This window comes from Microtus oregoni, unplaced genomic scaffold (genome assembly GCF_018167655.1).
Source record: "Microtus oregoni isolate MIOR12 unplaced genomic scaffold, Mior012 000025F_ref0000491, whole genome shotgun sequence".
NCBI classification, from domain to species: Eukaryota; Metazoa; Chordata; class Mammalia; order Rodentia; family Cricetidae; genus Microtus; species Microtus oregoni.
Window position 1 is genome coordinate 9,628,754 of NW_024543084.1, and position 142,672 is coordinate 9,771,425.

Consider the following 142,672-nt stretch of genomic DNA (forward strand, 5'->3'; position numbering starts at 1 on the left):
TGTCAAACACCAATACTCCCTGACACCCATGAGGTCATCTGGCCCTATTTATCCTGGCTGCTGGGGGCCTTGGCATCGCTTCTGGGTGAGGGTCTTGGGCCCTTCTGGGTATGCAGCCACGGTGCATGGCTAAGAATCCACCAGCCCAAGTGGATGAAGGTTAGGAGGTGGTAGTGGCAGCAAGGGTTTAGAGCCAGAGGGGAAGTGTCTCTAATGGCTCCCTCCTAGAAGCGGGCATGCACCCACTGACTCCAGTCCAAGCTGGGCCTGGTGGTAGGATGTGAAAGGGGGCTCGGTGCTCACCTCTCACACCTGTGGTCTTGTCCCTTGGGCATTTTGATGGGGACAGGGTGTGATGCTGTGGCCCCTACAGAGATGGCTCTGGATGACCGTCCCTCAGACCCTCTGGACTACTGTTCATCCCTTCTTTTACTGGGGGGGGGGGCACTTGAGACAGGGTTTCTCTACTAGAACTGGCTGTTCTGGAACTCAGTTTGTAGAACAGGCTGACCTTGAACTCAGAGATCTGCCTGCTTTTGCCTCCCAAGCTGAGATTAAAGGCATGGGCCACTACACCTGGCTCTAATGTCTATCCTTTCTACGATGAGGGAGATCATACTGTGTTGGACAGGGGTCTAGGATACCTTCTGGGGACATACACATGGGGACATACTCATCAGCTCCTGGTGAGACAAAAAAAAACAGGTGCACTAGAGAATCTACCCTAAACTCCACAAAGCAGGTGGTACTGAAGCCTATAAAGAGGGAGCCAGAGATGGGGATGAGCTCCTGTCAGGTGACCAGAAGGGATCCTGGGGAAACATGCACAGGTTGCAAAAGCATGGAGCCTACCATGCAGGGCCTGGGTTTTGGGGGTGGTCATCTTTTAGTGGAATGCACGTAGCCAGGGTTCAAAGTAAGACCTCAGATGCTGCTTCCAGGACCCTCTTCAGAGGTCATATTAAAGCCGGATAGATGCCTCCTCAACTCCCTCAGAGCCCAAAAGGATAAGGCAGTGAAGAACAGAACAGCTGCCAGCCCCAGAATCCCCGGCTCAGCCTGGATAAGCTCCCCCAACATGTAGTTGCCTCTCTGCCCACTTGGGGGCAGGCCTGGCCAAGGGGAGGGGACAGAGGGAGCCACACATCCAAATGAGGAAAGGTGGGCCAGGTGAAGAGGAAGAGCCACTTTGTTGACAATAAATTAAATATAACCGTGACTCAGGCTGGGCAGTGGCCCACTCCTGTAATCTCTCAAACGGGGACTTTTAGGCCAGGTTACCCATGTTCTTCCACAGCCAAACCTCTTCCCGAATTCTCCCCAGTACCCTCACCACAATCCCACTGGACAAACGACGTCCCAGAAAGCTGGATTTGAATTGACTTTATTATTCTGTAAATGTGAATTTTACAAAGCGCTTTACAATTAATGATGACATCCGTTTGTCATGGACTTCCATCTCTGAAACAGCTCTGAGCGCAGGCTCGGAGCCCTCGGCTTTCCCTGGTCAGCTTGCCCACAATTGCCGTGGTTTTAGTTATTGATACAATGTTGTCAGCCATGGCTACAAAGTAACAGTCTTGTCGCTACAGGGTCACAGCACAGAAAGAGAGAGAGGAGGAGGATGCTGGAGGGACAAAATAAAGGCCTCCTCCTCCCCCCTGAACAAAAGAAAGCCAAGATGTGGCATCTGCTCTAGCTCGGTGGTTCTGTGAAGCCCTCCTGAGAGGTAGGGGAGCAACTGATTTTATTAACTTATTTTCTAACAGTCATGAGTTATGATACTACTTCAACCCCTAGACGGTGCCTTCAAAACAACCCTCTCTTGGGCCCTTTTCTCCAAACATCCCACCGTAGGGACGAATGTTCTCCTTGCACCCAGAACGTTCAAGTAAAAAATATTTATACATTTTATACTTTCTCTTTTTGTCTGCTAAAAATAGTATTGCAAATTTTGGCTTCTTTTGACATAAAAATCACAATTGTGTGCAAAACGCTTGCAATGAGGTGACTGATGGGACGCAAGCAGAGGCTACTCAGTCAGAATGCTTTCGATCCTGCATCCTTTTCCTTTTCTGGGACAACAAAACAAACAAAAGCAAACACCTTTGCCATTTCTGAAACACTGTATCAAGCCCTTCTTGCAGCAGCACAGGCCGGGCTGGCTGACATCACGCAGAACCACACAGCAGCACCATTCGAAGCAGTGGTTAAAGCTGAGATGTCACATGCTCTCCGTTCCAATTCGGGATCCACAGCAAGCAGATCCTAACAGGCTCTCTTAAATTTTCAGCTGGTTGGTGGGCCATCTGCCCTTCCCACTTCACCTTTGGGGAACCCAAGCAGGGCACAATGGGGTGAGGCGGGGCAGAACAGGGGCAGCACTGGGCTTAGGAGGTTCCTGCTGTTGAACCAGGTAGCACCAGGCACCCCAGAGTCCCCTGGAGGGGACAGGCCCTGCGAGCTTGCCAGTCCCTTACAGGCCCTTCCTTCCACCTTCCTCTTGGTAATAATCTGAATAAATGCCACACAGCTAGTTTTCCTGGAGGCCCAGACCTGCCGTCACACCATGCAGGACCCTTAGGGTCTCCTTTCGATTGCCTTTCACACACCGCTGCATCCACATTCAAGGGCAAAGTAAGACACCAAATCAGACGCTAGCTGAAGCAACTGGTATAGAAAACAAGACAGAATTCAAGTACTGAGTCGGCCAGGCAGGCAGGTAGCCCCTCCAAGCTCACAGTATCAGCCCTGTCTCTGGTCCCTTGCCCTGGACCCCGCTATGCTTGTCCCAGCTGCCTCAGGGACGGCTGTTTGCTCTGGGAGGGCAGAGGAGTGGTGGCTGGATTAAGCCCCACCCCAGCGGCTCCAACACAATCCAGTCCCAACTGTCCTCATGGCAAAGATGCTGATGTAGCAATAGTTTCTACAATAGACTCTACATAGTATATGCATATTGCTAGTAGTCAAGCTGGGAACAGAGGTGCAGACATCTGACGAATAACTGAGAGGATCTCATCTATAGGGTCTGGACAAGCCAGGGACACGTGACAGGACAAGACAGGCCCGATTCTGGAATTAGTCATCTTGTAAACAAAGGAGGGGGGGAATCTGGTTTTTAAAATTGGTTTTCCTTGGAAAAAAAAAATAATCAAAAGATGCTAAGGCACTCTGGAAGGCCCCTCGGAGCCCAGGCCTGCCACCCGCCTGCCTTGCAGTACATTCAGGATGCAGAGGGAGTGCCCCTCCAGCAGGTACAGTCATTGGCCATGCATGTCTGCAAACGCTCCCCACCATGTCCACCATGGGACACATTAGTGCAAAACGCTCTGCCTGGCCCACCCGGGGCACAGGGAGAGCTCAGAATCCATTCACATTTAATTAATATTATTGAAGTTTTACCTATAGTTCTTGCCTTCCTTACCCAGAACAAAACAGATGGCAATTATAAACACTAAAGGACAGAGGTTGAGGACATTGTGCTAGCCCGAGCAGTGGTCAGGCATTCTGTGCGGCCACCGTCTCCTCCAATGGCCAGCGGCACCCTCCCCATGCTGGCCCAGGGAGGGGACCATGCCCATATTGGAGTGGAGGGATGAGAGAGAGCCCTTCTGCCACCAGCCAAAACAGGTGGGTCTGTCTCCCAAAGGTCCCCAGGGATGGTCAAATTAAAGTGCAAATTTGGGTGGGGAAAGCAGATAAAGGAATATTCCAGAGGCGAAGGGCACAGCCCCCCACCCCCCAATCCTGCCATACCCTCCACAGTTCTATGGTCTTCTCCCAGCACCAGGAGGGTTTGGTCCAAGTCACTAAACGGCTGGCTGGGGCTGCAAGCTACCTAGGACTAAGATGGGAATGGGAGAGGTGAGATCCATCTCCGGGTGGCTAGTTGCAGAGCTGGATACTAGCTAGCCTCCGTACTTACCCCAGGAGCAGGGAGAGGGGCTCAGGGCAGTTCCCACAGTGCCTTCCCTGATACCCCTTTCCCTTTCCCCAACCACAGGTCTTTCAGAAGAGGGGGAAGACATGTACTTATATTGTTAGCATAGTGCGTGGGCTACCTGGGAGGCCACTCCAAGGCAGGGCAGCGCCAGCAAAAATAATAAACTAAGGGGGGGGGGGCACAGAAGGACTAAACTGGACCTCAGGCTCTCCTACCATGGCCCTCCAGATGGGGAGAGGCTACCCAGTCTGTGGGCATACGGGGGGGGGGGTGTCATAGTGCAGCAAATTCAAGATGTTTAGAGGGATGGGAACACTAGACCTTTCTTTCAGGTTTGGAATCGTGGGTGTCATGGGCACTTCAGGAGCTGCTAGCCTTTGCGGGTGAGCAGGCAGTCCCTGGACACAAGTCCAAAAAGAGACACTTGGGTACGTGGCCTCAAGAGCATATCCCACACTTAGGAGTAGACACTAGCTACTCCTCAAAGCCCCTCCCTCAGGAACCACTCTCAGGATTTTCCAACTTTCTGGTCCCCAATGACATCCACAACCTGCCTACTACCCCAGCCCAGGCCTATGCCTGCCAACAACACAGGCACCCACAGTGAGCAATAAGCCCACCCTGGGCAGCGGAGTCCTGCTAGCTAGGCCTGACTTGTACACGACTAGCTGTTCTTTCCTGGGCCCGATCTGCCTCCAGTGGGAGGCCAAGATGGAGGTCCATGGCTGTGTATTCACCCAAATCTGTGGTAGGCTGGGGATAGAGACTTTAGTCCCTCACTGATTTTTTTTTTTTTTTTTTTTTAGCTATGTTGGGTCTGAAAGTTTCCAAACCACAAACAAAATAGATCTGAACTAAACAAAAACAGCAAACAAGCAAAATCCCAGAGTGGCTAGAGAGGCAGAGGGTGGTGAGGGCAGCCATGGCCAGGGGCATGGAGACCCTGGGGGGTCAGCAGGCCAGCCGCTGGGGGTCTAGGTGGAGCTCAGTGAGGACATGGGTATGGGGAGAGAACGCCTCGTCCTTCCCCCACTCCCAGGTGACCAGCCACAGCCACTGCTGCAGGGCCATCACTGGTTTCTGTGCATGCGCGCGCATGCATGCATACACACACACACACACACACACACACACACACACTCTCTCTCTCTCTCTCTCTCTCTCTCACACACACACACACACACACACACAACACACACAGACTCACTCTCTCACACACAGGTGGCTTCTTGGGAGGAAGGAAAACAAGAGAAATCTGGCCTCTGGAGGCCCAGCACTGCCCCACTGGGGGTCCTTATGGGTAAGAAATGGAGTGTCATGTCTGCCCCTCCACCCACAGGCCACTACTACCCCAGTTTCCGCTTTCAGAGCAGGAGGAATAGGAAGGGTAGATGAGGCAGGGTCAGGGCCGGACATCAGGGACCTGGTGGCCTCCTCTACCTCCCCAAGAAGGGGGAGGGGAGCACTACCATGGGAGACTGAGCTGAGGAATATCAAAAAGTCGCCCTGGGACCTTCCTCCCAGAGCACGGCCAGTGGCCTAAATGTTTACAGTATAATGAGTGTGTTTGTTTCCTTCATCCATTTTAAATACAGGCAGAATAAAAATCACATTTTTGTCAGGCAGCAGTAGCAGTTCAGTAGGTAAGTGGCTTGATCACATTTGTTTGTATTAGTAACGCATGCAAGCAGCTTTAGTACTCGGTCCCTTGTGAGTCGGCCTTGCTGGCCCCTTACAAGGTCCCTGCATAGGTGCCCTCTGGCCTTCTCGTTGCTGCGGCCACCGGTGTCTGAGGCCTGCTAGAGCTGGTGTTGCCCTGCTCAAAGGCCTGAGGGGGGCTCTGGCCATCAGCAGGCAGTGGCTCGGGGGCAGCCACCTCCTGGATAACCGAGCCTGCCCCATCCGCCTCCTCGCTAGCCTCGAAGGCAGGGTTGGCTGAGGCGCTCAGATCCACATTCACAGCATCAGTTCTCAGAGCCACGATGGTGGCGGCGTCACTTCGTCGCTCAGCATAGATGCGCTGCTCAAACACCTGCGAAGCAGCCGGCGGGAACTCGGGGTCCAGGGGCAGGCTGGCGGCTGAGGCGCCCATGACGGTGCGGTACATCTCCACACCCTCGGGCAGCATGGACTTGATCTTCGGCAGCCAGCGCTTGCGCACACGGCGAGCATTGGTACACATGTCTGCCGCAATCACGTTCATCTCGCTCTCCTTGAAGCTGGGGGCGAAGTTCTGACAGTACACTGCAGGGAGAGGTGGAAGGACGTGTAAGAGTGGCCTCTCCCCTCACTGCTCGGCCCACTGCTGCCCAAGTGTCCACAGAAGTGAGGTGCCCAGGACTGGCCTGTCTGCACTCTAGGTTCCCACTGAGACTCCCTCGATTTGAGCTTTGGGATGATGTCTATGACTAAGGTTAGTCAGCATGGGTGCCCATCAGGTTTGGACCTGTGTCTAACTTCTCTGGTCTTCCCACCTTCACCTGCAAACCGGGACAAGTAGAAAGAGGGTCCTCCCCACATGAGGAGCTGGTTTGCCAATGCCCTGGTTTCAGACACAGCAAACAAAAAGGAAGGTGGGTGTGTCATCTTCAATTAAAACAAAAGCACTCCTCTGTTTCCTACCAGGAGCTGGAGACCAAGGTCAGGCCCAGGTCCCCAGAGAGCAGGAACAGGTCCCTGAGAGCCCAGCATCTTTAGGTCCTATTGCCACCTCCATTCCTCAAGACTGCAATTACCCACTGCTAAGACTCTTCCTCTAGAAAACAGAATTAGTATCACAAAGGGAATTTCTAAGCAAGACAATAAGACGTTTCTTCCACAGGCGGCTGTGCTCTGGGCCAGTCTGTGTGTGTGTTGGGTTGCACGGCTTCTTCTGAGGGTACGGGGCTGGGCGGTGGCTTGCCACAGAGATGGACTGGGCTCCGCCCCACCACGCAGGAGCGGGAGGCAGAAGCCGGCCGAACAGATGGCAAAGGCTCAAAATAACCTCAACATGTAAATAAGGGGTTTTGTTCAAAAAGGAAAATTAGATCTATTTCACATATTAAAATAGTTTCGCAGCTGAATTCATCACACTTGGAAACCTACCAAGGACGTTAACACCTCGAGACGAGTTTTGCTTGCTGCTCTTTTCTCCCTCCTGGTCCCAGTCCCAGTGCTACAGGCCAAAGCAAGCATTCGAGACAGAAGCCCATCATGGCCCAGAATAACCCTGGGGCCCAACTTAGCCTGCCTCAGGTTGGGATCTCAATCCTAGATGGGATCCTGCAGGTTCCCAGACCGCACTGTGACCCGGCACCACCCACTCACGTTTCACAGCGTTCAGGACTCGGCTGTCCAGTGGCTTTCGGCTCGGGTCACTGGTGGACGAGCGTATGCCAGTGCCACAGCTATTGGCCAGTGTGTTCCTGGAGGAGGGAATGAGAAAAAGTGGCAGGGTTGGTTCAGAAGTGACCTAAGGAATGGGGCCCTCCACCCACATACTATGTGAAAAAGCCAACATCACCACACCGCCCCTGTGTCTCCCTTGAACAAGTGTGCATGTCTTCTGAGTCAAGGCCAATGTGGGGAGAAGGCTCAGCCTTTCTGTAAGGGAGTGACTAGCTCCGGCACTGGCCATGGGACACCCAGCGCCTCCGGAGTGTGCTGCTTCTCCTAGGGGAAGGGAGACACAGTCAGTCTTTCTCTAGGCTGAGCCCTGGCATAGAGGATGTGCTATCTTTCTGGAGCTTTTCCAGGGCATCTCCAGGCCAAATGTCCACATTAGTGTTAGGAATGAATGTTAACGTTGTGAAAGTTCCAAGCTTTGATGACCAGAAGCTCACAGCTAGAGGAACCTCTAGAATCTTCTGCCACCCCCTATACACCTACCTGTCAAAGAAGGTGGCCAGGAGCCTCCTCAGCAGGACCTTGTGCTTCACCCCTGCACACAGATGGCAGTTCATGAGCTGGCCACGTGTGATGTAGACCCCGGAGCCTAAAGCCAGCAAACATCAACATATGAGGTCTTCAGCATTATAGACCAAACCTGGCCTCATGCCCTCTAAGGGGATGCTAGGGTCACAGAAGACTGCAGGGGAGCCTAAGGAGGGGTGGAAGGTGAAAAGGGGCCTCCAGAAAGAACTCTCAGTTCTGCCCTGCTGGAGGACACTAGGGTTGGAGGATGCTAAGGCCAAGCTCTTCCCAACTTACATCATCAACTGAAATCTAGCAGGGCTGGGAACACTGTGACAAACCTATAGCTTCAATGTCTCCTAAACTCCCAGCTTCCCCTTTTCTCATGTTTGTTTGTTTTTGTTTTATTTTCTCAAAACAGGGTTTCTCTTGTAACAGCTCTGTAGACCAGGTTGGCCTCAAACTCACAGAGATCTGCCTGTTTCTGCCTACCAGTGCTGGGATTAAAGGTGTGCGCCACCATGCTGGCTCATCTTTCTTATTTGCTTTGCTCCCTTTCTGAGACAGAGTTTCTCTGTGCTGGCTGCTGGAACTCACTTGGTAGACCAGGCTGATATCTCTCTCTCGCTCTCTCCACCTGCCTCTGCCTCCAGCATGCTGGGACAATAGGCGTGCACCACCCACCATGTCTGGCTGCTCATCTTATTTCTGATGAAGCATGCAGTAGCTAAACCTTTTTGTTTCAAGACAAACTCTTACTGTATAGTTTAGGCTTGCCTCCAATCCTCAATTCCCCTGCTTCAGCCTCTCAAGTACTTTGGTTACAGGTGTGCATACCGCACCTAGTTCCCAGATCTTCCCATCAGCTCTGTCTATTAGGTCTTGGCAGAAAGAAGAGCCTAGGTCGCTGGGTGGTGTTGGTGCAGGTCTTTAATCCCAGCACTCAGGAGGCAGAGGCAGGCAGATCTCTGTGAGTTTGGGGCCAGCCTGGTCTACAAGAGCTAGTTCCAGAACAGGCCCCAAAGCTACAGAGAAACCCTGTCTGGGGAGCGGGGGGAGGGAAGGGGAAGAAGAGCTTAGATGAGGAAAGAAACCTGCAGTCACTTAACGAACAATTCTACCCTCTTAAATGGCTTCTCAGCAGTCTGAGAGACTGTCTCTAGCTCCCAGAGAATTTATCATATCCCAGGACTTGGTTGGAGCACTCCCACATTGCCTACCGGAACTGGTAATAAAGTCTCTAAGGCAGTGGTTTCCAGGAGAGGGGACAACTGGACAGAATCGAGTGTTGCCCAGGATGTAGTAGTAGGGGGTGTCAGGGAGAAGCAAGAGATGGTGGCTCAGGCAGGACTGAGGAATCTGTCCAACTTGCTAGGGGCTTCCCAAGTAAACAAAAAGAGCAATTAAAGACCAGACCTGGTGACTCACACCTTTAATCCCATCACTCAGGAGACACCAGCAAGAGGATCTCTTATGAGTCGAAGCCAGCCTCAAGGCAATTACAGCAAGCAGTGTGGGGACCAACGGGGTGCCACCCACTTGGATCTTGTTGGATACTGCCTTACAACATGCAAGGACCCCAATGCTAAAGGGATGATGTTTCTGAAAAGGTGCTTTCCTTGAGGGCTTCTGGAGTCTACTCTGGACTGTGAGATACCATTCAGACAGACTGGACAGTGGGGTAGGAGGGACACTGGTAAACATGACTTCTTCTATCTGTGACCTAATTTAAAATACATCATGGATATAGCCCCTGCCAATCAGGAGCCTGGCCAGCTCAGGGGACTCAATTAAAATGCTAAATTAATTCAATTGAATAACTCCTCTTAATGACACATTCTTCTAAAAAGAAATCAAAAGAAATTTAAGATGTTCTTTTTTTCTTTCTTTTTGACTGGTGATGAGTGAGTGCATTGTTCATAGCGCTGAGAAATAATGGCTAGGACATTTGCATACAGTGACGATGATGGGCGGGGCCACCTCACCTGCTACAAGCTCCAGTTTCTCTCCAGGGTCACCCTCCGAGTAGAGCTTCGGGTGGCAGCGGTACCCGATCTGGCTGATGAGGCTGGCAGGCAGCGCTACCAGGTCGCGACGGATGAGGACACAGGAGCGACTTTCCAGGGGCACGGGCTCTGGCTTCTCTTGTACTAAGGCAAAGAACTAATCCAATTAGGTGGGAGTCTGCGGGTGAACCTGGGTTGCTCTGTACCTGCCTACCACACCCCCCAAGGCCCAGGTTAGAAACACTCCATCAGTCTGGGGCTAACCTAAACCCAGGGCAGCCAGCCCTCCACACTATACAAGCAGTGTGCCCACCTCCAATCCAGCCCTGGCCTGCAATGATGCCTCCTGATAGCATGAACGGGAAGACAGCCAGTGAGAAATGCCTGCCTAGGCCTGGCAACAGGCTGCAGAGGGCGAGAGGTGGTTCCCACAGTGTCTACCCAGTTGGCTATTGGTTAGGTGGGAGGGGGGCATAGGGCATGTTCTGGAAGCAGGATACAGACAACCTGACCAGAAGAGACCTTGAAGCTGCAGGAGGAGTTTGAACTCAGCAGTCTGCATCTTTCAGAGAGTAAGGCTGCCAGGAAAACCCATGGAAGACACAGGCAGGGAGGGAAACAGAACAGGACCTCAGGCTCTCTTCAGAGTGGCTTCATGCAAGAGGTAACCAGACTCGACTAGTTCTACTTGGCAGGTGAGCGGATGAGTGTCTTAGCACATTCGGGGACATGGCCTCTTGGACTATTTTAGCTTGGCACAAGGAAGTGCTCCTAAATATTTGTCAAAAGCAAAGACAGCAGTCCGCCATCCCTGTTGTCTGGGGATGTTCTGGCAAACCATGTCTGGAACAGGCAGCTCTGAGGCTGCACCCATCATGCAGGTCCACAGGTGAGTGCAGGACACCAGTTAGCCAGCATCAGCCTCCAACAGGCAGGAAGAACAATCTCTTACAAGTCACAGAGGGCTCGGGCCAAGGCTTCTTATGAAGGACTACTTGCTGGGCACCCTATGCTACAAGACATAGGAGGCCCGGTGGTCCTAACCCCAATCCTGCAGTCTGTCTCAGTTCCTCCATTTCCCCACTGCCTCTTCAGCCCCCTTTCCCAGGAGGCCTTGCACTTGGGCTAGTCTTTTGGCTAATCCTTGGTCCGTGTTCCCATAGGCCACAGAGACTGGCATTAACACGTACTCCACCTTGCTCAGAGAGAGGCCACAGGTGCCATATTACTCTCTCCCGTGTTCCCAGCACACAGGTTAGGTCCTTAGAGGGCCACCTGTTCCAAGCCAGCTGTTCTCTGATGTGTGTTTCTATATTTGTGTATGTATGTGTTTGTGTATGTGTGCATCTGTGTGCATTTATGCATGCGTGCTTGTGTATTTGAGTGTGTCTATGAATGTATAAGTCTGTATCTGTGTCTGTGTGGTGCAGGCAGGACTTGGCCCTAAGACAGCTAGAATTTGTTGGCCCCACAGGCTTAGAGCCTGGCAGGCTCAATGCAGGTAGCTCAGACTTCGACCTTGCCCTGAGACAGCTCCAAGATCAGACAGACACAGGTACACCTGGTTGCTCCAGATGGGCTAGCTTCCTGTCCCTCTTCATAATAACCACACGGTAAGGACGCTCAGTGCTTCTTAGCAGGGGCCACTGTGCAGGGGCCCCATGAGGACAGATGGCACAGGAAGGATGTGAAAGTCATTTTAACACACTGTTCCTGAGGGAGATGTTGGGACATCCATCCCTAAGGGCCAACATCTGGGTTCTGAAGTGACCACCCACACCCTAAGGGTTTGAGAACAGAAGACAGGGTGGGAAGCCTATGTGAGTCTCCCAGATGCCTCAGGCCCGCTGCTGCAGCTCCGGATAGCGTCTCCACCTGCGTCTGAGGAAGTCTCAGAGCCGGCAGACAGACAGTGAGGACAAAAGCCAGAAAAATGGAAGATGCTGAGAGGCAGACCCCTGCCTGGTACCAACTGCTGGTCAGGCTGGCCAGGTGGCATTTCCCAACCAGCGGAGGAGAATCGTTACAGCCCGGAATTACCCAGAGACCGAGGGAACACATCAAACAATCCGGATGGTATTTTAAAACATAATTATCCGCCCCCCCGCCCCCCGCCCGCTGTGATTACACATGCAAACGAGCAGCGCTGTGCGTGGCATTTACATAAAGAGTGTTCACCAACAGAAATAATTCTCCGTCCTCAGCCAGCGCTCTCTCGAGATGTTTTTCTCAACAGCAGAAGTTGTTTGCGCTCCACACGCACACCCTCCCCAGCCCGGCTCCCCAAGAGCCAGAGACTGTCAGCCCAGAGCCCCAAAAAACCTCTTCTATTTCTGCCCTGCCAAGTGCTGGATGCTGTCGTCTCTAAAAATACACGAAACCGAGCCTCAGCTCATTGGCGAAGAAGGTACTCTGAACTCCTTCGGGTGCCTCCGCCCCTGCCCCAGGTCCCCACGGGGTGGCTTCGGTAACCACTCAGGCTACAGCTAAGTGGTTAAGGGAAACTCCAGAGACTCACTCCCAGAGGAGATTGGACCTTCATTCCCAGGAGACCTCAATGGGCACTGAGTCCAGGCTGGTACTTGTTCCAGGTGTGCTGGGACTCCAACATCCCTGTTCGCCCCACTCCTTACCCCCACATGGAGGATTGTGAGCTGAGGAGAGAGCCTGTGATGACATGAAATTCCCTGCATCCTGATCTCCGGTACCAGGAGACTTAAGTCTCCTATCATGCGGGACTGGTCCCAGTGGTATATCAATGTCACTTTCCCATTCCCCAGACCAGGTGACAAGGTTCTGGTTTCTAGGGCTGAGTATCCTAAGGAGAGCATGCTGAGGCATAGTTAGTGACCTCAATGAAGAGCTGACTAAACACTGAAGTGTAGCCTTCCTGGTCACAGCAGGAAGACCTGTTATGGGGCCTCCTTTCCCCAGGACCATTGACCCACCCCCTTTAGGTCACACCACAGAAGCCAATTGGATACTAGTGGCCACATGATATGTGGCTTACATTCCAGGGCTCTTAACATGGTCACCCAGGAGGCCTGCTAAGTCTCTGAGGCCCAGAGGCACCAAGTCTGGGTGGTAGACACGTAGGGCGCCCCAATTGTCCAAGAAGGGCATAGAAGGTCAAACCTGTAGGATTTCACTTTTGTGAGGTTCCCAGGTGTCAAGCCATATGAAACCAAGAGGTAAAATATTTTGAGTGGGGAATCCACGTCAGTTTGGGAAGCTGTCAGAAGTTCTATGGATAGGACGTTAGTGATGGCAGAACAATGTGCATATGTTAATGTCACTGAACAGCACACTGAAAATGACTACAAAATACTACCTTATAATATAAGGTATAAGCACATTTAAAAGAGGAAGAGGCTGGGCATTGTGGCTCAGGCCTAGAATCCTAGCACTAAGCAGACAGGAAGATCAGAGTTCAAGGTCATCCTTGTGAGAAACAAAGCAAAACAACAACAAAAACAAGGAAAATAAGCACTTTGGGTGTAGCTTAGTGATCGACCACATTCAGCTGGGATGAGGCCCTGCGAAAAGAGAGAGCAGGAGAGGGGGAGGGCAGATCCCACAGTCCGTTTCCCTCCCAGGGGTCTGCCCCCAGGAGACTGCTCAGCAGTAGCTCCCCTACTGTTCACTGATACCCTTGGGGTGAAGCATGCCAACAGCCCCATTTCTGGGAACCCCATCAAGAAGTCCCAAGTGATATAAACAGCTGCCAGTGGGTCAGAGCTGCACAGAGGCCTGGGGAAGGTGATCCCTACCTACTTCCTACTTCACAGACTAGTTGTACACACCACCCCCTCAAAATACAGAATCAGAAAACGAACCCTAGTTCTTAATTGTGAGTAGAAAAAAAATGAGCCCATGATGAGAGAAAAATGCCAACTTGCACTGGAAGACTCCCGGTAATGCTGCCGTCATCGAGACCACACGGGACCGACGGACAGACAGACGCTCATCCCAGAGCTGCCACAGGTGATCTGCACAAGCACACTCTGCTGGCTTACACTGGTGTGAGACAGTCAGCAGAGCTGGCTGACTTTTAGGCCCTTTACAGTCACCCCGCACCAAAACCAGGGCCGCTCTCATTCGGACCCTCACTCCTCCGATGCAGAAGTAATCCTGGAGACTTTTAGAAGTAAAGAGCAAGAAAAACCTGTTCTTGGATTTGGGTAAGAGTTCTGACATGATCCCGACAGCACAAACCCTGAAACAACCAGAAATGTCAGTTCTTCAAAGTGGAAAAAAACAGCAAACACTTATGTGAAAGTAACAAAATAAGTTGGCTACGGGTGGGAAGGACAAAGAAAACTCTCTCAAAACTCAACTTTTAAAAACAGCAGCAGCAGCAAAACGAGGGCTGGAGAGATGGTTCAGTGTTAAGAGCACTGCCTGGCTGCTCTTCTAGAGTTCCCGAGTTCAATTCCCAGCACACATAGAGGCTCACAACTGTAGCCCCATGAGTTCCAAGGCTCCCATCTGGTGTGCAGATGTACATACAGACAAAAGTGCCCGCACGCATAAATAAATCTTTAAGAATAAACCAACGAAGCGTCTGTTTAAAACACGGGCAGACATAGAGAAGATTTATGGATGAGAATGTGCACTGGTAAAGTGCTTGCTCAACATTCAGCCAAGAAACGAAACTGAAGCCAGGTAATGGTGGCACACGCCTTTAACCCCAGCACTGGGGAGGCAGAGACAGGTGGATCTGTGAGTTCGAGGCCAGCCTGGTATACAAGAGCTAGTTCCGGGACAGACTCCAAGGCTACAGAGAAACCCTGTCTCCAAAAACTATTAAACAAAAAAGAAATGAAACCAAAACCACAATAGAATAGCATCCTGTTCTTTGAAGTCAGGACCTAGAACCAGTTACGAGGTGGAACATGGCACCCCTGCACCGTCAGTGAGAGCAAGGATGAGAGCTACCTTGAAGAGCAGTCCCATGGCTTGGCACGAGTCAGAGTCTGGGAGTGAAGGGGTCACACTCATAAAGGACATCCACCTGAACGCGGTAGCCTTGTGTCTTAGGAACAGGTTTATAGGGATGAAGAGCAGGAAGTTTGGAGGAGGTAAGCGGACACTAGACCTCGGTGACTGATGGCTGGAAATCAGGGTGTGGGAGGTACTACCTGTGCACCCAGACAAAAGAAACAACCCCACATATGCCCTGATCTTCCACAGAGGATTGTGCCTCACCCCCACCAAACACACACTTCCTGCCTAACACCACCCAGGCCTGACTCAGGAACTTCCTGATGGCCAGGGCCTGGCTGCTGAGGGTGGGCTCTATGACTCCACTGGCTCTGCTGGCAGGCCCAGCCAGCTGCACACTCAGCACCACTGGCTAGTCGGTAGCCTGTCATCCTGTAAGGGCCCCACACTCGGGCTTCACCAATACAGGCTTTTCCTGAAGCCGTGTCCCCTCCACAGCTTCCGGAGGAGCCTTGCAAAAAGGGAGTAAATAATAAACTCTAATTGCCAGGAGGGGCTCCCTGCGACAACGGTCAGGCATGTCCCCAACATTACCTGGACATACCCATTTCACAGATGCCAAAATGTGGGCCAAATCCATCCCAGATCCAAGGTAAATATGGCAAGTTGGATACACAAGAACACAAGCTGGGTAGGGAAACCCAGAAAGGACAGCGGATGTGGGACCAGGGGATGTACACATATTCATGGCTGATGTGGGCTCCTAGGGGTAGGACAGAGGGGCCTGTGGTCTCTGGACTCACTATGTTCTGCTGCCAGAGAGACTTAAGCAGTGAGGGTACACCCTCAACAGTACCCACAAGGGGTGTCATGTCAGACCCAGTGACCAGGCTTCTGGATCTAAATAGCCTTCTGGGCTCTGTTTTGAAGACCACTGTGGCTCCCATGAGTGACCTGGTCCCCCCATGTTTATTGGCTGGTGTAGCCTTCATACCCATGGTCCCGGCCAAATGTTTCCCCTGAAAGCCAAGCTTGCCCATTCCTTCTTGCTAGCCTGCTATGAATTTTTCCACTTCACCCAATGACACCTCAGAGACACACAAAACCTCACACAGGACAGGATGTGTCTTCCTTGACAAGTGGCACAGAGAGAACAGGCCATGGTCACACAAAGGGCATAGACCAAAGTAAAGATTTCTCTGTGTGGCGGTAACCCTAGGACACTGAATGAGTTAAAGCCAGGCACGGGGTTTAGCTAATACCTCACACCTTGAGCTTGGAAAAACACCTAGAATGGGGCACCTATGGGTACCCCAGGGAACAGATCAGGAAGCAAGTAATTCACCCCAGAGACCTTGCTTCAGCTACAGAGCCACCAGGGCAAGAACTTCTTTGTAGAGAGCAACTGTAAGATATGTTTAAAAAAAAAAAAAAAAACGGGGGTCTGCCAGGATTAGGACTGCGACTCCAGGGAGGACAGAGCACAGTGGGGCACGAGGGACAGGGTAGGGAGACTTGGTGAGGCTCAGGACTCAGGGGTGGAATTCTGAGCACCATGCTACAGTATCCTTGGGTGTCTCTGTAGAATACTAAGCAGCAAGTATGCAGGACAAGACTCCGAAAAACAACAGCCAAGACACGGCTTGGTGGTTTCTGTCCTGGGAGGCAGACTAGATTTCAGAGCCTGCCAAGGCAGTTCCAGCTTCCAGCTGCAACCCAGAACAGCTATGGTTGAGCCTGGGGCTCAGAACACAGCCTGTGCTGGGCCCACCCAGGGCCTCTCACCACAGTCTGGGAGGACCAGTGCCCAGGCCCTCCTTGGAACAGCTGTTCGGGCTTCTAAAATGTTTTTAAGTAATGCCCAGCTATCAAGGAAACAATACTAGGAAGACCAGAAAACAGCAGCAAAACTATTAGACGCAGACCAAATGAGAAAAAAAAAAACAACAAATCGATTTACAAAAAGACATTAGATCTGACAATTAGCAGATGCAGACTTTAAGATCTCTGCTGTGAATGTGGGAGGGAGGGAGTGGGGAATAAAACTGGGAGCCTCAAAGAAAACCAGAATCAATAAGGAAATAAAAGACGGCAGTAACTAAAACCCTGAATCCAGAAGGGTGATTTGGGGGAAGAATTACACAGAGCAGATAAGATTCGTGAACTAGAAAATAATTCAACGCGTAACACTCAGATGTAGAAGGAAACAAAAGCAGCAGAGAACAGCGGCTGAAGAGGTCGGTGGTCAAGAGCACACAGGACATTGCTTCAGTTTCCACACCCACATGGCAGTCCACAACCCTCTGTAACTCCAGTTCCGGGGGCACCTTCTTCTGGCCTCCACAGGCACTGCATACACGTGGTGCACAGACATCCATGCAGGCAAAACACTCATATGCATAAAATAAACAATTTTTAATCTTAAAAAAAAAAAAAGACAGAAACTAGAATAGGAGACACATGGAGAGCCTGGGCCTCAGGAGCAGGCGGCACTGGTAGCAATCGCGCTCCAGAGGGAAGAAGGCAAGAAGGCCACTGTGTTCAAGACAAGTACAAGAGAGAGCCAACAGTGGTTGGAACACAACAAGCCCCTAGGAGGAAAGTGGCCCTGGGCAGGTCTCTGCCCCCTGTGTGCTGGGATTAAAGGCGTGCACAACAACAAGCTGCTCACAGGATTAAGACACACCAGGGCAGCGGCAGAGCAACAGGTGTGGGAGGCTCCTGGGCAGAAATGCTTTGTGATGCAAGTCAGGTGGTAAAAGCCCCAAAGTTTGTAAAACACTAATGCAAAGATGCTGAAGTCATTTGCCTTCAGAAGGACACCATAAAAACACACAGGTCTTATTCACAGAAAACAGGACACTTGATTACTGCAAAAGAGTAGGAAAAGAAAAAAAAAAAAAAAAAAAAGAAGGAAGGCACAGCAGGGGTCAGGGTCGGAAGGAACTAAACCCTAACAATCAGGCTGTTTACAGGAAATGCGAATGGGCCCAGCACTCTAACAACTCAAACCTAGGAGCTGGGGTACTGACTGACCCTGTGAATTCCAGCCACCCAGAAGATGGAGGGGAAAGGATGGCCGGCCTGGGCATCCCAGGAATGCCTGTGTAACACAGTGAGACCCTGATTGTCATGAGATAAAAGGTAGCTTGAAAACAAGAGGCAGGTACAGGCACACAGCACATAGAAGAGAGCTGGGTACCATGTAAACGTCAGAACAGAAGGCATCAGTGAAAAGAAACACTGCCGTTTTACAGGAAAACAAGCCTGGATTAACATGCACCCAGTACAGCCAGCAAGACGGCGGCAGGAACTCAAGAGTCACACACTGCCTCTGTGCCCGCCCAAGACCAGGCCAACCTGGAAGAACTCCCAGCTCTGCCTTGAGCCTGGGTGCAGCTTATAAGGCAGGCCATGCAACCGCCTCTCAGCACATTTGGAACTAAGTAGGGCAGCAGGCAAGGCTCCACAGACTCCAGAGAGAGAAGGAGGAGGGCAGAGTGCACTCCAGGACCACACAGGACTCAGATGGCTAAGATGAATCTAATTCTGAACGTGCCTGAAAAATCAAGCAAGGTCATAAACCCAAGAGCCATGGAAGCAGGGGTCATGTATCCGAAAAGATATGTATGGATAAAGACAACAGAGCACAGCAGAATATGCTGTGGTAAGGACCTGGCACCATGTGGAGCCCCCGCCTGGCATTCAGGGTAGTGTGGGAGCACCGGGCTCCATCCCAAAGCAGGATAGCTCGCTCACAGGCCTAACAATATGGAGATGATTTTATTTTATTATTTATTGTGGGGCTTAAAATTTTTAAATTGTTTGATATGCGTTTTGCCAACATCTATGTCAGTGCATCATGTCAATGCCTGGACCCCTGGAGCTGGAATTATTGATGACTGTGAGCTACCATGTGGATTTGGGGAATTGAACCTGGGTCCTCTAGAATACCCATGTGCTTAACCATTGAGCCATCTTTCTAGCCCCTAATTGTTGGCTTTGTAAACTGATACTAAAACATACATAATGTAGCAAGCCAGACATAGAAGTACATGCCTTTAATTCCAACAGGTAAATGGATCTTTGGGAGATCCAGGCCAGCCTGATTTACATAGTGAGTTCCAGATAAGTTAAAACTAAACAGTGAGATCCATCCTATCATATGCAGGGCTCATGAGATGACCGAGTGGGTAAAGGTGCCTGCTGCCAAGATGGACAACCCAGGTTTGATCCCCAGGAGAAAACCAACTTCTACAGGTTGTCTTCTGATCTCTACACATGAGCCACGGCACATGCACAACCCCTGCCCCGTGCCCTCCTCACATTAGAAGAGACACCAATACAAAAAGGTTAGGCTAAAAACAGATTCTGTGCAGGGGGGAGTTCAAGGAGAGCTAAGTAACTAATGGCCACCCATGGTCTCTGCATGGTGTGTCCACAGACTATGGGACAGACACAGTAATAGGACTATCACAGACATTAAGCTCTTGAGAGCACATGGAACTTCATTCCAGTAAAAGTGAACATAGATGTCACTGGGAAGTCTATTAAAAGATTCAATTTATGCTGGGCGGTGGTGGCGCACACCTTTAATCCCAGCACTTGGGAGGTAGAGGCAGGTGGATTTCTGTGAGTTCAAGGCCAGCCTGGTCTATAGAGCTAGTTCTACAGCCAGCACTACACAAAGAAACCCTGTCTCAAAACAACAACAACAACAAAAATATATAATAAAAACACAACTTACCAAAACTGACACAGAAAGTAGAAACTGAGTTGTCCTGTTGCAAAGACAATTCGTCTGGATACCCACCTCCCTGTGAACGGTGCAGTGGCTCTACACACCTCTTCTGGATGTTTAATCAAACGCATTAGAGAAAAAAGTAATCCTTGATCTTCTCTGTGACAGATACCAAACCTTGACAGCAAACCCAGAGTGGAGCTTTATGGGAAAGCAAGGGGCAATCTCACTCCTGCAAAAGAGTCTCAAAGGTCTCTGAAATATTGGCAGCAGGGGTAATGACTCCCACCTGTAATTTCAGCACTGTTTCCTGTCTGCCATAATGTCAAATGTCCCTTCCTGCCATGATGGACCCATCCCGTGAACCCGTGAGCTAAGTGGATTCCTCCCCTTTAAAGCCACACAAGTTATCACAACCTAAATATAACTAACACAGAGGGATTTGTGTGGGCAAAGTGCCACCTTCCTATTGCTAACACTCTGTGGTTGTTACAGTTTTTGTTTCTTTGAGACAAAGTCTCACTGTTTAGCCCTAGTTGGCCTGAATTTACTATGCAGACCAGGCTGGCTTTGAATTCACAGAGATCCACCTGCTTCTTCCTTCCAGGTGATGAAATTAAGAAGTGTGCCTCTATACCTATCTTACTGTCTTTTTTTTATAGTGTAGGGATTATTATATTAAAAACTCTTATGCGTATGAGTGTTTGTCTATATGAGCACTATGTACACACCTGGGGGCACAGGGTGTGGGGTCCCCTGGAACTGTAGTCACAGATGATTGTGAACCACCATGTGTGGACTTGAAACTCAACCTGGGTCCACTAGAAGGGCAGCAAGGTCACCGATTGCAGAGCCATCTTTCCACCCCCTTGTTTTGGTGAGCAGGTCTCACTCTGTAGCTCAGGTTGGTCTTGAATTTGAGTGAGACCCCACAGCTAGGGTGATTTCATCCCAGGAATACAAAATTAACAGTACAAGGCAAGCCATGGCATTGCACGCCTTTAATCTCCTCCTGGGGGAAGAGGCAGGCAGATCCCTGTGAGTTCGAGGCCAGCTTGGTTTACATCGCAAGTTCTGGGACAGCTAGGAGTTGTGTGGAGAAACCCTGCCTCAAAAACAATAAAGTAAATAAATTAACAAAACACAGGAGGAAACACACACACAGCTGTGATCTCTGTAAAGATGCCTCATCCACGGAAGCTGCGTACAGGACAGTGGTTCCTTAAGATCGCACTACTTGGTGACACAGTCTGACCTTCATTTTGCAATGTGCCCTCTAGGATGCTCAGGATCTAAGATTGCCCAGTGCAGGCCAGCATTAAGCAGTGTGATGGTCTGAATGAGAATGTTCCCCAGGCACAAGTATTTGAACACTTCAGTCTCCAGTTGTTGGCCTTGCTGGAAGTCCATCACAGGGGGGCAGGCTTTAAGGGTCTGTACCTTTGCCACACTTCCAGTTTGCTCTTTCAGCTTCTACATGCTTGTGGTTGAAGATGTGAACTCTTTGTTTCCTGTTCTCATGGTCACCTGCTGCCTGCCACGCTCACCCCCAAGCCCTGCTATAATAGGGTCTACCTCTGGAACTGTAAGTCCACCTTAGAGTTCTTCCACCTTAAGCTACCATGGTATCTTATCGCAACAACAGAAAACTAAGACAATGAATGGCAAGAGGCTATGGTAAGGGAAAACAAAAAGCTTTCGTCAATTTTCAACTTTTTCGGGGAAAAAAACCTTAAGTCAAGGGGGAAAAAAAGAAATAGCCTTAATTTGATAAAAAAACAAAACAGCAAAACCACAGCAAGCCTAGAACGGCACCGCACAATGGGTCTGATGTATCAAAAGCTTTTCCTGAATTGAGGAACGAGAAGGAACAGGAAATCCCAGCTAGGGCTGGAGAGATGGCTCAGAGGTTAAGAGCATTGTCTGCTCTTCCAAAGGTCAATTCCCAGCAACCACATGGTGGCTCACAACCATCTGTAATGGGGTCTGGTGCCCTCTTCTGGCCTGCAGGCATACACAGACAAAATATTGTATACATAATAAATAAATATTAAAAAAAAAAAAAGAAATCCCAGCTAATGCCAAGAGGCAAGAAAAGGAACACACAGGTTATCACTAGAAATAAAATCATTAGTCAGGCGGTGGTGGCGCACGTCTTTAATCCCAGCACTTGGGAGGCAGAGGCAGGTGTATCTCTATGAGTTTGAGGCCAGACTGATCTACAAGAGCTAGAGAGAAACCCTGTCTTGAAAAACAAAACAAAACAACATAAAAGAAATAAAATGATGGGCTGGAGCTGGGGCTCAGATGGCTGAGGGCTTGCTTAGCAAGCACAAAGCCCCGAGTTAGATCTCTATCACCATGTAAATCAGGTTGAGTGTCTGAAATACCAACAGGTGAAGGAGAATCACAAGTTCAAGGTCAACCTCAGCTTCACTGTGAGTTCAAGTTTACATGGTAAAAAAGGGTTAATAAAGGAAGAAAAGAGGGGGCTGGAGAGATGGCTCAGTGGTTAAGAGCATTGCCTGCTCTTCCAAAGGTCCTGAGTTCAATTCCCAGCAACCACATGGTGGCTCACAACCATCTGTAATGAGGTCTGGTGCCCTCTTCTGGCCTGCAGACATACACACAGACAGAATATTGTATACATAATAAATAAATAAATATAAAAAAAAAGGAAGAAAAGAAACAATAAGGAAAACAGCAAGCTAAATGTGGTACCATATACCTGTAATTACCAGAGTTGGGAGTTTGGGGCAGAAGGATCACAAGTTAGCTAGCCTGGGATATACACTGAATACTTGACTTTAAAAAGATTAAATAAAGTAAGTAAATACATAAACAAGTAAATTTGTGTGTGGCTCAGTGATGGAGTTCTTGCCTACAATCCTGAGGCCCTGGATTGGAGGGAGAGGAAGGAAGGGGAGGCAGGCAGGAATGAGTCAGGCTTAGCAGAGGACATGATTATATACAGACAACCCAAAAGACACTTAGTGCAGGTAAACCAGCAGAGTAAATCAGAAAATGTGTCACCCAATTTGTCTCTATATATTATCAAGAGCAACACACAACTACAGAGAAGCTTAAACATCATGTAATCAAAACAAGAAATGGATTTGCAGGAATAAATGTAATGGAGGATTGCGCAGCACTCTGCGAAAAACTGGGACATCAGATGGCCACAGCTGGATGGAAGGAGTCCATGCTATCCGCAGTCCAGGCTGCCCTTGTGAGAGGCAGTTGGCACCTTGATGTAACAGTACTTGAAAATGAGGCCAAGGTCAGGCCAAGGTCAAGAGTGAAGGGAACAAAAGCCTGAACTAAGTCCCTACAGTTCACAGAGACCTTACCAGGCACTAATGGAAGGGACACTGGCATGGGGCGGTGTCTAAGTAAAATGTCCCTCTCAATAGTAAGTGACAAAGTGTGAACCCAGAACCCAGGGCCAGGCCATACTCAAGGAATGCTCCTTTAAGAGGTAACTTAGAGGCCAGGCTTAGTGGCCTTTAAATTCCAGCACTCGGGGTAGAGCAAGAGGATTTCTGTAGGTTTGAGGCCAGCATGGTCTACACAGTGAGTTCTAGGAGAGAGGAAACCCCATCATTAGGAGGATGTGACAGACAGACAGACAGACAGACAGACAGAAGGCTTTGGAAACAACAGCTCCAATTCATGAGTTCATTGTTCATCTCCCACCCCTCCCCTAGGGTCTCACCATATTCCCAGGCTGGTCTGATTGCTAAAAGGAGACAGACAGATGACAGACAAATAGAACACTATTATTGAGTAAGCTCAACAGTAATGAATAAACCCAGCCCCAAAATCTTCATTTCTAGATATTCCTTGAGTATAGCTCAGTGGGCACACCACTTAAGAGTTACAGGAAGAGCCGGGTGGTGGTGGCACATGCCTTTAATCCCAGTGCTTGGGAGGCAGAAGCAGGCAGGATCTCTGTGAGTTCGAGGCCAGCCTGGACTACAAGAGCTAGTTCCAGGACAGGTTCCAAAGCTACAGAGAAACTCTGTCTCGAAAAACCAAAGAGTTACAAGAAGAAAAGAGGGAGGAAAGGGAGAGGGAATGGAGAGAGAGGAAAAGAACAGAGAAACAGAGAAGAAAGGAGGAAGAAAGGGAAACTGATCCTCACTGAAAGTTAAAAACAGCTAATTCTGGGATAGCTATCAGGAGGGATAAAATGAACCTGGAATGTTCTTACTGAATATAAAATAGTAAGAAAATGCTTTTAAAAAATACGGTAAACAGCCAGGCATGTTAGTTCCTGCCTTCAGTTCTATCACTATCTCAGAAGGCAGAGACAAGCTGATCTCCAGGCCAGCCAGGACTACACAGGGAAACCCTGACTTAACCCCCCCCCCACACACACACACAAGAGAAATGTGTATGGATAAATCACAGCAACAGTAGAAGGAAGAGAATAATCAGCAGGCAATGTCAGTAGGAAGGAAACTCTACCATACCGGCTGCTGGCTATAACTTTAGGTGTTGTGGTGTTAGCAGTCACTCCTGCAACAAAGAAAAGCAACCCGTGCCCAACACCACCACAAAAAGGGAGGCTGCCTACACACGCGAGACCTGCTGTGTCCTCAAGCAGGGACACTGGCTTCACCTGGCATAGCCCTTCTCAAAACTACCCTAGGCAGTGTCAAAAGTGTCAATAGTCCTGTTAAACTGGTGTTCGAACCCCCTACTCACCAGGACAGACGTGAAGGCAGAGCAGCAGGACTCTGTGGAACTGCAGAGTCCCGCCCCACCCTGGAGGATGGTGCCTGGTAGACAGACTGTGAAGCCAGCCGGGACTGACGTGATAACCTGGTGATGCTGATGCCTGGGTGTGTGTGTGTGTGTGTGTTGCACCTGCAGACCCAAGGCCAGACCACAGAGCCGGAGGACAGAAAGCTCGACAGACTGTGGAAGGAGACTGTTTGAGGCATGGTGTCTGTAACTCACACATAATGCTTTGGAAGAACTACACGTGCAGTGAGAAGAACGAGGGGACACACGTGACAAACGGGGGCTGCGACCTGCAACCGCACGAAGGGCACAACCGCGCGAAGGGCGTAAGGATGCAGCTCTGAGACCTCATCTTAAAACTTTTAGGCAAGTTTAAAATAACTTCAAATTAAAGCACTTTTATTCTTTAAACATGAGAGGGTATCATATTAAGGCGGAAGGTTCTTCAAACAGTACATAAAAGCTGTGGTTGATTTTGAAATTTTAACTAACTTTGTATCAAAATTACATTTTGTGGGTGCAGCTCAATGAGAAAGTGCTCGCTTATTAGCATGTGTGAGACCCTGGGTTCCTAACACTGGAAACAGAGAAAAGAGGGAGAAAAGGGAAGGGAGGGGAGGGGAGGGGAGGGGAAGAATTGAAGAGCACAGGTTTATAACATGCATGTCTGAAAGGCTGGGAATGGCAGCACAGCCTGAAATCCCAAGCACTTAGGAGGTAAAGGCAGGAGGATCAGGAGTTCAAGGGCATCCTTGCCTGTATAGGAAGTTTGAGGTCAGCCTAAGCTACAAGAGACCCCATCAGAAACCATCCAACCAATCAATGAACATATACACAACAAATGTCTGATGAAAGATGCTAGGCCAGCAAAACATGGTGGTCATGCCTTCCATACCAGTAGAAGCAAGCAGGTCTCTGTGAGTTAGAGGCTAGCCTGGTCTACATAGCGAGTTCCAGGACAGTAAGGGATACATGGTGAGACCCATCTTAGGAAGAAAAGGAAAGAAAAAAGGAAAGAAAGCTGACACAGAGGTTGGGAAATAAAGGAAAATTGGGTTCTAGGCCAACCTGAAGTGAAAGTCTACCTCAACAATAACAAAAAAGGGGGGACAAAATATTTAATATTCACTTCCCAAATTACCCAAATTATGCTTGGCTGCTGGAAATGTGACACCCTGAAGAGACTCCGCATGTCACAGACGCCCAACACCTACAAAGTCTAGTATCCACTTAAAACTGAAAGTTGTAGCCAGCGGTAGTGGTAAACACCTTTAATCCCAGCCCTTGGGAGGCAGTGGCAGGTGAATCTCTGAGTTCTGAGGCCAACGGGATCTACAGAGTGAGTTCAAGGACAGTCAGGGCTACACAGTGAAACCCCGTCTCAAAACCAAAACAAAGCCAACAAAAAATGGTGTAGAGAACCACAGAAAGGAGAAATCCACCAATGAGAGCTAAGCCGAGTGGCAAGATGCTGACATTTGCAGACGTGGGTTTAACTGCTTAGGCTAAGCATGACCAGTGCACTAGAAACAAAAGAGGGAGGCATTCCAGAGGATAAGATGGAGCTGTAGACATGAAGACCCATGGGCATGAGTAACTAATCTTACCTAAAGGCTAGAAGGAAAAAAAATCTAAATAGTTAATAAATGAGCAAACAGGGCTTGGGGGACCGTCACAGCTGTATCTGGAGGGCAGGGGAGACGCAGAGTGTAGCCTGGAAAGACAAGTGGAGCAGAATGTCTAAGAACTACCACACTTCTGTACAAGACAAAAGCACCAAAATCAGGTCTGGCCAACCTCAGCTATCACCTCCAACAAAAGCAGCCTTCAAAAACCAAGACACTGGCAAACTACATAGAAAACACTTTTAAATACTGTATACAAATCAGACCTCAGTGAGGTACAATTTTCATTATTTACTTATTTTGAGACAGGGTCTCTCTACCTAGCCCTGGCTATTCTGGAACTCACTAAGTAGGTCAGAGTGGCCTTCAACTCAGAGACCCTCCTACCAAGGACTACAAGTATGTGCCACCATACAGGTAATATAAAGGTAATTTTGAATTTTTCAGAATTCATCACTGGCTAAACAGAACCAAAGATCAATCAATCCTCCAGCAGAAAGAAAGTAATGTCAGACAGAAACACTAACCTTTCCCAAGGATGAGGACAGGAGGGAACACCGGGCAAAAACAAAGCCGTGTCTACTCACCACAAAACCCTAATGCCATTTATGGAGCAGCAGACACACGAACTGAGGACTCAGTGTGACGAAAGGAGACTTGCTTAGGCATAAAAAGAACAAACCTTCAACAGACACATGTGAGCAAACCTCAACCAGGTATGGTTCTAAGGGCACACGCCACTTAACTGTACCTCAACCGTGTGATGGCTCTAAAGGTACGGGTTGCTTAGGGTTCCATTTATACGACCCAAAACAGGCTCGTGGTTGCCAAGAGATGAAAGGAAAGAGCTGCCTTTGAGGGGCCAAGAGAGCTGGACCAGAAGGGATATCGGCCTGATCTCCACTGTGAGGCTCCACTGCAGGCAGGCTCCCAGGACTCCTGGTATCTATCTGCTTGGCCTCAGAGAGTAGCTTTTATTCATATGAACGCCAAAAGTTACTAAACAGGGGAAGGATAAATCGTAACCAGCCACGTAAGGTAAAAATAACCTATTTCAAGACTCATTGCTCAGAGAATGGAAAGGCTCAGAGACCACAGTGGCACAAACGGGACGATGCGGGGAGAAGACGAGGCGAGCAGTGCAAGAGGGGGAGCAGAGCACAAGGCAAGACACAAATGCCAGCTCAGAGCTGCAGAAGCAGCCAGAGCCAAGAGCGGACAGGAAAGGGATGCCAGGGAATGTTCAGGGAGGAGAAACAAGAGCAAACAACAGCAGCATGATGGCGGGCTGAACCCAACACTTCCGACTGTGCAAGGCAGGGTGTCAGACAGGATTAAACTAAAAACGTACACCCAGCCATCCACCATCTATGAGAAGTGTGCTTCCCCTGGATGAGTTAAAAGAGGGGGATGCGCCAACAGTACACTATTAAAACAACTGGAGCCCAGGTGTGTGGCCCAGTGGTGGAGCACACACTTAAGAGTGAGGCCTTGGGTGCCATCCCGAAGGGAAGAGGGAGGAGGGAGAAGACATGAGGGAGGGGAAGGCTGGAGTGGATCTATTAACACCAAATTAGACTTTAGAGATGGGTAAATTCCATGAAATACACAAATTAGCATGACAGGAACAAGATGAAAGGGGAAATTTGAATGATTCTATATCTAAAGTAATATTGGTAATTAAAGGAAATTGTAATCGGTAATACACTGGCAATTAAAATAAATTGGGAATTTAAAGCCTTCCCACAATTAAGAGCAACAAACGCCAGGCTCGAGCGGGCTCACCAGTGACACAATCCTACCTACACTTTAAGCAGAAAGTGCCAAACTTATATGAGCTCTCTCAATAATAATAACAACAAAGGAGGGAGCTGGAGAGGAATCTCAGCAGTTAAAGAGTGCTCATTGCTGGGGCTGGAGAGATGGCTCAGTGGTTAAGAGCACTAACAGCTCTTCCAGAGGACTTGGGTTTGAGTCCTAGCACCCACACGGCAGCTCACAACTGTCTAAAACTCTAAGATCTGACATCCTCACACAAACATACATGTAGCAAAACACTAACGCAAATAAATACACTATGTTAAAAAAGAAAGAGTGCTTATTGCTCTTTTAGAATACCCGAGTCTAATTCCCAGCATCCACATCACTTACAGGACCACAGCCACCTGTAACTCCAGGGGATAAAACACCTCTGACCTCCAAAGGTCCTCTACACTCAAGTATACAGACACACACACACCCCTAAAAATAAATTGCCGGGTGGTGGTGGCACACATTTGGGAGGCATAGACAGGTAGATCTCTGTGAGTTCAAGGCCCTTCTGGTCTACAAAGAGAGTTCCAGACAGCCAGGGCTATTACGTAGAGAAACCCTGTCTCGAAAAAGAAATAAAAATATAAAATAAATAAAGTAAATCTTAGAAAAAAAGTAGCTGGGTGTAGTGTGATCCATGCCCTTAATTCCAGCACTTGGGAAGCAGAGGCAGGGGAGCGTTGTGATTTCAAGGCCAACCTGGTCTAGATAGGGAGGTTCCAAGAGTCAGAATACAAAATGGGATCCTGTCTCAAAAGATAAAAATAAAAATAATTAAAGAAACAAAAATGGCAGTGGAGAAAAACATAAAGCCAGCATTTCCCAGTTTCTGAATGAGGCCAGGTAACACATGACTTAAACCAGCTTTTTGTGAGTCCGAGGCCAGCTTGGACCAGGCAGGGTTATGAGACCCCGTCACAGACAATCAAACAGACAAAAACACAAAAGAAACAGAGGTCAGCAGCTTTCATGGACACGTATGAACTTTCTCTAGAAGAGCTAGCCCACCTAGCCTAGGACTGTGTGTTGTTGCATCATGTTACAATAAGGCAGTTAGTACCAAGAAGGCAAGGACGGGTCAGCATGAGGACAGCATGGGAAGACATCCCACCAGAGGAAGGAGGCAAGGCTGTCTTGTGTACCCTCAGCTAGCCCCACTGGGGCAAAGGGGAAGGTTTTGTCCCCTAGACCTATACTCTCACCACCCAATCTAGCGTTAGAGACACAGAAGGGAAAAGATAGTTAAGGTTGGAAAAGAGGCAGTGAAATGCTGTCCCAATAGAGCAAGCAAGGGTGTGTGACATTCCAGGGAACCTCTGGACCGCTGGGACTTGGAGCGCAAGATGGTAGGTGCAAGGCCAATATACAAGACTGGCTTTGTTTCTACAAAGACTGGCAGGGCAACCCACAAAAACAGCGAATTAAACCCTCTCTAGGTCTGTAGCCAAACACAGGAGAACACCACCAGCAAGTCTTCCTGCTCATAGCTTCTGTGAACTAACATTAAACATTCACAAACTCATTCTCAACCTTCAGGGAAAGCATGGTACACCATTAGGGTGGAATCTTACTTTGCAAGAAAAAAAAAATGAAGTAGCTATCTGTCCTTTTGTCCTAAGGGCTCTTGATATCAAACGCGGGAAGCTGGTCGGTCACTAAAGTCTTGACACTATAGAATGCTATGTGTCTGATGCCCAGACAACACCAATACATAGACTGGCGGAGTGTGGGGAAGTAAGATGATCGTTACATGGTTTCTCTGTAGCTTTGGAGCCTGTCCTGGAACTAATTCTGGTAGTCCAGGCTGGGCTCGAACTCAGAGATCTGCCTGCCTCTGCCTCCCAAGTGCTGGGATTAAAGTTGTGTGCCACCATTGCCTAGCTAGAAAATCTTTTTTTTTTTTTTTTTTTTGGTTTTTCGAGACAGGGTTTCTCTGTGGTTTTGGAGCCTGTCCTGGGACTAAAGTGCTGGGACTAAAGGTGTGTTCCACCACCGCCCGGCTGATATGGAATTTTCTACAGAGATCCGCATTCTAAAATTGACTGTGGTATGGCTGCACGATTGGGAATGACCCAAAACCACTGAGCTACAATAATTTCAGAAGTGATGGCCACGGCTCTACCTCAGCAAAACTGCTATGTGTATGAATGGCTGGTGACCAGAAGCCACAGTGGGAGGCGCGACAGCGTGCAGAAGGCTTGGGGATCAGAAGCGCCATGTTGTACAGAGGTTGTCCTGCCCATTCTGCCCTACAGCTGAGCCCTACAGACACCGATAGAGACTAGGATAGCAAAACAGTTTTGAATAGAAAACACAAAGGGCTTTGCTTCACACCCAACGTGGGGAACTTATTTAAAGCTAAGGTTACTCAGCCAGCGGGGAAGTTGGCAGAAACAGAACTCCAGAACTGGCCTTCTCGAAGGTGCGAATTCAGTACAATTCCAACATCCATATGGAAAAACCGAGCTCTCCACTTACCTCACATCTCACACAAAGGGACCCAGAGATCAGAATGTGAAGAGCACATGCATACCGAGCTCCGGCTTAGGCAGACAAAATCTTAGTAAGCCAGACTCAGGCTTGCAATTCTGAACCAAGAGGGCAGCAAAGCCAAGACCAACCTTGGCTGCATAGAAGACCATCTCAAAACCAAAATAAAACCTCTAGCTGGCCATAAAAATAGGAATAAACCGGTCTCACTGGACATAATAGCTCGTATTTCTTTTTTCTTTTGTTTTTTCCAGAGGGTTTCTCCTTGTAGTTCTGACTGTCCTGGAACTTGTTCTATAGATCAGGCTGGCCTCAAACTCACAAACATCTGCCTGCCTCTGCCTCCCGAGTGCTGGGATTAAAGGTGTGCGCCACCATTGCCTGGCTAGAAAAATCTTTTTTTTTTTTTTTGGTTTTTCGAGACAGGGTTTCTCTGTGGCTTTGGAGCCTGTCCTGGAACTAGCTCTGTAGACCAGGCTGGTCTCGATCTCACAGAGATCCGCCTGCCTCTGCCTCCCGAGTGCTGGGATTAAAGGTGTGCGCCACCATTGCCTGGCTAGAAAAATCTTTTTTTTTTTTTTGGTTTTTCGAGACAGGGTTTCTCTGTGGCTTTGGAGCCTGTCCTGGAACTAGCTCTGTAGACCAGGCTGGTCTCGATCTCACAGAGATCCGCCTGCCTCTGCCTCCCGAGCGCTGGGATTAAAGGTGTGTGCCACCATCGCCCGGCTTAGAAAATCTTTTTATACATATATTTGACAAAGAACTTGTTTGTAAATTAGAGCAGAAACTCTTACACACCCTTTAAAGAAAACTGGATAAAGGGCTGGAGAAATGGCTCTGTGATTAAGAGCACTGGCTGCTCTTGCAAAAGACCCAGATTCAACTCCCAGGACCCTCATGGTGGCTCACAACCATCTTTAACTCCACTTCCAGGGCATCCAATGCCGTGTTCTGACTTCTTTGGGTACCAGACATGCACCAGTAGACATGCAGACACACAAGTACAACATTCCTACACACAAAAGAAATCTAAAAATAAAAAGGAGGCAGAAAGAGCGACAGGGACACAGGACAAAAACCAACACCATATTGATGAGGGCCAAGCACAGCGCAGACCACCCACATGTAGGACAACAACTTATCAAGAAAGTCAAGAGTACACCCAGGGACACCAGGGACACCTGCAGAGGGGCAGAGATTCCAGAGGAGCAGTGGTGCCAGCACCGAATTCAAATGCATGTGTTACTATAGGGAAGCCACGCCTCAAACTGGCTTAACTGGCTGGAGAGATGCTCAAAGGTTAAGAGTGCGCATGCTCTTGCAGAGAACTCCTCTCAGGTCATTCAATGTTGCCTGGAACTCTAGCTCCATGGTGACCCGATGCCTCTGGCTTTTCATGCTAATGTGCACATAACCACACAGAGAGACACACAGATACACATAAAATAAATCAGGAAGAAAATAATAAAAATTGGCTTAAGGTGATGGATGTGGAAGTTTATAGTTATAGTCCCAATACTTGGGAGGTTGAGGCAGGAGACATAGGCCAGCAGGGCTACACAGTAAGACCCTATCTCAACAAAACGGAATAACTGCCTAAAGTGGAAATCTCAGGATTCAAGAAAGGAGGCTATGGGGAAGAACCCCGCTAAATAAAGCCAAGGCTAGACCAACCGAGGAGGCACCACAATAGGTGTCCAAAGAACCTCAGGGGAGCCATATGGGCCAGCACTGCCTTTACTTACCCCAGCTGCAAGGTATTGTCTTTAATCGGGAAGCAGATCCTCCTGCAGCAGCCAGCAGCACCCCTACCTATGCTAACTTTCCTTCTTGGGCCCCACCCTGTGAAACCAGTGATAATTGGGTCCCTCTATGGGCCAATATGGGCTCAGACTACATGTCTCTGCCCAGGTCAAGAGTGATCAGTGGGGCGTCTGCAGACAGCACCCTAATACAGCCCCCCTCTTTTCTCTTGGGTGGAATACTCTCTAAGAGGCACTATGCCCCTGAGCCATTCAGGAGAGTCTTTCAGTAAACTGTGTATCTTACTAGGAAAACTGGGATATGGTGAGCAAGACTACCCAGACAGGAGCCCTCCTCAGCACACTGGCTCTGTGCAGGCCTGGGCAGTCAGCCAGTTCTATGGTAGCAATCTGCTATCGCTCCCCTTTCAAACCCCAAGCACCACCTTGTGGGTTTCTCTTGGTAAGCAGAGTCAGGGTAATCATGTCACTATGTGCTGGGCAAGTCCCAACAGTGTCCATCCACGCCAAGGAGCGCAGACAGTGGAGACAGCGGGAGAGCGGCCACAACTCCCCAACTTTATGCAGTCCTCACGTGGTGATCCACAGACATGGACACCAATGCTTCTGCCTCATAGAACAGTCAGGAGAATGGGCAGAAGCCAGTCGCAGGTGCCCTTGGAAGGAAGATGGCATCAATGCATCTGCAGGGCTTTGTCTCAGACTTCTAGAGAGCAGCAGCTGGCAGCAACATCTGAGATTTTCCAGGGTACAAAGGAGTTGGCCTTGCCATCAGTGCCTACTGAAGGGTTGGGGGAAGGCACAGCATGGGGAGCTCAGTGACCTGGGTCAGGATTTCCCATGGGACAGGACAAGGAGGCCTGCTGGAGCTGGTCACTGCCATGCTCTCTTGGTCTAACTACCCTAACCTTCATCCTGCCCTATCATAGAAACCTCCTTAAGTTGGCATGACCTTGACCTGAGCCACAGCTCAGTAACTATGGTTCCCAGAAAGTGAAGCAGCAGCATGCCTGTTTCTACCACTATGGGGTGGGGGGGATGCAGCACAGATTTACCCCAGAAGATGAACAGAAGGCCTTGTGAGTAAAACCTGAGCACAGCCAGGTCCCTTGGTCTCCCCAGACCAGATCTCACACTGCCCAGCTGGGTCTGTGGCTGTGACTAAGAGCCTCTCACTCTTGGGTCACACAACCCAGCCCAGCCTGGAGCCCTGAGAGCTCAGATAAGCTTCCTGTGCCAGGGAAGGAAGGACAGGGTCGTGGGGAGGGAGGAGAAGGGAAGTGGCTTGGCTGTGGCTGTGTCTGTATCCTTGACTATGTGGGATCCAGGACTGGAGCATCAGTCTCCTGCTCTTGAAGCTCTGGCCACTGCGGCACTGGAGGCAGACTACTGACAATCTCTCTAGCTTGGGGAGCACGGCTCCAAGAGTGTGCAATTGTGTGTGCTTTACTCCTGGAGAGTTATTACCCGCAGCCCAAAGGGAGTGAGTGGCACTGGAAATCTTCTGCCTGTCTTCTCGTTCTCTCTCTATGACTGCGTGTCTATCCCAAGTGCCCACTGCCAGCACAGCAGGGCCGGGAGCAAGTTCCTCTGCCCGCTGCCCTGCTATGAAAGTCTAGGGCACTAGAAGGGTTACCCTCTGTAGGCTGAGATAAGTGGGGTGGGCAGGAAGCAGAGACGGGTATCCTGCTGTGTAAACTGAGACAGTCATGCCTGGGAGGGTGGAGCTCTGTCCTGGTCTTGCTTCTAACAGCAATGCCTGACAACTAAGATCAGAATAGGAGTCAGAGGGAGGGGACAAAAGTGGCTCAAGGCACAGCAGGGCTGAGTTACGTGGGTGCCGCATTATTTAGTTAAGACAGGGTCTAATGTAACCCAGGCTGGCCTTAAACTCCCTATGTTGTGAATAACCTTCAAGTTCTGAACCCCCTGCCTCCACCTCCTAGTGCTAGAATTACGGGGTGGATCATCACGCTTGGTTTTAGAGGTGCTGTTTCGAGAGGTACAGCAAGGCACACTGCGAATGGTTCCTAAAGAAAAGGGTGGCGAGGGGGGTCCTAGCAGCCATTACATACACACAGGACACACAGTGGACAGCAGACTGTGGGTCCCTGCACAGCACTGGCCAGCCCCTCCCTTGGGAAACTGAAGCCAAAAAGACTCTTCGTAGGAGCACCTTGGAACAGTCCCGAGCACGGCAGCTCAGACTTCGGCATCTTGCCTGAGCAAGGAGCAACGGGCGACCAGCTCCCAAGTGGTGGGCACAAGTCTATCCCCAGACAAGGCCAGACCCAGGGAGCCTGCAGCTCCATGGTCGGTCAGGGCCAGGTCTTCCCTACCTGCTCATCCCATGGCTCGCTTCCCAAGCACGCCCAGGGTAGCAACGTCACCACCAATAACCTAGATTTTAACCAAGAAATCGCACACCCCCTTCTCTGCCCCACTTACGGGCCTGCTGAGGAGAAAGACACAAGGAAACCTAGAATGTACACAGGGGCCAACAGAGCAGGGCCGGCCTCACGGCCTGTTTTCCCGCACACCCCATCACCACAAAATGGGTCAGGCAGGATTCCCTCCTGATACCCAAGCCCCACAGAACAGCCTTGGAGAGATCTCTGCCCCACAGCCCCTAAAACTGAGAACTGTCTGTGAACCAAGAGAGCTGAAGTGTTCCACTCTGCAGAACCTTCCAAGGCCACTGTCCAGCTGGCTCCTCAGAAAACTTGTTGAAGCAACTGTCCCTGTGCAGGCAAGGTTAAGGAGTCTGACTGGTCAAGCATCGAAGAGCAAGTTTAACACATGGATACGGCATACATTTTGCTCTGTTCCCACTCTCCCAAACTTCATAGCCAAAGCTACCCCAGGAGGCACGGGCTGTACAAGGATGGTCCTGAGGGACGAGTGAGGTCGGACCCTTTCCTGGCTCTGTGGAATCCCAGAGAGCAGACCCCCTGCAGAGTTGTGTTCAGCCATCAGTGTGGTGTGGAAAAGAGACTAAAGTAACAACTCCTACACTACAGAAACTGCCAAGCCTTGGGGTTCGGGAACCAAAGGTTTTTGGTCCTTCCCTGGCCTCCTAACCAGTGGTCAGCAGGGGTGGCGGACCCCATACACTGGTGGTTTCCCTGGAGCTGGCCTGTCCACCCTGACCAGTCCAGTGGCTAGCATGTATCTTGCTATCAGGAGAAAACCAGCTACAGTCCTCACCATGAAAAGGAAACAGAAGTTATCTATGCAGATCCAGAAAGGCCAAAGCCCAGTTCTGAAACACTTATACAAAAGTGCAAAACTCATTAAAGCCGAAGGGGACTCCTGGGCCAGAAACCTTTAGCTCCTTCACTTGTTCCATGCCAGGCAGAAACTCTCTGCACACTCACCATGCTACTACGACTCTGGCAGACTAGTGTCCATCACCTCCTGCCTAACTCTCCCAGCCCACACCCCTTGCCTACAGCACAGTGATTCTACACCAGGTTGCCATCATCATACAGGCCCACTATGTAACACGCCCTCTGTAGGCTGTTTGCCAGGCCCTGCCATGTGTTACCTGCATAGTTTCCTGTGGCCTTAATGTACATCTGGCCGTACTGCTCCTCCACCATGGTATCATAGGCCTCGTCATCCTCCTCATCCTCCTCGTTGTGGTAGGAGGTGGGGCTGTCAGTGGTAGGTAGGCTGCTGGCCCCAGGACTGGTCCGCTCACCCTGGGGATAGGGTACCTGCTGGATGTTGGGGATGAGAGTGGCCAGGCTTGGCACACCATAGTAGGAGACTCGAGGCAGCTTTAGAGGGGCTGTGCCAGGCGTCCCTGCAGCACCTGTAGCTACTGCCACACCATCTCGAGGGCCCGTCTCCAGTGGGCGCTTAGAAGCCAGGCCCGGGCCAGTGGCAGGCGGCATCTCCATGGCTTCATGCTTTACACGGGTCAGAAGTGGGATGGGCACGGAAGGGGATGCGACATAGGCAGCAGTGGCCGGTTGCAGCTGGTTGCAGGGACTCTGGGGCTCTGAGCTGGCATCCTCAATCATGGCGGTCTGCGAGTCACAGTGGGGTGAGCTCACCTTGAACATGAGGTCTGTGCCCCGCTCTACGATGTGCTGGATCTGCAGGAAGCCTGCTGTGTACATGACCACAAGCTGCTCACTGGCCGCCATGGTGAGCTTGCCCGTATAGCAGAAGGACAGAATCTGCTGGAAGCAAGCAGGCGGCACAGTGCCTGGCAGCTCGAAAGCACTCTTGCTATTACCACTGAAGAGGTCTCGGAAATAGAGGCTGCTGGCGGCCAGGACGGCACGGTGGGCCTTGAAGGCCTGGCCCTTGACCACAATGGACACATCACAGTAGAGGCCCAGCAGGCGCTGCTCATTCAGACAGCCAAGCACTGTGTTCCCGAAGTTGGGGATCTCGATGTGCAGCATCTGAGACATGGCGGGTGCCGGGATTGGGTGGGCTTCAGACTCAGCGTGGGGCAGACTGGATGAGGCACATCTGTGGGGGTAGAGGACATTGTGGTCAATGAACTGCCAGAAGCCCCCATCCCACCTAGTAACCAGCTCCCAGCCTGACAAGGCAGAGGACAGTGCCCTGCTCAGGCACTCTCCCTAGCTAGAACCCCCCACACACACACACACGCACACACACACACATACACCAAGGGCTTGGGGGTGAGCTGCTCAGAATCCAGATCCTGGCTTGGAAGCAGGACCGAGATCCTGAGTCCCTACACAAGTACCTCTGTCACCTACCCCATCCTCAGCACCCATGGACTGCTCCCAACAACTGTGAGGGGAGGGCTTCGTTCTCCCATCTCAGCAGAGGACACCTCACAGAGGCCTGAAGCCTCCGAGAACAAGACAGGAGTGAGCTAGACAGACAAGTCACCCACTGGTTGTGATGGGAGGGGTAAGAACAGGACGAAGCCCAAGATTGATCTCAGGGACTCCTCTCTAGAGGGAAAAAGTTCCTTCTGAGCCAAGAAGCCCCTCACTGCACTGCCTTCCTTGGGAAGAAGGTCCCAGAGCAGAGAGAGCTTTAGTTTCAGGTTTGTTTTCTCTCTTTGCCTGCTGAGCAGCCTGCGGAGGGCACTCTGAGGAACTGCAGAGCAGCTGCCCTCCTCCCACATCCCTTGCTCAGCTTCAAGCTTCCTCTGAGGGACAAGGAGGGACGAGGAGCATTAGGAAGGTGGACTAAGGCCGGGAGAACTCTGTGGGCTCCTTCCTCCACTCTTCCCTTGGGGACAGACCTCTTATCTGCCGGGTGGAAGGGCTATGGTGCACTCTGTGCTTCCTGGCAGCTCTCTGGCTCCCCAAACCCGGACCCAGGTCCTGAGCGCCCTCAGGGATGCAAAAGGAGTTGGCGCTTGTCGCAGAGCAGCCTCACGCCTGTGCGCCCTCCCTCCGCCCCACTTCCAAAACTGGCCAATCCCTGCTGGCTTGGTCCCAGCCCAGGTAACTAGAAGGGTCTCAGGATTAAACCCGCCAGGGGGCAGGGGTGGGGGCAGGCTGCCACTGTTTATCAGCACAGGACACTGCTGATGGCGGGTGGGGGTGGCCGGAGAAGGCTCAGGCCCTGGCCCAACTCTGCAGAGCCGCACAAAGGGCCGCTGTGTCCCGCGGAGGAAAGTGCGGGCGGCCGCAGAGGCGGCGGGTGGCTGGAGAGGAGGGCGGAGCCACCCTGCGCCAGGAGTTGGGCAGGTGGGCGCAGCGCCGGGGCGTCCCGCAGTGCCCCCGCTGCAGAGAAGTTGCTGAGCTGGCCCGCAGGCATCAGCCAGAGAGGAAAGACCTACCTTTAGCGGCTGTGGCCGGCAGCAGACACTGCCCGCTCAGCCTGGCAGCAGGCTCCCGCACGCCGGCCCGCCAGCTGCTCGGGGAATGCAGCAAGGAACCCTGAGGTGGGGAGGGTGTGAGGAGCCCTGCAGGAGGGGTGGGGGTGGCAGAGAGCTGGGCGCTGGGCTAGGCGGCCGCAGCTCAGCTGCACCCAGGCCGGCTCTCCCGGGCAGCGCACAGCATCTCAATGAAGCAGCCGGATGCAGACGAACATCCAGGCAGCTCTCGGGAATGAATAGCCGCCTTTGATTTGGGAGCTGAAGTAAATGCCAGCTCCCAGCCCCAGCTTTAAAAACAGTGGCGCGTTGGTGCCAGAGGAATGCACGGCTCCGGGTGTTGGTGCAAGACAGACTTTTGATGACTCACTGCAATGCAAACAAAGATGGCAGAAATACTGTACTGTACGTGGAGAAATGCTTCGTGGTGCCACGGCAACTGAGACAGCTTGGAAATTTATAGTGCAGTTTTGCATATGAATTACCCAGTAAACTGCCTCTCTGCCATCCTGTACAGACCCAGTGTCAAAGCATTTAAACTATTCCAAACAGTCTGCAGAGCTGGCAGAGCATCTAGCTTAACTCTTCCTGGGTAGCGAGAAGCTGGGCAGGAGGCAGGGCAGGGGGGTTAGGGAGTGAGGAAGGATGGATGGCAGAACCAACGTGGGGAAGGGGTTCAAGCTCAGCCAGGAGAGGGGGGAAGCAGGAAAAGAGGATGCCAGAGGGGTCCTAAAGAGGCACAGACTGGGAAGGGGCAGGACTCTGGAGCTATCTCCCCCACTTCTCCTGGGGCCTCAGAGCCATGTACCTGAGTACCCTGATGAGCCACAATAGGCCCTGTGGGTCCAGAACTTTGCCACCAGCCCACCCCCATCTTCTTATCCCTGAGCGATTCTTTAAGAAAGGAACAACTCTGTGGCCAGGCAGACCCCTGCAGAGCTGAAGCCTGCCTGCTTTTTGGTCTCCCTGAAACACATCTTGGAAAGGAAGACCAGCTATGCAGCCTGTCTAAGGTGTCTCTCTGCCCTTTATGAGGTCTTTTTCTAGGAAGGCGCAGCCACGCTCTGCTTGTGCAAAGGGTAGGCACCTCCTAGAGGCTTACACCATTTGCTTAACTGCAAGGGCCTTAGGGAGAGCTACAGACACAGCCGACATCAATTTCTCTCACCTGTCACTAATGCGCTTCCAGAAAAAAAAAATTCCACCTGCAAAACTGGACAGGGTCAAGGTATCAACGGTGATGTCTACTGAGCAGTGCTATCAAGGTGACACAGGCTGGAAGGAGGTGGCGGCATTAATGGTCCCTCATTCCCAGTGTACCCTCCAAGGCACCAAGAGAACAAAAAAAGAGCCATCTGGCACCTCCCTATATACACACTGTGGGCTCCAGACAAAAAGCCGCTGAACAGAGATGGGAGGAAATCCAGGTGTGGAAGCTGCTAGCAGCTCAGCCTGCAAAGCCCTCCAAGCCTTTCTCCAAATCTTCTTTGCCTCCTAAAGGAAGTAATGAGGACCCTCGGGATGGCCGTGAGGCTCACTGGGACTTCGAAGCTATTAACTAGTGTTCAGGCCGACTGAAGGGCTGTTTCACAGCCAGGAGATTCTGGGTTTTTACAGGGTCACTGCTGGGCCATATCCTACCCAGAACAGACCCTCCACTTTCCTACTTAGGAAACCTAACAAGTAGGCTTATAAGCCCATCTCGGGCAGGCCTAGGTGTGCTCAGGGCTGTATGGGCCACTGGCTAGCTGCTGGGCCTGACTAGAGAGGGATTTTGCTGCTCAGAGACACAGCACAGAAGACAAAAGGGCTTCAGCACCCACCACAGGCAACCCCAACCAACCAGAGGCTTTCCTGAATCCTCGCCAGGGGGACAGAAGCCAGCAAAGCTGCACATTACCCAGCTCCAGTAGGGTCCCAATACCCAGGGCTAAGCTGATCAGTAACCAGGTACAAAGAATCAGAGGACACAGAAAAGCTCCTGGGATCAGCCCCTGCCTGGCTTGTGGGCCAAGTTGAAATTCTATGTCCTGCCAGCATCAGCCATTTCCTACGACCTGCAGTCTCAGGTGTCAGCTGTGCACTGGGGGTCAGGGTGGACTCTGGGGAAGTTACTGAGCACGGTATGAGAGCGACTCTGTAAAGACCGCCGCGTGGGCCCGCTACCGTGTAGACTGACGATGTCTACAGTTCGCTTTGACCTGAGCAGGTGAGGCATTTGTGTCCATACCTCAGGGGCTGGTGCCCAGGACCTGGGCCAGTCCGGCTCACGTAGAAAGGGGGCCATTATTCTCCCAGAAGGTGATGAGGCCAACCTGGTCCCCAGGGACTGAGGACAACTGGCTCCTTTGCTACCTTGTCCTCGGGTCACCTGTGCTGGCAAGGCTGATGCCTGCACCCAGCCTGCGAGAACCAGACCTGGGCTGGTTTTAGGTTGCTTTCTTAGAAGCCTTGGCTGGGGCGAAAACAAAGCTGAACTTTAGGAGAAAAGAATCAAATAAAGGCTTGGCTTACGCTCCAGAACCGTGAAAGTAAGACTCGCCAGGGCTGACCCCAGGCAGCTAGAGGATTGGGAGCTTTGCACCTAAGTGGGCCAAAGGGCGGCTTGGTGGGAAGGCCAGCTGACTCCAGCAGCAAGGCCTCCTCTCTCTACACTCACCCTATGTAGTGGTGTCCGGCTGTGCACTGCAACCTCTGGACTCTTCCGGAACTCAGTTTCCCTCCTTGACCAGCAGGGCTTTCTACGGTGAGCTCTGCTATATTCGTTTGCTTATGGAAATTTCTAGACTCAAGCAGTAAATTGGCAGTCTTTGCCTTTGCTTATCCCATCCATCCTCACGGTGCCTGCACTGAGAAATGATGTCTGCATAACCACCTTCAGGACGGACCCCCACCTTGGGAAACCCATGAAAACATCCCAAAGCCAAATACAATCCCTACTGCTAGTCTCACCTTTGGTACCTTGCCCCATATAGTAGAGGCTCTTGGGAGTTCCCAGAAATCTCCAGAATAGGAGATGGGTGAGGTCTTTGTAGATAATTCCTCAAGGGAGACTAAGGTCCTTGAAAGTGCCAAAACCAACAGGTAGATGTGGAAAGCAAACTGATGGAGGGAGGGGGGGAATTAGGGACAGAGGTGAAGGTTCTAGAACTACATCCAGATACACTTGCACACAGGGGCCAGGCAGTGTATCACCAGAGTTCAGTTCCCAAGCAGAGGAGATTCATTCATGTCCAAGGAAGGATCCCAGTGAGAACACAGATTTCATCAACACAGCACTCCAGGTATACCCAGGTCTCAGAACCATGCCTCTGGGAAGCAAAGGCACAAAACATCTGGCAGGCACAAAAACCACTCCAAGGATATCTCCAGGGACAGGGCAAGTTCACCAATAGGCACAGGCCATCCTTCACAACATCCCCAAACCAGTGTCAGCTCCAGGGCCTGGAGGTCCTGTCTCGAATCTGGCAGAAACCCCTCCATCCCACCAAGGACTCTAGGAACTTGCTAGACAGTGGCACAGCACTGGGAAAGATGGTTCTTGGTGTGTCTGCATGATGGCTACCAGCAAGGGAAGGAAGGAGAGAGAAATTAAATTAATTTGCAGGATTTAATTTTATCAATTTAATAAGAAGTTCTGGACCTCAACAAACACACAGGTACCACCACACAGTTGCCAAGGAAGGAAGAAGGTACCGCAAGGAAACCCCACCCAGGCAGTCTCACCATCCCAGTCAGGCCAGAAGCACCAGAAGATTTGTACAAGGCAGCAACCCCAGGAGGGACTGCAGATGGAGGCTACCAGAGGACATAGGCAGGAGCATGTGGGGTTCCAGGAACACAGCCTGGCATGAGCTCAGTGAAGACAGCAAAGAACCCCTTTCTGCTAGGGAAGGGAGTCTGCTTCCTTCCTAACAGCTGACTAGGCATGCCATCACCAGGGAATAGCGAGGGGAGGGGGGGGCACCAGATCTCTGGGTTAACCCTCCCAGGGTCCTGGCTGCTGGCTTGGGAGTGTTCAAGTCTCCAAGAGCTGGGTGAGGCACCAGGTTGGCCCTGAGGTTTGCATTAAACTTTTAAAACGCCATCAGGCAGAGCTGGGCTGCCCCCGGCCTTGCTGCTAATGGAAGCTTCAGCATCTCACACAAGGCAAGTAGAAGCAAGGGCTGCAGAACGTGGTCTTGGCTGCCAACGCCCCTTCCCATGCATGGTGCTCATGCTAACTGCATATGCTGCTTGCTTGCCCATCTGAACCCCTCTAGATGATCCAAAGGAGAAGACTGGGATCACAGACCAGGGAGCCGCAGGCCCAGAGCCTGAGTCCTGGACATCTGATTATCAAAGTCCCTGGCTTCCTACTTTTGATATCCAGGGTTATAGGAGTCTTTGGTCACCAAATGACAAGAGCAAGGAGGTGAGGTCTGGTCCTGCTCAACTGACTGGATTCTGGGTACCAGAGCCACCACTGCATAAGGGCCCCAGGGTTCTGTCACTAGAGGAAAACATATCTCAGCCTCCATCCTTGGGGAAAGAGAAGAGGCACAGGGATCTCCCCAGCTTTGGGTCACAGAAGAGGAGGCAGTTCCAACCTATGATAGGTCTCTAGCTCAGGTCACAGAAGAGGAGGCAGTTCCCCAACATATGATAGGTCCCTAGCTCTGGGTCACAGAAGAGGAGGCAGTTCCAACATATGATAGGTCTCCTTGGAGAAACAGGGAGGAACCACATAAACCCCTTTAGTGAGGCTCTTTCCTTCAACAAGTCATGAGCAGCCTCCACCCCAGACCACAGGCCTGGGCCATAAAAGCCTGTTTTAACTGCACAACCCAATGTTTGCCTGGAAGCTTTTTTCTTCCCTTTCTCTCTCACGCTCTCTCTCTGAAGGAAAAGGGAGACAAGCCAATTCAAAAGTTGGCTTGTCAATCTTTTCCCCCTTGCTGCTCTTTGTCAGTCCTTAGGGAGGACAAAACCAACGTGTGTGTGTGTGTGTGTGTGTGAGAGAGAGAGAGAGAGAGAAAGGGGGGGGATTTGAGCTGCAACCACCCACACCCAAGGATCACAATGACAGGCTTGCTACTACTAACGACAGTCAGTCTTGTATCTGACAGCACTGGGCCTTATGGGTAGTATGGCCCAGTAGAACCTTACAAGCGCAAGGACAGCACAAGCAGACACCTTCTAATGTCCACAGCTCGCCTAAGGCATAGTCACCTGTCCCAATCAGTCCGTGTCCTTCTAAGTCAGCGGTTCTCAACCTGTAGGTTGCATATCAGATATCCTGCATATCAGATATTTACGTCACAATTTATAACAGTAGCAGAATTATAGATATGAATTAGCAATATGATCATTTGATGGTTAGGAGTCACCACGACACGAGGGACTGTATTAAAGGGTCGTGGCATTAGGAAGGGAGAGAGCACTGATCTAAGCGCTGGGGCTTTTACTCGATAGCGGCTGGAGTAAGCGAAATAATGCATGTCTTGCAGAATAGGTAAATCACTAGGAGATGGGGGTGCGGTGCACCAGGAATGCCCCCACACAAGCACAACACTCTCTCTTGTTGTATCTGACCCCTGGCTTCCCAGCCCTGCAGACCAACTGCAAAATTCTCCTGAGCCACAGGCTGGTTCCAGAAGGTTTCCAAAGAATTAAGCAGTGTTTTGAGAAGAGCCGACAATCTTCCCTACTCGTATTTGTAATTTAAATAACGGAAGCTTGAAGAGTGTCTCCCTCGGGCACAGTTTAATAACTTAAAAAGCCAGTGCCAGCTCAGCATGCACCTGCCCCCTTGGCCCTCCCTGGGAAGCAGACTCCCTGTTCCTGGCCCACCAGGGTTACTCCACAGCTGACAGAAGGGGCAGCTGCCTCTGCCCGCCCCTTTCACTAGTGGGCCTGCTGGAGGTCCCAAAGCAGCCTGTGACCTTGACCCTCCCCACCAAGGCATTAGGGGAGGGTCACCTGGATCTCAGGAGCCGGGCAGGGGGTGGCACAGACGCCTGCTGGGCTGTGGGTCACCCAATCAGTACAGACAGCCACTTCCCAGCACACCCCATTTTTAATATTCATAGATCTCCTCATCTGCATATCATGCCATAAATAGTCAGAGAGGCGAGGTAAGACACAAAGATCCCCTGCATTTCTAATTATGCTTAAAAAGCTAATGTAAATCAGAGACACACAGAACACTAAATCAGCTGGGAGGACACAGCCGAGAAGCCCCCAGCTCCACAACCAAGGTAGCTGCTAGTGAGAGGCCCAAAGGACCCAAGAATGACCTTGGGGGGAGTCAGTCACACCTGGGTGTGTCCCCAAAATAGGACCACGGGCATCCTTCCATTTCCTCACCTACCTGGTCCAACAGTCTCTAACCACAACAGACGCCCAGCCCCCACTCTCATTGAGAGCAGCAGACACTGGACAGAAGAAAAACTCTTGGGGCTGCCATGGGCCCTGAACACCACACACCTGGCTGCACACAACCTGCCAGAGCTTTCGACAGCCTTGTCTGGGAGTTGATCTTGAGGGAATCAGATGCTTCCCTTCTTGGGGCCATTCCTGACTGAAGGGCCAGGAAATGTGAGGGTAGTGCTAGGCAGAATACTAAACCAATGAAGAGTCCCCACCCCAAATGACAGCATGGTCCCTTGTAGGTTCCAGCCCTGAACAGGCAGATGAGGTACAACTCCCCCACCTTTAGGGAGAAGAGCATGGAGACCCACAGGATAAAAAGTTCTGGGCCAGAGGTGGGGGCACAAGCCAGTAAGTGAGGGCCAACCTGGGAACCCACACTACCGCATATGGCACTAACCCGAGGGTGGCATTTAAACAGATCCCAGAATCTCAGGGCAGTGGTATTGCTGGAACCCCATCAAGGGTAGGTACCCCAATGGACCCTGGACCAATACATCAGAAAAGGGACATTTCATAGTACTTAGCTCTTCCCAGGATGATCAGGTGGGACCAAGGTCAGGGCCAACTCCCTGTGCTGAGAACAGAAGATGTGCTGAGGGCACTTCTGGCCACCAGCTAGGGAACACAAGGCCAAAAGCACTGAGTGAGAGGCCAGGAGCTGGATGAGGGGCAACAGCCACTCTTAGTCCTAGACACCAGTCCCGGCAGGCAGTCTCAAGAAGAACACAAGTCTGTGCCGTAGAGGACTAGGGAACAGGGCCCTGTACAAAAGCAAGAGTAGAGAGTGGCCTGCAGGTATCAGGCTTGGGAGCCAGACCCAAGCACACAGTTCAAGTGCTCCCTGATCTTATTTGTCATTTGGGTGTAGCTTAGAGACATTAGTGCAGAGGTTTGCTGGAACCTGGTAAGACACTGAATAAGAAGCATCTGTCTTTCAGCAAAGCACCTAGGGTCAGCAGTCCCAGCCACCAACACAATCAGATGGAAAATGTTTCTCAGACAGGAAGGTGGGCCTCTGTGCAGGGAGTCCAGGGTGTGTGTGCACGTGTGTGTGTGTGTGTGTGTGTGTGTGTGTGTGTGTGTGTGTGTTTCACACTACCCCAGCTTGACTTAGGGCCCTCAGTCAAGACTCAACCTGACTTCCTATCCAGGACTGGGATGCTGACTTTCTCCCTCTAGGCCTGTACTGGGAAGGCCAACTTGGGAGGACCTGTGGGAGGCACAGGCCCAAAGACACAAGAGTTACCCTGCTCACTGTTGGTGAAGCGAATGCCGCCCGCATCTGCCCTGGCAGCAGGCCCAGAACTATTTTTAAGCCCATTTACTAGAAATCCCACAAATTAAAGGAAATATGGATAATGCAGCAGGAATCCTGGGGGGCAAATTAAGGCTGCACAGAGTCTGCTTGTGTTCCACAGTGGAGTCTTAACTGGGAAACTCGCCTGCTCAACTTGTGCGTAGCACCCACTGAGTTCCCTAAGGAGGGCTGGGGACTTGCGCTGGGCCCAGGGACTAGGAAACATCCAGTGCCCAGACTGTTATACATCAGGCCATAAAAGGTAATTGCTGATATGAAAAACCTAAGCGCCCAGCTCACAGGAGTCCTCAGACGGGGGATTCCAAAAGCTAACAGCAGTAGCAGCTGCAGCCACTCTTTCCAGAAAGTGAGGTGTCTCTCTCGGCCAAAACTCACCACCTGTCCACCCCTGCTAATGAGGTTCAGGACCCCGCCCCCCCCAGGCCACATCCTACTGTAGTAAACAACCAAAGCCCTTGGGAAAGGCTGTGATGAGGCCCTCACTGGCCAATTCATGTGGAGAGCCGCAGGATCAAGCTGACACCTCCAGATTGTACAGAAACTGGGGTACAAAGCCTGAGTGAGTGGAAGCTGACACCAGGAACAGCACAGGCTACTGGGACAAGCATCTGTTGGGTTGTGAATAGATCTGGGTTGTGTGGTCCCAAGCTGGGTGTGGTGGTGTATGCCTTTAATCCCAGCACTCAGGGAACAGAAGCCCGTGGATCTTTGTGAGTTCGAGGCCAGCCTGGTCCATATAGTGAGTTCCAGGACAGCTTGGGTTATGTACCAAAAACACAAAGCAAGAATTAGGTTCAAGTCTGACGGCCTCCATGACAGGGGACTCTGTCACCACGATGGATGCCTGCCAAGGACCCCGTTCTGCCACCAAATGTCCAGCCCTACCAGGTCTAAAAGTTCAAATTAGGGCAAGACAGAACAACACTGGCATTATACCCTTTACCATGGCCATAAGGGGTACACTCTGGCTGGAGGCAGAGTTAAGCACACATTCTCCTCGACAGGAAAAGGGGAAGAAGGGACAGTTCTCGGCGTTGACCACAGCAGCCACACCACACCTGTACCCTGGGTCCAGGCAGTCTCCTCTGATAAGATGGGTCTGCTGGGTTTAGGACAAGCAAAAATGCAACGGAACCGGAACCATGTAACATCAATCTCAGGTGCTATCTAAAACATTGGGGCTGACCAGGCCCGGCAAACCCATAACCTCAGGTCAACAGCAAAGACAAGGAAGATTTCCTTGGTCCAGGGAAAGTCTCTCCAGCTTGCTGCTTACCTGTACAGCTGTTTCCAGAATTCCTTCCTTGGGGAGACATAACCACCTACTCCCCCCACAAAGCCCTAAACTCCATTGCTGAACCTGCAGCTATCCCAGACCCTAACTTCAAAATCCTTCTCCTTCTATTGCATTCTTTTTTTTTTTTTTTTTTGGTTTTTCGTGACAGGGTTTCTCTGTGGTCTTGGAGCCTGTCCTGGAACTAGCTCTTGTAGACCAAGCTGGTCTTGAACTCACAGAGATCCGCCTGCCTCTGCCTCCCAAGTGCTGGGATTAAAGGCGTGCGCCACCACCGCCCGGCTTTTTATCTCATTCTTTCAGGCGGCTGCCAAAGTTAAACCTTGCCTGCCTCTGTTGTTTCTCTCTCAAATAAAATTTTCCCTTAGTCCATTTTAATACTTTTTTTTTGTTTGGGGTGTGTGTGTGTGCGCGTGCGCGTGTGTGTGCACGTTTGTGTGTTTGTAGACAGGGTTTCTCTGTGGAGCCCTGACTGTCCCAGAACTTACTCTGTAGACCAGGCAGGCCTCAAATTCAGACGTCTGCCCGCCTCTGCCTCCCAAATTCTGGGATTAAAGCTGCAGGCCACCAGTGCTCAGCTTTTAAAATTTAAAATTCTTTTATGACCAAGACTAAGAACATCAAAAGGGAACAAGGTGTGGTGCTGCACACCTCTACTCACTGGTGGAGGTGAGGCCAGTGGGTCAGAATTCAAGGTCACTTTGAGTTACAAAAGGCGGGTGTGGACTGCAGGTGAGTGCCTCAAAACAAGACAGAGCTGGGCCCTCCGGGGCTCACAGACTGAGTACACCGTTTTTAAAATCTACTCTTCTGCCTGGGCGTGGTAGTACACGCCTTTAACCTCAGCACTGGGGAAAGCAGAGGTGAGTCCGGAGGTCAGCCTGGTCAACACGGCGAGTTCCAGGAGAGCCAGAGCTGTTGATATTCTATCTCAAAACCAACAACACGTTCTGCACTCTAAGCTACAGTAGTTTAGGCTGTGCGGGACTGATAAGAAACAGGTGTAGATTAATGGACTAAAAGAGTCTTTAAATGACTTCACATGTGCATGGCCGGCTAATTTAATAAAGATGCTAAGACCTTTCAAAGGAGAAAAGAACTTTCTCTTCCAACTGCGGCTCTGGAACACGGGGATGGGCACACACGTGAGGACAAAGGCAGACCACAGACAAGCATGAACTGTCTAAGCAAGGGCTGTGGAGATGGCTCCATGGCTAAAGTGCTTGCTGTACAGGCATGAGGACCTGTGTGGATCGTAAAAAGCCAGGTCACTCCCAGCACTCGGGAGGCAGAGGCAGGCGGATCTCTGTGAGTTCGAGACCAGCCTGGTCTACAAGAGCTAGTTCCAGGAGAGGCTCCAAAACCACAGAGAAACCCTGTCTCGAAAAACAAAAACAAAAAAAAAAAAAAAAAAAAAGCCAGGTCACTGGAGCATGTGCCTGTAACCTAGCACTTGGAGGCATGGAGACAGGTGGATCCCAGGGGCTTTCTGGCCAGACGGTATAGCCAAATCAGATCCCTAGGGTCAATGACAGACACTGTCTCAAAAAATATGATAGAGAGTGCCTGGGGGAGACACGAGATATAGACCTGTAGCCACCACATACACATACCTGTACACACACGTGGACACACAGCAGGGAGAAATCTGTTAAGGAATACCTGCTAATCATATTTGATGTGGCTTATACCTAGAATATATATAAAATATGCAAAGCATCTAAAGAGACTTCCCGCCAAAGAATGGGCACACATGTCCCATATGCACATAAAACACAGTATCATAGTAAGGACACTGAAAGGAAAACCACAGTGAGGAGCTGCAGGGGGGGGGGGGGGGGGGGGGGGGGGCAGAAACGTGGGTTTAATCTGTAACCAGGCCCTCAGCTTCCTCCAAAAACAAAAGAGAAAGATGCAGGGATAGCCAGGGGTGGGAACATAGTGGGATGTGAAACGCTGGCACTGCTCTGGAAAATAAGCTGCAAAACTCTTCCAAAAGTTAAACTGTATTTCTGCAAGACCTAGAAATTCCACTTATAGGAGTGTTTGCAAGAGAAAACACATTATCTACTCAAAAGTTTACAAAGCATTGGTTACAAGTCAAGAGGTGGAAGTAGCCCAAGTATCTATCAACCAAAGAAAGATAAATGAAATTTGGAAAATCAGATGGTAGAATATGATTCACAACAAAGGGTAAGGCGTCTAATAAAATGCCATAGAGGACTCTTTAAATGTCAGTGAAAAGCCAGGCGGTGGTGGCGCACGCCTTTAATCCCAGGCAGTGGCAGGGGATCTCTGTGAGTTCAAGGCCAGCCTGGTCTACAAGAGCTAGTTCCAGGACAGGCTCCAAAGCCACAGAGAAATCCTATCTCAAAAAAAAAAAAAAAAAAAAAAAAAAAAGTCAGTGAAAAAAGCCAGTCACTCAAGGCCACACTGTGGCGTCTAGAAGAGGTGGGTAACTAACTGAAAGACCAGGGAGATTAGAGGTTGCCCAGGGCTGGGGCTGGGGCGAACATTACTAAAAGAGTTTGGTTGTTTCGGTTTTTCCAGGCAGGGTTTCTCTGTGTAACAGCTCTAGCTGTCCTGGAACTTGCTCTGTAAATCAGGCTGGCCTCGAACTCAGAGATTCCCCTGCTTCTGACTCCTAAGCAAGTGTTTGCCACCACGCTCCACCTAGTTGTTTGTTTTTGAGTAATAAAAATGTTCTGAATTGATTTCCAGGAAGGTTACACAACTCTGATCATACTGTTACCTGGATCATAAATTATGACCATATGGGCAGACTTTGCAGTACATAAATAAAGATGTTTCGAAAAGGAAAAGTGCTGAGGGTGGTGGTGTGTGCCTGTAGTCCGGTGCGTGGGAACAGAGGCAAGCAGATCGATGAATCTGAGGCTGGCCTGCTCTACTGAGCAAGTTCCAGACCAGCCAGGGCTACCCAGTGAAACTCTGGGGGAGTGGGGAGGGTAAAGAAAAGAAGATACTGAGAAGTTGAGGTGTGAAGATCACAAGTTTAAGGCAAGCCTCAGTTACGCTGTGAGTTCAAGGCCAACTTGGCTCCAGAGCAAGCTCCTTGGCTGTTAAGATTGCTAAGTCAGGGGCTGGAGAGATGGCTCAGAGGTTAAGGACACTGACTGCTCTTCTGGAGGTCCTGAGTTCAATTCCCAGCAACCACATGGTGGCTCACAACCATCTGTAATGAGATCTGGCACCCTCTTCTGGCATGCAAGCATACATGCAAAGAATGTTGTATACATAATAAATGAATAAATTAAAAAAAAAAAAAGAAAGATTGCTAAGTCAGTAAAGGTGTTTTCCACCAAGCCTGGTGACCTGTGTTTTACTCCTGAGACCCAAACGGTAGGAGAAACCGGCTCCCATGAGTTGTCCTCTAGCCTCTGTAAGAGTACCATGGCATGTGCACCCTCAACCCCCACAAACACACAAATAAGTAAATGCAACTAACTAATTAAAAAAAAAAAATGTATGACCCAGATCTACACCACATATAGGAAATCCTCAAATATGGTGCTAAAAAGATGGCCCAGCAGTTAAGAGCATGCACTGCTCTTGCAGAGGCCTGAGTCGGGTTCCTAGCACCACATGGAGTAGCTCAGTCGCTTGTAACTTCAGCTCCATGGAATACATGCCCCTGGCCTCCATGGCACCTCACACACAGGCACATACTCACCCCACAGGCATTCACATACATAATTAATTTTTTTAAATCTTCAAATATAAAAATATAGGCAGGCTATAAAAAAAAAGGACAGAAAAAATAAATCGTACAAACACAATCAAAAGAAGGCAGGAGCTACTTCATAATTAAAACAAACAAACAAAATAAGACAGTGGAGAAGGACGGGGGTCTGCCTACAAAGAACACTCAGCTACACTATACGGACACCGGAAAGCAGTACTTCTAAGCACGAAGCAAAAGGTGGCAGAGCCAGAGGCCTCCAGGAATCCTCTCCAGTCCTCTGACAACTGATGTAACGACTGAACAGAAAATCAGCAACACCACCGAGAACTAAACACTGTTAACTCTCAGGATCTAACCAATATTTTTGGACACCCCGCCCAGCAGCAGTTTTGGGACTTAACTGTCCCAGAGCCTCTGGAGTACTCCACAGGATAGAGAGCATCTCAACCCCCAAAAAGACAAGAAACTTAAGACTTGAACTTGAGCTGGGGCTGTGGTGTAGTGGCAGAGCCTTACACAGTGTTACAAGACCCTGGGATCAAAGGAAGCATAGTGGCTTACCAGTGGAATTCCAGCACTTGGGTAGCAGGTAGCGGCAGGAACAGAAGGCGCTCAAGGTCAAATCAGGACGCGTAGCAAGTTTGAGACCAGCCTGGTAACATAAAAATTCTGTCTCAAGACGGGTGGTGATAGGATGGTGGTAGTGCACACCTTTAATCCCAGCACTCGTGAAGCAGAGGCAGGAGGATCTCTGTGACTTCCAGGCCACCCTGGTCAACTAATCAAGTCTCAGGACAACTAGTATTGTACAAAGAGAAACCCTGTCTCAAAAAACCAAAATAAGTAAATAAATAATAGAACTCTCTCTCTCTCTCTCTCTCTCTCTCTCTCTCTCTCTCTCACACACACACACACACACACACACATCAAAAAAAAAATCAATATGACAGGCATGGCGCATGGCGGCCCACGCTTGTAATCCCAACACTTAGGAGGCTGAAGCAGAAGGATGCAATCAGGAGTCTGATGCCAGCCTGGGCAACACAGTGAGTTCTAGGCTCAATCTAGGCCACAGAGTAATAAAATCCATTCTTATCTCAAATGAATGAATGAATGAATGAATGATAAACCCTGAGACCCATCCTTAGCACAGGAACGGGGGAAGGAAGGGGAGGGAAGAAGAGGAACTACAGTAATACTTTCTGACCACTGCCACAAAGGAATCAAGTTGGAACTCAAAGAAAGCAACAAAAAATTCTCCCAACACTTAGAAACAAGCAGCTGATTTCTGAGAAATTGATTCACGTGCCAAACTAAAGGGAAGAGAAGCCAGGCTGTGGTCTAGTGCCTTTATAATCTCAGCACTTGGGAAGCAAAGGCAGGCAGATCTCTGTGAGTTCAAGGCCAGACTAGTCTACAAGAGCAGTTCCAGGACGGGCTCCAAAGCTACAGAGAAATCTTGTCTCAAAAAAAAAAAAAAAGTAAGTCCCTTCAAGGCCGGAAGAGCCATAAGAAACTTACATCTATGAAAGTAAACAGAAAAAGTATTGGGGGGGGGGGCGGGAAATCAGTGAAACAAAAAGCACTCTTTCTGTTGTTAGGTTTTTTTTGGGGGGAGGGGTTTGTTGGTTTGCTTTTGAGATAGGGTTTCGAGGGGAAACCGAGGCTGGACCATGCCCCGGATAGAACTCCAGGGTAAAGAGCTCCTGGACTAGAGTGAGCTGAAGTTGCGAGGGTGCAAAACATGCAAGACTCATGAGAAAAGAAGGTAGGTGAGAACTTAGTTACTTTTCAATTGCTACACTAAGATACCATGACCAAGACAACTTGTAACACTGTTTAAATTGAGGACTGATAGTTCCAGAGGGTGAGTTCGCTACCATCATGTAAGGAAGCATGGTAGCTGTCAGGCAAGCCCAGCACCAGAGCAGTGCTTGAGGGCTTCCATGCTCTGTAAAGTAGGAGTCAGAGATGGCTAAGTGGAAACAGCACAGGCTTTGTGAAACCTCAAAGTGACAGACCTCCCGCAACAAGGCCACACCTCCCAGTCCTTCCTAAACAGCTCTCCCAACTGGGGACCCACCATTCACAGATGAGCGTACGGGGGCCATTCTCATTCAAACCACACTGAGCCCTGCCCTACTGGGGCAGACAGACAGTAGTCTCAACAACCACCTCACAGCCCCAGCCGGGACCACGTGTACACAGAAGACTAATCTCTCAACTCATCCAGTGAATCCTAAGAGCAGTCGGGAAGCCATGGAGAAGCACAGGCACCTGTCCCCTGAGAGCTGACATCCGGTGTCACTGTCACAAGTGCAATGCAGCCGCCGCACCTCTCAGATTCTCTAACGGTTCCCACGGGAGCACTGAAGGTAAATATGTTAATTTGACTTCAATCATGACTTAAAAAAAAAAAAAAACAGCACACACTAGTTAAGGCACAGATCCTAAAAACCACTCAGACATGTGTGTGCTTCGCACGTACTCAGAAGAGGAAGTCTGTGTTCCTTTTTCGGGGCCCAGAAGGCAGGATGCTCCCCTAAAGTGGGCAATGATGCCTCTTGGGTGGATGAGGAGACCAGGGAAAAGTGGGGTGTGTACCCAGAGTGCTATAGTATGGCAAGATAAGACAGGATTCTTACGTGGTCTGGCTGGCACACAACCATCCATGCTGGCCAAAGCAGTGGGTGCATCCTTTGGATTCTAAGCACGGGACACTTTCTCTAAGCACAAGGCTTCAACCACTGAACCTACTTGTGCTAGCTCTGGGAGCCAAGCTAATAATCCAGAGTTCCTGAAAGTCCTTTACAGGGACTGAGGGGCAGTCAGACACCAGCTCTCAACTAGATAATAGAGACACTGTCACAGTATAGTCTAAAGGGCAGGACTGGTGGCCAGCCCTCCTTATGTCCAGGTGAGGGGACCCTAGGGCCCAGTAGAAAGGACATGGAGGGGCAGCTCCACTCAAAGGGGAGTAAAAAAGCCACCTAGCCCTCAGGGTAGGAAAGTGGAGCCAGGCCTGAAGGCACCTGGAGCTGGGGACCCTCTATCTCGTTCCTCTGGTCTCAGGAGCCCCAATCCCAGCCTAGGCTACATGTCCACGTGTTCATATGGCTGTACTAGCAAAGAGGAGTGGGCCTGAGACCTCCCAACTGCCTTGGAACAGGAAGTTTCTAAACCTGGAAGCTTATAAACTCCAGGGAGGCCTCTGAAGCTCAGCGAAATCTCTGAGACTCACACTGTGGGTTGAGCAGCCAGCCTCATGTGCCCCCATTGTTCTGGGAATGACCAGCAAGCTACTCAGTGTAGTCAGCTGTGCAGACAGGAGCCCTGTTAGACAGCTGCAAGCAACCATTCCTTGCTATGGGGCTCCCAAGCTGGGGAGACCCTCAGATCTGAGCTGATTCCTTAACATTGGCTGCCGAGATCAGCCACGCCCACCTCATCAAGGAACCACTTACCATGCAAGGACCACTGTATTCTGTAGAGACCCAGAAACGAACCACGAGCCCTGCCCTTTCCCCCTGCCCAGCACAGCCTCTCTACACCACTCTTCTCTGAACCTGGGCCTCTCGCTGCTCCACCTGGGTGCCCTCCTCTAGAGGCACCCAGAATCCAACCTAGGTCCTATGAAACACAAGGGACATGTACTGCCATGTGGAGTCATAGGAACTTATCTGCATCCCAGAGCATCAATGCCCAGCCCTGCAGACAGAAGACTTTAGCTCACAGAGGGCACTTGTTGAATTCTCCAATTTGGGAGTAGTGCTATATGGGCCAGGTGGGGGCCTGAGTCTCAACAGAGGCACCACAGAAGAGGCAGAGAAAAGAAACGGAACCACCTCAGAGCTGGCCAACTGTACCTGGCAAAACCACTCATCTGCAGGAGGTGACGAGGACACAGTCTTCTGATGCTCCAAGACAGCAGCCCCTCCTGTACCCTCTACCCCATGGGCACAGGAAACTTTCCCAGGAACACCTGGGCTTCCTTTTTACCAAGGAAGGAGGTAAACAGCCCTGGGGGAAGAAACAGGGCGTTCCTATATCACAGAACCAAAGAAGACACAGGAAACAATCTAGAGGAGAGATCCCTGGCCAAATGGGGCCCTTGAGGATGGTTCAGCACTCTCAGGATGCTGGAAACCCAAGCAAACACTGGCTCTCTCTGGGAGGCAATGGTGTTGGGGCTGCTTGCAGGCACATGGTTGGCAGAGCTAATGGAGCAACTTATGCACTTCACTCCCCAAGCAGAGCTAGGGCAGATGCAGAGACATGCCACTGGCTGTGTTTCCGTTACTCTGCACACCTGGGAGCTCAGATCCTCAGTCAGGATCACAAGTGAGGGATGCTTGAAACCTTAGGAAAACCCTGGACCCAGAGAAGGGTGAGAGTTGCCATAAGCCAGCCACTGCTGCCCACTCAAACCAGAACGCAGAGCTCTGTCCTGCCTTATTTACCCTTCCTGGATCACCTGACCACATCAAAGACACCTGGCTCAGGTAACAGGCGTCAGCAGAGCCCAAAGGTGCAGAAGAATCCAGAGGTGTCAGCAGTCACACTGATGCTCCGATGTCTTTGTGCCACCTGATCCAGCTGGGGTCCACAGCAACTAGACTCCAAGACATCTGCAGGACCCTAAGAGAATGTCAGGACACAGCCATTGCTAAACCCAGCTCCTTTGTAACAGCCCTCCTGTCTGACCACACAAGGTCACTCCACCTCTTATGTCCTCCTCTATGAGATAGGAACAGGGGTAGCAGCTCCTTCCTAAAGATACTCCATCCGAAAGTACCAGCACCTCATCCCTAAAGCAGAACCACATGACTCAGAGCCCCCAACAGTGTGTGGATGGAACTCATCAGTCCTTCTGCCCCGGTGCAAACAGGATGGAGGACCTTGGACACCCAAGCCCAAGTAGTAGCTCTGCCCATCTACTTGTTTCCTTGAGCCAGTGGCTTGGCCTCTGGAGGCTCAGGTTTACCTCTGTCCTCCCTGCAAGGGAAGAGCAAGCGTGAGTATGTACTGGGCAGGCCAACTGGTGAGCCATGGCACTGGGCCAGCTGAGTCCTACCAAACACAAGGGGGTGCCCACATATGTCAGGCCCCCTGCCTCCACTGCCCCCCTGCCAGCATCTCTCCCGAATCACACCTGTAGCCCCTGGATCCCTGTTGGGGCATTATTCAGATATTTGAGCACCAGGGACACCTCCCTCAAAGTACCAACAAAAAGCCTGCACAATCAGCACAACTCCTGGGGTTCACTTTCTTCTCCCCTCAGGGAAAAAAAAAAAAAAAATCAGACAATCTTCTGTAAGCAACTCCGTTAATTTTCTTACTCATTTCCCATCCCACACGGCCTACCTCAGACCAAGATCACCTCCTGTCCTCAGGCCCGTGTAATTACAGAGCTCAAGGGAACACACAGGTGTCGCCGGGCTGTTCCGCCAGGGCAGACCTGGGCTTAGGACACAATGTGTCGATTTTCTACTGGTAGGACTGCGAAGTTTGTAGAGAGCTCTTCTGACCGTGTGCCGGTCCTCAGCTTCAGAAACATCATTACCTCTGGACTGAAGGTCAAAATGTCCTCCCCCCACCACCCTGGGAGGGGCAGGGGCGTACAGGGCTGGAGGGGGCAGAGACGACTGGGAACTGTTCTTAGAGAGTTGGGATTGGGTTTCTGTTCTGTTATTGATGATTTTTGTTTTGAAAAGCGGGGTCTCCTCACTCTGCATCCCAGATTGGCCTGAAACTCTTGGTAAACTTCCTGTCTTAGTCTCTCAAATGCTAGGCCTATAAGCATGAGCTACCATGTCCCATTTCATCTGTTTATTTGTGATTTTTGAGATGAAGTCTCATTATATTGTTCCGGCTGATCTCACATTCCTACACCCAAGCAATCCCACGCCTCAGTCTCCCAAGCAGCTGGCACCACAGGTACACAACACCGAACCTGTTTGGTAAAAAAAAAATTCAGGGTCAACTGGGCCTGGCGGCACATGCTTTTGGACCCAGTACTCAGGAGGCAGAGGCAGGTGCTCTGAGTTTGAGGCCAGCCTGGTCTACAGAGCAAGTTCCAGGATAGGCAGGGTTACATAGAGAAACTCTGTCTCAAAAAAACAAAAACAAATTAGATCCAGGAAAAAAATCCTAATCCAAAGGGCAGCGCAGTGAGGTGGGACCCTGGGGAAGGAGCTTGAGTCATAGGGCAAAGCTTCAAGAATGGATTTCCCATGGCTGGAGAATCGGCTCAGCAGTTAAGAACACTCACTGGTTTTAAAAAGGACCAAACGGCAGTTCACAATTGTCTCTAACTCTAGTTCCAGGGTTCTGAAGCCTTCGCTGGCATCACTGAGCACTGCACTCATGTAGTGTACATATGTAAGAGGGCACACAAACACACAAAATAAAAATGAATTAACCTTTAAAAAAAAAAGCGTGGGTTCCCATCTCTAATCTGGGTCGGGTTAACTATGAGAGGGGTCACAGAGCAACCTGAGGTACATACAGACCACTCACCCTTCTACCTTCCGTGTGAGCAGCGGGTGGCATGAGCCCCTGCCCTGTCCAGAATCTACGAAGAGCAGGTACCAGTGACCTGCTCTGGGACTTCCAGGCCTGTGAACCCAAATGATTCTCTAGTCTCCGTAACGACCCAGTCTCGGGCGTCCTGTCAAAACAGAAAGCAGACTGAGACAAAGACTGAGTGACGCTGGGAGCCAAAACTGAACTGATGAGAGCCTGAGTCAAAGACGACCAGGGGCTGCTGGTATTCCTGCAGGCTGGCCAGGGCAAGAGAAACTCCCCCAACAGCCTGAGCAGGAGGAGTGCAACTTTGCAAAACCTAAACTACACATTCTGACCTTCAGAAGTGTTAACTTTCCAGCTCCCAGTCCTTCATCACATACTAGTCCGTCCTGACCACGCTGCCTGCCCCAACTCTAAAGGGACCCTGCTAGTGTCAATCAAGAAGACCCAAGCACTCCGGGGTCTGGAGAGAAACAGGACTTGCAGCTTTTCTCCCCCTGCAGCGTCACAATCTAAGGAAGAACAGGTGATGCAGGCAGTAAGCAGTGCCACCCAGCACCAGCTTTGAGCTTCTCTACAGGGACACCCACCCACCCTTAGGCTCCAAGGACCCCAGAGGGACGTGCTGTTCACAGGATGAACCCTGCCTCTCAGTAGAGCTCTGTGAGTTCAAGGCCAGCCTGTTCTACGTGTTGACTTCCAGGTATGACAGAGCTACACAGACTGTATTTCAAAAAGAAGGAGGACTGCCGTGACTTCAAGGCCAGTGTGGGCTACAGGGTGAGTTTTAGGGCATTTTGGGTTATAGTGAGAGACTGTCTCAAAACGAGAGAGAGAAAACTCAAAACAGATAGACATATCCCCCAAGTGACTCGGAGCACAGTTCTAAGCATGCCACCATATCCAGCTCTAGAGATGACACCAGAGGACACAGGGCTGCATGTGTGATGCTTCTGCCCAAGACATGACAAGTATGAGGGACACCACAAGTAGACCCAAATGGGAGGCATTCTCCCAACTGGCCTGGACATTCCAGGTTCTCTGGAGCAAACCCTTGCTAACTCCATTCACAGCGGCACTACCACATTTACCAGGCCCACCATGGTCCTCCAGCCGTCAGGGGGATGTCCACAGTTGTAACTCCGCACTTACCGGTACCTGCCACGAGGCAGATGAAGTTGGAAGGTGTTAGAGTAGTCAGCCATCAAGAGAACAACAATCCAGGCCGGGATCCCCTCATCTGAAAACTCAAACCAGGCCGGAATCCCCTCATCTGAAAACTCAAAGCTTTCTGACTGCCTTCTCACAGCTGTGTGGACCCACATTGCTACAGGGAACCAGATCTCAAACCAGTTTGCACCTGCCACACAGTCGGTGGTCACCTCCCTAACAAAGGGTCAGGATGTTGTTCTGCTCCTTCTTTGTAATTTGGAGGAAGCCTGAAAAGATATGTTAATTCGGCCTGCCTCCAGACAGAGCTGGCACACACAGCAGGAAGATAGGAAGCCGGGACAGAGACTGCATAGAAAGGTGTGGTCAAAGGTGTGGACGTGACCAGAGACATTCACCTGGTTACCAAGGAAACAGGATGCTAATGAATTACCCCCTCAGTTTATGTTTTTGTACATAAGGCTGTTTGGAGCATAAACGCGGAGGAACTCTCAGGATGCGAACTCAGGATTTCAGGAGAATCTCCCGATCAAGCCATGTGAGTTGTGTCTTTAATCTCACGCCACCCCTCTGGTTGGGAGAAATAATTTAGGGGCTGGGCTGGCACAAAACCCCCCGACACAGCTGAACCCAGGAGATGGGTCAAAGTCATTCCACAGGGGAATTCCACAGGGGAAGCCAGCTTGGGAGACCACACCTGTAACCCTAGGGAGGGAGAAGTTGAAGCAGGAGAAGAGTTGGAAGCCAGACTCCAACTGGGTTACACAGTAGGGGCTGTTCTTAAGAAAACAAAAACAAACCAAGCCCTCCAATACAAACAGGGCTACTGAGATAGCTCAGTGGGGTGAAGGAGTTAGTCACCAAGCCTGTTCACCTAAGTGTGTAAAGCCTGGAAGTCACATGGTGGGAGGAAGGAACACACACACACACACACACACACACACACACACACACGAAGCAAGCAGGGCAGTGATGGTGTGTGCCTTTAGTACCAGCACTCAGGAAATGATCCAGTGATACTCTGTGTAAAAATTCATTAATGATGAATGCTATTAAAATGTCTGTGGAACAGCATTTATCTGATCATTTTCCATAAAAATAAAGTGACAGCTACTTTCACGTATTACTATAAAATCCAAGGCATATAAAAGCTTTGTACCAGGTGGTGGTAGCGGCGCATGCCTTTAATCCCAGCACTTGGGAGACAGAAACAGGTAGATCTCTGTGAGTTCAAGGCCAGCCTGGCCCACAGAGCAAGTTCCAGGACAAGCACCAAAGTTACATAGAGAAACCCTGTGTCGAAAAACCAAAAAAAAAAAAAAAAAAAAAAGAAAAACAAACAAATTTTGTGATTTGAATCATTACTTTCTTATTAGTAGTTTTTTTAACTATCACTTACTGAATACCTTTCATGTATCATGTATATGTTGACTTTAATTTACAATAAAAATAAGAGATATTTGTTAATTTATGTTGCTGACTTTTACATGGGCTGGAGAGATGCCTCAACTGTTAAAGGCTAGGCTCACGTACAAACGTACAAAAATAATCATATAACACTCCTGTCCTCCCCCTTTGCCTCCTTGTTGGTTTACTATGCAGATTAAATAAAATGTAGCATTAATTTTATGTAATTGTTCTTAATAAACACTCTAAGTATAGCATGATTAATACAAACCCAGAGACAGAAACTGTCCAACCTGAAGGTCAGAAAAGCAAAAACAACCAGCCACTGGTTCTTACCTCTACCTCAGTCGTTAATAGCGACCCTGCCTCCAGGAATCTCAGAATGAGACTGTGTGAGAGAGCTGTGTCCTCCCATTTTATATTCCCCTCTGGTGCTGGGGATTAAAGGCATGCCTCACTACCGCCCTGTTTCTATGGCAAACTAGTGTGGCTACTGGGATTAAAGGTGCCTGGTCTGTAAAACTGATCAGTGCAGCTGTTTTACTCCCTGAACTTCAGGCAAGCTTTATTTATTAAAATACAAATGAAACACCACTACATCTAACTGTTGTTGCCGTCCTAGTTTCTGTTCTATTGTTGTGTTAAGGCACCACGACCAGCTGGGCAGCAGTGGCCCACGCCTTCAATCCCAGCTCCTGGGAGGCAGAGGCAGGCAGATCTCTGAGTTTGAGGACAGCCTGGTCTACAGAATGAGTTCCAGGTCAGCCAGGGGTACAGAGACACCCTGCATCAAACAAAACAAAACAAAATTAAACAACAACAAAAAAAAAATCCAAACAAAATACAGGAAGCAGAATTCCAGTTACTTCCTAGTTACTGCTACTACTGCGGTGTAGTCAATAATAAACTATTCTTCAAAATAAATAAGTAAATCCCTCAGATTCACTCAAAATATCAAATTACCTTCAGGTCACAAAAAAGTTTTTTTGTGGTTTGTTTGTTTGTTTTTTCCAGACAGAATTTCTCTGTAGCTTTGGTTCCTGTCCTGGAACTAGCTCTTGTAGACCAGGCTGGCCTCAAACTCACAGAGATCCGCCTGCCTCTGCCTCCCGAGTGCTGGGATTAAAGGCGTGCGCCAACACAGCCCCACACAAAAGTTTAAGATGCAACAAATCACCAGAACAAATCATCTGCACCAGATGCCTCACTATGAAGGATGTCCCTGGTTGTCAGCTGGTTTTGCAGCACGCAGGGCTGGCTGCCGAGGTCATGGCCTGTGCTGGCACAGGTAGGTGCCCTTGGCTCTTGTCTGAACCAGATACACTGAGGCCTGCTGGGTAATTTACTGGGAAGCATTCTTTAAACAGCACATGTAATTCCTAAATCTGATTATCTTTAAGCTTTTTCTCAAACTTCTGAAGAATAGTCTCACCCGCCAACACTGGGTAGCCTGTATATCAATGGAAGTAGGGGCAAGAATGGAAGCCAGTCTCACTGTGGAGTGCTTAGAAAAGCAGGGATACCTTCCACAGCTCTTGGCCACACACTGGGGGAGACCACACCACCCCATCAGCTCCTGAAGAAGGGGATCATGTCTGAGTCATGGGCCACATGTTCTGTCACCCCCTCAGAAGCAGCACACAAATCCAGCCAAGGTCTTACACGCAGCAAAGGAAGGCACTGACAGTCTTCCCAGAGACCCCTGCCAACTGGCAGATACAATGCGGAGGGGAATCTCCAAACTCTGAGGGGTCCCATACAGAGTTAGGGTTGGGTAATTCTCAAGGATGTTTTGGGATGCTTCTGATCTTCCTGTGTCCTAAAGAACCTGGTTAATGGCCCAGAGCTAAACCCCAGGGTAGCCTCCAGTGGCTTCGGGGTCCACAGGCTTATCCTCCACACAGTTGGTCACCTGAGAAGAGGGAGACACCTGGAAGCCTGCTGTGTCCCAGGAGAGAAGCCAAGGCAAGCCCTCCCCACTGACATCAACGTCAGACCAGCAGGGCTGTTACTGGTCCAGACACCAGCTTGGTGTGCAAGGTCAAGGGTGCCTAGAACTGTGCCGCCATCCTTCCCTGCGGTACCCCAAGGAGATCTCATCCCTTCAACCTCCCTACGGCTGCACTGTCTGTCCCTGTGCCAGCCATGTCACCCCAGGACTTCACTGTGACCCACGCGCTTCAGTTTCCAGGCCACTTCATGTGACACAGACTCACTGCTAAACTGGGTTACAATAATTAACACAACGCCTGCCTCTCCTATCCCAAAGCTTATGTAAGCCTCGGCCCCATTTCCCTCCTTCGGCCCCCTCTGCTTGCTCTTCCAAACATCTCTAGCTGGACTGCTGCTCACACATCCTCGGCAAAGCTTTGAGATGCAGTGGACACTGTGCTGAGGCCCACCCATCCTGTTGGCCAGTACTGCAAGAGCCACCAATCACAAAGGTTTTCTGTCCTGGACCAAAACTTCATATCCCCACTCCCCAAAACCTCCAACAGGGCCTTATTCACAACCAGGGCATTGACTGGTTAAGGAGCTAAACTGAGCTCAACCAGAGTTAGAGGGAAGAGGCTGCTGGGACACGGAGGCAGCAGCCAGAATGGTGCGGACAAGGTCATATGTGTCTACAACTGTAGAGCCAGGAGAAGGTGAGAGGGGCCTGGATTTCTGCTAACGTTTTCAAGATTCATTTCAGGAAAGGGCAGGAGAGATTGCTTAGTAGCTAAAAGCACTTGCTGCTCTTCCAGAGGACCCAGGTTCCATTCCCAGAACCCACACGGCAGCTCACAACTATCTGTAATTCCTATTTTCAAGAGCTCCAACACCCTCCTGGCCTTCATAGATACCAGGTACGCATACGGTGCACAGACATACATTCACGCAAAACACCCATATGCAAATATTTAATTTAAAAAAAATTTAGCTGGTGGAAACGCAAGCTGGTACAACCCCTTTGGATGTCAGTGTGGCGATTTCTCAGAAAATTAGGAAATAACCTTCCTCAAGACCCAGTAATACCACTTTTGGGTATATATCCAAAGGATGCTCAATTGTGCCACAAGGACATGTGCTCAACTATGTTCATAGCAACTTTGTCATAGCCAGAACCTGGAAACAACCTAAATGCCCCTCGATCCAAGAATCAATAAAAAAAAAAAATGTGGTACATTTACACAATGGAATACTACACAGCAGAAAAAAGTAACAACAGCTTGAATTCTGCCAGCAAATGGATGGAACTAGAAAACATTATTTTGAGTGAGGTAACCCAGACACAGAAAGACAATTATCACATGTATTCACTCATAGGTGGTTTTTAAACATAAAGCAAAGAAAGCCAGCCTACAAACCACAATCCCAGAGAACTTAGACAACAATGAGGACACTAAGAGAGACTTACATAGATCTAATCTACACGGGAAGTAGAAACTATAAAAAGACAAGATCTCCTGAGTAAATTGGGAGCATGGGGACTTTAGGGGAGGGTTGAAGGGGAGAGGCAGGGAGGGGAACAGAGAAAAATGTAGAGCTCAATAAATAAATAAAAAATGTTAAAGATTATGTTTTATGTGTATGAGTGTTTTGCTTGACTTATGTATAGGCATGTGAACCACCTGGGACTGGAGATACTGGGTTGGAGCCACCACGTAGGTGCTGGGAACCAAACCCACGTCCTCTGCAAGAGCAGTGGTTAAGTGCTCTTAACTGCTGAGCCATCTCCCTGGTTTTATTTACACTTATCTGCTTTTAGTGCCTTTTAGGTCAGCCTAAGGCTATCATCTTTTAAAACAATGTCCCTCCCGTAGACCACACACACAGACAGTCTAGAGGGCCTTCCTACAGCAGCCATGGGAAGCAGAGGGGTAGGGAGCAGCAGGAAAGAAGTAGCTGGCTGTGTGATTAGGAAGACAGCTCTATGGAACACCCTAGGATATGACACAAGGTGGCCTCCCTAGAGCTGACCATGGATCAACCCTGGCCAGTGACCCTGATGACTAAAATGGGGTGCTGTATAAATGGGGTGCTGTATGCTATCCAGAGCTTACATGATCATGATCAGCTTCCCTCGTTTCATGCACAGAGAAACTGAGGCCCTGGATCTGGACCCAAATGCAGTGGTGGGCAGGGCCCACACCTCAGGAGGATTCTGGGTATGAAAACCTAGCACTGTGGGCAAAAGCCACAAGGAATAAGCATCAATATGATCCTTGAGAATGTCCCATATCTCTTTACCAGATGCCAGATTCTGCACCACCCCAAATCACCCTTGCAGCCCCCACCCCATGTGCACGCTCTCAACCCCTGCCCTGGAAAAGCTAAGGGCCCTCCCAGGAAGGTTCCTACTTTCCAGACCTTGGTTATGTGTCAGATTTGGGGTACAGGAAGGAGATTTGGTGACACCCAGTGGGCTTCAGTTTCACCGCACTAGAGAGGGGCATCTTTGGTGGACCAACTACTGGGCTTTCACTGGTACCAGGTAGACACTGTTTCTAGGAACCTCCCCCCAACAGGCCTATCCACTGTTTAGAGTCAGGGTCATTGCTCTAAAGGATTGTTACAGTGAACAGTGTAGCCAGACCACACCACATCCATCAGGATGGACCTGGAGCGTACACAGGGGAGAACACTTCCTCCTTGTAAGGCTGTAGCTGCCACCAGACCCCCAAGACCAGCACAGCAGGACATACCCCTGCCAGAGCACACCCTCTCCCAGGTGCTGCCCCTGTGCCCAAGACCAGCAGAACAATTGTCCCCACACACACACCATGGCTGAGATGCAGAAGCTGAGTGCCCATGTCAAGGCCCAGCCAGTCACATCACAGCACTGTCACCCCAGAGAGAGGCAATGCCACACCACAGCAAGCCTGCCCATCACTGTAGCAAAGGGGAGCAAAGGATGTGGGTGGGGCTCCACAGACCCAAGGTGCTGGGCTGCTGCTAAACCTGAGAACCAGGATGGCCTGGGTACACGGGGTGAGGGGAAAGGAAGGAAAAGCCTCAGGCCCAAGGACAAGGGCCGGGAAGCCAGACTGGCCCCCACCTGCAAGGATTCCCCAGCCGCAGGCAATTTGCATAATATTCTTTGCAAGTTAATATCAGACTGATAATGATCTCCCTCACAGCAGAGCGGCTGAGGCGCTGTTACAACACTAAGTAATCATATTTTAAATTATGTTTCCCTTTATAGAAAGGTGTTGCAGAAACACAGCCATGAAATCTGTCTGTTGCAGCCCACTGCCAACCACCTGACCAGCTCCAGCACTGCCAGGTGCCCACAGAGCTATCCCCGGGAGCCGGTCCAAGGGACGGTGAGGAGCTGCTGGCGATGGGTCACATGAGCACACGAGCTCATTTATATGTAAACATGGATGTGTGCACCTGTGCACACACATCTGACCTGCCTGCACAGAAGCCACACTGCTGCCGTAAACTCTCAGCTGCCCTGAGAAGACCTGGGGATTCCCTGCTTCCCATAGCCCAAAACCCTAGCCAGAAACATCAGTGTCCCCTTAAACAGTCACAGGCCAAGGAGAGTGATGGGATAGAGGGAAGAGAGACTCTTATTACCCACCCCCAGCACCTTGGCTCTTCCCAGGGAGATAAGAGTACCCCCAGCCCCGACCTGGCTCTCAGGTCACACCCTCATTCCTCTGGGGTCTCCCATTACAAAGCCACACCCCAAATGCACATCTTATAGCCAAGCAGGGATGGATGGGCCCTGCGCCTGCCCCCAGTGAGGGAGCCAAGCTTTCCCATTTTCTACTCTCTTCATTTCGGAACCAGAACTGGCCACTCAACCTCTATTTTCTTAAAAGCTTTTCCCCCCTTTTTTTTAATTTAAAAAAAAAAATCCAATTATAGCACAAATCTCTCAGCAGGGGTCAGTGTGGAATAAGAATAGCCAAAGTTAATGGACATGACACAGGCAAGATAAATGCCTGAAGGGTTTCAAAAGTTGTATGATGCGGATTTCATTAACATTTTAATTGTAATGTATCTTTTTAATCTTCTCTCACCCTAATGGCTTTATATCCAAAAAAAAAAAAAAAGAAAAAACTGCTGACAACAACGAAAAGTATCAATATACAAAATTTAACAAAGGCGCTTAGTAGCACAATAGTAACTAGATTAAATGAGCAAAAACTGTGTTAACATTGTGATTTTTTTTTTAAGAGCATAATCAAGAGTGGAGAGGGCAGAGGAGGAGAGGAGGGAGGCCAAGGACGAAGTCCCAGGGCTCCAGGAGGGAAGGGGATGGCCCAGTACTGGGGTGCCACAGAAGTCAGCAACAGGACAGGACAGCAGGTCACCTCCCCTGCACCCCAGCAACACAGGAGATGAAGGGGAGAGATTCAGAAATGGAGGATGTGAACAGAAGCCTCCCCTTTATGCCCCTCTCCCCAACAGGGCTGGGGACGAGAAGGGCCACTCAGCTGCTCCCATCAAGAGGTCGCCAGCATTTCATACTGGAAAGGCTGCCTCACCAACAGGCATCAGAGCCCACTATGCAGTCAAGGGCCTCAGCCCACTCCTGACTATGGACACACTATTTCCTCTGACTTTTAAAAACGGTGGTTTTCAAAGTATTCTTGGCTCTGACTACAGAAGAACGGGGCATTTTTATTTTCAATCATCAACAGGCATTCCGTGGGGGCTGGCTTTGCTGGACCCAAAGTACTGGACCCCAGATTCTCCTGCCGTTCAGACTGCCATCTCTCTCCACTGGAATGCCAGGGGGCACTGGCCACCCCAGGGCCAGACAGCTCGAAGGCTAGACTCCCTGCTCACCCCCAGTGACTATATAAGGGCACTTTCAGGCCCCGTTGATCCCGCCTCATGCCCCGCCCCACCCCACCCCTGCCTGCTTCCCAGACACCAGTGAGGGGCGGGCCTAGAGCTGGAGGCCCTTCTGTGGCCGGATGCCCTCCTGGATGCCAGGCTTGAAGCAAGGAGGAGGGGCAAGATTCCTAAGAGCCCCAGCCAGCTCTTCCCCGGGGACCTGGAAACAACTCCAGAGAAAAAGCCTCCTTCTCCCTGGGACTGCACCAGCCTCCCCTTAAAGGGCCAGCAATATTCCCACCAGGGGTCTCACCATCCCAATAGCACAGGCCAGGCAGAGCCAGCCAGCTGGGAGACCTGGAGTGGGATCCAAACAGGGAGGGCCGCACAGCCTGGGGAGGGGGCAAAATCTCCAGTAATCTGATCTTAGGTTCCCAATCAAGCAGCTTCCCAGAACCCAGGCCCGGCACTGCAGACACCAGGGCAGGCAGGGCCCTGGGTCAGAGTCCGTTCTCCACTCTGCTCAGAGGACTCCCGGACTCCTGTCTGGGCAAGGGACAGGACTCCAAACAGAGGACTCAGAGACACCACTATGTTCATGGACCTGTAGTATGGAGACCCAGTCACAAGGGTCTCTGCTTCTAAAACCCAAACTTGCAAACTCAAAGCCAAGCCTGGCTCTAAGAAAGTGAGGACCGCAGGAGATGCCAACAGAGGCAGGCCTAGGGAAGAGTGAGAATTTGCTAAACCAGCAAAAGAGGTCGCCAGGATCTTTGCATTGAAGAGCAGGCCAGAGTAGTCACCTCAGGCCAGATCACAGGCTGCTTCTCCAGTGGTGGGGGCTCAGCCAGGGGTGGCAGAAGGCTGAAAGGAAAAGAAACCCAGGAGGCAGTAGCAGGGGAGGCTGTGGGCAGGGCTACCCACATCTGAGAAACCAAGTAGAGACTACCCTAGCTAAACTTCCCCCACCACCTTGTGATAACGTGGGACCAGACTCCTCACACTGCCTCAGAGAAGTATAAGGTAGAGGTAGTCTGGGAATAGTCCAGAAACTCCAGTTTTAGGGTGAGGGGAGCAGCAAGCCAGCTCTAAGCAGGTTCCTGTACCCCTCCATCACCTGACCACACCCAGGCAGCACCCTCATGGGGCCAGATGCAGGCAGCCTATACCTGCCAGGAGCAGCAAAAACCAGTATCCCAGGAGCTGGTGGTACCTGTCTCCAGCATCACTACAGGGCTCTGCTCCCTTCTCCAAGGCCTGGAGCAGGGTGTAAGAACACGCACCTGTGATATCAGGTTTTAGGAGGCCGGGGGAAGAGGGCTTCAAGGTCATCCTCAGCTACGTATTGAGTTCAAGGCTAGCCTGAACTACACACACTCAGTTTAAGACTCAGTCAAAAAAAAAAAAAAGCACAAAGCAAAAACAGGTCTCAAAGTCCACAGTTTCTTCAGCCCAGGGTGACCCCCTAGAGACACAGCCATGGGTACCAGCATCCACCCCCATTCCAACCAGCCAAAACTCCTCAGAGTTGGAAGGCAGCCTTTGTCATCCTGCGAAGCCAGGCCCAGTTTGAGGCCAGCATGGGCCAGACACAGCACATAAGCAGCTATCAAGGCAAGGGTGGGTACCAACAGTGAAAGCAGCATGCCCGGGGTGTGGGGTGTGGGTGTGGGGGGCGCACATCAAAGTCACTTTCTCAAATACGCTCCTTACGCTGGGGTTGTATGGCTTTGTGGCAGATGAGAGCAGGGACTGAGGCCTGACATTGGTTCATGGTCACTGGACCCAGAAACAGAACCCCCTCAGCAGCGCACCCCTACACCCAAGGTGACTTCAACCCCCTCTCCCCGCGCCCCTGTAAGCTCTCCAGAGAACTCCCTGGAAACCACCAGGCTAGAGAAGCAGAGCCCACAAGCCAGGGGGATAGGGTGGTTTCATGGGCTAGAGCGTGCAGAAAACAGGTCTAGAGAAGGGAGTGGAGGAAACACGGACAGCCAGAGCTGGCAGCCACCAGGTGCCATGTACACTCTAGGATCAAGGATGTCAGAGGCAGGGACTCAATTCTTGTTGAGGCAACCACAGCTCTCAGTTTCCGTCCCATTAGTGCTGGATCCCTATGCCGAGATCAGACAAGACCCTAGCGATCACATCGACACCCCCCCCCCCCACGCAAATCAGGCAGGAAGGACCTCTGTAGCAAACAGGGCCTCTGCGCACCAGCCATCTCACCACTTGAAACCACTGTCCTGAGAGGACAAATGTAGGCTCAAGAACTAGTCTGAAAAGGGGGCTTGGTGAGGCCAAAGTCCTGTACAAGCCTCTCTCCCAGGAAGAGGCATTCTGGATGCCCCACGCATAATGCCAGCAGTCCGTAATTCAGACTGATGGTGGATGCACAGCCCAGGAACAGCCTGGCGCTCAGCTCTTGCAGCACAAGCGTTTCTCTCTGATAGTGTTTCCCAGCACTCTAAATGGCTGCGAGCTCCGGGAATCAGCGGGGTTCAGATGCCAGGGTGCACACCCTTCACCCAGCACCATCCTGCCATGGGTATGACCACCGAGAAAAGATCTCTGGTCACTGAGAACTGACAAGTGACACTTCCTTCTACTTGTGCTAATTCCAACCAGCTGGCCCAAAGAACAAGGGACAGCTGCACCTGGATCTCACCTCTTTCCTTCATCTGGGCTCCAGGCGAGGTGCCACCCAATAAGGAAGTGCCATGGAGCATCCTTGAAGGAATGAGGAGTGAAGGACACTGGCGGATGGAGTGGGTGGCTCCACGTGCCTGGATAAAATTGTTGGAGGTTTGGGACTAGACAGAATGCCGGCTGTCCATCCCCTAGCTGAGCAAGCCTTGTCCCCTCAACTGTGAAATGAAAAGTCACAGCCAACTCTCCCAGGACATCATGAGGATTAAAGACCACACAACTGCAGAGCCCCACGGGACATCCTACCCTCATCTTTGGTCAAAATGGAAAAAAGGGAATAGCAGTCAAGAACTTGTAGGAGGAAGAGGACAGAAAAGGGAACCAGAGACAGGAGAGGAGGGTCAGAGAGCTGCACCTGGGAGGACCGGGACATGAACCTGCACATCAATTGCTCAGAAGGCTTTACTGGATCAAGAGCCCAGCCAGGCCACCAAGGATCATGACCCATCCCTCTCCACCCCTTTATTGGCTCGGCCGCAATATTTCGCAGAGCTACACCTAGCTAGTCTAGAGAGCCCTCCCAAAAAAACATCTCCATCGGGAAGCTCCAGTAAGAGGGAGCAGGGGGCAGTGGAAGTTGCCGGTGAAGTAAGCTCCAGGGAGCAGAATAGGGGAGCCCACATACCCTAGGGTTCAAAAAGCACCAGGAGGAAGATATCAGCAGTTAGCAGCGCTGAACAGATCTGCCCGGGGAAACGAACCCGGAGAAGGGCTAAAGCGACCCAGCTGACTCCCGCAAAATATGCACAGGAGGAGCAGGTACCGAGTCCCAGCCTAGGGTAAGAAGCCACTGAGACGCCCAATCTCACCTCCCCCAGCCCCAAACACCCCTAAGTTTTCTTGGAGAAGAGTCCGGAGACCTTAACAACTTTGCAGAGATGCAGAAACAGGGACAAGCCAAAAGCCCCCTCCCACCGCAGCGACCCCCAGTGTCTTCCAAGGTTGGAGTTATCACCAGAGAGAAAGGGAGGCAGTGACGACCCCTGCCCAACAACTGGCCCACCTAGCTAGAGAGGGCGGGCACGAGCCGAGTCTGATGCGCAGACGCGCTGCCTCTGACCTGGCCGGCCAGGAGGGGTGTGTCCCCTGTGCCCTGGCTAGGGGCCAGTGTCATCAGGGCTTTCCCTCCCGTCCAGAGCAGACCCGGGGTCTCCCGTGGCCAAAGGACCCCGGCGGGAAAGGAAGACGCTAGCGCTCCGGGAACCCCAGCTCTGGAGGGGCCGGGGCCGGGCTCTGGGCCGGGACAGCTCGGCGAGCCGGCCCTCTCCGCCCCGCTGCCCGCGCGCAGCTCCAGCGCGGCCCGCACCCCACTCGGCCGCGCCCCGGGCGCGCGGCGGGCACTGCGGCAGGCAGCGGGAGCGCAAGTTAGGCGGCCGCGCCGCGGAGTTTGCGGGAAGTGCGGGCGGGACGACTGGCCCGCGACGGAAACGGCGCGACACGCGCCAAGTTGGCCGTACCTGCGGGCACCCGGCCCGGTCCGGCCTGGGCAGCTGCGGCGCCGCCCGCGGCAGGAAGTGCTCCGGCGTCCCCGAGCTCCGGCGCCCGCGGACTTTCTTCGACCTCGCCCAGCACCGGCGGCCGCACCGCGGCGGGGGCGGGGCGCGGGGGAGGCGCCCGCGGGCTGTTTAAAGGGACAGAGCGCCGACGCGCGCGCGTACTCGTCGCCAGGTGGGCGCGGGAGAGGGAAGCCCAAGGGGGTCTGGTGGGAGATCACGACACCGAGAGTTGCTGCGCCAGCCTTCCCGAGCGCTTAGCGTCCGAGACTGCGCGAGGCACCAGAGGGGCTGGGATCAGCGGCCGGACAGGGGAACGACCTGGGGCGTCCGGTCCCAACCTCTTAATTCCCCGCGGCCGCGCTTACAAACCCACCAGTCTTAGGAAATCGCGTGGCCGAGCAACCTCGGAGCAAGTACCTCCAGGCGCGAGTACCTCCTGCAGTCTGGCGGAGACTAGAGTATTCCAGCCGGATGGGATCCAGGAGTGTAACAGCCCCTAGTCACCAGCAGCCGGGCCCTGTTCGCCCAAGGCCATACTCTAGTGACAGATCTGGTTTTAAGTCAAATGTCTAGAAATTAAGCCGGCCACACTCCTGAAAGTACCCAGGAGTCCCCTGTTTACCCCTCCCAACCTGAGTCCCTTTGTGCTCAGGCACCAGTGCCCTTTGAGGGTCACAGCCATCCTTGACCCCGTACCCACGTGGGTGGCGCCAGGAAAGAGGTCATGAACAAGGTCACTGGGAGGAAGAGCATTAAGTGAACAAAGTTGATCCATCCCTTCCCAAGACCTTGGCTGCTGGCTAAGGTCATTGGCAGGCATAAGCTTGCGGGGCATCCTGGACCCTGGCCTCAAGCTTAGTCCTTGCCTTGGTCAGAACTGACCCTTGACCTGGACTTGGCTTCAGTTCTGCCTCTAGAAAACACCTCCATCCCCAACCCCCACCCTGACAGCCCACTAGCTCATTCCCCTGTCTGCCCACCCAGAAGATGGCTATGGAACCTCAATCCTGGGCTTTCCCCAGAACCCCACTTCCATCTATCTAAATTTGGCCCCCGGTCCAAAGCCCAGCCCCACACTGCCAGCCTCTTTAGGGCCCTCTGATGTATTCAAGGAAGCTGGGGAGAGGGGCAAGAGTCTGCAGGCTGGAGACCTCTCAACCACACGTGACTGAGTTGGAGTTAACGTGGGCATGTAGGTAACGTGAGCATGTGAACCTGGCCGTGAATGAGCATCACTACCACCTGCTCCGCACAGGAGTGGGTGGAAGGGCTGGGTTCCCCTGAGGGGGGGAGCACGCCTGAGGCCCAAGCAGAAAATGGCAGCCATGGAGGATTCCTTCAGGCTCCTAACCTTAAATATCCTCTCCAGCGCCTTTAATTTCAGCACTTAGGAAGCAGAGGCAGGAGGATCTCTGTGAGTTCGAGGCTAGCCTGGTCTACATAGAGAGACTGTCTCAAAGAATAAAAAACCTCAGCTCCAGTACACCAGAAGCAATTCACTAGGCACCGAAGTCCTCCTGTCACCAGGGCTGGGTCACTGTGTACAGAAAGGACCCCCTATGTGGAGATGGTGCCAGGCACCCCTCACACTCCTAGTGTAAAGGGAAGCCATTCAGCTAGCACCTCGCAGTGTGCATGTTTGCTTTATTCTTTTAATTTGTAAATATTATTATTAACATTAGTATTTGGCAAAGCTAGAAATGAAATCTAAAACCCAGGGCTTCCTTGTGTTCTGGAGCACTGCTCCCAGCCCCAAAACATTTTCCTTATTTTTTTTATGTGCATTGATGTTTTGCCTTCACGTACGCCTATGTTAAGGATGTCGGATCCTGGAACTGGAGTTACCAACAGCTATGAGCTGCCACGTGGCTGCTGGGAATTGAACCCAGGACCTTTGGAAGAGCAGCCGGTGCCATCTCTCCAGCCCACAAAGCCTTTTCTTTAATGATATATTAGGAGACCACTAGGAGATGGCTTAGTCAATAAAGCCCGTGCTATGCACACATGAGGAGCTTGGTTAAAGGTACCCTAGACTCACAATAGAGGCCAATCAGGCATAGCTGGTGAAAACGCCACCCCGGTAAATAAAGTGGAGAGCAATCCAGATACCTAACGTCATCCTCCATCCTCCATATGTATGTGCACACATGTGCAGATGCCACCTGCACACACGTGTGCCTACACACATGCAAGCACACAGACAGACATGTGAAGAAAAAGACAACAGGTAGCAGTCATTCCCCGTGCGTACACGAGCCTTCGCTTGCCTCCGTGCACATTTTTAATGCAAGCATGAAGTATTTACAGATCCTAGCCTGGCCTGGCCTGTGCCAGTGCGCAGAACACGAGCACATTGCCTAATTCAATGTTGACAACAAACCTATGAGGTCAGCTCTCTTAATTCCTGTTTTATACATGAGGAGAATTCAGTTTAGGAGGAAGATGCAGGCCAGCTCAGGGCTCACTTAGTTCAGAACGAGGACTTAGCAGAGTGTGGCTTTTGCAGTGCCTCTCCTGAACTTGAGCAGGTAGAGTAAGACCCCCAGCAGGAGGCATGGGGGGGGGGCGTTTACAGCTTGCACACAGCTTGCCAGTCCAGCAGGAGGCTTTTACAGCCTGTCTGCCTCACAAACAACAAACTGTTAGGAAGTGCAGGGTCACCTTCAGCTGAGCCCTCAGGGTCTTCCTCCTTTTATTTGGAAAATAACAGCACGGGTTAAATTCTAAATAGCCTAGTGGGGTGTGGTGGTTCACGCCTTAATCCCAGCAGAGGCAGGTGGATCTCTAAATTCAAAAGGCAACCTGGTCTACAAAGTGAGATCCGGTACAGCCAGGACTGCTATCCAGAGAAACCCTGTCTCAAAATATGACAAATGCCAACAACAAAAATCTCCAAACAGGGGCTGGAGAGATGGCTCAGTGGTTAAGAGCATTGCCTGCTCTTCCAAAGGTCCTGAGTTCAATTCCCAGAAACCATATGGTGGCTCACAACCATCTGTAATGAGGTCTGGTGCCCTCTTCTGGCCTTCTGCATACACACAGATAGACTATTGTATACATAATAAATAATAAATATTAAAAAAAATCTCCAAACAAACCCTGCAGCCACAGAGATGGGGCCCTAAGCAGCCACACACCGAAACCATATCACAGGAAACTTTGTTTCCCTGACAATCCTGATAGCTTAGGAGCTCCTACCCCCAGGACCGAAGTCCCCAGAGGCCTGTGGGAGAACTCCAAAATTATAAGCAGAGCAAGATGTGGGTCTAAATGCCCAGGCCTAGGGTGAGAACTGCTTCCTTCCCTCCAAGACTTGTGTTATGGCTGCTTCCTCCATCCATGATGTTATGCAATGGAGACCATGTTCCCCTCAGAAGGGCTCTTCCCACCTTCTACACTATAGCCAGTATTGGCTTCACCTGCTGCACTTCTGGCCCACCTCAAGATCCAGGAGCAAGCAGCCCACCCAGGTGCTTGTGTCATGAATATATTTTACAGCCCTCCACCTCTACCTTTGAGCCCAGGATAGCCCACTCTCTTCCAGATAAGAGCAGGCCTTCCACCCTCCCAGACCCTCTCCAAATCCCATCTCACAAGGTCCTGTTGTTGTGACCAAGTAGCTGACAAGACCATCTTAGGCAGTTTAGCATAGTGGTGTGCACCTGTAAGCCCAGCACTGGGAGGCAAAGGCAGGCAGATCTCTGAGTTCGAGGCCAGCCTTGTCTACAGAGTGAGTTCCAGGACTCTGTTACACAGAGAAACCCTGTCTCAAACCCCCAAACCTCCTCCCAACACACATACACACGTACACACACACACACACACACACACAAACTCTCAGGTGAAAAAGGATTTATTTTCACTTACAGTTCAGGGATACTGTCCATCACACGGCAGGGAAGGCAAAGCGGCAGGAGGTCACTTGCTCACATTTCTGTGGGTCAGGAAGCAGACCTGGGGAATGTTCCCTTCCCCCCCCCATAGCACATTCCAACCCCAGGCTAGCACCACCCATGCAGCAGGGCCACCCACCTCGGAAGTTCTAGTCACACTGGGTTTTATATGGAATGTCTTTCACAGTGCTGAGCCTACTCTTGTTTGTGCCCCAGTGCCTTTGTTCCTGCTGTCATAAGAATTAGCTGTAAGGGCTGGAGAGATGGCTCAGTGGTTAAGAGCAGAGCATTGCCTGCTCTTCCAAAGGTCCTGAGTTCAATTCCCGGCAACCACATGGTGGCTCACAACCATCTGGAATGAGGTCTGGTGCCCTCTTCTGGCCTGCAGACATACACACAGACAGAATATTGTATACATAATAAATAAATAATAATAATAAAAAAAGAATTAGCTGTACCCAGCTACCCATTGCTGGGCACGTTTGCAAACATACTTATAATCATAGCACTCTGCAGGGAGAATCGGAAATTCAAGGTCATCTCAGCTACGTAGTAAATTCGAGGCAAGCCTGGGCTACATTGGCAAATGCCTTTAGTCCCAAAACAGGGACTAAAGAGGAGAGACAGAGGCAGATGGATCTCTGTGAGTTCCAGCCAGCCAGGCAATATAGTGAAGTCCTATCTCAAAACACACACACACACACACACACACACACACACCAAGCAACACAAGAGAAACAAAGGAAACTTATTCAATATGTCTACATTAGAGAAAGATAGGCCAAAAGAGGGAGACAGTGAGTCCCAAGACTATCTTCAGGGTGCTGACAGGTTCAAAAGGTATGCAGACTTCAGTATTCCTGGCCTTGTGCTTCTGCTCTGGTCCATCTTACAAGCTGGTCTGCTAAGTTGTTAATGTGTTCATTGTCTTTTGAACCTAGGGTTTCACATGTGCTGGTAAGTGCTCTACCACTGAGTTGTGTTCCCGGCCCTAATTTTTTTTATTGACTTTCTTTAGAAATATATAATTTATTTTTATTGTATTTGCATTGGTATTTTGCTACATATATGTTGGTGTAAGGATGTCAGATGTTGGAATTACAGACAGTTGTGAGGTGCCATGTACGTTCTAGGACTTGAACCCAGGTCCTACTAGGGAGAACAGTCAGTGCTCTTAACCACTGAGCCACCTCTCCAGCCCCTCCCAGGCCTAATTTGTTCATTGTCTTTAGGAGAGGGCAGTAATCTGTTCTGTGGGGCTTTGGAAGTCAAAGGGAATCTGTAGGAAAAGATCAAGGACAATAGGAGAACAATTTATGTCTTCAGCCAAATGAAGGAGACAGACAGCAAGTGAAGACACACAGACCAGGGCTTCATTTTGCTTTTGGTTACCTTGTGGGCCCACATGAAGTATCAATGCTTTTTAGCAGGAAGTTCAACTCCTCTTCTTCTTTTCCTTTTTTTTTGGGGTGGGGGAGGTGGGGGTGGGAGAGTTCTCTGTGTAACCCTGGCTGTCCTGAAGCTCACTTTGTAGACCAGGCTAGCCTCAAACTCACGGAGATTCGCCTGCCTCTGGCCTCCCAAATGCTGGGATTAAAGGCTTGAGCCACGAAACCACGATAATTTTGGTGAATTTCAGGTCAAGCGTGCCCCATCATACCAGGATTATTTTGGTGGTGGAGATCAAGCCCCGTCTTTGTACAGGCCAGGCCAGCACCCTACTAACTGAGCCATATCCTTAGCCCCAAAGCAGCTTATAAACGCCTATTTCCCCTGCATGAAAGAGTCACAAGGGCTGCGTGGCACTCCACGTCCCTGCTTGACCTACATACACAGGTACAGGCCCCCGTTTGTCCACTGTCTCATTGCTGGCTGCAGCAGCCCACGGAGTCTGCAACATGAGAGCCTGAGGCTGTCTGTCTCCTTGTCCTGGGAACTACCTGGGGACATGAGGGGGGTGGTTTGCCAGCAGAAGAGGAATAGATCCCTTTGTCCCTGTCTGAGTTCTGGCACCTCTAACTGCACTAGGTGCCCAGGGTGTCTTGTCAATAGGGCTAGACCCCCTTACATGGGCCTTTGCCTGAGCTGCTTGGTCAGCCGAGAAGGCTATACACCCCAACAGTAAGCCCACCGGAGTTCCCTCAAACTGGCTGGCTTGTAACACCCAGGAATGCAAGTGGGCAAAGGCTGTTCTCAGCAAGACTGACCCAGAACACGAGGAGGGACCTCACTCCACCACCTCGCTGGGGACCCAGGCTGCAGCCTCACCAGAGCACAATTCTGCTGGTCAACTGTGGACATCAGCCCACATTTGTCTTCACTCTGAGCCCAGAGCCTGGGTATCCAGCTCAACTGGCAGGCTACACAGACTCAAACCAAAGGAAGATGCTCTGAGGTGTGTGGGCGGAGCCTCTCCTACTGAGCCGCCCACAAAGGTTCTTGCCCTTCCCCTGCCTTGAATCCAGTCTCTTGGCAGTTACCGGTTAATGGGTATGGACTCTGGTTGGGGCCACAGGCCATGTTTCTGGCCCCTGCCCAGGTTCTACTTCAAACAGGAAGTTCACCCTGACTGACTGAGCACCTGGGGCCTCCAGTACCTTTGAATGTCATTTCTGGGATCGATGCTGAGTCCAACAAGTCAGCCTTGGCTCTGAGGCCAGACACCGATCACTTCTAGGAGGCTCATGTCCACATCAGGTACTCATCTCTGTGGCGAACAGGAATGGGCTGGCTCAGAAGGCAGGAAGCTGGTGATAGGCCCCCGAGTTCCAGCCCCAGTACTCAAGGGCCTCATGAATGAGGCAGATCCTGCTGAACCCATGTGGGAAGGGCTTTAGGTGCCTATGTTTCTGCCTGTCCTGCAGACAGATGCAGGTGCTGGGGAAGAGGATGGCATGTGACACCTGAGGTGTGTGTGTGTGTTCTTGTTCTGTCCCTCCTGTGTCTAGTGACTTTCTATCTGGCTTCCACCTTCTCCCTAGCCTGCCACCTGCTAACCACATTGTCCTTAGCGGCCACAGGACCTTTGTACCTGTGACTCCTCTGAGATAGAAAGTGTTGTCTTCCCACTCTGACAGCTGAATTCCAGTCATCTTTCAAGCCTGGGTGACAGATGGTTATGTGACGGTTTCCCTGAGATGGAAACGTTTTATCCTTGAGGGCAAACTCATCAAGCCAAAGGGTAAACAGTTCAAAACAGCTTGAAGAAGTCCCTGAAACCGATCAGATTCACTAGGCCCCCTTCCTCACATGAGTAATCAATAAACTCCCGAAGAGTCACTCTCAAAGCAGCAAAGAAGACTCAGACAGACCTGCCTGGAAAAGCAGCAACCAGCCAAACTGCCAGAAGAGGTTTAGAACAACCGAGTCATTTGGAAGGGACATTCTCCCACTTGCAGGCAATGCAGTGTGCTCCAGGTTCCCAGCTTCTGTGAGCTGTCACCCATGCTGGGGTGGACTTTGGTGATGCAGCTGTCTTTGAGTCATGTCTGCTCCTGTAAGTACCCCCTCTCCCACATTCCTGTAAATAACCCCAATAAAACTCATTGGTTCACTATGTTGGACTTTGGTGGTATCTGTCATGGTCTCCTTATCTGGGGTGAGAAGATGTGTGTGTTGTGTCTCCCCAGGAAAAGTCTTGTCACCCAACACAGGTCCTCGGGGAAAGTGTCCTCAGTACTCAGCTAGTGCTCGGCGGCAGCAGCAGCAGCAGCCACAGCCGCCCCCTTCCTGGGACTGAAGGGTCAGGAGCTGCCACTTACTGAAGGCACAGAATCTATTCAAGTTCTATGACTGTGGGACTTAGATTCTGAGTCCAGAATAAAGGTGGCCTGGGATTCTGCAGGCCAAGGCCTTCCCTGCCGACGGGAAGAGATGATGGGCACCACAGATGGGGGCTATAAGAAAACAGGGCTTCTGTGAGGAGCTTCTTGTGGACTTCTGTTCCAGGAGAGAAGATCGACCTTTGAATAGAGTGTATAAGGGTTGGGGAGACAGTGTACAGGTTGGTACAGTGCTTGCCAACATGCACAAACGCCTGGATTCTATCCTCAGCCCTGCGTAAATGGGGTATGGCACACACTGCAACACTGGCATTTGGGAAGTGGAGACACTAGGACCAGGGATTCATGCCATCCTCAGCTTCAGAGTGAGTTCAAGGCCAGCCTGGTCTACAGAGTGAGTTCCAGGGCAGCCAGGACTGTTAACACAGAGAAACCCTGTCTAAAAAAACCAAAAAGAAAGAAGGAAGGAAGGAAGGAAGGAAGAAAGAAAGGAAGGAAGGAAGGAAGGGAAAGGAAGGAAGGAAGGAAGAGAGAGAGAGAGAGAGAGCAAGCAGCAATCCCCTGGGAGTGGGGTGGTGGTAGCACACACCTTTAATCCCAGCTCTTGGGAGGCAGAGGCAGGTGGATCTCTGTGAGTTCAAAGCCAGCCTGGTCTAGAGAGTGAGTTCCAGACAGTCTCCAAAGCTAAAGAAAGAGAAACCCTGTCTCAAAACCCCACCTCCCAAAAATGAAATTCCCTGACAGACTCTCCCCATTAATGCACGACGGGTGACCTTATAACCCAGCAGCCCTTCCTCCGAGTGAGCACCCAAGACAGGTGAAAGCGAGGAGTTGGGACAGACAGCAGTGACAGAGAGCCTACCTACCTATAATTAGATAAAATAATTTTAAATAAATAAATAAAAGCAGGTGTCAGTGGGATTACTTGCACACACGTCTATATATCGGCATATCAAACAATGGTGGGAGCAGCAGCCAGGAATGAGGGCCAGTGGATAAGTGTCAAGGGGTCCATCCACACAACACAGCCTCCTCAGCCTCAGCAGGGAGGAGGTCTGCCACTTGCCACCCCAGGGATTGACTCTGAGGATCACACGCTGAGAAGTGAGCCATTCCCAAAAGGTTATATCCTGTGAGCCTCCACTCTGGTGAGGTCCCCGGAGTCCTCAGATCCATGGAGACCAAAGGAAGAGAGGATGGGATGAGGAAAGGGCAGCCAGGGTTTGAAAAGAGGCAGTAGCCACAGGAATGGGGTCTGGTGACCTCTGCCTAGCAGTGTGACTTAGCTCAACACGTTGGGCTCTCAGAAACCACTGAGATGGTGCAGTCTGTGTTGGGTTTCACTATCACCCCAAAAGTGCCCTGCAGACACCAAGAGGAGGGGCAGGAGTGGGGCATTTCTGGTTCCCACTGCGGAGGTTAGGTGCCCCGTGCTGTGGCTAACTCAACAAGTCAAGCCCTTCCTGGAATATATGGGCAAGGTGTTGGGAAACGGCTGCTCATGGCAACTGTCCCCTTGTCCCCAGGGCAGAAATTTCTCCTTGCATCTCTATTAATTTATTTGACTTCTAATTTTTGTTTTTTGACAAGGTTTCTGTGTGTAGCTCTTGCTATTTTGGAACTTGCATGTAGTTTAAGCTGCCTCAAACTCACAGAGATCCACCTATCTCTGCCTCCCAAGTGCTCTATTAAAGATATGTGCCACCAGTTTGTTATCTCTTGATTATCGGTTGACGGATAGACATGTGGCAGGCAGTCTACCCTAAAAACCACGCACACCCAGCTGTTCTGGACGCACACACTCCTTTTATCCTTTTGATTCACCTCTCAGACCAGGGCACCGTGTCCTTGACCTCAGCTCCTGCTACATTGGCTTAGGTCTGGAAATTTGCCTCGAAGAACCAGAGATCTTAGAGTCCCTGAGAAGGTAATGTCAGAGTCAGCTGGCCTGCAGTTCACCCCAACCCTGCCTGGGCCCCGTTTCATTTCATTCACTTGGCATCATTCCATCTACCCCTCAGTCTCACTGAAGGCTAAGCCCGGGTGAGCACTACAGGCCTGGTCCCCCAGTACTTGCAAGCCTGGTGGCCCAGATGGCCCTGCCTGCTTGTGAGCTGGCGGCTTGGTGGAGCAGGTGAACAGCAGAATCAGCCCACTGCTCACTCTAATAAAAGAACCCCACCCACTTCACCAGTGAAATTCTGAGAGCAGAATCAGGTCCATCTAAGCCTCAGCCGTTCCCTCCACCTCTCCTTCTGCAGGAAAGCTGTGTAAGGCCTTTGTTTAGCAGTCAGATGTAGCTAGAGCCTGGAATAAAAATGTGAGCTTATTCACCTGGCTGGGCTCCTAAGAAGCCCTCACATGGGTAGCTTCTGTGAACCCTGTGACCACCCACTGAGATACTCCTGACTGTAGGAGCCTGAGTCACGGCACCAACCAGCCAGGGAAATTGAATTGTACCCTGTTCCCCTCTGTTTGGTCCAGGCACAAGCAATGCGGACTGTGTTGAAAGCTGGGGAAGTTCATCATAGTCTCGGACAGGCTGACACTGGGGCTGGGCATCTGCCAAATGCTGGAGTCCTGCTCTGTGGTGGTTTGAATGACCCCCATAGGCTCATATATTTGAGTGCTTAGTCATCAGGGAGTGGCTCTACTTAGAAGGATGAGGAGGTGTGGCCTTGTTGGGGTAGATGTAGCCTTGTCTGAGGAAGTGTGTCACTGGGGAAAGACTTTGAGGTGTCAGAAGCTCAAGCCAGGCCCAGTGGCTGTCTTCCTGCTGCCTGTCTATCCAGATGTAGAACTCTCAGCTAATTCTCCAGCAGCGTGTCTGCCTGCATGACACCATGCCCCCTGCCATGATGACAATGGAGCAAACCTCTGAAACCATAAGCCAGCCTCAATTAAATGCTTCCCTTTACCAGAGTTCTGTGATCATGTTGTCTCTTCACGGCACGAGAACACTAAGACAGGCTCCGTCCATATACCACACGTGTGCTTGGCCCCACCATTGGGCCTGCCATGCAGATGCTCACAGAGTCCCTGTTGAACCCACAGCCCAGCGTTAGTCCTGAAAGGGTGTGACCAGGAAGACACAGGTGGGCTTTCATCATCGTCATCCTCAGAGTTTGGGGCAGGGACATGTGTGGGCTCCTAGCCAAGAGAGCTTGGATCCCTTCTGCAGGAGAAAACTGGGTGAGTATTTTGGTTTCTTGTCATTGCTGCAGAGCCCGTGACTCCCTCTGCTCAGGAATTAGGGCAGGACGGTTTTGGTTTCTGAATGCTTCCCCTCCATTTAAATTGGATGCTCTAATCTCCTTCCTCTTTTGTCCTAAATTTCCCTCCACTGCTCAGTGCAGCTGCTTCACAGCTGTTGCCTCCGGCTTTGGAGGAGGCTGAGGGTCGAGCTGGTTGCAAGCAGTCATCTTCCAGGAGGGACAACAGAGCCCCAGATAAATCCTGGCCGGAGGGTATGGCACTTTAGGTGTTAACTGTATACCCTTTGCTGGCCATAGTGGGGAAGAGCTGGACATATTGTTTGCAGAAAGAAGTCCAGACAGGTCAGCAGCTAGGTCTGACACCGTCATTCAGAAAGTGAGCACAGAAGGCCTGTCTCCTGCCAGGCCTGGGGACGCCAGAAACAACAATCCATTCATGTGCTTGCTCACTGTTCATTCAACAATTGGCCACTGAGTTCAAGGCCAGTGCTCAGAGAGCAGGTCTGGCGCTCTCTGCAGGGTTACTCCTAGAGACTCTGGCCTACAGGACGCAACCTAAGGGTAAGGAAGGCTCAGGAATGTGTTTGTGCCACTCAGTTCCTCTGATCCTCCCAGCCTCATATGGTACCCTGAGGACTACCAAAAAAAGTGGATCTGAAATAATCCCATCCAGGCCTCCACGGAATGGGGCTATAGGCTGTGGGATAGCCTTTGGCTCACTTAGGATGCTCCCTGCAGCCTTGGTCCTGCCTCCTGTTCCCTCCCCTTATTTCACTGGTCCTGGAGCAGACAGTGGCTAAGTGTGGGAAGGCGTGGAAAGAACACCTGTCTGCCCTCTATTTACCTTAGACCTTGTCTCTGGCAGGACTGCCATCTGGGTTTCTTCTAGCCATCAAAACATCTAGAAGGAGTAGAGAACAGCCAAATCGAAATGAGAAACAGAATCGTGGAGATGGTGCCTGCATGCCTAGCACTCACACTGACACACCTCTGCACCAACAAACACATGACAGGCACGCACCTGCTGGCAGGGATGGGCGTGGGGTTGAGGTGTCAGCCTGCAGATGCTGTGGCCGGTGCCACCAGCGATGGTGGTGTTCAGGGGGTGCCTTGCGTATTACAGAGCCAGGAAAACAGCCAGGGTTATCACAGCACAATTCGAAAAACACACAAATAATTCATGTTATTATGATGTCATAGAGCTGTAAATAATGAATTTTCACTAATGCTGGGCTTCCTCATTCCCCAGGCAGGCGGCAGGCGCAGAGCAAAGCCTGAAACAGCTGGGACTGGGAGAGACACACATGGAGCTCCCATACTAGCCTCGTCTAAGTAACAACCGCGTTCCCCACAGAGGCAAGGAGGGAGAGGCCATGCTGGCTGTGCCTACTGGATAGACTAGAAAGCCCAGCAGGCTGGCCCAACACACAGCCTAAAGTTACTGGGACTGTCTGGAAAACTAGCTTAAGCTGCCTAGTACTTCAGGCTGTACCTTGCTCAGAAACTCTGATGCTGGTCTTCCGGGGGTCCATCCTTGGCTGCACACAAAGATCACCACTCGACTATAGCATCCACACTAAAACCTGAGCAGACTGCTTCAGACTGAGAGTGGCCACAGGGCAGGATGCTACCTGCTTGTCCAGAGGGTAAGGGACCTGCAGGAGTGGCGGGGCACACAGCCACGCCCCTGATGGTGCTCTCTCCATACATCATCAGCTAGCTACCTGGTGGGTCCCATTTCTGGTGCCTCCACGGGTGCCACCATCAGAAGCCTGGACTTGATTGATCTCTGCATGAATATTCATGCAGCAGCCGGCAGGACTGTCATTAATATTCCACGAAAGGGGAAAGAATACCTGTCCTCATTTAATGAGTGGGGAGTGAGGTCAGTCTGAAGCTGATGACTGCTGTGTCCATCTCTGGGCTTCCAAGCTTGACAGGGTGTCCATCTTGCCCCCACTCCCACCCCCACCCCACACTCCCACAGGTGACCCAACCTGTCACAGTTCCTGCCTGTCTTACTGGCCATGCCCCCCTGACCAATCCAGCTCTCTCTTTCTGCCTCTGGCCAGCCTCACCTGACCCTTCAAAGCCCTGGCTCTTTCCCACCCTGCCCGTAATACTCACCTGCACCAGTAGCCCCATGGTAACAGGATACCAAGTGCGGTGTATCAGCTCATCAAACTTGATTCTAGGTCCCCTTTCTCAAGTGGCTGGCACAGCTGTGCCCCTAGACATGGTCCGGGATCCACACAGTCTCCCCTGTCCTGTCCAGGGTCCACAGTTAAGACACAACTCCGGGCTGCAGCAAGACCAGCTACAAGCTAGACTTCCAGAGAAGAGGGTACCTGCTTCAATCCCTCCCTGCTCTGTTCCTGATAATACGGGAGCCTCTGGGGCCGCAGCGTCTGTCTTGTGCTGGCTAGTCTGTATGTAGCTCAGGATGGGATACCCCTCCCCATCCTGGGAGATGGCCACAGTTGGCCCCACCAGAGATGGACAAGAACTCTACCCCAGACCCTGGCTTCTGAGAAACTGGCTGTGTTGGGGGTGTGCTGGGGAAGTAGAGGCTGTTTATTTGGAACAGGATGAGAGTTTCCACTGTACCAGAGGTCCCAAAGCACAGCTCAACGGCACCACACGGGCACCTCCCCTCACGGGGGCCGTGGCACCCTCCTATGGCTGCTCTTCTGCAGGAGACTGGAACAGCACTGCCAAGGAGGGGGAGCTGGACAGGGAGAGAGGGAGGGATCACCTGGCAGTCTGTGCCCTTCAGTCTGCCACCCATCCCCAGGCGCAGTGCGGCCCACACAACTCTGCCCAAGGCCCCATGTGACACAGCTGCCAACAGGCCCGGGCAAGCTGCCTGGCAGAGCGGGGGAGGGGCACTGGGCCCCGGATCGCTGAATCAGCTGCGCTGGACCATCCAAGCCTAGGCAAGGCTGCTGCTGGGGGGCAGCTGCCTCTTTTGGGAACTGTTGGGGAGGCATGCCAGAATGCTGGGATTTCCGGAAAATGGCCCCTGCTTGCTTCAGTCCGGGACTGTTACTTCCTGGGAGCTAGTGCCTCTAGGGGAGGGAAGGCTTCTTAGTAGGGCCAGGCAGATGGGGACCCTTCTTCCCGAACAAGACCAAAAACGGAGAAGAGAAAGACACCCTGGCTGCTGTGGATCCAGCACGTTTCCGTCCCCACAAAACGCTGACTCAGCATGCGAAGGCGCTGCTGGCTCCCTCCCCCTCACTCGCTGGCAGGGACAGGGCCTTCCCAAGGTCAGGGGACGTCAATAACTGTGCAGCTGAGACTGGCAGCACAGGGTTATGCTCTGGGTTGCCCCTGCCATCCTTGCTGAGTAGGGACCATCTGGCTCCCTTCCTCACACCACCCTGGGAAGGTCACAGGTCCTGTGTTGGTTTGGGTCTCCACCAGGGACAACAGGAACTGCTACTTGGTACAGGAGCAGCGAATGGGAGCCTCTAGTCCATCCCAAGTCTTGGGGCCTTGCAGCACCTGGCTTCTTATTTCTAGAAATTCTCCAGCCACACGGCACCCTTCTTGTCGTCACTCGCCCTCTGCTGGCTTCTTGGCTCTGATCCCATTTGCTACTGAGGGAGACTATTATATATATATATATCCTCTCCCCAGGATTGTAGGTGACACACAGTGACCCCTTCCCTGTACCTCACATGAACTAGAAAGAACCCGAGTCATGGGGAGACAGCATTGGCTTCAGCCTTTCCTTCTGTATCGCTCACCCCTGGCTGAGCTTTCCTACTGCAGCCTGCTCACCTCCACTCCTCCTTCCTTGGCCCTGGCTCCCAACCATCCTGCCCAGGGACGAGCCCCCAGGTCTTCATGGGACAGTCCCCTCTACCTTGGATGTCCCTTTCTTGTTGGTGTGGACCAATCATATATTGCCACCCTCCACAAAGACCCAGAACCCAGCCCTTGTCTCTCAAATTAACATCTGGCCACCTGAGACTGCTGGCCAAGTGCTGTCACTGGGTCCCCTGAGCCAGCTCTAGACTGGGCAGCCCTGCCAACCTCAGAACAGTCCTAGCAGGTGACTGAACTCCTATCCTTCATGCCTCTCCTTTCCCACCACCCACCGGGTAGCCAGCACTCCTTGCCTACCCTTCTTTACAAAGCCAGGTCACAAGGTCAGCCTGGAAGCTGTCCCCGTTGTCTTTTTTACCTCATATGCAGCATGGGCTCAGGGTGGCAGCAGCTGACCAGATGGGCAGCTTTGTCAGTGTTGATCCAGCCACTGAGGACTTCTGTGGGCAGGTACATTGTATCTGTGTCCAAGGCTGGCCCATCACTTCTCCTACTTCCCCTGTCCTCAGCTCCCCCTGCCCTGCCCTACAGCAGCTGGGTCGTCCCCCCCCCTTTTTTTTTTTTTTGTAGCTTTGGAGCCTGTCCTGGAACTAGCTCTTGTAGCCCAGGCTGGCCTCGAACTCACAGAGATCCGCCTGCCTCTGCGTCCCGAGTAATGGGATTAAAGGCATGCACCACCATTGCCCGGTCATTCCCATTTTTATACTCCGAAGTAGTGCCTTTATAAACAAACTAATCTGCTCAAAACAAGACATTTAGAAGAATTTCAGGCCTGGGGAGTAGTCCTAACGTGTCTCTCCACCCTGAAGAAGCAGAGTTACTACTGGAGTTTCTTGGGTTATGCTTCAAAATGCTGCCTTCTCCAGGACCTGGCTTATGTGTCTGATGGAGGAAGGTCATTGGCTAATAAAGGAACTGCCCTGGCCCATTTTATTGGTTAGAGGATAGGTGGGAGGAGTAAACAGAACAAAATGCTGGGAGGAAGAGGAAGTGAGCTCAGAGACTTGACAGCTCTCCTCTTGGGAGCAGACGCCTGAGAGAGACGCCATGCCCCGCTCCCGGCATGAAGCTCAGTCGGTAGAGCATGGGACTCTTAATCCCAGGGTCGTGGGTTCGAGCCCCACGTTGGGCGCCATATGAAGTAGTAAGGGCAGCGGCGGGGCTGCATCCCTGGCACCCCAGCCGCCTGCCCGGCTAGCTTATGCCCGAAATAACAACACACAAACTGTATTCATTTAATCACTGCTTGGCCCTTTAGCTCTAGCCCTTACTGGCTAATTCTGTTATCCCGATCAACCCATCTCTAATAATCTGTGAGCACCGGTCTTACCGGGAAGATTCTAGCCTAGTCCATCCTGGGTCGGAGCTTCATGCCGGGAGCGGGGCATGGCGTCTCTCTCAGGCGTCTGCTCCCAAGAGGAGAGCTGTCAAGTCTCTGAGCTCACTTCCTCTTCCTCCCAGCATTTTGTTCTGTTTACTCCTCCCACCTATCCTCTAACCAATAAAATGGGCCAGGGCAGTTCCTTTATTAGCCAATGACCTTCCTCCATCATGTGTCTGTTGCTAAGAGCAATCACCAGCCTTCCTCAGACAGGTTGCAGCCCCAGATATAGCTCAAAACATCACCTAGGGCCTCAAGGCCAACACACTCAAAAACAGTGCTAATGTCCAGGTAATGTGACCCACAGGCCCATCCTGCTGAGCAGGGAAGCCAGGAGTTACTTCATAACTCTGAAGTGCCAAGAGGGCTCTGGGCTATCAAGAGGGACTAGCTCAACCAGGCTCTTTCAAGGCCCATGGCACACTAGGAAGCCATGGCTTCCAGATCCTGGAGCAGGTTAATACCTCTATTGTGCCAACCACTGGCCCTCGGGTACCTGTGATCTGAGCAACTCGGTTCTTAGTAGTCATGTTCCCCGTGCTCAGTGGCCCAGTAGCCCGACAGGGAAATGATGATGGTGTCCACTCAAACAAGGCCTTTCAACTTGATTTCTTGTTCTTCCCAGCAAAGGGACAACGGGGAACACTCTAGGGCTTTGGGCGAGACTAAGCGAAAGCCACTTGTCTGTTACAAGTTCAGCTCTGGGTTCCATCCCCAGCACTGTAAAACCAACCATACAAACACTCCGAAGCCACAGAAAACAAAGCAGGCCCAGAAAATTCCTGGAAAAAATGTGTGTCTCCTCTGATTCAGTGAGTGGCTTAGGGGGCTACTGTCATTGCATAGCTACCCTCGCCATGCCTATCTGCTACTGAGCCCAGCTTTGGATTCTTTTTTTTTTTTTTTTTTTTTTTGGGAGGGGGGTTTTCGAGACAGGGTTTCTCTGTGGCTTTGGAGCCTGTCCTGGAACTAGCTCTGTAGACCAGGCTGGTCTCGAACTCACAGAGATCCGCCTGCCTCTGCCTCCCGAGTGCTGGGATTAAAGGCGTGTGCCACCATCGCCCGGCTGGATTCTTGATAAGTGTGCCTGGGCAGCCATGCCAGGACTATCTCTCAACATGACTTTACCTGGGCCAGAAGCCCCATCCATACCAAGCTCCAGCCCTGGTCTATGAAGCTAAGTTCCCCCTCCTCTTGGACAAAGGAATTGCAATTTACTTTTATTAAAAAACTACAACTTGCTAGGTGTGGTGGCGCATGCCCTTAATCCCAGCACCTGAGAGGCAGAGGCAAGTGCATCTCTCTGAGTTCAAGGCCAGCCTGGTTTACAAAGCTGGTTCCAGGATAGCAGCTAAGGCTGTTACACAGAGAAACACTGTCTTAAAAAAAACCACACATACACACACACACACACTCACACAAAACAACAAACAAACAAAACCCCCTAAAACTCGGGTGTGGACTTGCTGTTGTATTCATTTCCAGCACTCAGGAGGCAGAGGCAGGTGGATCTCTAACTTCGAGATCCATACACCTGCCTGTCTCTGCCTCTTGAATGCTAAAATCAAACGTGTTTGCTTCCCTCGCTTGGCTGAGACCCTATCTCAAAATACAAAACAAAACAAATGGCCCAAACAAGATGCAAGGCTGGAGAGATGGCCTGTTAGAGTGTTAGAGTATTAACTGTTCTTCCAAGGTGCTGGATTTCTTCCCAGCACCACGGGGGGGGGGGGGGGGGGCTCACAACCAACCAATTCCAGAGTGATCTATTGCCCTCTTCTGGCCTCTGCAGATATCAGGTCATACATGATATACATACATACATGCAGGAGAAACACTTATAGACATAAAACAAAAAATCTTTTTAACACACACACACTGCTGGTCGGTGGTGGCACACACCTCTAATCCCAGCACTCGGGAGGCAGAGGCAGGCAGAGCTCTGTGAGTTCGAGGCCAGTCTGGTCTACAAGAGCTAGTTCCAGGACAGGCTCCAAAGCTACAGAGAAACCCTGTCTAGAAAAACTAAAACAAAAACAAACACAAACACACAAACACACACACAAAACAAGCCCCAAACTGGACATGGTAACTCATGCTGATCACAGCATGTGGGAGTTCAAGGCCAGCCTATACAAGTTAGCGAGACCCTACTCCCTCCCTCAAAATTCCTAGTAACAGCTAGAGGGCTGCTTCAGCAGTTAAGAGCACTGGCCACTTTTCCAAAGGACCCCATTTTTGATCTCCAGAACTTATATGATGGCTCACAACTGTCTAATCCCAGTCCGATGGACTCCAGTACTTTCTCCTGGCCTCCATGGGCACCAGACATGCAAGTGGCACACAGACACACATGCAGTCTATACAACATGCATGTGGAATTTAAAAAAAAAAAATCCCAGCCAGGCGGTGGTGGCGCACGCCTTTAATCCCAGCACTCTGGAGGCAGAGGCAGGCAGATCTCTGAGTTCGACGCCAGCCTGGTCTACAAGAGCTAGTTCCAGGACAGGAACCAAAAGCTACGGAGAAACCCTGTCTCGAAAATCAAAAAAAAAAAAAAAAAAAAATCCCTAGTAACATCCACAAACACAGCTAAAAGAGAAATCTTGGGTTCCTGTTCCTCCCAGCATCTAGATATTACATCTCCCAGTGAGCAAGGCACCCACAGCTTTCCCATCCTCTCCGGAAAGCAACAGAAATCCATCCCTCACTTTTATTGAACAACTCAACTCTAGGTTCTTGGCAGGCCAGCCGACACGGTAGAATTACTGTTTTGAGGATTCTACACTTAACATTAAACTCAGACGCTTTCAGAACTCAATCCTGCAAGGAATGGTCTCTGACACCCTACACTACATTCTTTGAGAAGGAAGAGATTTTTGGGCTTCACTGTCTCAGAGCACTTGCTCAGCACGTACGGGGCCCCAGCACAGCAAAACATAAGCAATCACGCCATCAACACATTAAAAAAATAGGTTTAATGCAGGTGATTCATCTCATAAAGAATTTAACAGGCACTCAGGACACTGGGCAGCTGGGTGTGCAATGGGTGACAAGGTCCTGTCATCTTTCCCACCATCAGCCCTCAGACACACCCACCGTCACCCAGCAAATGGGGCTTCAGGCTGCTCTGAGGAACATGAGCTAATTAACAAAGAACAAAGCTGCTTTGGGGGAAGTGTTATTTAGTGCAAACAATTCTCTGCAGCAAGCAAGCAGTGGGGGGTCCACTGGGAAGGCACCTCACCTGCTGTCCAGGGAGGCAGATGGACTTCCTCCTTGAGCCCTCCCGCTAGAACAATGGGCACAGTTGGTTACAAGTTAAAGAGCAAGGTGGACAGTCCTGCATCTTTGCTTTCCCTGCTTGGGTTTCTTCAAGTTTCTCTTCATCGGAACACAGCTGGTTTTCCTGGCAAGGTCGCATCAAAGGGGCCATCCCCATGCCCAGGGTGTGGGGTGACAATTTGGGGTGAAGCATGTGTTGGCAGGATCTGCTCAGGGTCCTGCTCCTGCAGTTATTACTCAAAGCACTTCACTTGCCACCCAGGCCCGTCACCAGTGAGAGCCACAACCCACTCCTGACAGAGGCCAAAGGTAGTCAGGCGCTCCCTTCCTTTTTTATCTCACAAACCGGGCCTGACAGCCATGTGGGGAAGGTGCAGCTAGCTCGTCCAGGCTGCCCGCTGGGCTGGTAAATGCCACCGAGGAGGCACAATCTGTTTGCTCCTCCTGTCTTCCACAGGTAATTTACCCTAGCCTCTGGGAGGCTGCTGGAGGCTTCCATCCCTCAGAGACAGTCACAGCTCCTCCCAGTGCTAAGAAGAAGTGGCCTCCCTAGGTTCTTTCAGTGTGTGGAGCTCCAGCATGGCCTGACACAGACCTGCCCAGAGTACGGACCAGTCCCCGCTCTGGAGTCCAAGCCTTGGTGTCTGTGCTCTCTTGTATCAGGGACGGGTCAAAGCCATATATGGGGTCCTGCTGGATGGCACCTATGCAAACCAAGGTGACCCTGAGACCTGCCTTGGGGTACAAGATAGACACAGTCACCTGGTGACAGCAAAGAGTGCTCCATGGGCTTAGGATCAAGCAGCTCAGAAGGGGGCACAACTAGGGACAGTAGCAGGTCTGGGTCCCTGAGGCTAGCGCCAGGATCAGGGCACATAAAGGGGCTGTGCAGCCCAGAGGCACCTTTGTGTGTCTCACTGGTTGAGCTGGATAGTGAGGATGTCACACAGAAGGTCTCCAGGTGCACAGAGGACAGACGGGTCACCCACTGGCCAACCTGAAAACGTACAGAGGCAAGAAGCTAAGAGGGATGTCACATGTTTGGGAAACTGCACAGGAAGGGTAGCGCAGAAGCCACCAGGGAGATGTGGTGTCCCCATCACAGAGTAGTCACAGCCCTTTTCGCTCCTCAGTGGGAGTGTGTGCTTCAGGCCTTACCTTTGGAATGGGGCAAAAAGAGGCCCCTACCAGTCCCACCCTTCAAGGAAAGAAATGTGGTACAGCACAATCAAGAGCCCCATGGAGGCTGGGTCCTCACATGTCCACAAAGACCATGAAGCACCAGCCCAGACCCCCAACTAGCAGCATGGTCACATGGATGCCGTAGATGAGCAGCTCGTTCATGAGGCGGAAGTCCACACGCCTCCGCCCCAGCAGCAGCAGCAGCACCGACAGCTTGAGCTGGAAGCGCAGCAGCACGCGGACTCCCAGGTACTGCAGGCAGAAGAGCGCGGCCAGAGCGCCCCAGAGGGCCGCTGTGAAGAGGCTGCAGCTGAAGTAGAGCAGGAAGCGGATAAAGCCGTAGAGCCAGCGGGTCTTGACGTACACATCGAAGTTGTTGTACTTGGTGCGGGCCAGGTGAGAGGTCCTCACTGGCCCGCAGGCTGCATGCAGGCAGGTGGTGTGCGGGCCGTGGAAGGAGCGCACCCGCCGCGGGATGGGCATGACCGGCATTGGGCCCGGGCGGCAGGGCTAGTTTGCAGTGGGAGCACAGCGTCCAGATGGCTGGCATAGGTGTCATCAGCACCTAGGAGCCCTCAGCCGAGCCTTGGGGGAGGTGTCGGCCTGCAGGGAAAGGTACAAGGAGATTGCCAGATCAGACTTCAGCATGGGTGTCCTTGGCAAAGCAGTTGCAGCCTAAGCTTGTCCCCTTAATCTCTTCACAGAGCCACACCTGTGCAAAGCAAAAGTACTGCTGTATCTCACAGTCCTGGGGAAGCGACAGTAATTATGTCTCTCTTAGCAGCTGCCAAGGGAGGGCCCCTCTAAGGGCCATCAGTGATAGGGGACAGGAGTCTAGCTAAGTCAACTCCTTATAGTTCCTTGAAGACCCCATGCACTACTCTGCTGGTTGCATTCCTTGGCCCACTACTCTCCAGGGCTTCCGTGGTGATTTATCTAGCAACAAGCTCCTTCAAGGACACCCCCCATGCAAAAACACAATGGGACTGGAATGACGACAGGGTGTTCACATTGCCAGACCCTAAGGTCACCTGCTGGACCTGAACTCTAGAAGTATTTTGGCAGGCTACCTCACCTCCCACTGCCCTGCTCTGTAAACGGAGGCGACAAGACCTCTTTCCCGGGGGGCTGCCTGTACACGGAAGCATTGCTGGCTTCTCTAGGCTGGGCATAGGGCCAGAGTACTCCAAACTGGGCCACAGAGAGAAGGGAAACGGCATGTGGTCCATGTTTCACCAAGGAGATGTCATTTGCAGCTGCCTATGTTAATTTGTGGATGGGGAAAAAAATAAAGTTCAGACTATACGACATTAGAGAGTAAAAGTTGGTAACAGGACAGGGAAACATCGCCAACAGGCTTTTGCGAGTTCGACTCCAGATCAGCTTCCTCCACCGCCGCAGGTCCTGAGCAAATGGCCGCCAGTGCAGCTGTGGCCGAGGCTCAGTGGGAAGAAACCTGTCACGAGACCGGGGGCTTAAGCTATGTTTTACCCAGCTAGATGGGGAAATGGCCCTCATTCGGGTGTGTCACTGGACACCGCGTAGTAAGGGTTTGCATTCTGCAGCAGGTGTACTCGGGCGGAGGTGCGTGCACTCCAGCGCCTCCCAGCCCGCCCTGGGGCGGCCCGGCACCATGGCACGCGTCTCCGCGCACGGGACCCCAGAGCAAGAGGCTCCGTTCTCCAGGGCCCGACAACCCAGCGCTGGAGACGCGGCCCTCACAAGCCCGAAGGCTACGCGCGACCCCGGCCCTCTGCCCGCGTCCTCTGCAGGCGCCACTTCCGGTGTCGGGGCGCCGTTGCCGTGGAGACGGTCTTTGGAAGCACGGCCGGTCCCCGCCCGTCCTCGGCCGCTCACCCGGTGCCCTCTCCGCGGCGGTGCCGGTGTCCGGAACCATGCGGCAGGCCGACGGCGCTGGGGACCGGGCCCGCGGGCGAGCCTGTGCCCCGGGATTACGTTGCCGGGGCGGGCTCATGCCGCCGAAGATGGGGTCACTTCGCGCGGCTCTTCAATTGCCCCCGGCTGGTGCCGGCCCGGAGGGGTGGGCGCGCCCGGGCCGGGCAGGAGGCATTTGTCCCAGCGTGGGAGCCGTAGCGTCGTCCCTCGGCGGCCACCGTAGCGCGATCCTTACGCCCCCTCCGCCTGCGCCGACACCGTGGAGCCTCGCAGCGCCCGCCTCGGGCCCGCGCGAAGCGTCCGCGCGCGCCCAGAGCCGTCTATGACGTCATGGCCTGCGGCCGCAGCCGGAGGCATAACCTATTCTGCGCAGGCGCAGATGGGGATCTAAGGGCGCTCCGGCGGGGTCGACTCCGTGCTGGTGCGCGTGCGCAATAGTGGGCGGGGCGTCCCCGCTCGGGTGTGAACTGGCAGCCTCATTTCGTGTGATGCTCTCAGGAGCTTAGTGCTCCCGTGTGCCAACGGGCGCTGCTAGGCACGCAGAGAGCAGAGACGGTTGGAGATGAAGCAAGCGATCGCGGGTTTTAGGGCTACCCTCTGTGGAGCAGAGGGGTCCTGAAGGCTCCAGCAAAAAGAGTGAGGCTGGTGTTCCACCGGTCTAAGTGACCTTGCCTGGTTCCTACAAGTAGGTGTCAAGAGTTTGAACTAAAAGTTGATGTGGTGTGCTCTTGGTGTTAGGCTGTGAAAGGAAGCATGGGTCAAGCCATCATCCCACGGAGGACCAAAAAGTCTTTCCACATTGACCCTCCTGCTTACCAGATGCAGGCTCCCCAGGGAAGGAAAACAACCCAAGCCAGGCGGTTCTTGGGCTGGGCGCAGCTCAGGCCCTTTGCAGGAAGAAGGTCAGCTAAGAATTGACTTGGGAAGCCGGGCGGTGGTGGCGCACACCTTTAATCCCTGCACTCGGGAGGCAGAGGCAGGCGGATCTCTGGGAATTCGAGGCCAGCCTGGTCTACAAGAGCTAGTTCCAGGACAGGCACCAAAGCTGCAGAGAAACCCTGTCTCGAAAAACCAAAAAAAAAAAAAAAAAAATTGACTTGGGGTTGACTACACATTTGCACCTGCACAGGGGGTGCTTGGAAGTCCCAGCCCACTCGGACCAAGAGCTGCTGCTACCTGTGGCATGTGCACACCCCGCCTCTACCACCCACAAATAAATAAATAGATGTAAGAAAATAAGTAAATGTACCATGCGTCATGACATACACTTTTAATCCCAGCACTTAGGAGGCAGAGACGGCAGAATTCTATGCCAGCCAGGCCTACGTAGTGAGAACGTATCAAACGAGCATCTTGGTTTAGGGAAATGGTTTAGTGGATAAATGCATTTGCCTCCAAATCTTAGTACCCACATAACGAAGGAGAAGATCAGTTCTCTCAGGTTGCCCTCTGACTTTCTTTTTCTTTTCTTTTTTTGTTTCTCTCTCTCTCTTAATGGTTTTTCAAGACAGGGTTTCTCTGTGGCTTTGGAACCTATCCTGGAACTAGTTCTTGTAGACCAGGCTGGCCTCGAACTCAGAGATCCACCTACCTCTGCCTCCTAAATTCTGGGATTCAAGGCGTGCGCCACCACCGCCCGCTGCCTTGTGACTTTCACACTTTCACCCCCACACATTCACACGCACACACTTTTTTTTTGTCTTTTTGGGACTGGATAGATGACTCAGTTAAGAGCACTTGATGCTTTTACAGAGGACCTGGGTTCGGTTTCCAGCACCCATAGGGTGGCTCACATTCTGTAGCTCCAGTTTCAGAGAATCCTGCACTCTCTCCTAGCCTCCATAGGCACCAGGCACTCAGGTGGTACACATACATACATGCAAGCACACACACATACACATAAAACAATTTTTCAAAAGAATTAAGTATTTTACAAAGGTTGTGTCTTACTGGGTATGGTGGCTCATGCCTTTAATCCCAACACTAGGGAGGCAGTGACAGGAGGCTCTTTTTTTTTTTTTAATATTTTATTTTTATTTATTTTTTTATATATAGAGTGCCCTGCCTGCATGTACACCTACAGGCCAGAAGAGGGCGCCAGATCTCATTACAGATGGTTGTGAGCCACCATGTGGTTGTGGGAATTGAACTCAGGACCTCTGGAAGAGCAGTCAGTGCTCTTAACCTCTGAGCCATCTCTCCAGCCCCCAAGGGCTCTTTCTGAGTTTAAGACCAACCTGGTCTATATATCAAGTTCTAGGACAGCCAGGACTACATAGACAGACCCTGTCTCAGAATAAAGGCTGTATATTTTTTAAAAAAAATGGAGAACCATAAAGATACCTGATGTTGTTCTAGCCCCCATATGTGTGTGCATGTGTGTGTGCGCACACACACACACACACACACACACACACCATGCGAGCACACACAGAGGTAATGTTTATAATACACCGTCTGTAGCTGGATAGGGTGGCCCTCTTCTGAGATTTCATTTGGAGGCAGGAGGGTCAGTATCAGCCTCTACTACTTTGTGAGCTGGAGCCCCTGGAGTATGTGAGACTTTCTCAAAACAAAAGGAAGCCTTCGTGTTCCCCTTCTCGTTGGCCTTGGCATCTGTCACCATGGGATGATGCCTTTCTGTTCTCCTCGTCCTCTCTCCTTAGACTCCCTCCTTGGTCCTACGACTCATTCCAGGGCAAGCCTTGTTCCTTTACTCTTCTTCTGTCATTCTGCTCCCCTTCCCTGTGCTCACCCCCATCCCTCCTGTAAGACCCCACTGAATGCTCAACACCCCGGAGAAGCCGCCTCTACCATACATTCCTCACCGACTTTGAGGGTCACTCTCCCCCTGGCTCAGAAGCCTCTCACCTCAGGTCACTGTACACTGAAAGAACTCAGGAAGTCTCACCGAAGGATGCTTCCTGTTACCTCCACTCCATTGCATCTTGGAAGGGTTGGGTACAACCACTGAACTGATTGCAGAACCCTCTCGGGACCTGAAGCCTGACCACAGCAGGGTCATCCCCAAGGAAAGAGGGGAGTCCCACCTATCCTGTTTGCTGCAGGCTTGTCCAGCTAAAGAAGATCTATCTGGAGCCTCCATCAGCTTCTGCTCTGCCATCTGCTCTGGGCTTCCCTGTGGGCAAGTGGTGGACAGTGGCCTGGCGCCACCTGCTGGGACTATTAAGGGCCTAAAGAGACTAGAGAAAGCTAAAGTTAGAGTCTAAGCCCAGGTATGAGGCCCAGAGGCCCAGGGCCAGTTCATTCTTGCCTATGGTTGCTTTGGTGCCGTCATGACAGAGCAGTCAGAGTACAGTGGCTGTGTCAGACCCAGTGGTCCTCTTGCTGTCCTCACTGTCCAAGAATGGACGCAGCCCTCGCTTGAAGTGTTTCCTCACTTTGAGCTTCTCTCTTCTGTGATTTGAGTGAGGAAACAGGCCACATAAATCCTAAAAAAGCGCTCCAAGGACAACAGCTTAGCCTTCATTTTACTGACAGGGAGAGAGATGGTTTTGTTCAAGTCAGGCTTGACTCCAAAAATACAGGATCAACCCACCATGGTTGGATGTTTGCTTGTGTGCCCGTCCACATCCGCCATACCCTAGATGGCATCATCAGTTGGTACAGCAAGCTGTAGTGGGCATCACTCATCAATTCTGCATACCAAAAGCTCGGTGTTTAATAGTGGCCCATTCCTCTGGTCCTTGGTGACAGAATTTCAACCCCTTGAGATAGCAGTAGTTTTTGTTTTTAATATTTCTTATTGTTTATTTACTTTATTTTATGTGCACTGGTGTGAAGGTATCAGATTCCCTGGAACTGGATCTTCAGACAGTTGTGAGCTGCCATGTGGGTGCTGGGAACTGAACCTGGATGCTCTGGAAGAGCAGTCAGTGCTCTTAACTGCTGAGCCATCTCTCCAGCCCCAACAGTAGTTCTTGATAAAAGTTCCAGGTCTCTTGCATCCCCACCACAATTGCTCTTTTACCCTAAGAGTCCAGGAAGGGTAGAAATGGTAGAAATGACAGATGGCCGTCGGGCGATGGTGACACACACCTTTAATCCCAGCACTAGGGAGGTGGAGGTAGGTGGATTTCTGAGTTCAAGGCCAGCCTGGTCTGTAGTAGGGAGCTGTGGGGCTGCGTTCCTGCCACCTAGCTCCTGGCCACCTGGGTAGCTTATGCCCCAAAATAACACACAAATTGTATTCATATAAACACTGCTTGGCCCATTTCTATTAATGTGTGTAGCACCATGAAGTGGTGACTTACCAGGGAGATTCTAGCCTACGTCCATCTTGGGTCAGAGCTTCATTGCATCTGCCCTGGAGAGCAGAGGCATGGCGTCCGAGCTCACCTCCTTTTCCTCCCAGCATTCTGTTCTGTTTACTCCACCCACCTATGTTCTAACCTATCAGGCCAAGCAGTTTCTTTATTAATTAACCAATGACCTTCCTCCATCACTGGTCTGCAGAGTGTGTTCTGGACAACCATGGCTACACAGAGAAACCCTGTCTTGAAAATGAAAGAAAGAAAAAGGGAAGTAAAGGAACTGATGGCTGAGCAGAGGAAGCTGTGTCCCTGACCCGGCCTGACTCCCATGACCCCTTCTAGCCTCTCCAGGCCTCAGTTTCCCTGTCTGTAAAGTGTGGAAGCAATACACAGGTCCTCACAGGAAGTTGTGGAACAAGGTTCACCGGACCAGTAAAGCTGGCAGAAGACGGCCTGGCCCATGGCAAGGCTCAGCGTTTGCTGCTGCTCGAGAGTCAGGCTTCAGGTAGCACCCTAGGTCCTCTCCACGAGGAACACTCTTCCTCCCTGCCCATGATTGACTAAGTCACTGAGAAGGCCAGGCCACAGAGCTCACTGTAGGATCTGCCCTCACAGATCTCTCCCAGGGACAGAAGGGATGGTATAACAGCTGACAGTTGCCACCTTGAGCAATCAGCCCTGGGGAGGAACTGAAGGCCTCTGACCAACAGCCAATGTTCACTGTTGGTAGTGAGCTGACCCAGAAACACTGCCAACCTGGACAGCTCAAACATACCTTCTACAGCTTTTTTTTTTTTTTTTTGATTTTTCGAGACAGGGTTTCTCCGTAGCTTTTGGTTCCTGTCCTGGAACTAGCTCTTGTAGACCAGGCTGGCTTCGAACTCACAGAGATCCGCCTGCCTCTGCCTCCCGAGTGCTGGGATTAAAGGCGTGCGCCACCACCGCCCGGCCCTTCTACAGCTTTAAGAGAGACTCCAGGACGGACTTCAGCCCCACCTTGCCCCAGTCCTGGCTTATAGACCTGGGATGACATATAGGACCCCAAGAGACTGAATTACATTCCCTACATTGAATTCCTAACCCTTATGCCTCAGCACGTAACTATTTGGAGACTAGGCCTTCAAAGAGATCAATAATATAAAGTGGAGTGTCTATGATGATAGATCCTAATCCAGGGTGACTGGAGATCATGGTATGGACCCTCATGCAGAGGGACACACAACTGGATGACCAGATGAAGACGGGGATAGGAGACAGCATTTACAACCCAAGGAGAATGTCCTCAGATGAGTCAAACCCTGCCATACCTTGGTCTGGGCTTCATCACCCTGGGCTCTGAGGAATGCATGCCTGTTCTGTAAATTCCCCAGGCTTTGTTACATCAGGAGGTATAGACTAGGTCCTTCCAATCCCTACCCTTCCACTTTTTGTTGTTGTTGGTAGTGATGGTGGCGCTAAGGATTCAACCAGAGTTCAACATACTAAACCAGCCATGTTGTATTTCAGTGAAGGCCACCACACTCTGTATGATAAGTCATTGATCTGTCATTGGCCTCAGGCAAGGAGCATCCTGAGCTTATAGGCCATGCAGGCCCATACACTCTAAGGGCATCCTCTTCCTAGGTAGACCCTAGTACCCGCTCTGTTCTCCCAGGTCAAGGGGTATGGCCTCAACACCTTCCGTTCATCCCACAGTGCCCTTTCCTCTCATGTTCCTCATCATTTGAAGTCCTTGCTCAGGGTCAGAGCCATTGCCTTGCACCTTGGTCACCTGTAGTTATTCTCCCAGCTAAACTGTTTTTTTGTTTTTGTTTTTTTGTTTTGTTTTGTTTTTGCTTTTTGAGACAGGGTTTCTCTGTTGTCTTGGAGCCTGTCCTGGAACTCGCTCTTGTAGACCAGGCTGGTCTCGAACTCACAGAGATCCGCCTGCCTCTGCCTCCCAAGGGCTGGGATTAAAGGCGTGCGCCACCACCGCCCGGCGCTAAATTGTTTTTGTCTGCCCAGAGTCTCAAGCTAGAAGCTTCTGGGCCAAAGCTGCCTTTGCTTCCTATTCTGCTCTGGTGTGAACATACATGGAACAAGCTCATTCTTGTCTGTGGCTGCTTTGGTACCCTTGTAACAGCAGTCAGAGATGGGTAGCTGTGTTAGGGACCCAGACTCTTGCTGTCTGTATGTCTGGGAATGGGTGTGACCCTCACTTGAAATGAGTGGTTTTCTCACTTTGAGCTTTTCTCTTCTGTGAGTTGAGTGAGGAAACAGGCCACACGAATCCTTATAAAAAACTGTAAGGACAGCCGGGCGGTGGTGGCGCACGCCTTTAATCCCAGCACTTGGGAGGCAGAGGCAGGCGGATCTCTGTGAGTTCGAGACCAGCCTGGTCTACAAGAGCTAGTTCCAGGACAGGCTCCAAAACCACAGAGAAACCCTGTCTCAAAAAACCAAAAAAAAAAAAACTGTAAGGACAGCCGGGCGGTGGTGGCGCACGCCTTTAATCCCAGCACTTGGGAGGCAGAGGCAGGCGGATCTCTGTGAGTTCGAGGCCAGCCTGGTCTACAAGAGCTAGTTCCAGGACAGGAACCAAAAGCTACGGAGAAACCCTGTCTCGAAAAATCAAAAAAAAAAAAAAAAAAAAAAAAAAACTGTAAGGACAACAGCTTAGCCTCCATTTCACTGACAAGGAGAGGGATTTTTGCTCAAGTCAGATTTGACTCCAACACGCAGGATGAACCCACTGTTAGAGATAATCCTTAAGAAGAGCCTCTCTGAGCCGGGCGGTGGTGGCGCATGCCTTTAATCCCAGCACTCGGGAGGCAGAGGCAGGCGGATCTCTGTGAGTTCGAGACCAGCCTGGTCTACAAGAGCTAGTTCCAGGACAGGCTCCAAAACCACAGAGAAACCCTGTCTCGAAAAACCAAAAAAAAAAAAAAAAGAAGAGCCTCTCTGCCGATGCAAAATTACTCCAATTAGACCAGATTAGACCAAATCAAAAATGCCCACGTTTAATGAATGCGGTGCTCTCGGGTGACCAGGAGCATGGGGGGGGTGGGGGCAGAGAGGCAGTGCACAAGCAAAACTCAAAACCATGAGTTCCTTTTTCTACCACAAGCCTAAATAGTCTGTGGGAGTTGTCCTGACCCTCCCTGGAGAGAGGTCAGCATTTGGCAGGCTTTCCTGGAGATGGAGTCCGGACCCAGGGGTAGGGGCTGCCCGTTCCAAAGATGGGTGCCAGGGGCTGGAATGAGGCCCCTGACTTAATATTACACCCACCACTTGTGGATGGTTACTGTGCGCCAGGAGTGCCCTTCCTCATGCTCGCCTTGTGATGAACTTTCAAGACAGAGGCTGGAGGGCAATAGGCCTCAGGTGTGCAAGGCCCAGGGGCCTCAAGACCCATTAGCTCACCCAGTTCTAGCCACACAGGAGGACAGAGGCTGCCCTGGACTATGAGGAAACACCCACATGTGCTACTAGAAGCTTTGTGAGTGGCATGAGGGACCACTGGATTGGCTGGACCATACTTTACCAAGCCACACTGGTCTGAAATACGTCTCCCCTCGCCCCCTCCCCAGGTAGTAAGAGGCAGGTATAACACTTTACCTTCCTGAGTCTGAGTTAGCAGTCCCTTGCAGTGCCCCTTAATGACCTAATGATGGAGGAACCCTTAGTCAAGCCCTAAGGCAGAAATAAGCTCTCAGTAAACACAGCCACCAGAGAAGGAAATGCTCCTTTGGTTGTGGAGGTAGGAGACCCCGGTACAGGAAGACAGCAGCACCATGGTTTCCTCAAGACCAGAGGCCCTTGGCTGGTGTTGGGTGTTGAACCGCCTAGCCTTCAAAGGGGTCAGAGGCCCGGTTTAAAGTTAGTCTTCCCTGGGTTCCATTCTTGTGCTAATTTCGCTAGAGACTCAACTGGACTGCTGTTGAAGGAACCGTTTCTTGTCAAGGGTAAGGATTTGTAAGGATTTGTGACGGAGCTTATCTTTGCTCCAGAGCATGGACTATCTGCTTGGCTCCCAGGGAATGGCACTGGGATATATTTTATGACATGCCAAAGACAAATGCAGTCATTTATATGTCACGTGTTGCAATATAAATACTAACTTGTACTTCTTTCAAAACTTTTAATGACTTGTATCCAGTCTGGAAGATTTATGGGGCAAAGGGGATGGTTCGAAATGTCACTTTAAACATATTTGTCACTTTGGCAACAGCACCAAAAAAAATCTGGAAGATACCGCACTCAGAAATAAATCATAAATGGATGCATCTTAAAAGAGGTTTATTTTGGTCGTTAATGGTTGATAGGCCCCCTAGTGCAGGATTTAAAGTTAAATTATGCAAAATCAAAAACAAACCTTATAATACTTAATCAAACATGCATAAAACTGTCAGGCCCAAATAAATTCTCTCAATTAACTTGCTTCAGATTGTGATTGCATTCGCTAATTTAATCAGCCCCAGAGTGATGTGGAGGCTAGGAAAAGATGAATTCCTGAGAACACACCCTAAGGGGGAGGGACGTGCAGGACCCTAAACCAGGGCAGCAACCCTGTGGCCATGGGGACCATGGACAACAGCATAATATATACACATATATATATATATTATATATATATTAATATATATTTGCTTTTTTTTTATTTATGTGCCATACTGGGGATGGAACCCAGGACCTTGTGTGTGGCAAGCAAGCTCTCTACTGCTGACCTGCATCCCTTTTTACCCTTCTACTTCCTTCCTTTTAGGTCCCTCTTATGAAGAAGATAAACTCTAGCCTGAAGAGCGGCCCCCCCTCCACTGCCTGGGATTGGGGAAGTGAAGGGCAGATTTCTCCATTGTGGACAATGTCCTCTTCATAGCTACGATGCTTTGCTTGGCTCTGGGATCCTGGCTCTCTCCTGTAAGGCCCCACTGCAAACTCCCACACATCCCTCACGTGAGGACCGAAGTGTGTGCGTGGAGGGTTCCATTCCCTAGTGGGGCTTATGACCTCTGTGGCAGTTTAGGTACTCACTCCAGAGGTGTACACTGCACCCCGCCACCGGGCCTGAGGTGGGAGGATTTGGTATGTACGTTGTGGAAACAGAGCCCACACAAAGGCATGCCTTGTGCATATCTGAACCTTAACCATCCAATGCCGCAGACTATGGCCACGTCCAAGGGATCGTTGAAGCCAAGCAGACCGCAGCTACACCCCGAGACCCGGGCATTGTGTGCATTCTGCAAACATGGCCGGGGTTGTGCAGACCTTTTTTTTTTTTTTTTTTTGCTTTCTGTAAAAGGTAACGAGCTGATTTCATCAGAAGCAAGTGTGCTGGTGAAAGAGGAGATAGAGATAGAGACACGGAGAGAAAGAAAGAGAGAGACACGGGGGAGGGGAGGGCTTGTTCCCACCTGCTGCCTGAGCCTGGGGGTCCCACTTTGTCCTCTCTTCAAGTTCACTCTTGCCCCCTCATTTTAGTAGGAGGTGTTTGGATCCATCAGCAGGGAGCCATTGCACCTGTTTCTCCAGTCACCCCGGGGCCCTGGAGTGGATGAAGTCTAAGCCCAGGCCTGGGTGCTGATGCTTTATTTTTTTTAATTAACAGAATAGGAAAGATGGCGAGGACCCGGGTCTGCATCCTGCTGTGTTTCTTGAGCCTGACTATATATAATGAACGTTTATTTTGTCTGCGAACCCCTTCATAAATCTACCGTTAACAGCTACGTCATATTGAGCATGCGGCACCCTCTCAGTCCTCCATCATTCTTCCGCAGCGGGACATGCGAGTGGGTGCCAACTTTTCGTAATTATAAATAATGCCTCGATGAACATGCTTGTAATAAATCTGTGGGCATTCAGGCATCCAACAAGTCCCTCGGGATGGATTGACCAACTGGCCTTGGCTAACTTTTCAAGGAAAACTCCCTGCTTCATTAGCGGCATGTAATGATCTCTGCCTGCTTTCCAGTGGGACTTCAAGCACGGGGTCCTGGTGTGATAACCCTGCTTACCCTGGGAACAGACTTCCTCTCTGGCAGATCAGCCAGTAGCCCGCTTCACAGCAAAGGCTAACAGTGCTGTGTTAGGAGCTGGGGCTACCACCTCCTCTCCAGGTGGACGGCTTCAGGGCACCCCAGAGAGACCCTCAGTACTGGTCACCCTAGGGCTTGAGAGTCTCTGTAATGGAGCCCGAGGTTGCCCGGAAGCTGCTGAACATAAATGGGGTGGGGTGGAGTCGGTTACGGAGTCAGGAGAACTCTGTGGCTACAAGCTAAACGCTGGTGCAGAGAGGGCGCAGGAACGGGAGGTCCCAGTAAGAACTTTTGGCACCAGGCACTCCAGACTTCCAGAATCTCTGGGCAGATTTGTTGGAAACGAACTAGAATGAACCGCTGGATGTAGAATAGGTTTTCAAATGAGATTCCTAAGCCCTGGGGGAAGGGGAGGTAGAGGGGGAGCGTGAACCCCCTGGCGCCCTGCTCTTTGGATCCGAAGCTGGAAACTCGGATCAGGTTTAGCGTAAGCACCAGGTGGCGCTGCTGAGCTGGCAGGGGGTGCCCAGGCCCAACACTGAGACACTTTGTCTTTCAGAAGTCCTGCTGACGGCTGTGCTCAGTGCCCAGTGCCCTGGCATTGGTCCGTGCTCCTTTCAGAGGGTTCTTGTCTGTCTGTTCACACCATGGTCAGAGACAAGGACACCAGTTCTTCATAATCACGCCACGCCATTCTGTCAATTTTTTTTTTTTTTGGTGTTTTGAGACAGGCTTTATCTGTGAAACAGTACTACTGACTGTCCTCACTCTATAGGCCAGGGTGGCTTCAAATTCACAGAGATCCTCCTGCCTCTGCCTCCTGAGTGCTGGGCATGCATGATTATGCTCTCAGGTAAAAGTACAGTAACTTTCTCTATGAGAGAAGGCAGCAGTCACCACACCTGATCTCAGAGATGACTTGAAAGTGGCCACACAGCTGCTCTGATGAAAACAAGGACTGTTCTGCTTGGAGGGTGACATTCTATAAAAGCAACCACTCTCAGATTCCTCTCATTTTCACAGCAAGACACTCTTGTCCTGCGAGCGCCAGTGCCTATCTCTGTAGGTCCCTCCTCTGCGTGGTCCTACAGAACCAGCCTTAGTGGCTGACCCATGCACACACCCAGGTGCCTGAATCCCTGTGTGCCTTCTGCAGCTACACACAGACATTCTTACCAATCTGTGCAACTGTGTAGTACAGCCTTCCCTGGTGGGTCTGGTGTCCCTGCCGAGGGCACATTGTCAAGTCTGGATCCCAAATTATACAGATGCCATGTGACCTGGTCTGTCCAGTAAACACATGCTTGGGTTCCTGTGGCATTCATGCCTGTCCAACTGTGATATGACATGCCTCCCCTCCTGTTGATTCCTGAAGGTCCTCAAGCTTCTCTGATGGGAACACAGCTTCTTCTTCTTCTTCTTCTTCTTCTTCTTCTTCTTCTTCTTCTTCTCCTTCTCCTCCTCCTCCTCCTCCTCCTCCTCCTCCTCCTCCTCTTCTTCCTCCTCCTCCTCCCCCCTCCTCCTCCTCCTTTTTCTTGTTTCTCTGTGTAGCTTTAGAGCCTGTCCTGGCACTCGCTCTGTAGACAAGCTGGTCTAGAACTCACAGAGATTTGCCGGCCTCTGCTGCCTCCCTAGCATGCACCACCATTGCCCACTCGGGTAAGAGGACAGTTTATTACAGACAAACCCCACCCACGGGTGGAGCCCCAGCTCTTCCCTCCACCACAGGAGCTATCTGCTTGGCCTGCCACTTAGGGAAACCAAGCTGCCTATGGTTACAATTCAAACCCTGTTGCTGGACGTCTCTCTTGCCCAGGATTCTTTCTCCTTCCGGCCACTTCCTTGGCTCCCTTTCACCCCTTCAAATGTCTTCTTTCTGAACCATTTGTGATTCAGCTCAAGCCTCCTCTTCCAGTATATTGGCTAATTTTATGACAATCTGACACAATCTAGGGTCCTTTGGGAAAAAGAGTTTCAATTGAGACAATGCTTCTATAGGATTGTTCTTTAGGACATTTTCTGGCTTGATGATTGATGTGAGAGGGCCCAGCCCACTGTGGATGGGTCCATCCCTGGGCTGGTCTAAGAAAATCTGATGAGGGGGCTGGAGAGATGGCTCAGAGGTTAAGATCACTGACTGCTCTTCCTAAGGTCCTGAGTTCAATTCCCAGCAACCACCTGGTGGCTCACAATCATCTGTAATGAGATCTGATGCCCTCTTCTGGCCTGCAGGTGTACATGCAGGCAGAACACTGTATACATAATAACTAAAGAAAACATTTAAAAAAAAAAAAGAAGAAAGAAAACCTGCTGAGTAAGCCGCGAAGAGCCAGCCAGCCAGCGGCACCCTCTCTGGCCTCTGCATCAGTTTTTGCTTGGAGTTCCCTGCATGACTTCCCTGGATGATGAGCTACAGACTGTCAGATGAAATAAACTATTTGCTCCCCAAGTCGCTTTTGGCCATGGTGTTTTACCACAGTAATAGAAACTCATAGTGCGGCATCCAGAAAGCCCTCTTGATCCCCGGGCCAGATCCGCCCAGAACTCTCAAGGGATTGTGTGTCCGCGCACCTGCTGTCTGCTGAGTTTGGGGCTCCTTCTGGGTGGCGCTGGGTCGCTGATAGGGTAACAGACACGGAGGTACTAAGGGAGACTGTTATCACGTGACCTGCCTTGCACCTGCCCTGAGGAAGTCAGGTGTCAGCTAGTAACAGCTCTCCTTGGTGATCCGTTGCCGGTTCTATTACAGAGGCTCCCCCGAAGGAGGTCCAGGGTGGGAGGCTGTTTCCCGAGGCAGCCCTTCCAACCCGTTCATGGTGTTCATCTGCCTTGATGTCAGGGGAACTCCAGCCCTGCCCATTGGCCTTCACCCGAGAGCCCAGCCATTCCCTGTTGCCGTCTAGCAAGGCTCTGAGTTGTGTGGTAAGAAGAGCCTGCAGCCAGTACGGGAGCGATACAGCAGTTGACCTGCCCAGAGATCCACGCCTAGGAGTGCACTCGGGGAATTCGCCCCCATGACTAACCAGGCTCAGCCACCAGGGGGCACACCTGGCCCCAGATGGCCCTTGGTCTGAGCTGGGGTTAGCCCTAGGCTGCAGTTCTCTCCTGGGTCGGGGCTGGTGGAGGTCTGAGCTCTGGCCATAGCTGTCTCTGTACTGCGTTGTGAGGCCAGCTCATGTACCTTGGGCCCTTTCATCTCACCTTGGGTCTCTCTGCTCACCCCGGAATATTACCTCATGTCACGCCAACACACGGTTCATCTCGGTTTACTGCAGCTCATAGCAACCACAGCAATTCTCCTGGCTCACCGCTGAGTGCCTCAGTACACTCTGGTCACCCTTTGTGTTTTGATTTACCCCCAACCTAGTAAAGTAGGCTATGGGGCCTTCAGTAAGAGGCAACCATGCTGGGCCCTGACTCGGGGACCAGAGCAAGATAGTGGGCTCTGACTACAGAAGCTCAGGCTCCTTGGAGCACTCAAGGGATGCTTTTAGGGGTGATGATGAAGACGAAGTCTACCGGGGCTCACACTCCCGGCACATGTGATGAGGGTGGAGCTGATTGGTGGGCACAGGAGAGGAAGTGTTGGAGGCACCACGCTGCTCTTGAGTTGTCGATGGTTCTATCTCAGGTCATCACAGCCCCAGAGTCCTCTGACCCAGTGGGCTAGGTCCCCATCTGACTCTAGAGGGCCCGCTTGCTGGAGAACCCTGTGTGTGTAGGGAGGTGGGGGTGTCTCCCTCCCCACTGGCTCAGGTGGATGGAGACTGGTGCTTTTGGAGGAGCCAGTGGAGACTGGAGCAGTTTTCCACTGCTGACACTAGGGGGCAGTCTTGTGCTTTCTTTCCACTCCTCATCCCGTCCACAGAGGTGCAGTCGGAGCAATGGTGGTGAGAGTCACCAGGGTGGTAGTGACAGCACCCCCGGTTGTTCAGGGGAGCATCTCCTGCTGCTTCATTCTAAAAGGAGGAGATCCTGTGGGTGGCTCCAGGTTTTCTTGAGCACTTGCAAAGATCACCCCCAGGACACAGAGAACACAAGCATTAGACTGTTCAGTGAGGTGAGTGTGGCTCGCTCATGCTCACATGGTCCCCCCGGGCTCAGAGGGTCAGCAGCAGCTGTTAGTGAAACTGGTGAAGCCTGTTGTGATAGATAAGAGAGCCGCTGCATTTTGAGTGTGCCCAGCACTTGTGCAAGACTTTTGGGATGCTGGTCACTATCCGTGCAGTTGTTCTGCGCAGGTGTGAAAAGAAATCCCACAGCCCGGTGACTAGCTCAGCTTGTTTTCATCTGGAGGTGCTGGCTATGGCTTGGACGAAGGCAGCCATACCCTTGCCCACTTCTGTCTGTCATCAGCCACGCATCACGGCAAACATCTTCAAGGCAAATGTTTGACAGCATCTGGCAGGCCTCAGGTGTTCCAGGATTGCAGACAGTTCCTTTATGTTTGAGCAATCTGAGTAAGCTCTTACAGGAGACAATGGACCAATGAAAGAGTTGAAGTAGAGCTGAGGGTATAGCTCAGTGGGTAGAGAGTTTGCTTAGCAGGCATGAAACCACAAGATCAGTCTCCAGCCCTGCAGAAGTTAATGTGGTGGAGCATGTCTATAATCCCAGTGTTCCGGAGATCGAGGTAGGAGAAGCAGGCGTTCAAGGGCAGCCTCAGCTACGTATTGAGTTCAAAGCTACAAGGGATCCTGTGTAAAAAAAAAAAAGCATAATAAAGAAAAATGAATTAATGAATTGTATCCTTAAAATACACAGAGGAGGGGTTGGGGATTTAGCTCAGTGGTAGAGCGCTTGCCTAGCAAGCGCAAGGCCCTGGGTTCGGTCCTCAGCTTCAGAAAAAAAAAAAAACACAGAGGAGCTTTGCTTGGAGGGAAGTTTTGGGACTACTTTTTTTGGTGGGGGGAACTACTCTTAACACTTTATCCCTACCCAAAGTTCACAGTTCCCTTCTTCATGTTGTATAGTGTGTGGGTTTGACAGGGGTGTGTGGTGTTTGTCCATCACAGGGCTCCACAGGGCCTGCCACAGCTGTAAGTCCCTGTGGCCACTTCTCGCCTCTTGTGGTTTCCCTCTTTTAAGTTGTACTCCTATTTTATTTTACTTTATTTCAAGACAGGGTTTCTCTGTGGTTTTGGAGCCTGTCCTGGAACTAGCTCTTGTACACCAGGCTGGCCTCGAACTCACAGAGATCTGCCTGCCTCTGCCTCCCGAGTGCTGGAATTAAAGGCGTGCGCCACCACCGCCTGACTGAGTCTCCTGCCTCTTTAAGTTGTATTCGTTCTGGCCAGGTAGGGGAGGGCCCCACACTGTCCATACAGGGAGACACAAAACAGGAAGCAAAGGACTCACACCTGTGAGTCCCGACAAGTCGAGGGCAGGCTGCCTCGTGGCTCAACCATGTTCTTTCTGTGGCCTGATGTGTATGTGTGTGTGTGATGGGGCGGGAATGGTCTTAGTCAATGACTCTGGCTTCTTGGCCGAAGTTAGTTTGCTCTTGCCCAGTGGCAGATCCCAGAGGTCACAGGGATGGTATGGTGTCTTGGAGAAGCAGGACTGACTCCATGTCAAGCGGGCAGGTCCCAGGTAACTCAGTGCATCTCGCCGTCAGCAAGTGTGACAGGTGTGACAGGGTGCCTGCTCTGCATGGGGTGGCGGCTACCTCAGATGTCCCTCTGCAGCAGTCCTTGCTGACCCTCTACGCACGCAGTGACTGGGAGATGTGAGCCAGGTGAATAATGAACAGACACTCTCTCTTGGGAATCGTCTTGTTTTCACGAAGGCGGGACAGGGAGCTGAGCACCTAGGTGTCTGAGCAGCGGGGCAGTAGGAGAGCTGGAAGAAGGTGCCTTGCTTTTACCCACCCTTCCTGTCCTCAGTGGTCATTTATCTCTAAATCTCATCCCTACTGGGGACAGCGGCTGAGCGAAATCTCCTATGTGACAGCTTCAGAGGACTGGTCCATCACATGCTAGGCTTCAGGAAGCCTTCATTCTGAAATGACACTTGTGGCTTGACACAAGCTGGTGACCTGTCCCCAGAGGTGGGTGCACAGAGGCTGGGGTGAGGGACTAGCCTTGCGGCAGGGTCCCTTGATTGTTGATATCAGCACTTCGGCATTATTTATGAATTCATCTATTCGGCAGGACAAGCCTCTGTGCATTCTGTTGCCATGGCAACCTTAAATCCGGCATCTTATTAATTCTACATGTTATGAAATAAATATAGATCAGACAATCGCAGTGAAGGTTCTATTTTTTTATTATGCATTTGGTTCCCGCGCCTGGGTGGGATGCTCCTGGCACACAGCTTCCCTCGACAGACATCCATCAGAGAGGAGAGCCTAGGCTGACTGGGAAGCTGCACCTGCTCACAGGCTCCGAGGCTGAGAGCCGTGGGGGAAGGGCATCCTGCAGCTACGCATCAAGGGTGAGACTGGCAGACCCCAGAGGCATTGTGGAGTCCTCACAAGGCAAGGGACAGGATCACGGGTCACCGTGGACCGGAATGTGGGACCAAGCCTGTGAGCCTGAAGCGTCAGGCTGGGGGGAAGGGGCTGCTCTGCTCCTCCTGGCACCCAAAGACTGCTCACTTTCCCAGCAAAAGGGGATGTCTCATCAGAAAGGGCATTATTGCTGCTGTCCATGGTGTGTCAGTCCGGTCTAGAGAGGCCAGGGCAGGAGCTGGGGGTGTGGCTCAGTGGAGAGAGCACTTGCCTAGTGCTGGGTTCCATCCCAGCACTGTATAAACCAGTCATGAGGTAGAATCTTGAACCCCAGCGCTTGGGAGGCAGAGGCAGGAAGATCAGAAGTTCAAGGTCATTTTTGGTTAGTAGTGAGTTCACAGCAGCACAGGCTACAGGAGACTGAGTCTTAGAGAGAAAGGTGAGGGCAGTGTATGAAGGCCAGGGAGTAGAGGGGCACCTGACGGGCTCTCCGAGTCAGCCTGCCTTGTGGGGTAACTGTGAGTGCTATCTGGGCAGTAAGAAGGCTCTGGATGGCTTTGGATCCGGAAGGGAGGGCTGTTTCCACTTCCACTTCAGAGAGACGTGAAGTCCCGAGCACAGTTTCCTACTAACTGGGACTCCAGCCCAGGCCTGTTCACAGGTGGCCCCCATGTGGGCCCTGTCCAGCCTCTGAGGCAGTGGTTACACACACACATACACACACGCATACACATACATACACACATACACACACATACACATAACACATATAAACACACGCAGACACACATATACACATAGACACACATAACACACACACTCACACACATACACACACGAACCTCTCAGGACAGTCCCCACTCACCCACTGCAGACCAGGCAGAGGTTGCCTGTCAGCAACGATGCCCCTGGGCCTGGGCAACAAGTGCTCCGGGGTCTACGGGGTCTAGCAGGGGCCATAACAGTGTTGTCTACCCAGTGATTGTCAGGAAAGCCAGCTTCCCCAAGGCTTCCAGCTTCCTGTGCAACCTTAATGTGTCACCAGTGTCTATAGCGGTCCCCTTGTGTCAGGTGGCTGGGGTCTGCTGTAGGGTCTGCTCCTCTGTGGTCATGGGTTCTCTGAGTCCAGGGCTTGGCGGCAGGCTGGGATCCCTGGCTGCCCATCACCCTGCCATGCTTCCTGTCATAGAGCCAGCTCCCGTGAGCACATAACCCATCGATCCTCCCGGCAAGCTGCCAGCAACCAGCATGGACCACTCAGCTGCTCCCAGCCCCCAGGGCCCGATCAGGACATCGACAGAGCTGCCCGGTGGCCATTTAATTAAGCTTAGTTTAATTAAAAACCCGGAGTTCTTGATTAGACTGGGTAATTGATTTAATTTTCTGTGGGATTCAAGTGCCAAATACCTCTATGGTGTGAACCCCTGAATCCTGGGGGATGAACACCTCTATGATATGAACCCCAGATCCTGAAGATGTAGATGATAATCCGAAAGGAACACAGTCCCACGTGTGTGAGGTTGACTATCACTATTCATCCATGCTTCTCAGCTTTCCCCAGGGGGAAGGACCTGGCCTGAGCCCTACTTTAAAATGGACTTCTAGACACCCTCCATGTGGGTCCCCACAGGGTCCAGGTCTCAGTTTCTTCTGAGCTAAGGAGAGAGGCGTATTCCCACAGTGGCCCTAGATAGCAGCAACCATGTCTTGACTGTGTGGCTTCTGGTAGGGGAGAGGAATCTAGTAAGTCATCTTTATGTGTGACCAACCAGGCTGTCCTGAGGTCAGGGAAGCTGCTCACCTAATAGCAGGGTCATGGACAAGGCCCTTCAAATGTCCCCTTGCAAAGGTTTCCAGTCTACAACTCAGCTCGCGTGGCTGCACTGTGGTCCAGTGGCTCCAGGATGCAGCAGGCACATGAAATCATTCCATGTCTGTAGGCAGACCCGGCAACCCTGATGTGTGGGTAGGAACCCCCAGTCCCAGGTCCCCATTGTTTCCTGTAAGACGGAAATGCCCAGAGCACCAGGGCAGCTGTGTGGGCAGTAGGAGGTCACTGTTCTTATTTTTTTAAGATTTACTTTTCATTTTTATTTCTGTGTGTGTCTTTGTGCCTACATGTATGTATGCACCGGTGCATGTAGGTAGCTGAGGAGGTCAGAAGGAGGCATTTGAATCCCTGGATCTGTAGTTACAGGCAATGAATGTACTTGCTGGCAACCAAACTCCAGTCCTCTGCAAGAGCAACAAGCATTGCTCACCACCACACCATCCGCCTGCCTCTGCCTTCCAAGGGCTGGGATTAAAGCCTGTGCCACCCACCATCACCCTCCTTGAGCTGGCCTCGAACTCACAGAGATCCGCCTGCCTCTGCCTCCCAAGGGCTAGGATTAAAGTGTGAGCCACCACCACACCACCACCCTCCTTGAGAGTCCACTCTTTTTTTTTTTTTTGGTTTTTCGAGACAGGGTTTCTCTGTGGTTTTGGAGCCTGTCCTGGAACTAGCTCTTGTAGACCAGGCTGGTTTCGAACTCACAGAGATCCGCCTGTCTCTGCCTCCCAAGTGCTGGGATTAAAGGCGTGCGCCACCACCGCCCGGCGAGAGTCCACTCTTAAAGGCTGGGGTGAAACACCATCTGTGACCTTTGAGTGCTCAGGAAGGATGCTGCAGAAAAGAAAATTCACCTTTTTTTTTTTTTGTTTTGTTTTTTGTTTTGGTTTTTCAAGACAGGGTTTCTCTGTGGTTTTGGAGCCTGTCCTGGAACTAGCTCTTGTAGACCAGGCTGGTCTCGAACTCACAGAGATCCGCCTGCCTCTGCCTCCCGAGTGCTGGGATTTTTTTTTTAATTTATTTATTTATTAAGGATTTCTGCCTCCTCCCCGCCACCGCCTCCCATTTCCCTCCCCTTCCCCCGATCAAGTCCCTCTCCCTCATCAACTCGAAGAGCAATCAGGGTTCCCTGACCTGTGGGAAGTCCAAGGACCGCCCACCTCCATCCAGGTTTAGTAAGGTGAGCATCCAAACTGCCTAGGCTCCCCCAAAGCCAGTATGTGCAGTAGGATCAAAAACCCATTGCCATTGTTCTTGAGTTCTCAGTAGTCCTCATTGTCTGCTATGTTCAGCAAGTCTGGTTTTATCCCATGCTTTTTTAGACCCAGGCCAGCTGGCCTTGGTGAATTCCCGATAGAACATCCTCGTTGTCTCAGTGTGTGGGTGTACCCCTCGCGGTCCTGAGTTCCTTGCTCGTGTTCCCTCTCCTTCTGCTCCTGATTTGGACCTTGAGATTTCTGTCCGGTGCTCCAATGTGGGTCTGTCTCTGTCTCTGTCTCCTTTCATCGCCTGATGAAGGTTAATATTCAGGAGGATGCCTATATGTTTGTCTTTGGATTCACCTTCTTATTTAGCTTCTCTAGGATCGTGAATTATAAGCTCAATGTCCTTTATTTATGGCTAGAAACCAAATATGAGTGAGTACATCCCATGTTCCTCTTTTTGGGTCTGGCTTACCTTAAAGGTGTGTGCCACCACCGCCTGGCTTTACCTTCTTTGATAGAGATTGAACACTTAAGTAGTTTATTTTGTGTTGGGTTCTCCAGTAGCCTAAGTTAGTCTCCAGCTGGTTGTGTCCTTGAGGAAGACCTTGAACTTATGATCCTCCTGTCCCTGGTGTGTGGGGAACAGGCCAAATAAATAACCTAAGCTCCAGGTGCACCAGCTTAAAGGGGCTGTGTAATAGAGATTGAGTTTGGGAACCAGCCTGCTGGTCCTTCAAGCACAGTGGTCATGTGGATACAGACCCCACAGAAGAACCACAGAGAGTCTTCCAGAAAGGTTTGGAACAACATCCTCACAGTGTCCAACTGTGGAGGCAATCTGGGAAAATTCAGAAAGACAGGAAGCCAGCCAGGGTTTCCTCCTCTTTTTCTCTTCTCCCTCCCTTCCTTTGAAGTATGTAAAAACCAATAAAATCATAAAAAACTTGCCATTTGGAGGCTGGAGATGTGGTCAGTAAGTGGAGCACATGCGGGCTGGGTCATAACTGGCTGTGTGAAGCGCGTTGTTATCCCACACTCAGGAGGTGGAGGCAAGAGATCAGAAGTTCAAGGTCATCCTCAGCTACACACTGAATTTTTTGTTTGGTTTTGCTTTTGTTTTTGTTTTTCCAGACAGGATTTCTTTGTAGCTTTGGTGCCTGTCCTGGAACTAGCTCCTTGTAGACCAGGCTGGCCTTAAACTCACAGAGATCTACCTGCCTCTGCCTCCCAAGTGCTGGGATTAAAGGTGTGTGCCATCACTACCCGGCCAGCCTAGATTTTTTTTTAATTTGGATTCTGTCTCAAGAGTCAAAAAGAAAGAAAAAGACAAAATTACCATTCCTATCAGTCAGGTTTCTCCAGCGAAGCAGAACAATGAGATCAGAACATGAGCTCATAGAAGATTCTAGACTTTACATCCAAAATGACAGCAGGGCTGGAGAGATGCAGTATCATTCCGCCTTCCTGATGCTGAGACCTTTAACACAGTTCCTCATGATGTGGTGACCCCAACCATACAATTGTTTTTGCTGTTACTTCATAACTGTGACTTTGCTACTGTTATGAATCATAATATAAATGTCTGTGTTTTCTGATGGTCTTAGGTGACCCCTGTGAAAGGGTCGTTGGACTCACAGGTTGAGAACCACTGGCTGAACGAGTAAGAGCACCTTCAGCTCTGGGAAAGAAATAGGATTCAATACCCAGCACCCACATCAGGCTGCCCACAATCATCTGTAACTACAGTTCCATGGGATCCGACCCCTCCTGGACTCTGAGGAACCTGCATATAGGTTCTGCACACAAACTCATTCAGGCAAACACACAGAAAAATTTTAAAACATATCTTTAAAGTCACAATAGATTGCTGGGTGTGGTGGTTCATATTTTTAATCCCAGCACTCTGAAAGCAGAGGCAGGTGGATCTCTGTGAGTTCAAGGCCAGCTTGATCTACAGAGTAAATTTCAGGCCAGCCAGGGCTACAGAGTGAGACTCTGTCTCAAAAAAATATATATACCTTTGTCTACAGATGGAGAGATACTTATCACTAGAGAATGGCCTGTGTGATTCTGGAGGCTGAAAGGCCCTCCATGATCTGTCCATCATCTGTCCATCATCTGCCCATCATCTGCCCATCATCTGCCCATCATATGTCCATCATCTACCTATCACCTGTCCATCACCTGCCCATCATCTGTCCATCACCTGTCCATCAACCATCTGCATGCTGGAGGCCCAAGGGAGCCAACAGTGTGAAGGCCACACTGAAAAGTTAAGAACCAGGAACCTGGATGACAAGAGATATCAGATGGTTGGGAAAAACGATAAAGCGGTGGCTGCACACATCCAGGCAGATCCTGACTACTGACATATCCACCTCCACGGAAAGAATGCTGTGTGCTCTTTCATGATGCTAGAGGGTCAGACACCCAGAGTCTCGCACGTGCTAGGCAAGCCCCCTGCCATGAAGCAACATCCCAGCCTGTGAATTCTCTTTGTTTTTCTTCAGTTTTTTGAGACCAGGCTAGTCTGGAGCTCACTCTGTGTAGACCAGGCTGATATTGAACTAACCAAGATCCTCTTACCTCTGCCTCCCAATTAAAGGTGGACGCTACCACACCTGGTTCTGTGACTGATGTCTTAATCAAGCGGTTACACAAAACCTCAAAGATTTAGGCCAGGTCTCTTCCTGTCTTCCCATTCCCTGTTCCCTGGCAGTGAGGTATAGGTTTTTCCCAGGCTCAGTTGTCCCCCTGCCTCCTGCCCTGGGACAGACACTGTAGGAAACTCCCAGTGCCGAGAACAGTCAGCTGTGGATCCACCTGTGCCGCCTGGGCAGCACCCTCAGCAGCCGGCGCCGCCACTTTACATACACATAGGGATCTCTTATGGGAGCTGGAGCTGCCCTGAGTTTTCTGGTGCAATGACCGCACTCATTAGAGGTTAGCTGAGTCCCTGCCTCGTGCCAGCTGTGAGGTAGATAGCACCCAGGCCCCAGGCCCTGTGCTCCTGCAGGAGAGTTGCCTAGCGATTGCCTCCAAACAGAAATATGCTGGAGGGAAGCTCTCAAAAGTCATGAAGTAAATGAAACCTACAAGCCTCAGAAAGCTCTAGAAAGAATGATCGCCAGGTCCCTCCCCAGCTTGCTATAAGCAGCAACAGTTGCTGAGGAGAAGAAAGCTGTGGAGCAGCCCCTGTGAATCGCCTAGCTCATATGAGCTTTCGGCCATGTTGCGATGGGCTTACCAGCGATGCAGCTGCCTTGGAGTCGTCCGTGCTCCTGTAAGGAGCCCCAGTAGGGTCACTGGTTCTGCTGGACTTGGGTAGAATTGCTTCTTCGATCCACTGTCAGAGCCCTATCTGAGGTGAACAGATGATTCTGACTCCCAGGACAAGGCACATTGGAAGGGGCAAGAGTAGCATCTCTCAGGTGATAACGCTGGAGATGGCCAGGCGGATGTTGCCAGCGGGAGCTGGCCAGGCCCATCCTAATCTCTAATCGAGGCCTCTTCCCTCCCACCCCAACTTAGGACCCTCACTCTGTGAGGGAGGTGGGCAGATGAGAGCTTATGTGGTTGGTACGCTCTCAGAGCTGCCCATGCTTCCTAGGGGACCCTGAGATCTCAATAAGTTCTTTAGAGTGTAGCCAGGCCCACCCTGCTCCTGCTGCCCCTGCCCCAGATATCCGCAGCTATCCCAGGTGCTTGTTGGCTGCCCTTCCCCAGGCTGAATTCTTGCCCGGACCCACTGTCTGTTTTACATGGTAATACAACTGGCTCCGTCTATTGATTTTACTCTATTTTTCTGGTTTTAACTTAATGACTAGAAATCCCAAACAAATAAAATTTCCTTTAAAAACTCAGGGAGATCAATGAGTGAGGGCCAGAATCATGATTTTACGAGCCAGAGGGACAGTCCCCAGAGCCACCGGGCGTCACTGCTTATGGCCAGATGATGCCTGGGGGCTCTGGGAAGATCTCTGGGCGGGGTGGGGGCAGGCATGCCTGCGTGCCTAAGCCCCATTCGTTCCCCTCATAAACTGACGCCCCTACCTCTCTGGCTGCTGAGGCCATCTAAAAGCCTGTCTCCAGGTTGTAAAACTGGAAAAATTTAAAACGTATTATTTTTCTGCTTCTATGCATGCTGCATGACCTCTGGGAATGACAGGGCTCTGAGATCAGAGATGTCAGGACTGGCTGTAGACACTTGGGAGGGGCTAATTTGCAAGGTCCTTAGTCAGTCATCGAATTGGGGAGAGATGCTCTTTGGGGGAGAAAAGAGTTTGGTGTCTGACACTTCAAGGTGCATGCTTAAGGCAAGACCTGCCCCAGCAGCCTTGGGCCTGAGTGGGGGTACCCTAGGCCATCCATGGTGTCCCCACTGTCTACAACCTGTAGCCCAAAGAGCTCCTTCTGTTCACCTACGTGGCCTGAAGAACACTCTCTTGTTGCCTGGAGACTTCCTACAGGCCTGTTGTTTTTGTGAACCTCCAGTTCTTAGAACCCTGAAGTTCTAAGGTGGCTGGACCATTTTATGCAGGAGAAACTGAGGTAGGGCCCTAGATGGGGATTCGGGCTTTCCTTCTTTCATCAAGAGCCACAGGCTTGTAACTGTGAAGCCAGAGACACCTCAGACTTTGCTCTTCTACCAGCCTTCATGTCCACTGGACCCCAGCTGGGCAAGAGCAGGGGGGGTCAGGACTAGGGTAGGAGCTAGGCAGCCTTGCCTTCCCTCTACAGCCTAATCCTGCTCCAGGCTGAAGGGTATGAGGAGCTGGTTATACCCTCTCTGCTCCAAGGTCCTTAGCAGAAGGCGGGGGGTTGTAGGCCTTCTCACCACTCCTTCCCAGAGCCCATCTGGGCCTCAGATCCAAGCCATATTAGCCCAAAGGGTAGTAGGAGGCTCCATCATGGAGCTTCCGCCCGCCCATTTGATCCTCACTAGACCCAGCCGGACCGCTCACAGGACAACCAGAGTCTTGGCTGAGCCATCTAGATGCGGTGGATTCCCTGGGGGAAGTCCTAGTGGTGGGGAGCGGGCGGCTCTGCTTCTGCCCCTTCTCTGGACAAGTAAGGAGAGATGGAGGCGTGCTCAGTGTCCACCATGAACAGGAACTGTGTCGTTCCTTTCCTTTTTCCCTTTCCGTCCCCACTCCCCTTTCCGTCCTGACACATCTCAAGGGTGCTCTGAGCTCACTGTGTAGTGGAGGAGGATAAGCCAGCTGCTCTCCCGCCACGATGGACTCAGTCCGCTGGAACTGTGCGGTGTTTTGAGTGATAAATGTTCTCTACCCTTCCTGGTATTTGAAAGCTTGGTTCTCAGTTGGTGCCCCTGTTTAGGGAGGTTTGGGAGGTGTAAATTTACTGGAGTTATATCACGGGGGTGGTTATTTAAAAGCTTAAAGACTTACACCATTTTGAGTTTGCCGTTTCCTGCTTGTGGTTTGAGATGTGAGTTCACATATGTTCCGGTCACTATACCTGGTGCCTGCTGCCACATGAGGGATATGGACTCTTATCCCTCTGGAACTATGAGGCCCAAATAAGCCCTTCCCTCTATAAGTTGGCTTGGTCACGGTGTTTTATCACAAAAATAAAAAAGTAACTAATACATGGATCTGTATCCAAACAAACATTTCACACATGTGGTCCCGTGTCACTGGGACTTGCGTGGGTGCTAGCCCTGCCTCTTGCGATGTGCCCTTTTCAAAAGTCGCTTTATATCCCTGCCTCTGTCCCCAAGTCAATGGTTTTTCTCATGTGGGCTGAGGGCTCACATCTTAACAGCTAGCAGGAAGCAGAGAGAGAGAGAACTGGAAATGACACCAGGCTTTTGAAGCCTCAAAGCCTGCCCCCAGCGACATATTTCCTCCAGCAAAGCTCCTTCTCCTAGACCTCTCCAAACAGTGCCACTGACTAGGAACCACGTGTTCAAAGGCCAGATCCTATGCTAGACAGTCTCATCCAATCCACCACAGCTGGCAGCAGACAGGGTGCCACAGCAGCCACACTGCCCCTTGAGCGAGTCTGTTTCATGTACCTGCCTTCCCCTGCACTACCCAGGGCCCCGGGCTAGAGTGCACGCCTAGCAATGCCTGTTCTCACAGCTCATGCTGTCTGTGTGTGGGTGTGCGTATGCACATGGCGGGCAGGGGAGGAGGCTGCTCCCTTTTGTCCCTGATGTCATGACTTCTAGAATTAGTCGCTGAGGCTTCCGGAGCCCAGATAGCTTCTCTTTAACCCACTCAGCAGGTGAGACGCGGACACAAATGAGCAGTACTATTTTGGGGGCAGTGGGGAAGGCAGGAGAGTCCTGGAGAGCCAGTTGCCAGGTCCTCTGTTATCGCCACATGGATGAGCAGAGACCCAAGGCTGTGGGTGGGCAGAGGAGGGCATGTCGGGTCAGATATGGACAGCGGGGTGTGCACAGCCAGATGTGGGACGATGTGGATCTGCAGAGCTGAGAGTGGCCGCTGACCACTAACCAGCGCTGGGCAGGTTCTTCCTTGCTTGGACCCCAGTCTCCTCAGCTATAAAATGAGATAACAGGGCTGTGTTCTGAGGAGAGAGTGGAGGAAGTGAGGAAGGGCACAGCTTGTTTTGTTCCCCTCAACCCCCAGGGCTGAAGGGACTCCCTGTGTTGTCTTGGGGATGTCAGAACTCTCAAGCAGGCAAGGGCAGTCTTGGATGGAAGCCCCTCTAGGAGGATCTCTCCATGTCTTTCCAGGCCCTAGGGTCTGTCCATCTCCTCTGCCCTTTGCTACGGTGACCTACAGGTGTCATCGTGTTGTCACCAGGCCCCTGGAATAGAAAAGAGAGGCTGCTTCAACAACTCAGTGCTGGATCCAGGTGGGTGCTATGTGCTCTTTCCTTTCCCATACCCCCGCCTCAGAGGCCAGAGTTAAGATAGAGCTTTCCCACCACAGAGGAGAGAGGGTCTTAAGGTCCCTGAGGCCTAGAGGATTGAGGTACACACATGTGCGATATGTGTATGTGTGCAGGGTGTACAGGTGTGTGGCATGTATATGTGTGGTGCATACATGCATGGTGCGTTCATGCGTGATGCGCACACACTAATATTGTAGTTTGCGTGTGTGATGTGTGCCCACAGAACGATTTGCACACATTTACAGTACAGCCTGCTGTGTGTAGGCCTGTGTATGCACATGTGCACACTTCTGTGGACACTTGGATGTCTTTGCACAAGTGTTTTGCACTTGGCAGATATATATTTGCGACGTGCAAGCTTGTGTGCATATGGTGTGTTCCCCTGTGTCTGTTGTGTTGCAAGCACAAACAAGTGTGTACGTGAGTTCCTCTGCACCACTGGGGAAGACAGGTTTGCAGAGGTCCCCCTTGTTGATAGGCAAATCCCCAGAGTGTGGGTGGGGAGATGCAATCCCACTTCCTACCCTCTGCGCCCGCTCCCTGCACAGTTGGCTTAATCTAATTCCTGCGGGGGTGAGAAGCTCTCCACCTACCAGATGTTTCCCAGGTCCGACTGTAGATCGAGGCCATCAATTATTTAAGGGGTGGCATCCCTCTTTTCTTAAAAAAAGCAGTGGGGCAGGTGGCTAGGAGTGGCTCTGGTTACCTGCTCTAAAGGCTTCCGTGCAGGCACAGGCAGCTAAGAAGAGTTGGGAGGAGCCCAGCACCATTGGCTGAGGGTCAGTGGTCTCCAGCAGCTGTGGAAGTCCATGACAGGCTGGGAGGGAGGGACAGCCTGAGAGACTCCTGGGCTGGGAGCTCTTCTGGCACCCTGCTAGGAAGCCCCTTGACCCCCCGAGGACTACAGAGGGAGGTTGTCTACCCGCCTCCTACGCTTTTCTGCTAAAGTGGGCAGTGCTTGAAGTCGGTTAATGACTTTGGGTCACTGAGGTTGCGTCCTTGCTGGGTACTGCCAGGCTTAGGATGTGTTGGACCATCAGGGACCTTAGAGCTCAGTGTTTACCTGCTTCCTCCATGTGGAGGGGAGGCACTGAGCAGAGAGGACATTTGCAGCTTGCTCCCCCTGCTCCAACTCTCCGGAAAACCACAGGACACAGCCATGGGGACTACAGTTGTTGTCCCCTCCCCAGGTCACGTAGTTCATAGGGCGGTGTGAGTTTCAGGCATCACAGACCAAGGACGAAGCCTATCGCAGACTCAGATGTAAGGCTGGTCCTGCCTCTCTGGTGTCCTGGAGCAGAGGGTACAGCCAGGGCTAGAACAGGACGGAGGATCCTTTCCAGATGAACTCCAGCTGGGATCTGCTCATTGTGATCCTGAGTCTCCAGAGGTCACTCACTGGTCAGGCCACTCCAGCCCCATGTGCTGCCCTTTAACAGAGAAGGAAACTGAGGCCTGGGGGACTCAGGGTGCAGTGAATTCATCATCATGGCCACATAACAAATAAGTTGAAGACCTGGGCCCAAGCCCACCATGACCCCTCCAGCTGCTGTTGGCTAATGGCACCCCAAAGCCCCCAGTCCGTGTAAGAGACCTCCCATGTAGTTCTCCACCCAGCCTGTCACCACACTGAAGAGGGGGCAAAAGGACACGTGTCCTGGACAGCCAGTGTCCAGTGTCATGACATCCGATCAGGCCATTCCAGCTGTCAGGGCCTCGCCGGGGCCTGTCTAAGGTATCTGAATTATGCACGAGGTCCAGCCACCGGGGCGGCAGATGGCAGCGCACACAGTAACCGGAGCCCTGTCAGCAGGCACCTCCCCTTCTCCTGCTCCTCTCCCAGGGGGCCAAGGGTGCACATAGGGAGCTCCTCCCATCCAGGGATTCCACTGCAAGGGACAAAGAGCCTGCATAATTGGGGTCCCAGGAACGGCCCCCTGAGTTGCCTGTGTCCCTCTGTGTGTCCCAGATGGCTGGGTGTCACAGCTCCTCCGCTCCTCCCAATCTCTCGCTGAGAGGACAGGAAGATCGTGTGTGAGCCAAAGGGCCGGGATCTGCCTAGCTGGGGAGGGATAGACAGGGTGGGTGGGGGCCTTGGTTTGTAGCAGAGGGGACATAGGCCTGTGGATGGCCCCAGTTGGCTATGTCTGTTCCCGCTGGCTGGGTTTCCGGCTACACCTTTCTTTATAACACCAAGACTCTCCAATCCCTCTGCCAGTCCCAGTGGTACATGAAATTATGCCTGGATTGCTAAAGTTAGGCTGTCATTGGAGATAGGTGGCTTCCACTGGACAGACCAAGATGGAAAGGGCTGAGAGCAAAAAGCAGAGCAGCCTTCAGGGACCTTGGAAGGCAATAGTGAGGGTGTGAGGTTCCAAAGCTCCCCAGGACTGACCCTCATGAGATTGCCTTTCAGGTGCCCAGTGCCCTATAAACCTCCAAAGCCACAGGACGTGGCTCAGGTGTCCACCAGCACACAAGGCAGCCCAAATTCCAGCCTGTGTCTCAGCTTCTTCCCTCTAGCCTAGCGGTCCGTACTCCCTCTGCCTATTGGAGGACTGGGCGGAGGACCCCATCATCCCTGCTCAGGCCAGGGATGCCAGACCCCACCCTATAGGCTTCTGGTCCTTGGAGCAGGGGAGGTCTAGATGTGCCTCAATCTAAACAGTGATTTATTTCATAATTAAGTGTATTACATCTAGAACTTTCCGGGGCTGTTCTGCCAACTTGCGCCGGAGATCTCCTAATTAAATACATTATGCAGCGTGGTCTCGGTTATTGGGAAGGAACCAGTTTAATTACAAGAGAATCCACATCACAATTAACATTCTCATTTTAAATCAAAGATGAGGACAGGAGCTTCCCGCTATTCACCCTGGCACCGGGAAACAGGATCTCAAAAGGAGAAAACACCGAGACCACCTACATGATGGCAAGGAGGTGCCGAAGCCCCCAGCCTTACCAAGGGAGCTGGCATGTCTCACCCAAGTACAGGCAGTGTTGGAGCCCGCCAGAGGCTGTGGAGGGTTCAGAAGATTCCCACAGGGATATGGGACAGAATCCCCTCAGGAGGTGCAAAGCCCCTTACATGGAGCCACACTTTCTGCTTTGGTAAAGGCTTGGCCTCCAGGTGCTTGCTTGCCATGGTAAGGACAGCTGGTCTGCAAGGAAGCTGGCTACCCCATGGAGCAAGCTGTCCAGCGATGAAGCCGACTCCTCCCTATGGAACTGAGTGTCCCTCCGTGGAGCTGACTGGCCTCCTATGACAGTTAATAACTTCGGTTTCCTGAGAAGATAAGCACATACAAAGGCTGGAGAAACGTTAATGGAACACGAAATAGCATTTACCCAGTGGCCTTTGAGCCTGGGAGATGAAAATGGCTGAGTCAAGCCTGGGGTAGGGAGGTTAGCAAGGGCTTGGTCTGTGCACAGGGTCCTAGACCACGGGTTTGCTTGGCATGTGTCCAGCCTTACTGCCCACTGGGCCCATACTCTCACCTCCAGCCTCGAAACCCTATCACAGGGCAGGACCTATAGCTTGACATGGGGGACGTCAGTACACTAAAGTAGGGTAGCGATAAGTTTGTCTCCTTCTTGGAAGTCCTCAGTGTCACTCTCTGGCCATCCTTGTCCCAGACACATGGCAAAATTCTCATGTTATTGTTCCCAGGGGGCAGCATCCTCAGGCTCTGCCCCTATCCTAACGCCCTTCCTCCAGGCTATGCCCCTATCCTAACGCCCTTCCTCCAGGCTCTGCCCCTATCCTAACGCCCTTCCTCAGGCTATGCCCCAATCCTAACGTCCTGCCAGAACAGCAGGTGTCTATCCCATCTCCAGTGCCTGGACATGGGACCTGCTGAGCCACAGGCCACAAGCTTGGCCACCCTCCCCATCTTCCTACCATGCCTGGCCACTCTCAAAGGCCGTGAAGATTCCTTCCATATTCTGCCAGTTCTTTCCTGGAAGCCCAATCTCACAGCACCAGTGGCCAGGGAATGCTGGGAGCCTCTGTCCTGTCTGTGGATAGAGTCAGTCAGTTTGGGGTAAGGCACTGGGGTCTAGGAGCTTGTGTAAAAGGATGAGGAGAAGTCAGGGCCTCAGTGACGCCCTGCCTGGTTCGCCTCTCCCCAGGACTCTGGGTCCAGATGTCTGTTACTCTCAGCCAGTTTGATTTAAGGGGACCAGAGAGGCAGATCTGGGGAGCCCTGGCTGTCTTGTTGAATGACAGTTCAGAAAGGGGGAATGTGAACAACAGAGGTGGAACCACACTACCCCCAAGGCCACAAAGAACCGACTGAGACCAGAAACAGGTGCCTCCACTTCCCTTCTTCCCACCACCAGCAAGGCTCACCTGGGGTCTTGCTGCTGTTCTCAAGGTCAGACTTTGTCCCAGCAGGAGGGGGGTCAGGGGCCAGGGCTGCAGCCGTCCTGAGAATGCTCAAGTAGCTGAAGGGCACAGGCCCTTGGGGAGTGCTCCGGGCAGCCCAATAACTGCCCAATTCCGTTTTAATTTTATTCCCTGGATGAAAACAGCAGGATCAATCCCGCTGACCGTTTAGCAAGGTGTCGCCATTTGCATACTTAAAAGCCGGTGGCTGCTGGGGGGTGGGGGTGGGGATGGGAGGCCCGGGTTCCCGGTGATTGAAGCCAAGGCTTCTTTCATCTGAGGGAGTTTAATTTCCAGGTGCAAAGGCAGCACAGATTGCTGTGCTGGCGTCCCCTGGCCACGGGAGGGGGGGAGTCCCTGCAAAGTGTCTTGGGAGAAGCAGTGCCATTTGCTGTCACTTCCTCACAGTGTCTGCCCAGCCACCGGCTTTACCCAGAGTTCTTGCTGATTTTTAAACATTGGCAGTCTGCAGAAAGGGAAATTGATTCACATGAAGGTAGGGGGAGAACATCCCCGTGTTTACAGAATTCCTGGTCTGGGGGGCTCAAGAAAGCACTCCCTCCCTTGGAAGTTGTGAAAGGAAAATGGTGACTGTGCACCATGGCCATGTTCTGCACCCCCATCTTCCATACTATAAAGTTTTGGGTGAGGGTCTTCAGGGGGCTGTGCATTGTGCCCCTCACAGACGTCTCAGAATGGGGGTATTGGACACAGGAGTCTAATCATCAAGGTTCTGAAGGAAGGACTAAGTGGGACCTTGCCCAGACCTAGGAAACGTTGAACCTAGAAGCGGTAGCTGCCTTCCATCAGTAGGGTGAACTGGTAGACCACTACCTTGGACAGAAGCCTGCACAGCACCGTGCTCCCTAGAACCTGGACTCCACCTAGGGATGAGCACTGGTCAGGGCTCAGTGTGGCCAGGGAGGCATGGATGAGCAGAACAGAGTGGAGGAAGGCTGGAGGTGCTGGGGAAGTTAGGATGAAGAATGGAGTTGTGAAGAAGCCATGAGTGCTGATCAATCCTTTGACCACACTGAAGTGAGCAGGGAGGAACCCCTACTATGTGGGTACTAGGAATCAAACTTTGTCTGAGGGAAGCTGGAGGTCCAAAATGAGGATAGGACCTCTATGGGGCCAGGGCGCGCACAGAGAGGGAGGGATGGTGAGTTTGGTTGGTTTTGTGTTGAATTCATCATTGTTCCTTGAGCAGGAAGATTTCATGGCCAGATGGCTGGTAAGGCATGTGTGGCACCTCCGGGAGGCTTTGCTCCACCGCTCTGGGCACTGGCACTACTCTGCATGGCTCCAGGAATTCCTAGAAAGATCCTTTAGGCGGACAACACGCCTGCTGCCACACAGAGCAGCTAATGATGCGTGGGAGAGAGTTTGTGAACATGAGGCAACCCCTACCTTGATTGTGAAGCCACAGCTAGTAAGGTCAGCTGGAAAACCAAACCTACAGAGGGGGCAGTGTGGCAGCTCAGAGCCTAGGTGGCCTTAGCCTCCAGGGCTCATGGAAGGGCAAGCTGTGTTTCCCTGGGGCTTTCTGCATTGTAGAGGCAAGGTCTGCTTTCAGCTTTACCATCAGGGAAACAGAAAGCGGGGAAAACGGACTAGTAAGCTGGCAGATGCTCAGACTGTTCCATCAAATGCAGAGAATGGCGACCCAGAAATGCTCCTGCCAGGGACCAGCCCATGAGTCATGGGAACAGGTCTTCCTGGAGAGGCAGACACTGGGCCCATGTTAGTGACTTGTTGCTGTGAGGGGATCCTGGATAGAAACCAACTAAAGGAGGAAGGAGGTTCTGCTGCATCACGGTGGGTGGGGACAGGGTGGCTACAGCAGCTGGGCTGTGGGGGTGGCAGGAGCCAGAGGAGCAGCTGGTTCACACCTTGTCTTAGAATTTCTACTGCTGTAATAAAACACTATCATCAAAATCAAATTGGGGAGGAAAGGGCTTGTTTTATCTTACACTTTAAGGAAATGGTCCATCACTGAGGGAAGTCAGGGCAAGAACTCAGGGTAGAAACCTGGAGGCAGAAACTAAGGCAGAAGCCGTTGGGGAATGTTGCTTACTAGCTTGCTCAGCTGGCTTACTTAGAACCCTAGAACCCCAGCTCCAGGGTGGCACTGCCCACATGAGCCAGAGCTCTCTCCACAACAATCATCCATCAAGAAATCCCCCACAGGCTTGCCTGGCAGCCAATCTGGTGGGGGCATTTTCTCAGCTGAGACTCTAGCTTGTGTCAGGAAGACATGAAACTAGCCAGCACAAAGGTCAATGGCTCAGGAAACAGAGGCTAAGGTCACAAGGCCGCTGTGACTCTAGCCCCTCAGACTTAACCCTTTGCTTTGAGTTTGCCTGGGAGGCCCCATCCCTCAAAGGTTCTATAGTCCCTCAAAACATTGTTAAACACAGGAGGCTGTGGGGAACGTTCCACATTCAAACTGTAACAGGGCCCCAGCAGTGTTATGTCCAATCAAAAGTTACATAGAGCCCAGGGGCCCATTGACAAATGAATGGGTTAACAAAGTAATGTCTGGACTGGGGGTGGTGGGACATGCCTGTAACCTTAGCATTGGGAGGAGGAAGCAGGAAGATCATCAGTTCGAGGCTATTCTGTCTCAAACGAACAGGAAAAGAGAAACATACAGTGGACCATGGCCCAGCTATGGAGCTATGACACACAGCGCATCAGGGTGATCCTGGGAACACATGCAATAGAAGAGATAGACAAACACAGAGAGTACATAGAACATGCTTGTGTTTATATGAAAGACCTATAGGCCCAGAAATCAATCAGGGTGTGACCAAGGATGCAGTCAAGGGTGAGGTGACAGCTGAGGGACAGAGGGTTGCTTTCTAAGGCAATGAAAATATTCATTTGTCTTTCAGACTGGTTTTCCCTATGTAGCCCAAGCTGGCTTAGAACCTGTGATCCTCCTTGATATCAGGATGGAGATAGAGTCCAGTGTCTAGTGTCTAGTCAACACCAGGCCAGTGTTCTACTCCTGAGGTGAATCTCAGCTCTTGCCTGCCCACCTCCCCGTTCTGTACAGGTGAATACAGGAGGAGGTGGCCATGAACTTCAGCCCTGGCCTGCCCACCTCCCCATTCTGTACAGGTGAATCCAGAAGGAGGTGGTCTTGAAGCTCAGCCCTGGCCTGCCTGCATCCTCACTCGGTGCACATGTGAGCCCAGGAGGGAGGTGTCCTGAAGGTGACATTGATCACCCTCTCTTTTATTTATTAAGACAGGGACTCTGATTGAATCTGGACTCCACTATTTCCCACTAGTCTATATAGGCAGCTTGGTCCGTATCTCTGCCTCCCAAGCACTGGAATTACAAGCAGTCACCATACCTTCCCAGCTTTTAATAGGCCGTGGGGATTTGAACTCAGGTCTTCATGCTTGCCCAGTGAATACTTTATCCACTGAGCTATAATAGCTAATCCTCGAGCTTTTTTTTTTTTTTTTTTTTTAAAGCAACCACCCAGGCCCACAGAAGATAGGCCCCCTTTGCTCTTCTGAGATGAGACCCCCAGGGACAGATGGTACAGCCCTCAGGATATGTCACCCATGTCCCTGTCCCTCCAAGCCCCAGGGCCCCTGGTAGGGGGCGTCGCCATAGCCAGTGACAGCAGAAAAGGCAGATTAAAAGCCCTGGAGGGACATTGTGGATCAAGGTCAATAAATCTCAGGGTGGCCACTCTGTTCAGCAATCTGTCCGACTGCCTCTCGCCAGCCCCACTGCTCCCCATTACCTCAGGGGGAGCCACAAATCACGCTGACAGACCAATCAACAGGCCGGGGCTTTTACACACATGGCCTCGTGAGGGATGATCCACCCTCAGCAATGCAGCAGAATAAATCTCTTCTGGAACTTTTCCCTTCGTCCACCATCCCAGTCCCAGGAGCCGGTGACCCCGCCCATTGGGCCAGTCTCCCCATGGCTCCCCTCCCCACCTTTGTGGGGAGTATTTCCACTGGACACCTCTGTTCTGGGTCCCTAATGGACCTTGATTATGTCTAAGGGTTGTGGGAAAAAGAAGAAGTCTCCCTGCCTCTCGCCTGCAGTGCGGCCCTTCCCCCACCAGGCACCACAACCCCTGCAGTCGTGGCCTGATGGTGTCCGGTCCTCCTGGCTGGGCTGGATCACCTCATTTCAGCAGGAAGAAAGAAAGCTTTATAAAATAATTCATAGGAAACTTAAAACACTCAGACACCAAGAAATTGCAAATGGGAAAATATGATGGATTGTGGGTTGAAAGAAGGCGACTTCTACAGGCAAAATTGATCCCTTAGAAAATGTTTTTGTCTGCTATGAAAAATGGGTAATACCTCGCTGGGGCTTCGGAGCTATAATCCCGAAAATAATTTGCTTTTGATTTCCTCTTAGCCTCGGCAGCTCTTTTTACTCCTCTCCCTCCCCATGTGAGAGCCAGGCCTCCCCCCCTGCTTGGTATGTGAAGGGGAACAGCCCCCAGGTGGCCCTCGCTGGGGCATCTTTGCCCACATCCCCTCGCCCAGCTGTTAAAAGAGCTGATGTGGGTGAGGCTGGCTCACTGCCTCCCAAGGCCCCTCCAGCCTACGTCAGTATTTCCCAAGTCCCCTTGTCCTGGGTAGACTAGGACACCTGAACGATCCAGGACAATGATGTCTGAATAAAAAAACCTCGGTCCCTCGCTGAGCTTTTAGAAAAGTCTTTTTACTCCTGAGCTCCACAGGGAAATGTTGTTCCTGGTAATGATATCGATACACTGGAAAAACAGGGAGCCCTACAAAGTGGGGAAATTGAGGCCAGAGGGGAGGGTGTTGAGAGACAGACAGAAGGAAAGTGTGGCTATAGCCAGGGACTCAAACCAGCAGGGACACTATGACCAAGGGCCATAGCCACTCAGCTACTGGCTCCAAATACAAGGAGCTTGGAAGAACCTAGACCTCGCTTCCCAGGCCAGTGATTTCTCTTCAGCCATGAAGCTACCTTCTTCTTCTTTCTTCTTCTTCTTCTTCTTCTTCTTCTTCTTCTTCTTCTTCTTCTTCTTCTTCTTCTTCTTCTTCTTTTCTCCTCCTCCTCCTCCTCCTCCTCCTCCTCCTCCTCCTCTTCTTCTTCTTCTTCTTTTTTGGTTTTTCAAGACAGGGTTTCTCTGTAGCTTTGGAGCCTGTCCTGGAACTAGCTCTTGTAGACCAGGCTGGCCTCGAACTCACAGAGATCCACCTGCCTCTGCCTCCCGAGTGCTGGGATTAAAGGTGTGCACCACAACCGCCAGGCATTCAAGCTACCTTCTCATGTAGACTGACATCCAGGTCAAACCAGGGACACCTCTAGTCCTGCTTTCTGTCCTTCTCTGGGCAGCTGCACTCTGAGCAAAAGCCAGGCACACTTCAATAAAAGATGATTCTCAGGCAATGCAGTCAGAACTGTGAACCCAGAGCCTTGAGGTGTCTGTCTCTGTGGAAGGCCTTCTGTGGGTGTGAAGGTGAGAGCCTGGAGGCAGGCTGTGGGGACCAACCTCCTGGGAGGAGGAACTTGAAGGTGTTTGGATAGATGCTCAGATATGTCCTGAGACACGTGGCCTCTGTCCACCGGCATTGTGTATTAAGGGGACAGACAGTCCGCCTGATTTGTCATAGATGGGGTGTTTCCAAAGGATGAAAAAGCCTACTGCTGGTTCATGTCCTGATGGCTGCTGCCCACAAGGCTCCCACACCCTGGTAGATGTGACATATGTGTCTGCTATGGGTCAGTCCCAAGAGGAGGCTGAACCCACTGGCGAGGGTGTGAAGCAGGTGGGTTCGACATGTTTCCCTTTTTGCTTTTGCTGTCAGGAAGCAGAGCTACATCCTGCCCTGTCCGTTCTGAAGCGCCAGCAAATTGGCTTCCTTAGGCTGTCTATGCGTCATCCCTCAACAGCAGTTCTGCGTGAGCTGAACACCAAAGTATATTCTGGAAAAAAGCCCTTTGAAACAAGGTGACTGAACCTTCCAAATCTCACAGGGCACAAGTGTGTTTAGCCTCAAATTCAGGCAAAGCTTGGCATGGATTGATTGGCTGACTTGAAGTTTCCTCCGGTCTTTTCCCAGAACAGTTTAATGTTTAGAGACCGCGCCACCACCGTGGACCTGGGCAGAGGGTTCTGACCTTCCTTCTACTCTCTCCCGAGGGTTAAAGATTTGCTGGCCTTCCAGCTTGTCGTGGTAAAATTCACCTCCTTTGATGTCTTCATCGAGCATGCTTTCACGCGTGGATGGTGAGATGTGGCCATCTCACAGATCCATTCCCCGTGCCTTCTAGATGATGCACCAGGCTGGCCTGGGGGTCTTGGTGATGTTTGTAGCACATGTCCATGGCACAAACATATTTTCCAAACAATTAATGCATTCAACAGCCACACCAGGGTGTAGATCACCTTGGCCATGAGCTCAGTGACTCCCCTTAATGTCCTGCAGCAATGAGGGAAACTAGGAAAGCACTCTTGAAAAAGGCTGACTCGGAACCTCCATGAGACCATTGGCTAGAGTTATGTTTTATGCAACAGAAGGTGACGGAGGCAGCTGAGAAATAGGACCATCGAGGAAGGGAGGGGTGTTACAGGGCTCAAATCTAGGAATCCTTGAGGGGGCTCCTGCACTGTGAGGTTCTCCAGATGTAGAAGGAGGTAGCTGTCCAGGGCCTTCTGCATCATTCTCTGGGAGGTGCATAAAGATCAGGACTACCTGTGGGTAGGGATACCTCAAATGTCAAATCCATTTCAAGGAGGTGGTATGTCTGCTCGTCCCAGCTGCCCCATCCCCAGGCAGAGGCCTTAACCCACTCACTGCTCATGGGGAGGGCTTTGAGGATGATGCTTCAGGGATCGGCTAACCAAAAAGTTAGAGCCATGAGGCCTGGAGCTTGGACAATCTGCCTTCTTTATTCTACACGTTAAGGTCAACAGCCTCCCCTCCCCCCAGCTCTGGAACACCAGTTCATATAAATTACAGAAAAGAGTTGGGCACGGTGGCTCAAGTCTGCAATCTCATGCCCAGGGAAGCAGAGGCAGGGTGACAGCGAGTTTAGGGATAGCATGGGCTACATAGTAAGTTCAAGGCCGCACAAGCAGAAAGAGGAGTCTGGGGCTGCATGAAGGGGGTCTGAATCGGAAGTGGCCGGTTAGTTTTGGGTCCAGGGGTTATGCCGGGCAGGGAATAGGCCAGGAAGCATTGTGTGCAGCCTGGGCAAGTGGTATGAGCAGGGAGCAGTATGAAATGTGGCACTGTAGAAACCAACAAGGAGCTGCAAGGTGAGGCTGGGGGATCAGAGCTGGCAGCACTCATCCTGATCCCCTCCTGCTGGGCCCTGGGCCTGTGACAGTGTTTACCTGTTTGAATCTGCCTGAAAGGGGAATGCCTGTGTACAGACAGGAGGGGGCAGTCCTGCGGGCTCAGAGGACAGCTGCCTGTGCCTCCAGTTCTGCAGAGGGAAGGGGAGGCTCAGTGTCACCGGGAAGGCCCACTTCTGATTATATTAGACAGGCGGCTATTGATCTGGTTCCTGTTTATCCCTGGAGCCTCATTTCAATAAACAGCAGTTTGGAAGGATTAGCAAGGGACCCCAGCTGACTCCCCACCCCCTTCCTCCTCCGCCTTGGTTTTCCTGTGGAAGATTTATGAGGACTTCAGTAAGGTTCTAATTTGTTCCTGGGACAGCAGGACCTGGAGTAGAGGTTTGTTTGTTTGTGCGTCCTTCCATGAGGTTATGGCTCTTCCCACCCACCTAGTGGCTAAGGGACCAGGGCAGGGTCTTTGGTGTTCAGGAGCAGGCGGTCACCAAAGAATCTCAGTTGTGAGGGAACAAGCTGCCCCACAGCTCCGGGGTTGGGTCAACCCCAGAAGCCATCAAGGGGGAGCTCGCAGGAAAAGGAAGCCTCCTACTGGTCATGAGTCAGCTCTAAGGCAGATCGTCCCATCTCTGGGTCTCAGCCCCTCATCTGCAAAGGCGGATGGAGGATGACGGGTGTGCAGGTACGTGTGTGTGGTGTGCACATGGGCTACATGTATGTTCTGTGGGATGATCGCATTATACCTGACAATTATGTGGAGACAATGTGTGTGATATGACCTGTGGTATGTGCCCATGGGTTATATGAGTGTGTGGTATGTGCATATGGGTTATGAGTGTCTGTATGGTGTACACATGGGTTTTATGTGTTTGTGGTATGTGCACATAGTTTATATGTGTGTGTGTGTGGTGTGTGCAGATAGTTTATATGTGTGTAGTTTATACATGGGTTATATGTGTGTGTGGTGTGTGCACACGGGTTATAGGTATATGTGGTATATGCACATGGGTTATATGTGTGTGTGGTGTATGCACATGGGTTATATGTGTGTGTGGTGTATGCACATGGGTTACATATGTGCTGTGATGGGCACATGGGTTATATGTGTGTGCTGTGGTGGGCACATGGGTTATATGTGTGTGCTGTGGTGGGCACATGGGTTATATGTGTGTGCTGTGATGGGCACATGGGTTATATGTGTGTGCTGTGGTGGGCACATGGGTTATATGTGTGTGCTGTGGTGGGCACATGGGTTATATGTGTGTGCTGTGATGGGCACATGGGTTATATGTGTGTGCTGTGGTGGGCACATGGGTTATATGTGTGTGCTGTGGTGGGCACATGGGTTATATGTGTGTGCTGTGGTGGGCACATGGGTTATATGTGTGTGCTGTGATGGGCACATGGGTTATATGTGTGTGCTGTGGAATGGTCACACCATGCTCACACTTAGTTTTCCCTGTTTTGAGCCCAATACAACAGAAATTTCCCAGAGTTACTCAACTGTCTTTCCAGAAATGTGTTTAAATGTCTGTAATAAAAGTCCTAGTGAACAGTACCCAGCAGGAGAAACCAAACCAAGCCAAGGGAAAAGCCCTCAGAGGATTTGCTGTGGTAGATTGTTCTTAACTGCTCCTGTGTGCTTCAGGCATCTTGGGGAAGCTGTTTCTTCACCACCTCAGCCTGCCTGTCTATCTAATACTGTGGGTTCTCCAGGAACCTCATGTCCACTTGGAGGCCATTCCTGTTCTGGAACCAGTCTTCTTCCTCCCCCCCTCCCCTCTCCCCCCCTTTCTTCCCCTTCCCTCCCTTGTCCTCCTCCTCCTCTCTTGTCCCCCCACAGTAGCTCCAGTAGGAGCTGGCTGAGTTTTATTGCCAGGGTTAAGGTCGGGATCAGCACATCAATGCTTGCTCTGTGCCCCTTTTTCTCTTAGTGCGCCAGAAATAACACCCAGAGCCTTGTGCATGCTAAGTAGATGTTCTGCCCACCCACCCCAGCCCGACTTCAGGATTTAAAAAATAGATTTTGATAACTGTTGTCTTAAAAATGTCAACTCTCCACAGAGAAACCCTGTCTTGAAAAACCAATAAAATAAAAAATAAAAATGTCAACTCTATTTAAATGTAATTCTCATATCGTACAATCCCATTTATTCATCTATTAATATACTAATACTTCTCTACGTAGTATTTCTGAATTTGGAGCTGTGCTGTGTAGCCTGATGTCAAACTCCTGGACTCCAGCTGTGCTGCTACCACCAGTTCCCGAGTAGCTGGAATGACCCACCACATTCTCTGCCCTGCCAAAATCCCACTACTTAAAAACTGCGTGGATTCCTGACTTCTACCCTATTGTTCATTTTTTAAATGGTGATTAAAACATATATAGCTTAATGGGCCGGGGGAATGGTTTGGTCCGTGTCTTAGTCAGTGTTTGTGCTGTGAAGAAATGCCATGACCTCAGCAACTCTTAGAGAAGAGAGCGTTTAATTGGGGCTGGCTTACAGTTTCAGAGGTTTAGCCCATTGCCATCATGGTGGGAAGCAAGGCAACTGGCAGCAGACATGGTGCTGGAGAGGTAGCTGAGAGGTCCACATCTGTATCAGCAGGCAGCAGGAAGACAGAGACACTGGGCTTCCATACATGATTTGGGCTTTTGAAACCTCAACGCCTACTCACTCCCAGTGACACACTCCAGCAAAGCCACACCTCCTATTCCCTCTCAAGCAGTGCTGCTTTCTGGTAACCAAGCATTCAAATATATGAGCCTATGGGGTCATTCTTATTCAAACCCCCACAGACAAGTGGGTCCCTGGGGCTCACTGGCCAGCCATTGGTGATGAGAGACCTCGTCTCAAAGCAGGGTGGAGATGGCCTTGTGAGGATGCTAATGAAATTGTCCTCTGGCCTCTACATGAACACACATGCGTGTCCACACACAATGCGGACACCATGTGTTTGCCATTTCCCTTTCGAAGTGTAGGGTTTTCCTTTAAAGCGCTCTCGGGGCAGCACAGTGTGGCTGGTTTTCCACAGCTCACTCACCAGCCCAGACTGTACTCTATGACCTCAAGCCACCAAAGCCACCCCTCACAGCCTGGCTCTCATTTCATCCCCCTCTTGTGAGCAATCCTAGGGACCTTCCTTCATGAATGACCATGCCACAGAGCACACATCCTTAAGCTCCCTCCGTGCTGCTGCAGTGTCCTGGTTTGCTTTCTGTTATTATGATACACGCATGACAAAAGCCACCGAGGAGGAGAGGGCTATTTCATATACAGGCTACAGTCCATCATGAAGGGAAGTCAGGTAGGAGTTCAAGGCAGGAGCCAAAGCAGAGGCCATGGAGGAATGCTTCTAACTGGCTTGCGCGCCATGGCTTGTTCAGCTTGCTTTTGTACAACCGAGGACCTCCTGGCCACAATGGGCTGGGTCCTACAACAATGATTCATCAAGAATCTGCCCCACAGATTTGCCCATGGGCCAATTTGATGGGAGTATTTTCTCAGTTGAGGTTTCCTCTTCCTAGACTCTGGCTTGTGTCACGTTGACAACAATACAGCCAGCATAGGAGGCCTCAGAATGCTCTCCGTGCTGTGATGTGGCCACATGCTATGACCATGACCTTTGGACTGGATGTCCAGGCTGCCACATACAGTAGACTTATCAGCAGCATAGGGATCCAGTTTCTATCTCTCCCTCTTCTCTTTGCCTCTATTCCTTGCTCCCCTTTCTGGCTTTTTGGAATAACCAAGTGTTTTATTGTGTGTGTGTGTGTGTGTGTGTGTGTGTGTGTGTGTGTGTGTGTGTGTGCATTCATGGGAACATGTGTGCAGGTATACAGGAATATGTGTGATATGTGTGTGGGAACCTTAGACATTGCAGACGCCAGGAAAGCCGTCTTCTTCCTTTGAGACAGGGTCTCACTGAACCTGGATCTCACCGATTGCACTAGACAGGCTGACCAGCAAGCCCCAAAGATCCAGCTGTCTCTGCCTCCCCTGATATTTCACCACATCTGGCATTTTTACATGGATCTTCGGGAATTGAACTCATGTCATCATGCTTACAAAACAAGCACTCTATCAACTGAACCACGTCCCCAGCCCCAGTCAAACCTCTGAGTTCATTCATTTCTCCTGGTTTATGTGCAATTCTGCTGTGTTTTCAATGGTTGCTATGGGTATCCGCACCTGAGACATAACACAGTTTCCCTTAGAGGGATGTAGGGAAATCCCATGCACAATTCTGTAACACCTTTCCAGCCACCACGTATTATAAACCTCAAAAAACATCAAGATGGGGGATGGAGAGATGGCTCAGAGGTTAAGAGCACAGGCTGGTCTTCTAGAGGTCCTGAGTTCAATTCCCAGCAACCACATGAAGACTCACAACCATCTGTAATGAGATCTGGTGCCCTCCATGCCAGAACACTGTATAATAAATAAATCTTAAAGAAAAAATCAAGATAATTTTTTTTTTCCAGATAAGGTCTCACTATACTTCGCTGGCCTGAAACTCACTGTGTAGACCAAGGTGAGCGGGAACTCATAAAATCCCCCTGCCTCAAGCCTGAGTGCTGGGATTAAAGGAGCACACCACCAAACCCAGTTGATGACTATTCCTTTTTTTTATTTTTTCAAGACAGGGATTCTCTGTGTAGCCCTGGCTGTCCTGGAACTCACTCTGTAGACCAGGCTGGCCTCGGATTCACAAATCGCCTGTTTCTGCTTCCCAAGTGCTGGGATTAAAGGCTTGCGCCACCACTGCCTGGCTGACTATTACTATTTTTAACACTCAGTTATTTTCGCAGTATTGGGGACAGAGCCCAGGCCCCCTTCCTGGGTGACAAGCACTCACCATTAAGCCTTTCACCACTCTGCCTTTGATTGGGCCTGGCTTCTTCATGTTAGAAAACTAACATGAAGACTCAATAGTAATTCTAAATGCTTGGCCAATAGCTCAGGCTTATTACCAGCTAACTCTTACATTTAAACTAACCCATATTTCTTGTCTATGCTTTGCCCCAAGGCTTGGTATGGCAGTTCCATCTGGCTTCTCCCTGCCTCTGCTTCTGACTCCCAAGACTCCACCCTTCTTCCTAGCATACTCCTACTCTGGCTCTCCCATCCACTCTCTTCCAGTCGAGCTATAGGCAAGTCAGATCTTTACGAACCAGCGAGAGTAATCCATATTTACAGTGTATAAAGATTGTTACACAGCACCTGGGTTTGAGGTCCTTGACTTTAACATGATTCAGTGCCGCTTTATCTGTCAAACTTCTGCTTGAGGTTTCTAGGGATTCTTGGACTTGGTTTAGACACTTCATAAAACTGGGTCCTTGGTTCTTGTGTTGCCTTCTGTGTCTTTGCCTCTAGGTTCCTTCTCAAACTCAGCGGAGTTCCACTTTAGCAGGCTATATAGTTCTTTTTTCTTCTTGTCTCCAGTGCCTATGTATACATACACACACACATATAACAAGCACATATATACATACACACATATAGCAAGCACATATATACATATACGCACATACATATACATATAACCAGGAAACTTTTGAAGATCTATTTTATGTGTATGGTGCTTTCCCTGCACGCATGCATGAATACCACATACATACTTAGGGCCTTTTGAGGCCAGAAAAGGGTGTCAGATCTTCCCGCATTGGATTGACGGGCAATTATAAGCTATCATGTGGGTGCTGGGAACTGAACTTGGGTCCTCTGAACTTGGCCAGTGTTCTCGACCACTGCTCCGCCCCTCTAGCCCTGCTGCATGGCCATTGTCACTTTCCTTGTCTCCCTGAGCCTCAGGTGTGGCGTGAAGGAGCACAGTTTCAGGGTGAGGCAGGAGCAGGCGTTTTATTTCCTTTAGTGGTAGTGGCAGCAATGCCCTGGAATATGGGGGAATTATGGAAACCCAGACATTTCTGGACCATGCAGATTTCCTAGGGTGTATGCAGAGTCCTGGAGGGGGCAGTGGGGAGCCTTTGGGTCCTGATGGAGCCTCCCCACTCTGCTGCCATACCTCCTCCTGACTAGAACCTCACCAGCCCCGACACTGCAGAAGGCTCATTGGGTAGAGAGGGGGAGTGCCTAGGGGAACATGTCTGAGCCTGGGGCTGGAGCCAATGGTAGTGGAGAGACAGGGAACACCCTCTGGAGGTGAGGCTGAGCCGGGCAGGGACGGTTGCTTGCCCTTGCTGTTCAGCTACAGCTGCAGCCATGACATCATCACCATGGTCCCTGCTGACAGAGACTACAAAGTGTCCCATGCAGGTTCTAAGGGCTTGGAGAGCAGGAAGGTGCCTATGAATTTAGCATCATGGTCAGAGGATTGAGAGCCTCATGGGCCTAAATGTACATTGTCCTCCCTCTAGGAGGCCAGGAACCTGGGGCAGCACAGTAACCTCTGCAGGTGATGGATCGCAGTGTCTGCTCCGGTGCAGCAGATGTGGGGCTGTACTTGGCCTCAATCACTCCCTAGGGACCCCCCTCCCGATCAATGGCATCTTGTGCTCAGCCCCGGCAGCCTATGATAAATGGCCTGGAATTGATTTCCACTTAATTGACAATTTTGTGAATCTGTTTGCAGGACCCCAGGTTGGGCGGGAAGGGGGAACATCCCAGTTGATGTCCCTAGCCAGGGTGACAGCCAGGGGGCAGCAGAGGCTGTCTAGCGATGTGTCACCCTTCTGGAAGCCTGGCAGTGTCACCAGCCAGCTATGGGACTCTTAGGGAAGGGGGTCCTGGATGTCATTTCAGTCAGGAGCTGAGATGGACCCCCAGCTCTGTCACCAGGATATGGTCTGACACTCAGTTTCCTCCTTGGATGAGTGGCCCTGGGGCCTGTGTTCCACTGAGCAGGTCTCATTGTAAAGGCCTACCCTCTGCTCAGCTGAAAAGAAAGGGGTGGGGGAAGGGAGGGAAGGGGAAAGAGAGAGAGAGAGAGAGAGAGAGACAGAGAGAGAGAGACAGAGAGACAGAGACAGAGAGACAGAGAGACAAGGAAGAGGAGGGAGGGAGAGGCCTTCAACAAGGAACAAGGACCACATCTGATGTCTGTAAAGCACTTATCTGCTGGTCTTGTGGCCCCTTCTCTGCTGGGCTGCCAGTTTGCCAGCTTGGGGATCCACCTGTGAGCACGCACCTCCCCACTCTGCATGAGTGCCCAGAGGGTGGCACCCAGGAAGCCTCTCAGAGTTAGGGGCGGGGCTCATGGGAAAGTTCCCAGGATAGCACAGAAACAGCCTCCTGCTCACCCTCACCACCTGTCCCGTCCCTGAGCTTATTAGCAGGACTGAGGCCCCGGGAACTGTAACCAAAGCGCAGGTAATTCCTGCTAGGGGGCTTCCCGGACAAAAGCCCAGGTTAAGTCAGCAGGAAGGCGGAGTGAGGCTGGTGGCTATGGTTCCCCCCCCCCGAGCAAACAAAGGCTCTGCCCTTCTCAGATGCTACTCTTTCGGGTCCGGTTTCCCTGCTGTGCAACTCAATGCCACCAGAAATCCCTTGGCAGCCTCCTCTCCCCTGCCAGTCCTGGATCGGCATGGCCCACTCTTCTCAGAGCCCCGCCCATCACCTGCACCAACCGCCCCCCCCCCAAAGGAGGTGGTACCAAAGTCGAGGAAGCTCGCCTGCCTCTGTGCGTGGTGTGCAGAAGCCTGTGGAATCTACTTCCTGCACCCTGGAACTTGTTTCCCCAGCCTCAGGCTTAGTGGAATCTCTGGGGAGGTGTCAGGCCCCTGTCCCCACAGCTCCAGACCTGTGTGTGGTTGATCTTCACTTGTGGTTGTGGGAGGTAGGGCAGGCAAACAGGTCTATGACATTAGTGCCGTGTGGCCTTGAGCAAATTGCCTGGCCTCTGGGGCTCAGCTGACTCACTGAACATGGTCCCCATGTACAGTACAGATGTTCAGAGGACCCTGCCAAGTTGCAGGAAGTTCCAGGTTGCCAACAGTGAGGCCAGAGCTGTGGAGGCTCCCAGGTAAGTGTGAGGGGAGGCCTTGCTGCAGCGCTGCTGGAGAGTTTGAAGTTTTCTCTCAGTCTTTCATGGCTGACCAGGTGGCCTCTGACCTTATACATTATGCAGAGTGAAGAGGAGCAGGAAGGCTGATGGGCAAGCGAGCCCCCCAAAGCCCACTTTGGGGATGTGTTGGTCCTTGGCTCCTCTGGCTGGGGCAGGCCTCAGCCTACATGCCTGAGAAGACATATTATTACCTGGTACCTTACTAATAACCCCAAGAGGCAGACAGGACACTTAAGAGTAGTCATTCTGGGGCTGGAGAGATGGCTCAGAGGGGAAGAGCATTGCCTGCTCTTCCAGAGGTCCTGAGTTCAATTCCCAGCAACCACTTGGTGGCTCACAACCATCTATAATGAGGTCTGGTGTCCTCTTCTGGCCTGCAGCATACACACAGACAGAATATTGTATACATAATAAATAAATAAATATTTAAAAAAAAGAGTAGTCATTCTGTTGGGCAATGGTGGCACACGCCTTAAATCCCAACTCTTGAGAGGCAAAGAGAGGTAGGTCAATCTCTGAGTTTGAGGTCAGCCTGGTCTACAGGGTGGTTTTCAGGACAGTCAAGGCTACACAAGGAAACCCTGTCTCAGAAAAATCAAAACCAAAAACCAAAAAGAGTAGCCATTCCATGATCCGCCTCGCCCTCCCCCTTTCTAAAACAGACTGGCCTTGAACTCACTATGAATGTGTGATCTTTCTGCTTCTCTCTCCTGAGTGCTGGGGTCTAGGTAGTGCCCACCACACTCAGACTGTACAGTGCTGGAGATCAGAGCAAGGGCTTCATGTTCATTTGGCACACTCTGCCAGCTGAGCCACATACCCAGCTTTTTGTGTGCCAATGACGAAGACTGAGTAAGAAAGAAGGCCCACCTGAAGAGGGACTCAGGGCCAGCAAAGGCATCTGGAGCAAGGCTCTGTGAGACCAAGTCTGCTTAGGAGAGCGGACACATGCAGGTACCCACAGCCCATGGCCTCCTTGTCCTAGGCTTGCCTGACTGTAGTGGGAAGGAGCCCCAAAATCTTAGGCCAGAAAGTGGGCAGGGCCCCCCAGAACTCCTGGTCCTGTAGTGCCTTGCCATTACTTTAAATGAAGACAGATATGTCCATCTAGGTAGATGGGAGGGTAAGCTCGTCCCACAGCACAACGGAGGCTCCCATAGCAGTGTGCTAAATTGTACCCCAAGATTTGTTCAAGTCTTACCCCAGCTCCTATTTAGGAAAGGCTCTCTGTGGATGAGATTCAGGATCAGGACGAGCTTTATCTGATGACAGCTGTCTTTAAAGGGGCAGGCAGAGGAAGAAAGAGTTCAGAGAAGCACAGCAAGGCTGTCACGTGATGACAGAGGCAGAGAGGTTGGGATGACCTGGCCAGAGTCAAGGGACAGTGGAGCCATGGGAACCGGGAGAGGCAGAACTCAGAGACATGGTCCCACCACACCTAGGCTTTTGACTTATGAGTCCAGGGCTAATATTTCCCTTTAGGTTGGGCCATAACGGGGGTAACTGTGGCGTTAGCCTCAGGATAGACCTCATGTGTGACCCTGAAACCCATGTCTGTCTCTTTTCTTTCTATTTTGATTTTTCAAGACAGGGTTTCTCTGTGAAACAGTCCTGGCTGTCCTGGAATTCACTCTGTAGACCAGTCTTGCCTCGAACTCACAGAGATTTGCGTGCCTCTGCCTCCCGTTAGTTAGGGCTGGGGTTGAAGGCGTGCGTCACCACACCCTTAACTGTTTCTTGATCCCCACCCCCAGCCGGGCTCTGCCATCTGACTCATGCCAGCTTCACTTGGTTCCTTATCCCCTTTCCTGTCCTGACTTATGAGATCACACACAGACTTGTAGCCCCCTTGTGTGACCCCAGTGGGGTGAGCCCTGGGAGCAGAGCAGGCATGGAGATGGGTGGTCTCAGAAAAGAGCAGGTTTGCAGGGGTGTGGGCAGTGCATACGGAAGAGAAACTGACACTCAGGGCGGGAGGAGCATGCAGCAGGGACCTTGGAGTGTGCTGGAGACTTGCTGCCAGTTGTGAGCCCAGCTGCTGGCGCAGGCTGGCCTGATTCTACTTCAGATGGGAAAGACAGCAGGAAAAACCTGTGCTTATGGAAGCCGGGGAGAGGCCTTCCTAAGCCTCTGTTTGTGTCTAGGTGGCTGGCTCAGGTAATAAGTGAGCAGGAAGTGCAACTCTGGCTCCCTGGAGTTTGAGCACGAAGTCCCCTGACCCAGGCTCTTCCCTGCTTTGCTCCTTCCCTGAGCGGGGCCTAGGCCAGGAGACAAGGTGTGTCTGTTTTGTCCACTTGAGGATCAATGCCGATATCTTGTATGGCAATTAAGTGTCCATCGGCCTCTTCCTCTTTCCCACACCGACCCTCCCCAAAGCAGGGTGACCTGGCCCAGCCCCTCACTCCTCCAATCAAAGGAGAATAAATAGTCAAGACTTCTGAGGGGGGCTGCAGGAGGGGCTGCCCAATGCAATCAGCCAAAGAGGCCAGAGCTTTGCAGGCGGTTAGATTAATCAACGTAATGGTTTTGCAACCTGAGTCCAGGAAGCTGGGGTTAAGGCTTTTGTGTCCGGTGCCAGTGCCTAAGCCCCTGCCCATCAAGAATGTGAGCTCCGGACCCCAGTCAATCCCACCACCTGAAACTGGAGCACCAGGCAGCAGTGTTGACTTTGGCTCCCGGACAGGGCCCCAGCTTCCTCAGACTCTGCAAGGCTACTCCGTACAGAGTGATTCGGGCACTTTCCTTGGTTCCTTGGGGGTCAGGTGTTAACTAGGGCCATAAATCTTTTTGTTCCAAAATGCAGACCTTTTGGTCGCTGACACCGATTTGAAGTTTAAACACAGTGGGGAGCTGTGTTTAAAGTCTTATATGATTATCACCAGCTCCCCAGCCCTCATTGCCCCTCCCCCGAAAGTCAGGGAGCTCAGCTCTGACGGGCATGGGCTTCTCTTGGTCTGAGAGGAAGCTGACAGAGCTCTGCTGCTTAGCACCAACCTGTCCTGGGCACTGACACCCACTAGTGAGCCAAGGGCCAGCTGGCAGCAAGACCCGGAGGCTGGGGTTCATGCCTTCTCTATTCTCTGACAGCTTCATCCTTTTAGGTCCTAGCTTTAAACATGGCCCCAAGTGAGGACTGTACGTGGGGCACGGTGCCAGCTCCCTGGGTGGCTACTTCTTCCTTTCACAGATGGAGAA

The 142,672-nt window shown here is 51.3% G+C and overlaps 2 protein-coding genes across 5 annotated transcripts; both read right to left on the minus strand.

Moving 5' to 3' along the window:
• Positions 1 to 1,374: 1,374 nt before the first annotated feature.
• On the minus strand, positions 1,375 to 70,671 carry Nacc2 (NACC family member 2). 4 transcript variants are annotated; one of them, XM_041674455.1, is made up of 7 exons: positions 70,569 to 70,671; positions 51,079 to 51,169; positions 35,515 to 36,455; positions 9,823 to 9,987; positions 7,814 to 7,919; positions 7,253 to 7,350; positions 1,375 to 6,187 (listed from the first exon to the last, which is right to left on the minus strand). In XM_041674455.1, exons 3-7 carry the CDS (start codon positions 36,392 to 36,394, stop codon positions 5,676 to 5,678), a joined length of 1,761 nt encoding a protein of 586 aa, XP_041530389.1. In that variant the 5' UTR covers positions 36,395 to 36,455; positions 51,079 to 51,169; positions 70,569 to 70,671; the 3' UTR covers positions 1,375 to 5,675. The 4 variants fall into 4 exon arrangements, with proteins under 4 accessions (XP_041530389.1, XP_041530388.1, XP_041530390.1 ...); XM_041674454.1 differs by lacking the exon at positions 51,079 to 51,169 and having other exon boundaries at positions 70,569 to 70,663; XM_041674456.1 differs by lacking the exons at positions 51,079 to 51,169; positions 70,569 to 70,671 and adding an exon at positions 37,753 to 38,009.
• A 19,000-nt stretch (positions 70,672 to 89,671) lies between these two features.
• Tmem250 (transmembrane protein 250) lies at positions 89,672 to 93,420 on the minus strand. Its single transcript, XM_041675143.1, has 2 exons — positions 93,037 to 93,420; positions 89,672 to 91,782 (listed from the first exon to the last, which is right to left on the minus strand). The coding sequence occupies exon 2, from the start codon at positions 91,669 to 91,671 to the stop codon at positions 91,252 to 91,254; it is 420 nt and encodes a 139-aa protein (XP_041531077.1). The 5' UTR covers positions 91,672 to 91,782; positions 93,037 to 93,420; the 3' UTR covers positions 89,672 to 91,251.
• Between the last annotated feature and the right edge of the window lie 49,252 nt (positions 93,421 to 142,672).

Bases quoted from the DNA above. Each gene is read 5' to 3' on its own strand.
- Nacc2 (XM_041674455.1), bottom strand. From the start codon at position 36,394: ATGTCTCAGATGCTGCACATCGAGATCCCCAACTTCGGGAACACAGTG. The intron at 9,988-35,514 runs GTAACACATGGC...TCTTTGCCTTAG, and splicing joins GGCCACAGGAAACTATGCAG to TACAAGAGAAGCCAGAGCCC. The intron at 7,351-7,813 runs GTAGGTGTATAG...TCCCTCCTCCAG, and splicing joins CTGGCCACCTTCTTTGACAG to GAACACACTGGCCAATAGCT.
- Tmem250 (XM_041675143.1), bottom strand. From the start codon at position 91,671: ATGCCGGTCATGCCCATCCCGCGGCGGGTGCGCTCCTTCCACGGCCCG.